The 105,271-nt window shown below is 42.2% G+C and overlaps 2 protein-coding genes across 3 annotated transcripts; one reads left to right on the forward strand and one right to left on the reverse strand.

Moving 5' to 3' along the window:
* Positions 1-840: 840 nt before the first annotated feature.
* GYG2 (glycogenin 2) lies at positions 841-31,966 on the forward strand. 2 transcript variants are annotated; one of them, XM_084613951.1, is made up of 9 exons: positions 847-1,357; positions 13,042-13,180; positions 14,978-15,152; positions 16,630-16,792; positions 19,706-19,832; positions 20,856-21,078; positions 22,552-22,689; positions 24,429-24,539; positions 27,091-31,965. In XM_084613951.1, exons 1-9 carry the CDS (start codon positions 1,351-1,353, stop codon positions 27,250-27,252), a joined length of 1,245 nt encoding a protein of 414 aa, XP_084470077.1. In that variant the 5' UTR covers positions 847-1,350; the 3' UTR covers positions 27,253-31,965. The 2 variants fall into 2 exon arrangements, with proteins under 2 accessions (XP_084470078.1, XP_084470077.1); XM_084613952.1 differs by lacking the exon at positions 24,429-24,539 and having other exon boundaries at positions 841-1,357; positions 27,091-31,966.
* An 8,930-nt stretch (positions 31,967-40,896) lies between these two features.
* On the reverse strand, positions 40,897-83,078 carry LOC311518144 (arylsulfatase H-like; the record flags this gene model as incomplete). The annotated part of the gene is given in 11 exon segments (XM_084623641.1): positions 40,897-41,294; positions 53,286-53,393; positions 53,396-53,406; positions 54,662-54,824; positions 71,178-71,308; positions 75,205-75,345; positions 77,712-78,135; positions 79,842-79,964; positions 80,183-80,304; positions 81,927-82,061; positions 83,056-83,078. Coding segments are annotated over 11 exon segments (1,752 nt in total). The 3' UTR covers positions 40,897-40,923.
* Positions 83,079-105,271: the final 22,193 nt, after the last annotated feature.

Consider the following 105,271-nt stretch of genomic DNA (forward strand, 5'->3'; position numbering starts at 1 on the left):
CATGCATGTGCATGTGTCAACCTATATGTGCGGACTCATGGGCTGATGATATGAAGTACCTCCCCTGAAGAGCAAGCCGAGGAACGTAGTAGCAAAGGTAGCTTTTGTTCAATTTTTGTACCACCTGAATTCTCAGCCAGTGTGGTCCCAAATAAGCAATAGCAGCCTCGGGGATGATGACTATGCTGCCTACAATCCTTCCCAAGTCATCCTACAGTCCAGAATAGCCCCAACAAAGCTCTCTGGCTATACTTGCTCCAGATCACTCACCACCAGTTTTGCCCTGATAAGATGCTGAGCAAGGGCATCACCCATCAAAGAGAGGTTATGTGAGCTTGACAAGTCTGGAAATTATTATTTGTATTGTGGCAGCACCGAGTAGCGTGGACCAAGACCTATTGTGCTAGGTACTGTACCAACACAGAACAGAGAGATGGTCCCTGCCCCAAAGCGCTTTCATTTAAGTCCCTGAACATGGCTTCAGGAACCTAATTTAAGGCACCCGGGCCTGGAAACGTGTGTGTGTCTTCTTTCTTGCCTGCTTTGTCTCCACAAACAATAACACCCCTCTCCTCCTCCACCTCCACCCAACAATGTCGAGATGGGGGAGGGGATTTCATGGCTTTTCCTCCCCAGAACCCTTCTGCCCCAGGCAGTGGGAGACAGAGTGGGGCTGAGACTGTAAAGGTCTCCGGGAAACACACAAGCCAAATGCTTTGGAGCCAGGTTAAATGGCCACAGACTGGGTCCCCCCCCGCACCAGCAGAGTGTGTGTGTGTGTGGAGGGGGGGGTGTCCCTGGAGCACGCCGGAGCAGGAGGCGGGAGCTCCCCTGGAGCGGGCACAGTCCCGCTGGCGCCCCAGAGGTTACCTGAGTGCAGGCGGACGGCGCTGGGGGGCGGAGGCAGCCCCGCTGCCCAGCAAATGGCTGCGCGAGGGCAAAGCGGGAGGACTCGCGCGGGCCCCCGCCCCTCATAAAGGCATCTGGGCCGGGCCGGGCGCGGGCTGCACCCGAGGCTTTGTCCGTGCGCGGGGCTGGGAGGCGGCGGCAGACGCGACCTCCGGCCAATGCAGTCGGTCCGGGCGCGTGTCTCGCAGGCACGCTAGAGCCTCCGGAGGGTCAGGCTCTGTCCCCTGCTAATGACCGCGCTGCTGCGGGGGGCTGAAGGGAGCGTGACTTTGTAATTCCCTTCCTGGGTCTCCAGCCGCGGGGAAGAGGCTAATTACCAGCCGGGGATTTGTCAGCTCAGCCCAGGCCTGCTGGGCGCCCGGGAGACGGGCTGGGGTTGTTGCTGCCACTGCCCTTATCCCACACACCAGCAATAATAGCCCAGCCTTCTGGCTTGAAAGGATGGCTGGTGAGTAGGTTTTCTTTCTCTCTTACTGGAGATCATGTTAATTAAGTAGGCTTTATTTGATTTTTAAGCCCCTTGTCTTGAATAGAGTACACCAGGTGTGGTAGAGCTGTGTAGGAGTACGATAGGGTTCCCCCTCCGCCCCCCTTTGGGTTTAGGGTGCATACGGATTTCCCAGTGTTTTTCTTGATAAAGACAATGTCATTTAGTGTATGTAGTGTTTGTTCACAATAGAATAATACTATGCTGTAATTAGTAGGCCTGGATTAGGATTTGAACCATCTGGCTGGTAGGAGCTAAACTCATTTATCTATTACATATGCAAATATAAAGCCCTTGACCTGGCTTATCATTGGCGATTTCAGATGTTCGCAAGGTTACGTTTGGTTTAAAAGTATACTTATGGACTTTCTTGATGTGGGTGAAGAAAAGCTCTCTGTTTTATGCTGCTAATAGTGACCCAGGTATTGTTTATGAATAACCCTCAGTTTAAGAAAAGCCTAGTGGTAGTTTGTTGTAATACAGGACATTTGGTTGGGTTTGATTTTCCTGCCTGCTTATTGCCCAGGATAATTTCTTAATTTGTACCAGGACTTTGCCAAAGCTGAGCCCTGGCACCTCTAGGCTTGGCAGTTCATCTTCTTCCCTGCCCCTTCCCCCCCCCCCCCCGCCACCTCTGGGCTTGCTGCATCAGTTATGAATGTGAAAAGATTGCTTGAGAGCCATCCCCTTTTTCATTACAAATTTAAGCATTGCCCAGGATTACTGTGGTATAGAAGTTGTGGGGGAAAAGGTTCCTCACATTGCTTAAAACTGACTCCTCTGACCAATTAAGGAGTATCACTGAGGGCTTGAAGAAAATTCCACTTGGTTCTGGACCACAAAGATAGTGGCCGTGGTTTGGAATTTTGAGTGTTGGGAATGATACATGGAAGGAATTGTATGGAAGGAATCCATAAATTAGAAAAGAAACCATTTTAGGCATCCTTATTTGTCAAGATTAAAAGTTATGCAGATGTCTTATTGAGTTGATTTTGGTAGCATGCTGAACTGTGATTTGTGGAAATCTAATGATGCATAGCATGGGCTCTTCTTACCTATCCCTCCAAAGTCAGAATTTCCAGCAGCTCCAGGGCCAAATTTAATAACTGATTTTTTTTAACTGATATGTTAAAATCCTGGGACTAATATGGATTGCAGTGAAATTATGGTTAACAGAGTGTCAAAACCATTTTCTCATGTTATTTATTTGGCTTTCACCATGATTATTGATTATATTAAAAATCATGAATTCTAAGTTGATATGTGATTAGACTATACCTCGCTTCTCAGTTGAAAATAAATACAATTCAATAGAAGTTACATGGTTTGAGATGCAATTACTACTGTTCCCTTGAAGGAACTATGCAAAGCATAACAATGTTGAATAATTTAAAAAAAAACCCAAATAACTATATGGATTTCCCTCATGGTAAAATTTGATCCTTCTCTGATCAGACTGACCAGCGTGTCCAAGTTAGAGTTCAGGAGAGAGTCTGTTCAGTCATTGGACAATGTTAGGTCCTGATCCTGCCAACACTTGCCTAACTGTGTAACATTAAGCAGGTGATTGTTTGCAGTGTTGTAGCTGAAGAAGAGTTCTGTCTAAGCTCAAAAGCTTGTCTGTTTCGCCAATGGAAGTTGGTCCAGTAAAAAGGGATGAATCACCTGCTTAAAGTTAAGCAGTTAAATAAGTGTTTGCAGGTGTCAAACCTTAGTGGTTATTCTTAAGAACATAATCTGAGAATGGCCATACTGAATCAGACCAATTATCTATCTAGCCCAGTATCCTGTCTTCCAACAGTGGCCAATGCCAGGTGCTTTAGAAGGAATGAACAGAACGGGGCAATTATTGAGTGCTCCATCCCCTGTTGTCCAGTCTCAGCTTCTGGGGATGTCCAGAGCATGGGGTTGCACCCCTGACCATCTTGGTTAATAGCCATTGATTGAGCTATCCTCCATGAACTTACCTAATTCTTTTTGAACCCGGTTATGTGTTTGGCCTTCACAACATCCCCTGGCAGCAAGTTCCACAGGTTTCCTGTGTGTTGTGTGAAGAAGTACTTCCTTATGTTTGTTTTAAACCTCCTGCCTATCAATTTCATCAGTAAACCCTAGTTCTTGTGTTGTGTGAAGGGTAAATAACACTTCCCTATTCACTTTCTCCATACTGTTCATGATTTTATAGACCTCTGTAATATCCGTCTTAGCTGTTTCCTTTTCAAAACTGAACAGTTCCTCTTTTTAATCTTGCATTATAGGGGAGCTGTTCCATATCCCTAATAATTGTTGTTTGCCTGTCTCTGCTCCTTTTCCAATTCTAATATATCTTTCCTGAGATGACACATCCAAAATTGCACACAGTATTCAAGGTGTGTGCACACCATGGATTTATATAGTAGAATTATGATGTTTACTGTCTTATTGGTCCCTCTCCTTATGGTTCTTAACATTGTTAGCTTTTTTTGACTGCTGCTGCATGTCGAGTGGATGTTTCCAGAGAACTACCCACAATGACTCTAAGATCTTTCTTGAGTGGTAACAGCTAATTTAGACCCCATCTTTTTGTATGTATGGTTAGGATTATTTTTTCCAGATCACTTTGCACTTATTAATGTGGTGGGCTTCTTTGGTATTTTTCCCCCTATGGGTGTTAAATTTAATTATAGGTTTCAGAGTAACAGCCGTGTTAGTCTGTATTCGCAAAAAAAAAGGAGTACTTGTGGCACCTTAGAGACTAACCAATGCTCAAATAAATTGGTTAGTCTCTAAGGTGCCACAAGTACTCCTTTTTTTTTTTTTGTAAATTTAATTATGGTTGGTATAACTGAGCGTTTCAACTATGTTCATCTCTTTGCCTAGATCCTGTATTCCACTTAGTTAATTCTTGATTTAGTCTTTTCTACTTATGAGTTCCAGGACAAGTTGCTCCCTGAAGCAGTCATTTAATGTGTTCAAAAATGTTATCTCTGCACCCTTCCTGAGGTGACATACCCAGTAAATATTAGGATAGTTGAAATCCCCCATTACTATTGTGTTTTCTGCCTTTGTAGCCCTTCTAATCTCCCTGAGCATTTCACAGTCACCATTGCTATCCTGGTCAGTTGGTTGGTAATATATTCCTACTGCTAGACTCTTACTGTTGAAGCATGGAATTTCTATCCATATAGAGATTCCATAGTACAGTTTGCTTTATTTAAAATGTTTACCTTCTTTGACTCTAGGCTTTCTTTCACATGTAGTGCCATTCCCGCACCAGTGCAACCTATCTATCATTCCTATATATTTTGTACCCTGTTATTACCATGTCCCATTGATTATCCTCATTTCCATGATGCCTATTATAGCAATATCCTCACTTAATGCTAGTTCACCCATGTTAGTATTTAGACTTCTAGCCTGTGTATAATAAGCACTTGTACATTTGTCAATATTTAGTTGCTTGCCTTCATGTGTTCTATTTAAATGTGATTCTTTTATGTTTGACTATTTCTCGCTAGCTCCTACCTGTACTTTATCAACTACGTTCCTATCCCTTTATTAGGATATAGATTTCCTCCTTTAATAAGTTCATCCCTAATGGATGTATCCACCTGAACCATGTGCTCTTCCACACCTGTTCATTTTCCCTCAGCCCTTAGTTTAAAAAGTTCTCTGCAGTGAGATTCCATTTTGGTTTAAGTGGATCCCATCTTTTCTGTATCAGCTCCTCCATTCCAAAAAGGTTCTTCCGTTCCTAATAAACCTAAAACCCTCCTACTTACAGCATTGTTTCAGCCACCCATTGAGACCCTGCAGTTCTGTTTGTCTTCCTGGCCCTGCATGTAGAACTGGAAGCAGTTCAGAGAATGCTATCATGTAGGTCCTGGACTTTAATCTCTTCTGTAGCAGCCTAAATTTGGGCTCCAGGATCTCTCCTACCTTTCTCTGTTACTAGTACCTTCATGTACCACCAGTTCCATCCCAGCACTGCACATAAATCTGTCTTAGATGACTCATGAGATCTGCAAGCTTTGCACCCAGCAGGCAATTTACAAGTTCTCCTGATCATCACAGACCCAGCTATAGGTTTCTAATAACCAAATCCCCCATTACTATTACCTGGCTCTTCCTAGAAACTGGAGTTGCCTCCCCAGGAGGAGTAACCTCAGTGTGAGCGAATATCCGGACATCATCTGGAAGCAGGGTCCCAACTATGGGATTGTGTCTCTACAGTCCAACTTGATGTTCTTTTTCCCTGAGACTTTCATCCATCTTTATTGTATCCCTGAAAGTCTCCACTATGTACATCTGTTTCCCTTAGCTCCTCCAGTTCAAACACTGTGGCCTCAAGAGCCTGTAATATTTTCCTGAAGGCCATGAACTGCTTGCGCCATATGCATACTTATACCACCTGCCCACAAGGAAGGTAACCATACATGCTGCATTCAGTGCAATACATAGGATAGTACCCACTCTGCTACTGGACTTCTGCCTGCATTATTTTTACTCTTGTAGGGATTTTGGTTGGGTGTGTTTTGTTTTTGGTTGTTGTGTTGTGGTGCTGGTGGTTTTTTTGTTTGTTTGTGGTTTTTTTTTTTTTTTGAGGAGGGGGGAGTTTTGTGAGTTTTGGAGTATTGGCCTAGGTTTAGGGAATCATAGAATATCAGAGTTGGAAGGGACTACTACTGAGCCATTCGGTCCCTAGTCTGTAGCGGTGCATGGGATTCTTCTGTCCTAAGTGCAGGACTCTGCACTTGTCCTTGTTGAACCTCATCAGATTTCTTTTGGCCCAATCCTCTAATTTGCCTAGGGCCCTCTGTATCCTATCCCTACCCTCCAGCACATCTACCTCTCCTCCCAGTTTAGTGTCATCTGCAAACTTGCTGAGGGTGCAATCCACACCACCCTCCAGATCATTAATGAAGATATTGAACAAAACCGGCCCCAAGACCGACCCTTGGGGCACTCCACTTGATACCAGCTGCCAACTAGACATGGAGCTATTGATCACTACCCATTGAGCCCGACAATCTAGCTAACTTTCTATCCACCTTTATAGTCCATTCATCCAGCCCATACTTCTTTAACTTGCTGCAAGAATACTGTGGGAGACCGTGTCTAAAGCTTTGCTAAAGTCAAGGAACAACACGTCCACCGCTTTCCCCTCATCCACAGAGCCAGTTATCTCATCATAGAAGGCAATTAGATTAGTGAGGCATGACTTGCCCTTGGTGAATCCATGCTGACTGTTCCTGATCACTTTCCTCTCCTCTGAGTGCTTCAGAATTGATTCCTTGAGGACCTGCTCCATGATTTTCCCAGGGACTGAGGTGAGGCTCACTGGCCTGTAGTAATATGATTACAGCAGGGTTTTGCAAAAATGAAGGTTGCAGCAAGCTTTTACAAAATGAAGTGAGCATTTTAAAATGGACTTTGGGTCAAGTTAAAATGGAGTTTGTTACAATATAGACAAGTATAATGAATGACAAACAGTGAGCAGAAGTTACAATGTTGAAACAGGTTTCAGAGTAGCAGCCGTGCGCAAAAAGAAAAGGAGTACTTGTGGCACCTTAGAGACTAACCAATTTATTTGAGCATAAGCTTTCGTGAGCTACAGCTGTTTTTATTTGAGTATAAGCTCACGAAAGCTTATGCTCAAATAAATTGGTTAGTCTCTAAGGTGCCACAAGTACTCCTTTTCTTTTTGCGAATACAAACAGTGTAAGTTTCCGCGATTTAAGCAGCAATTGGATTGAAAGTGAAACTCAATTAGCCAGTTATTGGGGTAACTGGTTTTATGAATGAATGTTGTTTCATTCATAAAACTTTGCTTATGAAGTTATATTAATAAAGCGAACCATTAAAAACAATTTCATTGATCAGCTCTACATGAGTATCCCAGGATGATATCATTATTATTTGTATTGAAGTAGTGTTTAGGAACCCCAGTCATGACTTCTTGGCCTGACTGTACTAGGCACTGTGCAAGCATAAAGGAAAGAAGTGGTTCCTGCTCTACTGCCTATGTATGAGACAAGAGACAACGGGTAGGTGCAGCAAACCAGTGATGAAGCACAAAGTAACAAGAAGACAATACTGGTCAAAATGAAAAGCAGTAGTACAGTGCACCAAGTGTTTAAATGTGGTCCAGTTTTTGTAAGCATCACAGCAGAGTTTCCCAGGCCTATTAATTATTGCTTCCATTGTGAAGCTCAACATGGTCTACACCTCTGAGGAAACAGTGCCACCTCTTTATGTTGGCTTTATCTGAGAAGGGATGATGTAGGAGGCTGAGTGGTTGCTGATCCTCAGAAGAGGCTGTAGCAGAAGTTACAAGGAAACAAAATATCTCTAGATTGCAGTGAATGGGCAAAATGGATAGAACACAAGTAAGAACATTGATCTAGGGAAATTCAGGATGAGTAGTTTGATATGAGCACCTTCCTTACTTGCTCTCTGGTTATGAGCTGGTGCAAGAGGAGCACCAGCCTAGGAAGACCCATGAGGAGCTGGAGAACTTCTGAATGGGTCAGGACACCTGCAGAGAGATAATAGCAGAGCTTGACCCTGTGATACTGTGGAAGTACGCTTGGATGCGAGCTGTAGTGTACAGGTACAATTTACTAGCACATATTTGGAGTAGGCTAGTTGACAATTTGACCTGTTGTTCTAGAAGTATCTGTACAGCAATAAATGAAGACTGGCAGAGGAGTGTGTTTGCCATTAAAATATCCAAGAAGCAACAGGTGAGTTTGAATGCAACTAGGCCTTCCCCCAACTTTGTGGTGCTGTTGATGGAATGCCCTAGTCCTTTCTCTGCCCACCACAGCCAGCACAGAAATATGTTAGCCAAAAATGCAGCTACTCTAGAAGCCAGCACTTAGACATGTACCTTGGCTGGCTGAACAAAGTGCATGATTCATGAAATTCTAAGCACAATCTGGCAATTCATTCCCACCATGCCACTCTCAAGTTCATGCCTGCTAATTTTTGACCACAGAAAAGAGCACCATCTTGATTGCCCTGTTGCTCCAGATTCTGAACAGGGCCCTGCATGGGCTTACAGGTCTATGAAAGATTTTTTTTTTCTTGAGTTGGTTTTGTGGGAAGCAAAAGCCTTGGGTAAGTAGCACAAGAACTTGGTGATCTTGCAGAACTATATTGTTACCAGGTCCCACACAGTATTACCATGACCTCTCCAATACTTCAGTTCATTTTAACTGTATTTAAAATGATCATCTATCCTGGTACAGAATTTATAAGTCATTCTCTGAAGTTGTCTAAATGGACAGGAAACATTCTTTGGTTTGTTTCAGCATGCTTTTCTTCAGGTAATGTGGTAAATTTTGATTAAAACCAATGAACAAATGTTGGCCATTGTTTGTTTATTTCGTATCCATAGAACACTTTTTTTTGCATCTCCTCACTTTGACCTTGTACATACAGTTAGTTTTCTTTTGCTTTTCCAGATAAAGTTTCTTACAATATGTACATCTGTATATTTATCTGATGACATGGAGTTACATTAAAACTGAAGCTGACTGTAAATCTTGTCTCTATCTCATTTGACCTAACTCCAAGTATATTATCTTTTAGGATTCCACAGCTTGAAAACCATTATTTAGTGTGAACATGCTTTGTTTGTGCTTTACTTTATAGAAAAGCCTATGTTTAGTTGAATGCACAGTTCTTTAAAAGTATTTCATTATCATTACAATGTATAATGGTAGAACACTTCAAAATACCCAATTAAAGTGAATCATACATGCCATCAGCCCTGGATTCCAAAACTGAAGGCCAAACTCTGCTTGCTTTGCTATCCTGACAAGTCCATAGGAGTCAATGAGTGAAACATGGTTCCATTGAATGTAACGGCAAAACTGACTTCATTTGGACCAGGAGGATTTTACTCAATAAGACTACGTGCATGGGTAAATATGCAGAAACTGGCTCTTAATTTTAAAGATAATAATTGAATACAGTTTGAAAGGCCTTATGTTATAAAAAAAGTCATGTTAATTATAAGTGAATACAAATTTCTAAATTAGAAGACTATCAAGCTGTGCTTCCTGTATGAAAAGCATCTTGCTACGTTGAAGAATTTCTTGTTTCTTTTATTTTTAAACCTGTTACCCCATATGGACCATTCATAGATTAGTGATGCTCAAATGTGACTTTTATAGTAGAAACTGTTTCTTGTTTGCATCAACAATATTCTAAAGTGGTACGATTTTAATTGGTAATTTAATTGCTTCTGTAGCTATATACTATATTTAAATAGTCATAACAGATGTGCTCTATAATAAATTATCCAAAAAAAAATAGGCCTCTTATTTGAGAAGTGTCAAAAATGTTAGAGATGTTACCGTTTATAATGTAGTTCGGGGGTTCTCCAACTTCATTGCACCGCGACCCCTTTTTGACAACAAAAATTACTACTTGATCCCAGGAGGGGGAACCGAAGCCTGAGTCCTCCCAAGCCCCACTGCCCCAGGTAGGGGAAGGGGGCAAAGCTGAAGTCCAAGGGCTTCAGCCCCAGGTAGGGGGTCTGCAACCTGAGCCCTGCTGCCCAGGGCTGAAGCCCTCAGGCTTTGACTTCGGCCTTGAGCAGTGGGGCTTGGGCTTTAGCCCTGGGTCCCAGCAAGTCTAAGCCAGCCCTGGTGATCCCATTGAAAGTGGGTCGTGACTTACTTTGGGATCCTGATCCACAGTTTTTGAGAACCGCTGATGTAGCTGATTCCATTGTAGCTCTTATTACAATTCTGGTTTGGAATATACAGAGCATGAAAATGTCTGGAGTATAATAACTTGCCATCCCAACTTGCTGAGTTATTTGATGAGTAACTCATCTGTTTTTAGATGCATTGTGTAAATATTTAGGTCTGGTAACTAGTAGCATTTTAAAAAGCCATAAGAAAATTATATATTTTAGCTTTGTTTCTTATTTTAAATAGTATTTTAATATTTAAACTCCCACTCGTTTCAGGGTTAGTTTCTATGTTAATATAAGTACATTTCAGTTTGGTTTTAGTTCCTCCCAGTATTTGTTTTGATGTATATATTTTTGGTCAACAGTGCTCTTGGCATATATTTACTATAATATAAGAAATGTCTCCATCTTTTTTCCTTTTGAAAGCTTCACTTGTTACTCATTGCTAAAGCAGCCTTCTCAGCCATTACTGCTTTTGTTTTTTTATAAATGCCCGACCTATTTGAGAGTCATCTTTACTTAGTGATTTTTCCAAAAAATCTTTACAAGAGTAAAATCAGAGAAGATTAGGGTTGGAAGAGACCTCAGGAGGTCATGTAGTCCAACTCCCTGCTCAAATCAGGACCAACCCCAACTAAATCATCCCAGCCAGGGCTTTCTCAAGCCGGGCCTTAAAAACCTCTAAGGATGGAGATTCCACCACCTCCTTAGGTAACCCATTCCAGTGCTTCTCCACCCTCCTAGTGAAATAGTTTTTCCTAATATCCAACCTAGACCTCCCCCACTGCAACTTGAGACCATTGTTCCCTGTTCTGTCATCTGCCACCACTGGGAACAGCCTAGCTCCATCCTCTTTGGAATCCCCCTTTAGGTAGTTGAAGGCTGCTATCAAATCCCCCCTCACTCTTCTCTTCTACAGACTAAATAAGCCCAGTTCCTTCAGCTTCTCCTCGTAAGACCTGTTCTCCAGCCCCCTAATCGTTTTTGTTGCCCTCCACTGGACTCTCTCCAATTTGTCCACATCCTTTCTGTAGTGGGGGGACCAAAACTGGACACAATACTCCAGATGTGGCCTCACCAGTGCTGAATAGAGGGAAATAATCTCGTCCCTCAATCTGCTGGCAATGATCCTACTAATACAGCCCAATATGCCGTTGTCCTTCTTGGCAACAAGGACACACTATTGACTCGTATCCAGTTTCTCATCCACTATAATCCACAGGTCCTTTTCGACAGAGCTGCTGCTTAGCCAGTTTAGTTTAGGTTTCGACTAAACTCATGTCTAGTCGGTCCCCAGCCTGTAGCAGGGACTACAAGTGGCGGTAGCTATGTCCGGTGGGAGAGTGTCTCTTGCCAACAGCACTGGCCACACTGGTGCTTCTGTTGGTGTAACTTACATCTCTCCAGAGGGGTGTTTTTTTAATCACACCCCTGAGTGACATAAGTTATACCGACAAATGTGCTAGTGTAGAAATAGCCCTATACGGAGAAAATAGTCCTCTGCCAACTTCTGTTTGTTTAGCAATTTTCAGTACACCTATCAGTTTTAGTTTTAAAGCGTTACATCTTTAGATTATCTTGCTGAAATTGGACAGAAATAATACATTCATTTAATTAAAAAATAAACACACTTTGATATCAAAACCTTTTTTACCATTTAATTAGTATGTATGTACTATGTTCCTCTGGAACAGTTTGCTTCACCCAGTGATGCTGGTTTTGCCCAGAACTGTTGATAATAGTACCATGCTTCAGAGAAATTCCCCTTGAGACAATCTCCTTGATAAAATTTTATGCTATTGCCGGTATAATTTGCTTCTGCATAATTTCCAGCACTTTTAAGTAGTGGGGTTGATTTAATAATGCTTCCAAAACAAATACTGACTGAAGATATCCAACAATTTGGAGGAGTCGGTGGCATCCACCCAACATCATCTCCTGGTCAATTGTGTGGCCTAATGAGCCCAGATGTGGTGGGTGGGCTCACTCTGAGAGATGCTGTTCACCTGTTGGCTGTGCTATTCTAGCTTTTCCCCTGGACAACCCGGTAATGGCATTCCTGTTAGAAAGTAAAAATATATTGTTACGCAACCAAGTTTAGTAATAGGTTTACACCAGCAGGCAGAGACTCTGGAATAATGATGCAGATGTGAGCCCAGTAAATAAAATAACCAGCTGTTCCTGCAAGAATGTGTAGAGACTGCTTGCCGTCGCCTCCTCCTATTGGTGCTGTGACAGTTTCATTTTCCTCAGAGGCAAGAAGCACAGGCATGCCCCTGAACATCTTCTGAGAGTTACTTCGTAATTTGGGGTCCTTGTCATCTGAGAAGAGCTACTCCTGCTAGGGACTATATGCAGGTATGCCAGGGTACACCTACCTACCCAGCCTGCTTAGTAACTCTTACATTATTCTTCTCTGTATCCTTTTTGAATATTGGTTTGATTCAGGGAGGTCACAAAAAGATGGATGGATGGATTTAGCAATTTCTTGTCCTCCTGCCTTAACAATATGCAGCAATGTGTTTTTTCTGTGATAATGACATGTGAGTGAATTTACCTAATCAGTTGGATTATATTGTATACAATATTATTTGAATGAAAAAATCTAAAGTTTATTACAGGTAAGCTGTCATGCATTGGCAGTTGGATTATGCAACACCCTGTGGGAAATGATTTTTTTTATAAATCAATTTAAAGTTAGCCCACAAACTCGTAGCAGATACTCCAAACATAACAGGACACGTTCTGCAAGTGTGTCCCTGGAATTCTGTGTTCAGTTTTCTGTCTTTTGGCAGGGTTTGGGAAGGGAAGGAGCCTGTGCTTATCGTAGAGAGAGCAGGCTCTTATAAGCTATAGCCTGTTTGTTAGCTGGAGGAGAAGATGGATGGTGCGATGCTGCCAAGAACGTTTATTTTACATAAATAAAATAACCATTCTAAATATTTGTTCACGGTAGCGGATCAGGCATTTGTGACCCTTGGAACTGATGATGATTATTGCCGAGGAGCTCTGGTTCTTGGGCAGTCCTTGAGGAATCACATGACCTCTAGAAAGCTGGCTGTACTAATTACACCACAGGTCTCCAGTGCGATGAGGTAAGAATTCACAAATTCTCATTTGTAGTTAATGTGAAAAATAATCAGTTGCAAACAGGACTAAACCCAAGGTTTTCAACAGTGACTAGTGATTTTTGGGTTTCTCAATTTTGTATTTCCACCAAAAAAGGGCAGCATACCCTCCTAAAAATTAGGCTTCTTTAAGATGTCCCAGGTTCGGCACCTAAAATTACTAATCACTTGAAAATATTGCCCTAAGTCTCTGGTGGTGGAACATGTAAATATTTTTTTTTGTTTTGTTTAAAAACAAAAACACATTACCGCTTACAGTCTGATTCCACAGCCATCCCATGTGCAGAACTCTCATTCGATCGCTTCACATCTAATAAATTAGTTGTATCAGGCCTGGACAACAATATGCTGGGAGACTCAGTTACTGCAGGACATGATGCATGTAAATCAGTAGATGGTAATCTTCCCTCTTACCACTGAACCAGTGCTGCAATATACTGCTGAAGGTGCTATCTTTTGAACGGGATGTAAAACAGAACACCACAGACTTCAATTGTTACATCTACTTATACTGGGTCTGAGTTTGGCTTTGTGTGCAGTGTGGGAACTGTGTACGTTGCTGATTCTGGATGCTGTGTGGTGGTGATCATAAAGCCGGGGGCAATTTTTCCTTCCTCCTCCCCCCCTTCCTCCCCCGCCCCCCAGGTTAGATGTACTGGTAAATCCATGCTTCCTGGATTTTAAGCGCAGGTCAAATCTGAATAGTATACTATCCCTGAATAAGGCTCTAAGATCTTGATAGTATGAATTTTAGAGCTGGATGGAATTATTTTATCTAATGAAGGTTTTTTGATGACCGTTTTCAAAAAATGTCCATTTTTTCCCAATTGAGAATAATATTTTCAAAAGCACCTAAAATGACTTGGGAGCCTAAATCTCAGTGAAAGTTATAGGACTTTTTGAAAACTTTACCCCACATAAAAAAACCCCAAGCAAACCAAATCTTAACCCCTTTCCCCTGCCATCATATTTTTGTGACTAATGACTGATTCTGAGAGCCAGTTAGTCCTTATTATATAAGCTTCAGAGTGCAGGGCTTTGGACAAAACCTAGGATATTGTAGGTGATACCATAACACAAATAAATTACCTTAAAAAGATTTTTTTTCCTGTTCTAGGCTTGTAAATGTTGATGATCATCAATTTCAGTATTGTCTAGGAACGTTCTGTGAGTGATTATGAAGACACACCTTACTGAAATTCTTTTGAGAGGGTTTGAAGCAATAGTTATATATCTATATCTCACAAATTTTAAACATGTATAACTGTGAGGATAAATTTACTCTGAGTGGCACAGGGAGGTGCAAATAGCTGTACCAGCAAGGCCTTCTACACCATGGGGAGGGACCATGCACTGCAGAAGTGGCCTGTGGTGGTGGTTCTGCATGGCTACGCAATGAGAGGACAGCTTTACTGTCCACTTGGCAAATGCTATAATAGGGATGCACTGAAAATGTGAGAGTCCTAGTTACACGATCTCCCCAGCTAGAGCCAATCGCTTCTTGAGATGCACTGGCCCTTAGAAGAATGGAGGTTGTAATTTGTCCCTCTATAGTTACCTGTAGGGCAGATTTCTTGTTTACAGAGACCGTGCATCTTGGTTTACACTCTAGTTTGTGTGTGTTCGTGGGTTTTGTTTTTTTTTAAAACTGGACCCAGAATGACAGTCAGTTCTGATATCTGCATGCCAGAATTTTTGCACTATGTTTTAACTGAAGAAATGTTTCTAAATTCTGTTGTTCCTCTATGTTGCTTGCTTTATCAGGACTGCCCTCTGCAGTGTGTTTGATGAAGTGATTGAAGTGGATGCAATTGACAGTGCTGACTCAATGCACTTGGCTCTGCTGGAGAGGCCAGAGCTGGGTGTAACCTTCACCAAACTTCACTGTTGGACTCTCACTCAATATAGCAAATGTGTCTTTATGGATGCAGACACTTTGGTGAGTAGAGTGGTAATCATGTTGCTAGGATTCTGAGAGATGTTAAAGATAGCTGGGTAGGTTCTGCTAGACCAGGCTAGCCGCGTCCACAGGTTTGGCTGATTGCAGCTCCCACTGGCCATGGTTTGCCGCTCTGGGCCAATGGGCGCTGCGGGAAGCGGCGTGGGCCAAGGGATGTGCTGGCTGCCGCTTCCCGGAGTGGCCAGTGGGAGCTGTGATTGGCTGAACCTGCGGATGTGGCAAGTAAACAAACTGGCCCGGCCTGCCGGGGGGCTTACCCTGGCAGGCCGCATGCCAAAGGTTGCCGATCCCTGTGCTAGACAAATCCAGACTGGTACCCATCAGAGTAAGGTGGCCCAAAGATCAAAAGAGTTTGTGCTGAAATAAAGCTGTCCAGTACAAATTATGGCCATGATCCCATGGGCCATCCTCTACACATAAACCGTTCATTTTTCAGGATTAGTTGGGCCATTTTATTGTTTATAATAGAAATAAAGTTAAATAGTTGAACATTTGTCTCTGGGTCTGAAAAACATTTCTATGAGCTGTGATCCTGTACTGTGTGTTGTATTTACCAAAAAAGAGAGAGATTCAGGGGAAATGTTTTTTTATTAAATCTTTCCTTTTTGGGGTAAAGAAATGTATTTATTCACTATTTTATATATCTAATTTATAATTTTATATAAAAGAGCACCTATCCCATGCAATAGGCTTCTCTTAACCATTCAAATTTCAGGCCAGATCCTCAGTTAACGTAATATAGCATCTCTCCATTGAAGGAGCAATACAGAATTTCATCAGCAGAGGCTCTGGTCCTCAATGTTATAGTATAAACTGAGCAATCTTTCCTGCTCCCTTCAAAGCTTAAAAGAAGGAAACCTGCAAACAAACATACCAGGCAAACAATTCCAAAAATAAAGCCAAACAATTTTATAAAAACAAACTAGTGCTCCACTCAGCCGTCTCCAGAGTCGGTGCCAACCCAGTTCTTTCAGACACACAGCTTTCACCAGCCCTTATTACACTTGTTCAAACAGATGGGCTCTGCAGCATGCCCAGAAGGACCCGTTCTGTCTCTGTCTCTAGATATCTATATCTATAAAAATGTACCAGCAAGGCCTGGTTATATGCTGGGGTGTAAAAGTGTTGTTCTCCTTGTTGCACTAGAATATTTTGAGGGACTTGCCGTTTAAACCTGGTGATCGTGTTGTAATGTTATTAGGGTCACTGTTTTACCTTAGAACTTAAGGAAAGCGAGAAATATTATCTTATCAACTAACAAATGAAAGTTCTGATCTCCAGCCTCCTTTGTACTATCCCTGTTTAAAGTGCTCTAAATACTTAGAACTTCCCTGACAAGGATAGTAATTTAATCCATCAGTTTTGATTTAGCTGTCCAGATGTTAAAGGCAACACAATGTTCGTAAACTGTTACTTTAAAATTGTAAATTTGAGTTGTTTTTTTTTTCCCCCCAAGGTGTTATGTAATGTTGATGAACTGTTTGATCGGGAAGAGCTTTCAGCAGCTCCTGATTCTGGATGGCCAGATTGCTTTAATAGTGGTGTATTTGTCTTTCGACCTTCTGTAGAAACTTATAACCATCTGCTGCAATTTGCTACTGAACATGGCAGCTTTGATGGTAAGTCTTTGAGAGAACATAGAGCAAGAAATTACCCTTACCCTCAACAAGACAATTCTTTACAACTGTAAAGGGCCGAGCGTACTACTTAGCAGAGCAGAGGGAGGAAATGACAATTTCCTCAAGGTTTAATCTCTCAAAAAACCTCAGCTGACGTAAATTGTCATAGCTCCAGTTTACACTAGTTGAGGATCTAACCCTAGAACTATTGATCAGATAAGCTGGACAGGGGTTACCTGAATATTTCTGCCTCACTACTCATTATTTCATTTAAAGCTTACATTAAAAAAAAAAAATTCTTTCCTTTGTCTATATCCTATAAATAGAAACAGACAAATTGCTAACAGGGACAAAATCAGAAAGGCTAAGGGACACAATGAGTTGCACCTAGCAAGGGACATCAAAGGCAATAAGAAGAGGGTCTATAAATACATCAGGAGCAAGAGAAAGATGAAGGAAAGTGTAGGCTCTCTGCTTATTGGGGAAGGAGATCTAATAACAGATGACATCAAGATGACTGAGGTGTTTGTCTATTTTACTTCAGTCTTCTCTAAAAAGGTAAGTTGTTACTAGATACTTAACACAGTTAATATGAACAAGAATGGGGAAGGAACACAAGCCAAAATTGGGCTGGGGGGAACAAGCTGAAGAATATTTAGATAGGTTAGATGTATTCAAGTCAGCAGGGCCTGATGAAATTCACCCTAGAGTACGTAAGGATGTGATTGAAGCAATTTTGGAACCATTGATGATTATCTTTGAGAACTCCTAGAGGATGGTTTAAGCACCCGTGGACTGGAGAAGGGCAAATATAGTACCTATCTTTAAAAAGGGGAACAAAGAGAATCCAGGAATTATAGATCAGTCATCCTAACTTGGGTACCTGAAAAGATACTGGAACAGACTATTCCACAACCAATTTGTAAGCACCTAAAGATTCATCGGGCTAATAGGGTTCATAGGAATAGCAGGCATGGATTTGTCAGCATGGATTATGCCAAATCAACGTAATTTCCTTTTCTGACATTGTTACTGGCATCGTGGGTAAGGGGAAAGCTGTAGACATGATATAGCTTGATTTTTTTTGTTAGGCTTTTGAGGCTGTTCCACATGTTGTTCACAAAAGCAAACTAGGAAAATGTAGTCTCTATGATATGGCCTATAAGAAGAGTGGAAAACTGGTTAAAGACTGTACTTGGAGTAATTATCAATGGTTTGCTGTTAAACTGGGAGTAGGTATCTAGTAGGGTCCCACAGGGGTACTAGTCAATATTTTCAGTAATGACTTGGATTATGGAATGGAGAGCATACTTAAAAAATTTGCAGATGACCCCAAACTGGGAAGGATTGCAAACCTGGAGGTCAGGATTAGAATTCAACTTGACCTTGACAAACTGGAGAACAGGTCTGAAGTCAACAAGATGAATTTCAATGAAGACCAGTGCAAAGTGCTATGCTTGGAGAGGCATGATCAAATGCACATTGATTATGAATCAGCAGTGTCATGCAATAGTGAAAAAGACTAATATCTTTATGGGATGTATTAACAGGAGTGTCCTATATAAAACATGGGAGGTAATTGTCCAATTCTGCACTGGTGAGGTCTCAGCTGAAGTACTCTGTCCAGTTTGGGTGGCTACACTTTAAGAAAGATGTGAACAATTTGGAGAGAGTCCAGAGGAGAAGGAAACAAATGATAAAATGTTCAGAAAACCTGGGCAATGAGGAAGAGAGTTTTTTTTAACCAAAAAAAAAAAAAACCTGGACATACTTAGTCTTGAGAGAAAAAGACTGAGGGTGGATCTGATAAGTCTTCAAATATGTGAAGGGTTGTTACAAAGACTATGGTGAGCAAATGCTGAAGGTAGAAGAAGCATCAATTGACTTAATCTGCAGAAGGGGAGATTTATGTTGGATATTAAGGAAAATTTTCAAGGATAGGTAAACTCTGGAATAGACTTCCAGAGGAGGTTGTGGAATCCCCATCACTGGCAGTTTTTAAGAATAGGCTTGACAAACACCTGTCAGGGATGGGCTAGGTTTACTTTGTCTTGCCTGCATGCTCAGGGGTGGACTAGGTAACCTCTCAAGGTCCCTTCCAGTCCAGCATTGCTAGGATTCTGTGATTCTATGAACTTTTAATTTCTGTTTCCTTCCATTCTTTATTATTTGATGATTTAGTAAGTGTATGTATTTCTCATCCTATGAAATTCATGCTGTATAATTATATTTTGTATTTATATTAACTTTCAGTATATTAGCCAGTAGGCTAATTCTGCAAACAGTTACACACTGGCATCAAGCTGTTGCTTTTGTTACCTCATCTTCCCACCCACCATCACCTCGGTTGTCTCTTTTGTCTACTTGCTGCTGCTTACGGGCAATTTTTACCCAATTTGAAGATTTTTTGCAGTTTCTTCTCATACACAAACTGGCTTTTGAAAGCAAGACAGCACTGAATAGTCATATAACTTCCTCTTTGGAGCCTAAAGGATTAAGCTAAAATACAGTGGGGGACACAGATTTACCTCATGACTCTGGGCTAGATTGTGCTTTCGTTGTGCAGCTGCAGGAACAGAACAGGGAAGGAGCATTGGCTCGTGCTCCACTGGCTGGCTTGTGAAGGAGGTGGAGCCCAGGCTCCAACCATGTGTTCGGGGGGAGCAGGAAATGGGTGCACAGCACCCACTTATCCTGCACGCCCAGGCTCAAGGTCCAGGGAGACTGCACAGGATTATAAAGCCGTGTGGGTATGTAGCCCAAATCACTCAAGTTTTAGACCAAAGAGTCTCACTTGCACTCATTTTTTCTTTTTTCAGCACTGAATTTTCTCTTCGCTATTAAATCTTCAAACAAATTGTAGCTTACATGAACATTTTGTTGATGCTGTTTGTAATTTTATTTATTCTCTAGGTGGTGATCAAGGCTTATTAAATAGTTTCTTCAGTAACTGGGCAACAACAGATATTGGCAAACATTTACCGTTTATCTACAATTTAAGCAGTAGTGTTATCTACACATATGTTCCTGCTTTCAAACAGTAAGTAGTATTACTGGTGGATGATTGCAATTCTATACAACCCTTTAATATATTTTGCCCATTTATAAGAGAAAAGGCTAGTGACCCATTCTGAAACTTGTTGAGTAGGAGTTAGTCTAACACAATAGTCCACAATGTGAAGTCGTGTGACAAGAAATTGGAGTACAGTAATGCAGAGCCTTTATCATCTGCTCTGATACAGAATACCAAGATTTCTCAACGCTTAGTATTGTTAAATAGCTCTTACAATAGAGAACAAAAGTAAAAGTTGGAATAGTATTACTTGAATTGATATATCTTGGTTGATATGTCACTTCAGTGACACTTTCCTTATATTCTGCAGACCACAGATTGCCTAATGGCACAGTTCCGATATTCTTACTGCAAAAGTAGCCCCATTGATTTTCATTAGAGTTTCTCACAGTGTAAGGGTATTGAAATCTGTCCATAAGATTCTTCCTTGAAGCAAAATCGGTCTAGCAATTATTATATGATTTCAAATGCTCTTCTTTTTTTCTCTTTTAATAAACTTTTATGGTACACTGTTATAGGTATGGCTATATGAAATTCTTTCAAAAATGAGTCATGAATTCGATGATCCATTAGTGTGAATTACGATGAACTTCTTTTGAAGCTTTCACTGGATAATTTAAATACTGGAACCACAATAATCAATAATTTTTACTGCTTTGATATTCAGTAAAGTGATTTTTATTAGTTTGGAGGGGAACATGCAAGAAGAGATGAACTATTTCCATTGGAATCAGCAGTAGGAAACAAGTGACAATGCAGTCTTTTATTTTCTTTCTTTCAAGCAAAGCAATTCAGATTAATAAAATAATTTAATTCAATAGCTTTCAATTATTCTGCATAACTGAGATCACATCTGGTGATATTTCATTGACCTCTTATTAATGTATTGTCACGAGTAGCTGTTGCAAGATGTCATGCCTGCCACTTATGAAATGCCAGTCAGGATGTATTCATTCCTATCCCGCAACCTTGTATTTCTCTCCTCTACAGTTTTGGCAGAGATGCAAAGGTAGTTCATTTTTTGGGGCCAGCAAAGCCCTGGCACTACAAGTACAACTCTCAAACAAGAACAGTTATGCAGGATGACTCCACCTCAGGATCTCAGCACCAGTTCTCATTTCTTGTACTCTGGTGGAAGATATACTATGCTAACATATTGCCTTTGTTAGAAAAACTTCCAGAGGTGGAAGACACAGAATCCCAGGGACAAAAGGTAAAGTGCTATCTTGGAAAAGAGACTAGCGGGAATATGCCAAAATCAAAACACCAACAAAAATTCCATAAATAAAAATAAATTACTATCTTGACTTCTTTTTTGGCCTGGGGAGTTGAGTGAGATGGGAAGGCATGATGGCTTTTGAACGGCAATAAACCTGCAGTGACTTTTTAGTGCAGATGTTGTCTAGAGATGGATGTGATAACTGAACCTCTGTGTAAAGTATTAGCTGCTTATTATTAGTGCTCCAAAGATTTTTCCTTTGTATCAAAAGTAAACATAATTGATGAATAATGTTTGTAAACTGACACTTAAACCTCCCAAAACCTCTCTCCAAAAGCGTGGCAGCCAGATTTTCGGCTGGTGTAAATCAGCATTGCTACACTGTCTTTGATAGAGCTAAGATGATTACCGTCAGCTGAAGACCTGGTGTGGGAATACAGTCACTTTACCTTTTTTCAGAACTGCATTGTAACTGTTCGTATGAGGGTCATAGCTTCTCAGCTTATTGAATAAAGTTGCCCTGAAAAAGGTCTGAATATTTATGCTGAGGAAATAGTTTGCTATAGCTTTACAGCTGAAAGCATGCTGCTGTAAAGCATGCAGTTTGGCACTTCAATTTTAATTTAAAGGTAAAACTTAAAAATTAGTTCTCTCATTAAGAAATATACTCTTAATTTGCATATTTAAAGTGGCTAGAGTAGACTAGTTGCTGATAAATAGATTAGATTGTGGTTTCAAAAGAGAGAAAGCAGCAACTAGAAGTAGTGGGGACAGAGAATACTTTGATTTTGATTGATACGCATTATAAATTTCATCTCCTTGATACATGCAAATGAATTTTCACAACTGTGTTTAGAATTGGATGATGATAATCATAAAAACTTCAACAGGCCCATAAAATCAGTTGGAGTATTGCCACTGATGTGAAGAGAATCGGTTTGTAAAACCTTTCTTATGCCTAGCAAACTGGGAAGGAGGAGAGAGGAAGGGGAACTGCTGGTTATAGATATTTGCAATTTTTGTTTGCCTAACTTTTGTCCCTCCTATACTTGGTAGAATAAAGAAACAATAGAGGTAAGCTAGCATGGAAATTGAATAATTTCTTCTCAGTGGACGGGGGTGGCTTTAAGGTTTGTATTAAGGGCTTGATCCATCTCCTACTGAAGTCTATGGGAGTCTTTCCATTGACTTTAATGGGTGTTGGATTGGCTACGAAGTTTAGGTAGGAGACTCTCACTGAAACCTGTGCCCCAGTCTGGGGATAAAAGAAACCCCTTCAGATTCTGTAGCTCTTTATTCCTTAACTTCTATAGGGCCTGTGGCAATCAACAAGAAAATACCACAGTAGAACCTTGTGTCATGAAGAAAGTGTAAATATTTTTTATAATTTGTTAAATCACACATATCATAAAACAATTTTTTGCAAAATTCTTCTTTTAGTGATGTGATGTAATTTGTTTTTTCTAGCACATTTTCAGTGGAGATGAAATTAGACCAAAAAATGAGAATCCTCTGATCAATTCTCTGCAAATCCCTGTGTTTCCAGAACAGACATCTGAAATGGACATCACTACTTGTCCACCAGAAGAGTTTGATACTAAAACAGTAAGTACAAACTGTATATTTCTTGTGAATATCTATGTATATTTTTACATATTGGGCACTACCAGTGATGGACATTTTTATGATGACACATGTAAGCCTCTAAACAAAATTTAATTTAAGCATTTGATCTTGATGATAACATCCTCCTCAATTTAGTTCTAGTGTTTTAATTCTCTCACTGGATTCAGAAGTAAATTCAAGTCTCATCATGAAAATTTATGGTCTTTGATCTTCAGTCAAGAATGGCTCTGATGTATCTGGAGGTTAAAAAAATTTGTATTGAACATTGCCAAGAGAATATTTGACAAGTTAGTGGGTGCTAAATAAATCCTAGGGAAATTCTACTGCCAAAGTAACCTCATTGAATTACAGTATTCTGATCATTGTATAAATTTAAAGCTGGAATCTTCTTTTATCCATAATATCTACAGAGATTTCTGTTTAAAACTTAAGTGTATTCCTCAAAGACTGTTTCCTAGTCTGCATTCCTCTGATATAGATGTACCGTTCACTTCTGCAAGGCAGTTTAAGTTCCCCTTTGAGTACTTGTTTTACACTTGTGTATGTCAATTTACTTAATTGGAATAGCTTATATGCTTACTGGAGTGAGGTCACTTGGATGCACATTATTCTGTTCATCCTGGCTCCTTAGAGCCTTGTCCATAATAGCACTTTCATACCATGCAGGGCTACTAACCATAAAAGTTTTTGTTTTGTAATACTTGCTATATTATGGTAGATTGGGAGAAAGTAAATCAAATTGTAGCTTCAGTGTCACCTGCTGTTTGTTTTTACTGATTACACTCCCAATGCATCCGATGAAGTGAGCTGTAGCTCACGAAAGCTTATGCTCAAATAAATTGTTTAGCCTCAAAGGTGCCACAAGTACTCCTTTTCTTTTTACTCCCAATACAGTGGCCAAATGAAATATAATTTTCCTCATTTTTAATGGCAAAATCTGTGTCAAGGCTTCATAACGGTACTGTGTTCGTGTGTTGTAAATATATCACTATTTTAGTGTTTCTTGACCATTATTGTAGAGAAGTGTAGTGGTTTTTGTTAGTTTTTAGAGGGAAACTGCAAATGAACTATTTGCAAGAATCCCTTTTTTAAAAACTGAATTTATTTAAAGGATTTTAATTTTTGTTGAACCTTTCTGATGGTGTTGGAATGTTGTTAGACCCAGACTATTACCATATACCATATACACTACTGCGTGGTAATTCTAAAACACGTTGCTTAACAACGTAGTTCTTTGGGTTTTTAAAAATATCTTTAAATTGCTAGTTTTATACAAGCTACTCATTTAATTTTTCATTAAAATAAAATATGAATGCTTCATCAAGAGATTATGTAAACTAGGATTAAGGGCCTCCCACTTAAAATGGCCTAACTCCATTGACCTCATGGAGTTGTTTCTGTTTTACTTTGGTGTAAGTGAAAAGACACTCACGCTTAAGGGCTCTATGTTCTGATTGCCAGAAGAAGTGAATGTGTATTTCTGTTAACCTATGTAGACCTGAATACAGTTTCTCTACTTCATCTCTATTATGGATCACCTTGATCTGCTCTCATTCTGTAGATAGAAATTGCTTGCCTAGCCATAGAGCAAACTGAACTTCTAGCATCTCTTTTCCATCCTTCATTCCTCCAGCTGAAATTATTTTCTACTGTACAAATTCTGTTGGTGTAAAAACTGTGAGGAAAAAGCAAGAATTAATAAAAACTTTACATTTCAGCCACCTGTACCTCAAGTTGAACAACCCAGTTCTGAAATCAGTCTCCCTGAGCCAGACCAGCCATTAGAACAGCTTGCCTTTCATCCTGCCCCTCAGCAAATCTTGGAACTGGTATATACAACTTTGTGTTCCATCCTTGTTGCAAGTCTTTGTGCATTTACTTCATTCTTTGCCAGCACAATTTTGGGAGAGATCAGCTAATTATGATTTAATTTAACATAAGTATGTCTTAGCTAATCAGGCAGATATAGAAATGATTTCTCTGTATAATTTCTTAGCCATTTCCAGTCCTTTTTTATGAAGCTCTCTTTAATATTTGTGAATTTTCTATCTGAATGTACACCCCCCTCCAAAAAAGAAAAAAGTGGTAAATTTGTGAAATTAGTCTTGGTTATCTTGTAATAAATAGTTGTTTCAATTATAATTGGTGTTCAAAGCTCAAATGTACTATCTGCTGAAATAATTTAAGATAAATATAATAGGTTAAATCTTGGTTCCATGGAAGTCAATGGGAGTTTTGCTACTGACTTGGACAGAGTCAGGATTTCACCCATAATATTTAATCTTCTGTCAATAATAATATCCAAAGGTTAGCTTTAATCCATGTAATAAAGGTAAGTACATGGGTTAGCATGTATTAGTAGGGATTATATATTTACTTAAGAAATCCGTGCCAGATTTTGTCACATGTGCATATCTCCAGGGAGTAAGTATACTCTGTAAAATGTTTTGTTCCTTGGTTGTTGGGCCTCAAGTAAACGTACTGGGAGCTGAGCAGAAAGATCTGCTGAGTTTTATTTTGAAACTGCCTTATTATGAATTTCTTACAAGTGTTCAAAGGATTATGTGGACCCTTCTGAATGAGATAAGTCAGTTCTTCTTTGCTCATAACATCAGAGGAGCTGCTTCTCGGCGTGCCTTTCTGAGCAGAGTATTCGGATGGAGCAAACTTTCAACTACTACTTTATCAGCTGCCATAGTATTTAGATAGTTGGTATTAAATCCACAATATTTTAAATTTGGTAGGTACTATATGAAAAGGCTTGAAATATTAGACAGTTTTAGGAGTGCAAAATTTCTGATGAAACATTATCTGTAATGTACTTTACAAACATGACCAATAGTCTAACAGTCAAACAAGTCAGACAAAATAAATGCCAGATAAGTGTCCTGTGGATTTTTTTTTTTAAATATAAATCTGATTTAGGAACTCATTAACACAAGGATTTCTACTGAAATCTTCCTATGGTTCTTCAGTTTCCATCAGTAGTCACATGTCGGGCATATGCCATTAATACTACAGTAATATTGCTGTCTGCCCCTCATGGTTTGGAGAGGCACTACAGTAAATAGCTTCACGCTTTTTCTTCTAATTATTACTTAAGAGTTTTGTCATGCTATAAGGAAAATTAAGATTGAAGTCATTTAGCAGGCAGCACTCTCAAACTGAACGAACTGTTCCATCCTTTTCTGCTTGTCAGATGGTCTATTCTTTTACTTGAATTCTCACTTTATCCTTTGAATGACTTGATAGATGATATACTGTAAAGTAAAATCTCTCTCTGTTAACCTGCGTGCGCATTGGGCGTCATATCTACGTATAGATTTTATTTAAGCAGATGTTAGGAATTTTTACATTCTGCCCTTCGCTATATATTCATCTGATCCTTGGTTTTTGTTATGGACTACTTTGTCAGGTCAATTAATAATTTTTCTTCCCTACATTATACTTGATTTTACAGAAATGATCCTTAATTGACATGTCCAGAAAGGAAGATCTCTTAGATCTTCATCTGGAGTCAAACAGAACAGTTTGTTACAGATAGCATATATCAAAGATAAAATGTATGAAAATTGGTGGTTGCATTCTGGATCGTCATACTTGCCTGAGTAAGGGCTATTTGTATGAGTAGTGGAATACAGGGTGAGGTCCTAGGTCAGTCTGGAATATTGATTTTGTTTAAGTCATGCATGTGAAACAGGGTGGGTATATCATAGGTATTACAGAAATGAAATTCCTTTCACAGTATATTAATTTCCCTCTAATTGATTAAATTATCAGTACTTGTTCATTATCTTTTATTCACATAATAACCTTTGCTAATAGAGTCTCCAAACCAAAATTAGCAAATTTGAAATATCCCTCAGAGGAGCAAACTATCTGTGCATTGAATGGTCGTTGTTTTAATTAAAATTTACAAGAGCTTCAGGATGGTTAGTGAGACTGGTGTCTGACAAATGCTGTTTCTAGCCTGAGTTCTTACTGCCTTGTCCATTAACTCTTTGGAGACCAGACAAAACTATGATCCCAGCCTGGCACTGGGATCTGCTAGTGTAGATACCTCTGTCCATGTGGAGTCCTGCTAAAGTTATTCAGACTCTGCACAGGTATAGAGCGTTATTCATATGTATCTTCATTAAAAACCTCCTTTTTGTGTTCGCATTTCTGAATTTGCCAGATTGTGAGTTAAGACGAGGAAATCTGTTTGACTCTTTCAAAGATACTTTGCCAAGTGATACAGCTGCAAAAATGTGACCACATCATGGAAATCATAATGAACAATGTCTTCAAGATAACTTTGGTTTGGATAATTACAATTTAGAAACTGATTTTTAAGGCTAATGAAGTGACTGCTTTGCTCTGTCCTGTCTCCTTTCCTAGGATGAGCCTACCCATCATATTTATGAGCTATCCACTCCGCTCAAACCAGGAGAGCCAAATGCAGAAGATGAACGGAAGAAGTGGGAGGAAGGCCGCATGGACTACATGGGGAAGGATGCTTTTGAACATATTAAAAAGAAATTGGATACATTTTTAAAGTAGACTTAATTGTAATGCAATATATTGACCAGCCACTGTTTGCGTTTATGGTGTACATGCAACCCCGGGATGTTTTGTTATCTTCCTTTGATACTGAAGTTAAAATGGACCTCCTCTATTTTAAGAAAAAAATTGCAAACATAGCACCACTAACTTTTTAACTCTGGTGTGTGCCTCATATTGATTGTTGACCAATAGTGCCTCATGAAGTAGTAGTGCAGAAATTGTGACATCTCCACTTGACATCCCTGCATTAAGGAAAAAGTCCTATAGTATTCTGCAGTAATATCCAAAATATTAGAACTGGTAACATTAAACTTCCAGAGGAGATTAGATTAATCTAGAGGATTTCCACCTTTAGAAAATGCTGCAAATCCTTTTTTATGAAAGCTTTTCCACCGGAACCAAAGTGACTTTCACACCATCAACGATTATACATAAGCTGACAAAGAGAAAATCCAAAGGAGAAAACTGTGGCTCCACTGAAATCAATGCCAAAACTCCCGTTGACTTCAGTGGTGCTAGGCTTTCACCTGGATACTCCAAGAAGTCCACTGGGGGCTCTGTTCTTGCTATTCTACTTTAGGTGGAAGGTGCCCAGGTTCAAAGCTAATGGGCAACAGTACAACTCTAAAATAGATGGTAATGGTGTTACTAGTTTCTTTTGGATCATTGCGATAAACTGCTACAGGATTTTTATATGTTACCTTAATCTGTATATTCAGGGTTTCTCATGTTTTATTATGTATTTTATTAGCTAAATGGTTGAGAGAGAAAAAAAAAACACTATATAGGCCTATAGGCCTTCATAACGAACAGCTGTTCTGCCTCATTCTGGTGCTTTAAATGAATTTGTTTACCAGTGCTCCAAACTGCATTCCACAAAGGCACTAAATCCATTAGATGGTACTTTTCTATATTGAAGGCAGTTTGTGTGCATCTGAGACAGATAACTGACACCTATTTAATAAAACAGCTATTTATTAGCTACAAACTAAGGACCTATTTCCAGAAACCGATACAACTGTGTGTATAGTTATTGTCAGTGGGACTCTGCTGTATTAACTATACTTGTGAGGGTACTGCTTTGCAGATTTGGGCCTTCAGATTTAACTTTAATCACGTTGTTGAATAAAAATAAATACATTTCAGAAGACCGAGAAACTTGACAGATTTTTCTAATTTGGTAACTCTTGCATTGCATCTTGAAACTTCAGCTCTGGTATTACCAGAGCTGGAAATTAGAGTTATACAACACTTGATGCAGGACTTCTTTAAACATTTTGGGTCATATTGTCACTAGTTTTTAAGTTGCAGAACTACCTAATAAAATCATTTGGGAACTCTGCTTAAAAAAAAATCAATGGCATAATTTATCGCTTCTTGGTAAGAGGAATGTACACAGAATTCTACTGAGGAAAAGAAAAGAGAGCTTCTTTCCCCCCCAGAATCCTGCACAAATTAATCCACTAGGAAAGCAGCAAGAGAATCCAAAGGAGTGGAAGAAAGAAAACATTTGAAACCTTTTTTTTTTTTGAATGTGTCTGTAAGGAATTATTGTCACTTTCATGAGTCTAACTACCTCCACTTTTACCCATCTTGTCTCTTATTTACTTTTAGGGAAGTGATTTGGGTGTTTAAGAGAATTCTCAGTTTTATGAGGAATATTGCCAATGCGACCTAAACAGTTTGAAGATTGTTTAAATGGAAAGACTTCTTTTTTTTTAAAAAAAAAAAGTGAACTCATGTTTTGTGCAGCTACATTTTGTGCAGTTACTACTGCATCTTACTGGGCATGTTAATTAGATTATGGGGGAAATTACTGACTTAAAGGGAAAATCAGTAATTCTAAAAGATTTTCAGAGTAGGTTTATTACCGTAAAGTATTAAAGTGAAAGGAGAGATCAGGGAGCATATCTGAAGGGAGCTAGGATGTGAATTTGCACCCTGTGGTGGTTATACAGTATTTTTCCAAGAAAACTAGATTTAAGGAATGTCTGATGTACCACAATAACATGTACTTAATGAGAAATTCATCTTTAATATTTAGAAAGAAATCTTTGACATCTTTTTCGGCTGGTGTTTAGAAAGGATTTGGTCCAGTTGTTGATGCTTTTCCCCCCCAAAGTATTGGAATACTGAGGAGGATGAGCTCAGGAAGAATAGTGCACAGGGAAGAAATTTGAGTCACTTGTGCTTGGCCTCCTTAGACTAGTTGTGTTCTTTTGAAACATGTACAATATGATTTTCAAAAGTGCTCCTACATCCTTATATAGGACAGGAATAGCTTAATAGTTGCTTTTGAAAATCACACCCATATTGTACTAATGCACCTGGCAGTGGCAAATTCTGCTCATGTTAGCTTAATGGTTCAAGGTAATTTCTGTGGTTACATACCAACTACAGAGGAAGAATGAAGTGATGTTGATCTGGGAACCAAATATTCAATGGCAGACTGCAACTATTGTGAATTTGAAAGATGCTGGACGCACATCATGGGGCAAGAGTTGAACAATACCTTTTTAGAGCAAGTTTGACTGTAGGAATGTAGTGTGAATTTGTTTTGTAGCTGTGGTCTGAATCTCCACCAAGTCTTGTGAATTTGAACTGATCTATGGAAGTGACGTTTGTTAGGCTCTGCTTATTATATTAACAACTTCATGATATTTTGTATGGTCACTTGTTACCAATGTTGCTGAAGTTCTACACTGCCATCTAAATAAGGATCAGGACTCCTACCCGTAAGTACAGAATAAAACAGTGAAACTTCCCGCAGAGCAGAAGGCTCAGCCAAGTCTGTAAACACCACTTAAGTTCCTAATGTGTTTAAGTGATGAATAGTCTTTGTACTAAAGTGAATGTCGCACAGAGAAATCAGAAAGGGAAAAGGCTTGAAGTAATCATGTCCATTATAGGGCTGGTGCAGGATTACAGTTCAAATTTCCATTGTGGCTGGGGAGTATCCTTCTTGAGTGATTGGTTACTTTTAAATATGTTTGTTATTAAATTGGTATTCTGGTGTCAGTAGTATGGTGAACAGTATTTGCAAACATAAGCTATGCTTGTCTGCTTAGTGATAGCTAGTAGGCGTAAAGTTTTTCAATCACTGTTCGTGGACTGATTGAGTTTCCACTCATTGTTTTGACTTCATTTTTTTCTATAAAATGAAATTGCGACTTGTTTCCCTTTTTGTTTGTATTTTTTTCCCCACGGTGACTGAATATATTCTTTTCACATGAGAATGTTGTTTAGTTGCAAGTTTTCATCTCATTTTGTTTCAAGAAAAACTCAAGAGAGTGGTTATTTGTTAGAGAGCTGAGTACATATTTACTAAATGTGTAGACAATGAATTTTCAAAAAGTGTGTTGAAATATAGTTGCCAGTGTCCAGTGGGAATCTACTGAGGTGAATCAATAAAGTGGTAGAGTGTGCACTTTGATGTGGGAAATTCAAGTAGGGTTTTTCTGTAAGAAGCATTGGTGTAGTCACAGAGTAAGCTTTGGGGGTGGATTTTCCCCTGAACAACACATCTTTTCTCAGTGTCAATTAGGAAGGGCTGGTAGGTAGAGACCTACCTCTTGTCTCTACTGGACACACTGTAATAATGATAAGGATATAGAGGTAAATGACTGGCATAAAGAGCTCCTGCTGTCCAATCTGTGTCAAGAATGGATGAGCAATTAATGGGGTTTTGAAAGGCTATATTAAAATAAAGCTCTCAAGGAGCTATTGATGTGAGAGAGTCCCTCTTTCGCTTAAAGGGGACATCTTTATTTAATTAAAACCTGCTCATCGGTCTCTCCCCTCACATGTTTATGATCAAAAAGAATTAATCCCAGCTAGAATCAGAGTAATTCTCACTTGCAGTGTAACCATCAATTGTGTGGCTTAATAATTTGGATCTGGTGTGGGTGGGCCGCAAGCGGAGAACACTTCAGGTCATTTCCCCAGTACCATAGTAATAGGAGTGTGTAGATCTATCCCTGAAATATCTCTTGCATCCATTTCCTAACATCATGCTTGAGGCCTTTCAATTTGGATATTCTTGGAAAGTAGCAAGACTGTTTAACTTCATGCCAGGGCAGTCCGTCCTGTATTTTGCTGTGAATTTTACATCTATTTTTGTTTTGCAAAGCTGGAACATAAAAATACCTAATTCTTATTTCCACTGGTATTCTGTTAAGTAATAGGAACTTGTATTGTTAACAGTGGTTGGTATTATTTGCAAGCCTCAGGCAGGGCTGCTGTTAGGGTGTAGCAAGCAAGGCAATTGCTCTGGGGCCCCACTCCACCGGGGACCCTGTGTGGCAGGGCTTGGGCTTCAACCCTCTGGGGCTTGGGCTTCAGCTTCAGCCCTGTGCGGCAGGGCTCAGGCTTTGGCTTCAGAAATGTTGCAGAAATCCAATGTGTGAGCAGATAAGGGAGGTGGGGTAGGGGCCCACTCCTTAGTTTCTCCCAGGGCCCCAGTGAGTCTAACATCTTTCCTGAGGCCAGGGATGGTATTGGTTCAGTAGAAAAATGTCTGCAATGTGCCTGTGTTTTTTTTAACAGATCTGATTATCTGGTCAATTCCTCTACTGGGGATAAATTATAACTTCAGCTATCTCGAATTCTTGTGATATTTTTTTTTGGCCAATAACATCAATGAGAAGATGGTCAGCAAATAGAAAAATCTTCTCATTGATTTTTAACTTTTTTGTTTTGCATTTGTGTGAAAGTATTTTACCTCAGTTTTATCAAATAAATACATAAAACATTTTGCTTGGGTCTGTTTTTTTTTTCTTCTGTGGTGTATCTGGGGTATTATAAATGGCAGTCATTTTTAAAATATCCCTCCAAAACTAGTCATTTTCTTATGTCTTCTGAATTTTCAGTGCATTAGAAATTCAGACTGCTTCATGTGAACTTTTTTTCCCCACCTGTCTTTGCTGACCAATAAATGGGTAACTTTCTTAAAGGTTTTAATTGAAAATGGTGACACAAGCATTTCATCACATCATCTCTGATCCACTCCAACATCAACTTTTAATTGGGTTGTATAACATGGCCATAAATTTAGCCACTTTGTGCCAAGGTCATTAATAAAAATGTTGAATAAGACCGGTCCCAAGACTGATCCCTGAGGAACTCCACTAGTCACTTCCCTCTAGCTTTACAGTTCACCTTTCAGTATGACCTGTTGTAATGCCCCTTTAACCAGTTCCTTATCCACCTTTCAATTCTCATATTAATTCCCATCTTCTCCAGTTTAATAATTTCCCATGTGGAAGTGTATCAAATGTCTTAGTGAAATCCAGGTAGATTAGATCCTTTGTCTAAAAAAATCAGTTAAAATTAGACTAAAATTTCCATGCTTTGTCTCTTCCTGAAAGTGACTCTTTTTTTGGGTGAGCAAAATCCTTTCAGTTGTTACGAAGTTCAATAAATGTTAAAGGTATACTTGCTTCGCTAACAAAAATTCTAATAATCCTTTGGGGGGGGGGAAGCAGTTTTTTGCACATTTTGAAATTGGGCATAAATGCAAGCCTCAATGAGGGTAAATGCTCTTGGTTGGTTTGGAAAAAAGAAATCATATTGTATACAGAGAAACAGTACTAACTTTCCTTAAGACTACAGCTAACCTAGATCCACTGTGCCACCTAGTCAGTTGTTTCAAGGAAGTTATGTGTTCATCAGTTCCAAGCCTTTGCTGCTTTTCCTTTTAAAATGTTTTTTCTTAAAATCTAAGACATATGCAGTTTGGTCTTTGCAATTTGGCAAAGACTTTGCAATTTGGTCTTTTTTAAAAATAAAGGAAAAAACCCTCCCATAAACCAACCACATACTCCATTGTTAGGAAATTCCCAAAATTAAAATGCTCTGGCAGTTTACCAACATTGCAACTGTGTAGCGCTTTCTAATCCACTTGCCTTATTAAATGTAAATATTAACTGGGTACTCATTACTAATGTGCCCTAGAAAATCATAGAATATTAGGGCTGGATGGGACCTCAGGAGATCATCTAGTCCAACCTCCAAGCAGGACCAATCCAATTTTTGGCCCAGATCCCTAAATGGCCCCCTCAAGGATTGAACTCAAAACGCTGGGTTTAGCAGGCCAATGCTCAAACCACTGAGCTATCCCTCCTCCACCCCCAAATACATACATAGAATGATTGTTACCCAGGAGCAACTTTGATGTTAGCATTCTTGCAAACTTAACGCTGCATTAGAAGAGAGGTTTTGGGGTTTTTTTGTATTTTGTTTATAGTTGACTGATATTTTTCATAGATATTAAGGTCAGAAGGGACCATTATGATCATCTAATCTGACCTGCACAATGCAGGCCACAGTATCTCACCCACCCACTCCTGCAATAAACCTCTCACTTATGTCTGAGCTACTGAAGTCCTCAAATCATGGTTTAAAGACTTCAAGGTGCAGAGAATCCTCCAGCAAGTATCCATGCCACAGAAGAAAATGAAAAACCCCCAGGCCTCTTCCAATCTGCCTTGGGGGGAAATTCCTTCCCAACCCCAAATATGGCAATCAGCTGAACCCTGAGCCTGTGGGTAAGATTCACCAGCCAGATACCCAGGAAAGAATTCTCTGTAGTAACTCAGATCCCACCCCATCTAACATCCCATCACAGGCCATTGGGCCTATTTACCATGAATATTTAAAGATCAATTAATTGCCAAAATCATGTTATCCCATCATACCGTCTCCTCCATAAACTTATCGAGTTTAATCTTGAAGCCAGATAGGTCTTTTGCCCCCACTGCTTCCCTTGGAAGGCTATTCCAGAACTTCGCTCCTTTGATGGTTAGAAACCTTCAAGTCTAAACTTCCCGATGGCCAGTTTATATCCATTTATTCTTGTGTCCACATTGGTACTGAGCTTAAATAATTCCTCTCCCTCTCCGGTATTTATCCCTCTGATATATTTATAGAGAGCAATCATATCTCCCCTCAACCTTTTTTTTGGTTAGGCTAAAGGAGCCAAGCTCCTTGAGTCTCTCTTCATAAGACAGGTTTTCCATTCCTCGGATCATCCTAGTAGCCCTTCTCTGTACCTGTTCCAGTTTGAATTCATCCTTCTTAAACATGGGAGACCAGAACTGCACACAGTATTCCAAGTGAGGTCTTACCAGTGCCTTGTATAACGGAACTAACACCTCCTGATCTCTACTGGAAATACCTTGCCTGATGCATCCCAAGACCGCATTAGCTTTTTTCAAGGCCATATCACATTGGTGGCTCATAGTCATCCTGTGGTCAACCAATACTCCAAGGTCCTTCTCCTCCTCCGTTACTTCTAATTGATATGTCCCCAGCTTATAACTAAAATTCTTATTATTAATTCCTAAATGCATGACCTTGCACTTTTCACTATTAAATTTCATCCTACTACTATTACTCCAGTTTACAAGGTCATCCAGATCCTCATGTATGATATCCTGGTCCTTCTCTAAATTGGCAATACATCCCAGCTTTGTGTCATCCGCAAACTTTATTAGCACACACCCACTTTTTGTGCCGAGGTCAGTAATAAAAAGATTGGTCCCAAAACCGATCCCTGAGGAACTCCACTGGTAACCTCCCTCCAGCCTGACAGTTCACCTTTCAGTGTAACCCACTGTAGTCTCCCTGTTAACCAATTCCTTATCCACCTTTCAATTTTCATATTGATCCCCATCTTTTCCAATTTAACTAATAATTCCCCATGGGGCACCGTATCAAACGCCTTACTGAAATCGAGGTAAATTGGATCCACTGTGTTTCCTTGGTCTAAAAAATGTTACTTTCTCAAAGAAGGCGATCAGGTTGGTTTGGCATGATTTACCTTTTGTAAAACCATGTTGTATTTTGTCCCATTTACCATTGACCTCAATGTCCTTAACTACTTTCTCCTTCAAAAATTTTTCCAAGACCTTGCATACTACAGATGTCAAACTAACAGGCCTGTATTTACCCGGATCAATTTTTTCCTTTCTAACATAGTTCCTATTTTTAAGAAATTCTCCAGTCATATAGTACAACCCCTGAGTTTACAGATTCATTAAAAATTCTTGCCAATAGGCTGGCAATTTCATGTGCCAACCTTCCTTTTGTTTCAGTCTTACACTTCCCATTTTTATACACAAGGTAATATTTAAGCCTCAGCAATGCAGAAACTTCAGTACCCACAGATCAGAAATGTAAAAACACAGCTTTCCCCCCCCATACTGCTGAGCGACAGGGTTACGTTTTCTGTGCTGGAACCTAGTTTTCTATGGTACTTGGCTTCTACAAAATTGTTTAGATGTAAAATTACTATCCATGGCTGCAGCACAGACATTTTCTTCAGTTCTTTAACACATTAGACAAATGTTAATTTTAAGAATGGACATTAAAAAGAAGTCTTTAAAATGTGGCTTTCAGCAAATGGTTTCATTCTTAATCCCTTAGAACACACACTGGCAGAAAAGCGCCTTGTTTTGGTAACCTAGGTGAATGGTTCTCAAATGTGAGCGGAATTCAAGGGAAATGCAGGCTGGATAACTCTAAAATGGCTCAAACTATATCTCTCACTTTGTCCATTATATATGTATTGCTTTACTGATTAGATGTGGCCTTGTGTTCAGCGCCCCAACTTTCCATTGGATCTAAAAGGAGCAAACAACATTTCAATAATATTTGAACATGTTGAAATATTGTGGTAGAAGCTTATTGTCTCACCATAGATGGGAACTTTGAGTCAGTCCAAATGCAGCGATTCTAAATGTCATGGAATAATGATTCAAGCATTCAGCTGGAAACCCGCGTCAAAAAACCTGAATGTCAAATATTTCCACAATTCACCCACCGCTTTATCCAATAAAAACAAACTCTAGTTGTTACAATGCATCCATTCCATCTGTAAGGTATCTATTTTTAACCATACATAGGCACGTTCTCCTGTGGTCAGAAAGTTGGCTAATTCCAACACCCATGTTGGACTTTTGTCATCATTTGTCATTCTATATGGGGTATGCCCCCATCACACCCCTTTCAGAGAGAGAGAATGCATAAAAAAGACCAATGGATGGAGCTGGTAAAAAGTTTGAAATAGTGAATACTTTTTTGGAAAAAATATTCAGCTTTTTCAAACAACTCTACCAGTGAATAACTGCCCTGGGAGTTCTCCTGTGGTATACAATACTTAAAATCAAACACACACCGAAGGCTTTTGCAATAGCCTTTTAATTGCTGTAGTGCAAAGGTACGCAGTGTAACCATTTTATTTGTGAAGCAAAGAGCATGCCCACTCTTCATAATAACTGTAAGTGCAACCCAGGGTAAGATGGGGATTGAGATCTTACTGGAACCAGTTTATGTAGCGCTATGTAGTATATAATCCCCGGAAAACCATGTAAACTGGCTGTGCAATGAGCCAACTATCTTGGCTTGAATGCATAAATAAGGGGGATGAGACCTGCAGGGAACTCCATGTAAACAAGCTAGCCTACCTCAAGTTGGCCCTACATACTACCTTTGACCCTTACTCTCCTCCAACCCCTGTCATCTTACCACTGGAGTAGAGTAGGGTTTATGAGCTCCAGGGAGGGAGGGAGAATTGACTGAAAATAGGTTGCTTGTTTTTTGTTTCCCCTCTTTGAAATTTAAATTGTGGGTCTGTCTTTGGTCACCAGGTTAAATTCTACTTTGCACTCACAGGAATCAGTGGGTGGAATTTGCTCTCTCTGTATGTGGGCAGACCCTGTTTTCTCTGCCTGGCTGAGCAGTTTCAGAGTTGTCAGCCATGGAGCAATCACTGTAGCCTCTCTGGCCTGTTCGTGTGCGCGCACTCTTTCTTTCTCGATACAGATGTCAGCCCTGGAGAAATCATCCTTCCTAGGATGTCATCAGGAAGATTCTGTATATGCTCAGCGCCTCCCTAAGGTAAGTCCTTAGCACTTGACTGTGTCCTGCTGTTAGCCAACATATGTAACATGTAGTGCACACCATATTTGTAAGTATTACACATTAACATATTCTTTGCACTGCTTATGGGAGTTATGTGCTAACCAGCTCATTAGGGGATATTGAAAAATTGCCTGACCTTATCAGTGATGAGCAATTAGCTAAATACTATTAAACCTCAGTATACAACGAAGGTTGTTATAAATTAGCAATGTATTAAATCCATGTAAACAAATTTCATTTAGCCCAATTCATAATTTGGGGTCTGTGATTGTAATCGCGGTACTTGCTCTTCAGAACACTTATGCTCCGTGTTAGGTTCCACGTGTATTTCAGTTACAGTATCTATCTCTACTGATTTTGGCTCCTGACACTGCAATATTTGATACGTTGGCTACTGCCTGCTCAGAAGGTTACCTGGAAGACAGCATCCACAAGGAATGCATGGATCTACCTCAGCTACTGGTACATTCAGCAACGCAAACCTGGAGAGCACCTCAAATGGCTTGTTCTGTTAAAGGAGATCAATGTGTGTGTAAATAGGATGTTTTTTGACATTGTGACTCCAGTTTGTGGCCAAAACAGCCAGGATCAGTACAATGAGAAAGTGGCAAGGATAACCTGATAATATGGATGGGCAATACGGTATAGTAAATAATTATGTATGGAGGCCTTGTTTGTACTGCCACTACTCCAAATTTCAGTTTTGCGCCTTGTGTATGCACTATAGTAATGTCTATTCCAGTTTTTCAAAAGCTGCAGTACCAAGATAAGTTTAAAAAAAAAAAAAAAAACCTCCTAGTTTTGAACGTACATATCGATCCACTAATCTTAAACGTATAAACATTACAAACTAGAAAAGACGTGTCAGTCAGATATGCACAAAACAGAACAAGCCCTGAATGACCTTTATCCATAATGGTGACCTTGAACTAATGGTTTTCCACATTTGGATAGAAGTTGCTTTTAAAGCTTTGCTTGCATTACAAGGAGTGTTCGTTTTAATTGTATCAATCACGTACTGCTGCTTAGACAGTTTGCTAAAATAGTATAGATTTCACATTAAATGCTCTCACTTCTGCTTCATATATCAACTTAGCAAAGGTGTCATCCTGATCTATTTATCAAAGCAACAAGTGGGGGAACTGTTAACGCATATTGCACACCATATTAATATGCATGACCCATCGCATTAACATTATATACATATGAATATTGCGTTCAATTATGCTAATTTGTATGTTTCACTCTTACTTATGTCAAGAAATATATATCCCCCACTACCCTGCAGGCTCAACAGAACAGCTGGCATTCGCAAATATAAACCCTGTCAAAATCAAGACACAGAAATGTTTTACCCTGGTACAAGCCCAACTAATTTGTAATGCGGTGTTCAAAAACAAGAGAAGTTGGGGGGGGTGGGGGTGGGAGGCAGAGAAAAACAAGCTAAAAAGCAAATTGGTGAATTTCAGTCTTTGGTGATGTATAAAGTGCTTTTTAACTTGTAAACAAGTATGCTATAAATATAGTATCTATAAAGCTAGTTTTGGGGGCATATTGCCTTGACCTGTCAGCTGCCTTTAACACAGTGGCTGGCTTTTCTTGTAATGCTGTCCTTTCTTGGTTTCTGTGACTTTGTCCTCTCCTGATTCTCTGATCGCTCTTTCAGCCTGGCCTTTTGGAGGATCCTCCTAACCTACCCTCCAACTTTGTCATTCCCACCCCCCCAAACCTGTGCTAGGAGCTCTGGGCAGGAACGGGGCGAACAGAAAACTCTTTCAGCTACTCTTCTCCATCATGGCTGCAAGTATACCATCTCCTACAGCCTCTCCTACACTGGGGCATGAGCACCCTGCTCTGTACCCTTAGTCCAGCAGTAGCTTGGGCAGCCCATGCATTCAGGACTCATGAGCAGTTGGGCAGGGCAAATAAACCCCAGGATGCCTTCCTTCTTCAACCTCTCTTGGGTGGAAACTTCTTCTCCCATTCCCCACCACCAAGTGAGAGGAAAACATGGAAAGGAGTATTATGTTGGGTATTGAACATTTTTGTGTGTGTGGTTTTGTAATTTGAGTGTTGCACTATTTTAAGACATGTTTACAAATAAAGCATGTTCAGTTTTCAAGAATGTTTGTTATTGCATCATATCAAACAATTATGATTTGAGACAATAAAGCTTAAAAACCTGTTCAGGAGCAACTAAGTGTTCGTAAGCAAACAGTACTCCTGGATTTGGTGAGGTACAGAAATTCACATCAATAAATTCCATCTGTAAAACCCCTCACCCCACCCTACATTTATTATTCATCATGTCATTCAGACTTACACACTGCATGGCAATCAAGCCCATGCCCCTCTCAAGCACTGTTCCTGAGCCTAACATGAGCCAATTTCCGGCTCCCCAAGGCCATTAATAGCAGTACTATTCCCCCTCATCCATTGGGCTGTGTGAGACCACAAAACATCTCTGACTTCTGCTGCCCGGGCACAACCAGCTCTCTCAGTGGTAGCTGTACTTTCTGGCTGAGGGTACCAATCCAGTCAGGGGGAAATGGCTCATCTCTGGCTTCACAAAGGTTGTGAAGGGCACAGCAAGCCAAGCAAGGTGGACAACATTGATGACAATGGCATCCAAACAATTTCTAATGGGCCTTCAATCTGCCTAAAGCACACTCAACAACCATTCTACACCTGCGCAGGGTGTGATTAAACCATCTGTTGTCAAGGCCTCTGAAATCAGGATACAGTTTTATAAGCCAAAGCAAAAGGGGTATGCAGGCTTCCCCAGGATGACAGTGCAGACAGTAATACCATTTATGTCAATGTCATTTGGTGGGACTAGTGTCCCACCTTGTCCATGAATGTAGAGTCCTGATTGGCAAAAAACTAGCTTGTGAATTTTTCCTGTGCAGCCCACACTGACATTTCTAAATCTGGCTCTGTGGTCCACTGGCACCTGCAGAGCAATGGAGTAGTACCCTTTGCAGTGTATGTACTCAGGTGCTCCTCCAGGAGGGCAAATGAGGCCCAATAATGGCCCCGGCACATTTAGGCAACCCCACTCTCTTAAAGCCAGCAGTTACTGCTAGAATATCTTTAATGCCCACTACTTTGAGGTTGGAAAGTTGACTGAAGTGACGGCAGAGGTATCTAAGGCAATCAGGCATGTAGTTTACCCCAAACTGGTTGGCAACGGACCTGTATTTAAAAACAAATGTGCATTCAGTTTGGTAACATGTTCACCTCAGTGATTATACCCCTCCATTAAGACTTTTCTAACCTCCGCTTGAACCTGGGGCTCTGGCAGCCCTACGGCAGCGCACAGAGCCGAGTCAAACTAACCAGATCCCAGAGGCACTAGTGCCCCCCTGGACGCGGGTCTGCGAGAGACCATATAGATGCTCAAGCCCAAGGATACTGAACACAGGTAGAAAAAGAAATCCCAGCTCATTTATCTAGGACAAAAGCCTGAGCTCACTGTTTAGGGCCAAATTGCAACTGAGACAGAATTTGGTCCAGAGATTATGTTCAGGACTTAATCAGGCAGACTCCAGGTCTACTGAACAGAGCTCAGTGATAGGGGTGGGTGAGTGTAGGTGGGTCAGAAGTGAAAGGAATGTCTGATTCAAATAGTCCAGTGTAATTTTGCCCTGCCTATGGATGTCAGTATTTAGCTCAAAGTCATTTAAGTTCTATTCTCTTTTTTTTCAGGTTACTAGCTGTTTGACTGCCTCCCTGTTCTTTCTTTGGTTAAAGAATTTCCTGCTCACTGTCACCTTCTTTGTCACACCAGCAAAATGGGAATGTCCCACAGCACAGCTGCAGCCAAGGCTTCCATATGTTGTTGTACCCAGAGAGCTGCTGAGGGACCAGAGTCAGTGTCTGGCGATGCTCCTGAACAGCTCTTTCTAGTCTGCTTATTACTGTGTCAAACAGGAGCTCAGTGGCAGGAGACAGAGGTTTGGTCTCAGCTGGGTCACTGGAGAGATCAAAGAGCAAAGGAGGGTCATGATGGGTTACGTCTTCCCCAAAGCAATGGCACATTCCACATCTATAACAGGCTCCAGCACCGTCTGGATGGAATATTGGAGTCACATAATGAGCCGTCCACAGTGCCCCACCTGCCAGGAGAGAAACCACTTTAAGTAACAAAGATGGACATGAACTAGACCGAGCTCTCCTAAGTGCAGTATTTTCCCTGCAAAGGCTTTTATTCCGTCCCTGTCATAGGAAATAAGCGGCAAGCCAAGATGACCATGCAACTATTTATCTACTGGGAACTAACTGAATTCCAAAATAGTCCTTTCCAAAAGCTGCTGAACCGGTTCTTTTTGTTCTTCTAAGGTGGTGATCTATAGAACCATTCTTAAAAGCATTTCTTTTTACAGCAACTGGTGCCCTCATTTATCCCTGCTAGAGATGACTAACTTAGTTCTACAAGACAAGGGCCAGATCTTCCTATGTGTGTGGACTGTACCTAGTGCATTGTAAGTGCCAACTACTGCTCTATAAATTGCTGTGCAAGACCAATGGTCCTCTACAAGCTGGACTGCATTTCCTCTCTCTGCTTTGCAGAAGTCTATCAGCTCAAAAGACTGTCCCTAAGAATTGTCCAGTGGGCCTCAGATAGCTAGGGGGCAAGTCTTATTCCCAATATAGTCACAAGGGTGTTGGGAGTCAGTGAGAGAGTCGTGTGTGGATGGACCACCTATTTAAAATGACTACTTGGGTATAGCTTTCAAAGAACATTCTCATCAGCATGGGGGCTCCCAGCTCACGGTAAGGAGGGAGATGAAGCTGCTCCAGGACAAGACTGTGATGTGTTCCCTCAGGGACTCAAATGCTTCCAGAGTTTGCAGGCCCACATGTACTGCACACTTTCTGCTATTCCCCTTTGTAGGGTGTAGCAAGGGATGCTGGAACAATTTTCATAGTGGGAGAGCTGAGAGCCATTGAACCAAACTGTAACCCTGTAGATAATGGAAACCACTTGAAGCCAGTAGGTGCTGGAACTGCAGCACCTATGGGTGTACATAATAATGTAGTGATAGCTAGCTCTGGTGGTTGGTGCCTTATGTGGGGGGAGGTCCCCATCTCTTCCCCCTGCCCCGGTGGAGCTGTGTGTGCCCTCAAGGGTGCAGTCCTTGCAGTCTTAGTGCAGGGACTGGAATTGTACCTGGCCCTTACGTGGTCTGCCTAAGGGAAAATTCTTCATGGTCTCTCTCTGCACTTTGCACTCATGGAAGGACTAGACAGAATCTGGCCCCAGCTTATTTCCAGTCTCAGAATGTAGCTTAGTCGTGAAAGCAGGGCAGCTTACTGGATATCAACTGTAAGCAAATAATACAATAGAAACAGAAACTCGTTTTCAGCACAGTGTGAGGAACACTAGATCGCAGCGCCACAGCAGCCCGTGGCATCGGGCAGTTGCGCAGACCCGTGGCTCCCCAGCCTCTGAGCGACAGTCGGAACAGAACTATATAAACAAAAGTAGCAGCATCACGGTAGGAGGTTGGCTAATCATGAAAAATGACAAGGCACTAAGAGTGCAACTGAATGCAGTTTGATGGGAGATTTGCCTCCCCCCTGTATCCCATAGTCTGATAGGAGATGATACCATTGATGTGAGCAAAGCTTTGTGAGTGACATTATTAACTGAGACAAGGTGGGTGGGGTAATATCATTTATTAGACCAACTTCTGTTGGAGAGACAGACAAGCTTTCAAACTACACAGAGCTCTTCCATAGGTCTGGGAAACGTACTCCAAGATTACCTCACCCACCTTGTCTTTCTCTTATATCCTGGCAACGACGTGGCTACAGCTACACTGCACACATTATTATCTTATCATTAGTATTATTTTAATTTTCTATAAACAATCAGGGCCATGGAAGCCCAAGGTCCACATAAAAAATGTTCATGCTCCCAGTTGTTAGCAGCCATCTGATGGTGACACATTTAGGCCCTGATCCCCTGTAACTGAAATCCCATTCCAGGAGGAGGAGGTGGTCGTGTTCAGCACAAGAGAGAGATTAGACATGATGCCTAACTGACGGAAGGGTAGGTTCAACACTCTGAGCCATTTCTGTAATGCATGCAGCACAAAAGCCAACATTTGCATTTTGTATATATGACGTTTTCTTTTTGGTTCAGTGGAATCTGCTGAACTCTCCCGCCTTCTGTTTTGCCCTGAGCTGTTCTCCATGACTGGGAGGCTGCAGCTTTACCCCGCGGTCTGAGTGTTGCTGCAGCCAGGATGTCTTTTGCTAATCAAAAACTATTATGAGAAAGGTGGTGGAAACAATAATGCATCTCAAACTCTAGCAAATACTCCAGTTTGAACACCTTCCATGGGTATATTTCTTAATTTAGTTGTAAATTACAACTATACTTTTCAGGCTGAATCTCAGAACTTCTTTGGTGTGATCACTTCTGGCTGAATTCCTCGGTTGTTTTGGATTAAAATAATGTATTTGGAAATATGGTAGACACAGATGTTTCCCCCCTCAGACATTAGCAGAAATTATTAAAAAAAAAATGATGGATTGATAAATAAAGGTCACAGCCATTAATTGTAGCTGAAGTTTAAGATTAACAATTTCTCAGTATGTGTTTTTTCTTGGCTGTATGTAAGTATGTGAACTCATACTGTGGTATATCTAGATACATTTTCAATATATAGATATGTATCTCATAATCTATTTTATATATAATCTATATACCGATTATGTCATTGATATGTGTTCAGAAAAATTAATTTGTCTATGCATTTCATTAAATATTTTAGGCCATATTAGCCCAGTTACCTGGCTGTCTATTTAGCTCACTTATACTGGCTAGTTATGACTGATTCTCCACTACCCTGCACCTTGTGTAGTTATTTAATATTTTATACCCATTTTGCACAGATGTAAATAACTACACAAGGTGCAGGGCAATGAAGAATCTGTCTCCCTGTTAGTTAGTGTTGAAGGGTGCACTGAGAATGTGGCCACAACAACAACTGGAGTGTCCAGAAAAGAAAAAAAAAACCCAGAAAACAATGGAGAAAAACAACATTGAAAGCTGAGTAGAACTCGGCATTGGAGAAGCCAGCAGGGGTTCCAGCCAGCACAGACAGACAAAGAGGAACACATAATCGGAGTTAAAGCAACCCTGACTGAACTTGAGGGAAGTGTGTTAATTTTGGGGTACCATGTTAATGTAATATGTGCAAGGAAAAACTGTTTCTTGAATCTAAATAACTCTCAATTCCATCTGGTAATAATCAATTTAACAAGCAGAAAGTGTCACTAATAAGCCCTATTGTGTCAGGATAGATGAAAGGACTCTTTAACATATAGACAAAAGACTCTCCCAGCCTAGATGAAGGGCCTAATTGATGAGTCCTCACTAGAAGACAGAAAGATACAATGGCTTCACATCCAGACAGCCCAATATACATACATGAAAGGACAATAAGTAGAACAGGAACGTGATGTATTTTAAAATGAGCAGAACAATAAGGAGAAATCAATTGGACTCCAAAGATTTCTCCTGCCTTGTAAGAAAGGAATGGATCTGAGCAAGGAACAGACTTTTGTTTCAGATTAAATTACATGGAATATTACAATTTTTGGTTTAACTATGGTTCATTTAACCAAGTTTCACCTGCCTGAATTTCAGACCTACCCACATTTTGAATATATCTGATCTGCATGTCTGTAATGGACATACACGTATAAGTTATGCAGCCAGATGAGCAAATTATTTTTGCTCTCTAAATTTGTGGGGGAAAAGATTGCTTGAGTAGCTATGAGATTCCTCCCAAAAATGATATCTTGCATTCTCTCTTATGTGACTAAAGTGGGAGCGGATATACATGTGCAGAATGGTTCATTTTTTATAGAACCATCTCCTTGTGTTTCAATGGGATAACTAGGAAGGTACACAACTCTATGCAGTTAAGTAAATCAAATATACATAAGGTTAGACAGGTAAAAGATAAGAGCAAGAGAGAGAGAGATATTAACAATCCATTGTTACATTATTGGTAGTGGGGAGCAAAGATATGTGGTGCATTAGATCAATTTGAAACCAAGTAGCAGACAACAACACACATAAACCAGTCTAAACACAAAGCTTAGTAGGGCATCAATATACACGACCATCATTATTTTTATATTACTATAGCAGCTAGAGGCCCAAGTCAAGCTCAGAGATCCATCGTAAAAAAACATAGTAACAGACAACTCCTATCCTGGAGAGCTTTTAGTCTAGAGATAGACAATACACAGGTTTCAGAGCAACAGCCGTGTTAGTCTGTATTCTCAAAAAGAAAAGGAGTACTTGTGGCACCTTAGAGACTAACCAATTTATTTGAGCATAAGCTTTCGTGAGCTACAGCTCACTTCATCGGATGGAAACTGCAGAAGACATTATATACACAGAGACCATGAAACAATACCTCCTCCCACCCCACTCTCCTGCTGGTAATAGCTTATCTAAAGTGATCATTCTCCTTACAATGTGTATGATAATCAAGTTGGGCCATTTCCAGCACAAATCCAGGTTTTCTCACCCTCCAGGCCCCCCCCCCCCACATAAACTCACTCTCCTGCTGTTGCTCCTCCAATACACTGGATGAGAGGGGGAAACTGAGGTAAGTGAACTAAGGGAAGTGACTTGCTCAGGGTCACAGAAGTTTAGTGGCAGAGCTGGGAATAAAAACACAGGTCTCCTGACTTCCAGTTTAGTGCCCTATCCATTGCTAGACCACTCTGCCTCTCAATAGGGTTAGATGATTAAAAGCTTGGTGTGTTCACATATTTTCCTACACAGGCAGATTAATTTTATGATCTCACGTCCACATTTTGGTTTGGGCCAAAGGCCCCATTGGTTTCTATACTAAGTTCTCCCCTAAGGCCCATCCTTTCTTGAACCTGGCCCAGAATGGTCAGATTTGGGCTGTGATTTCTCCTATTTCTTATACTTTGTATTGCCCCATCTTAAATGTAGGATTCTCTTTTGTGAGCCACACTACACTGACCCATTTCCTAAACACTACTCTCAAACTTGTGGCTAAGTGACATTTTGTATTGTTTCACAGGTGCTGCATGGGGATATTAGCCAGAATATAGTTAGTTGCATTTTTATCTGTCTGGGTCTTGGAAACAGTTTCAGGCCATTGTGTGTGCAAGATCAGAAATTTCTAATCTGTGGGGAGTCCCAGAAAATGTGTGTGCAGGGACCTATTTGACTACAACATCTCTCTGAGAGATTGAGGGGTTGGGAAGAGTGTTGGATTCATGTTGTTAGAAAAACTGGTGTGTAGAAGAAATGTCCGTTGCTTTTATTCCATTGAATTTCTCTCCCAGAAGATGAAGAGGTGGGGCCCCCAGTTGTCAGGATATCTGCCCAAGTGTCCTCATCTAAGGGACATACCTATTTTCTTTTTATATGTAGTCACTTGTAGTCTGTTTCTGTATCTCGTGCAGGGCTGTGGTGGGTTGGCTCACTAGTCCTTTAGTACTTATTGTTAAAAGCTCCATTAGTTAAATTTCAAATTTGGAAGACAGTTAAAGCATGGCCAGTCAGAACTTGTCTGAAAAGGAAACAGGGATTTAAATGGCGTACAAGTTGGAGATTGATGAAACACTCATTGGGAGGGGGTCCGAGGGAGGGGGAAATCTCTTTGTTTGAAGCACTTTGAGGCTAGGCACATCTCTATGGATTCAAATTCAAAGCAAAGCAATATTGATGGACCCCCGGCCTCCTTGGGTGCATTAGAATTTATCAGGTTTCAGAGTAGCAGCCGTGTCAGTCTGTATTCGCAAAAAGAACAGGAGGACTTGTGGCACCTTAGAGACTAACCAATTTATTTGAGCATGAGCTTTCGTGAGCTACAGCTCACTTCATCGGATGCGTGCAGAATTGAGCTGTAGCTCACAAAAGCTTATGCTCAAATAAATTTAAAGGAGTACTTGTGGCACCTTAGAGACTAACAAGTCCTCCTTTTCTTTTTACGGATACAGACTAACACGGCTGCTACGCTGAAACCTGTCAAATAAATTTGTCAGTCTCTAAGGTGCCACAAGCACGCCTTTTCTTTTTGTAGAATTTATCAGTGTACCACTGCCCTCTAATGGAATGTTTCATAATATACCTGCTTGATTATCAGTTTTCTTGGAAGTTGCTCATTTAAGTCACCAGGCAGATAAGATACAGAGCCAGACTTTAACTCCAGCTGATGGTGTATGTTTGGAGAATGATTCATTCTGAAATCTAAACCAATCCAGCCTCCCTCTCTTGAAAACACACTTTCATATTCAGAGAAACTTTCAAACTTAAGCCAATAAGCTTCCTTGCCACATTTGCTAATAATAGAAGATATCTGATTCTTTAAACTTGGGGCTACTACATTCCAGACCATCTTTCTCTTCCCTCAACCCCATTTAATCCTACAATGATTCATTAATCGGTCATTTTCTTTAGCAATGTGCGTTCATCTGAGAGATGGGAGACCTGGGTTCAAGGCCCTGTTCTAAATCAGGCAGAGTGCGGATTTGAACCTGGTTCTCCTATAGTTTGAGGGAGTGCTCTTACTGCCAGGCAGAGATAAGAGCCTCCCTTCCGCCCACCAATTAGGCACCTAGAGGCCCAGATTAATGAGAGATTTGTGCCTAAGTCCCTTTGTTAACCTAGGCCTTAAATTCTGCCCAATTTCATTCCTGGATAGCTTAGGTGGCTCCCCTCTCAATTGATGGTTCTACGAATCTTTTTTAAGCACCTAACTCTCCCCCATGCATTGTACAGGAAGCCTGTGAACATAACTCCGGGTTTAGGGCCTAGATTCACAAAGGTCCTTAGGCGCCGAACTCTGTTGATCTGAGCCTATAGGCACCTGACTGATGGGCTGGAGGGAGACACCCATCTCTGCTTGAGACTCTCAGCTGTGACTCCTCTCCTGCAGTTCTGTGTCTAGGCCAGGTCAGCCCTTTCTCATGAGAAAAGAGAGACAGAGAAGTGAACCTATCTGATCATAGCCAATAGCCCAGTGGTTAGGGCACTCACCTGCGATGTGGGACACCTACATTCAAATCCCTTCTCTGTCTGGTTCAGAGCAGGGACTTAAAGCCAGGTCTCCCACCTCTCAAATGAATATTCTAGCCTCTGGGCTGTGGAGTATTTGAGGGGATCAAAATCTCACGTAAGGTCCTATTTGAGCCTTTAGGTGCCTAATTTTATCTTTAAAAATCCAACCCTTAGTAATAGCTATGCACACCCACCCGAGCACCAAAAATTGCTGACCTGTTCGTCCACGACTGTCATTTGTGTGAAACCCACTCTGGTAAGTGTGCTCTGAGAAAGCCTCCCACATCCAGCCTCACTGCAGAGAGAGGCAGGAAAACTCCTAGTCTGAGAATCCCTTTGGGCTACGGAGTGAGCAAGGGTTCAGAACAGCTTGTTATCTGTGGGGTAACATCAGGATTTAGGCAGCTTTGCTCACAACAACTGGTGGAAACAGAGGCACCTAGGGGGACTTCAAGTGCCTACACAATTAGGCGGCTGCTGAGCAGTGGTTTTGAGAACATCAGCGATACCTTAATGTGGGATTTAGGTGCCTAAGAACCTTTGTGGATCTGGCCCTAAATTCTTATGAAAAGGAGCCTCAGAAGCTGGCAAGCTCAGCAGGGAGCTTGTCTAAGCTAGACAGGATCAAAATGCAGAGGAGAAGGGCATAGACGCCTAAGCAGCTGACCTAGTGCACCAGGCTGACAGGCGCCTCCCTACACTCAGGATGTGTTGGCATGAACCCTCTCATGCAGTTAGGTACCAAAGCCAGGATAGCCCCTGTAGCGAGCCCACACCCTAGCAACCAAACTGTCGCTCTTTCTTGCACACTCAATACCTCTCTCATGCTTTGTCCTATTTTCTCTTTGTCCCTGGCTGTCTGCTGTGTGGGTGCTGCGCTGCCCCACTCCATCAGTGACCTGCATCTCGCCCTCCTGCAGCAGGACCTGACAGGTATCAAGATTTCAGTGTGCTCAGAGCACAACTACAAGGATTGGACCTCACTGACGATATAGACAATTCTCCCTACCTTCGTGACCTTCAGGGCTTTGGCTTGAGTGAGGGATCTGAGCAGCTTACTAGCTGTAACATGGTGTCAGGCCTTAGGCGGCTTTTGCAAATGCTGACTGGTGGAAATTTTAGGTGCTTGGGGGATTTAGACACCTCTGGGGGTAGGTAGCAGCTAAGGAGCAGCTTTGAAAATGTCAGTGGCATCCAAGTCGTGGGCTTGGGCACCTAAAGAGGCAGATAGGCACCTAAATACCTTTCAGGATCTGGCCCATAGGCTTCGCAACAATGAACAAACAACATCTTAATATCTTTAAAAAAATTTGTCCCTAGTCACCCTCTGTGACTCAGTTTTCCATCTGTGCAATGGGAATAATAGCACTTCCCTACCTCACAAAGGTGTAGTGAGGATAAATACCTTAAAGACCGTAAGGTGCTCAGATACTACAGTGATGTGGCTATACATGTACAGAATATGATAGATACAATAGCTGATATATTCCACTCAAAATGTATTAAGGATTTATGAGAAATGTTTAGAGGCATAGATCAACTTTTTGGCTTTACCAGCAGTAACTAATTAAGCCTCACAACACAACACAACGAGATGCAGTGAAGAACTTAAAAATTATTACCGCCATTTCAGAGACAGGGAAACCAAGGCAGAAATGTTAAGTGACTTGCTCAAGGTCTTAGAGACAGTGCTTAAATGAGGAGAAAGGGATAGTCTCCTCCATCACCTTCCGCCTTACCTCAGCCTTCAGGAGTGAGAAACATGGATTTCTTATAACCACGCATTCATGGTTCCTGACACTACACCGTATGCAGGTAGGGGAATCTGTGTCAGCACAGGACTTAGAACTCTGGAATTCCTAGCTCCCAGCTCTCCTTTTCTTAGGGGAACTTGACATCTTTAAGAATATATCAGCAAGGAAGTTTGTTTGTTTGTTTGAAGGTTTTGGAGTTAAGTCATAATTAAGAAATGCATTACAGCTGCTGTCAATTAGCCTAATTGAAGAAAGATGTTTCACAGCTGAGCTTTATAAAGGGAAAACCCAGTTTAACAGAGAAAATGGAACTCTTGAAAATAAGCAAACAAATTCTTAAGCTTAAAAAAATAGGCTGTATCCATGATCACTCTGTTGGTAGCTCTCCTGATGCTTTTGCAGCTGGAGCAATGAAAGCACTGGCTATCATGAGGCAGCAGCACCTTCTATTATTGTAGGCTGAGCGCCAGATTTTTAAAGGTATTTAGGCATCTAAAGATGCAGATAGATACCTAGTGGGATTTTCAAAATCTCACGTAAGGTCCTAGTTGAGCCTTTAGGTGCCTAAATTTACCTTTAAAAATCCAACCCTTAGTAATCATAGAATATCAGGGTTGGAAGGGACCTCAGGAGGTCATCTCGTCCAACCCCCTGCTCAAAGCAGGACCAACCCCCAACTAAATCATCCAGGCCAGGGCTTTGTCAAGCCTGACCTTAAAAATATCTAAGGAAGGAGATTCCACCACCTCCCTAGGTAACGCATTCCAGTGTTTCACCATCCTCCTAGTGAAAAAGATTTTCCTAATATCCAACCTAAACCTCCTCCACTGCAACTTGAGACCACTGCTTCTTGTTCTGACATCTGCTACCACTGAGAACAGTCTACATCCATCCTCTTTGGAACCCCCTTTCAGGTAGTTGAAAGCAGCTATCAAATCCCCCCTCAGTCTTCTCTTTCGCAGACTAAACAATCCCAGTTCCCTCAGCCTCTCCTCATAACTCATGTGTTCCAGTCCCCTAATCATTTTTGTTGCCCTCTGCTGGACCCTTTCCAATTTTTCCACATCCTTCTTGTAGTGTGGGGCCCAAAACTGGACACAGTACTCCAGATGAGGCCTCACCAATGTCGAATAGAGGGGAACAAACACGTCCCTTGATCTGCTGGCAATGCCCCTACTTCTGAAGCCCAAAATGTCATTGGCCTTCTTGGCAACAAGGGCACACTGTTGACTCATATCCAGCTTCTCGTCCACTGTAACCCCTAGGTCCTTTTCTGCAGAACTGCTGCTGAGCCATTCGGTCCCTAGTCTGTAGCGGTGCATGGGATTCTTCCGTCCTAAGTGCAGGACTCTGCACTTGTCCTTGTTGAACCTCATCAGATTTCTTTTGGCCCAATCCTCCAATTTGTCTAGGGCCCCCTGTATCCTATCCCTACTCTCCAGCATATCTACCTCTCCTCCCAGTTTAGCATCATCTGCAATCTTGCTGAGGGTGCAATCCACACCATCCTCCAGATCATTAATGAAGATATTGAACAAAACCGGCCCCAGGACCAACCCTTGGGGCACTCCACTTGATACCGGCTGCCAACTAGACATGGAGCCATTGATCACTACCCGTTGAGCCCAAAAATCTAGCCAGCTTTCTATCCACCTTATAGTCCATTCATCCAGCCCATACTTCTTTAATTTACTGGCAAGAATACTGTGGGAGACAGTGTCAAAAGCTTTGCTAAAGTCAAGGAACAACACATTCATTGCTTTCCCCTCATCCACAGAGCCAGTTATCTCGTCATAGAAGGCAATTAGATTAATCAGGCATGACTTGCCCTTGGTGAATCCATGCTGACTGTTCCTGATCACTTTCCTCTCCTCTAAGTGCTTCAGAATTGATTTCTTGAGGACCTGCTCCATGGTTTTTCCAGGGACTGAGATGAGGCTCACTGGCCTGTAGTTTCCAGGACTCTCCTTCTTCCCTTTTTTAAAGATGGGCACTACATCAGCCTTTTTCCAGTCATCCGATCGCCATGAGTTTTCAAAGATAATGGCCAATGGCTCTGCAATCACATCCGCCAACTCCTTTAGCACTCTCAGATGCAGCGCATCCAGCTCCCTGGGCTTGTGCTCATCCAGATTTTTTAAATAGTCTCGAACCACTTTTTTCTTCACAGAGGGCCGGTCACCTCCTCCCCATGCTGTGCTGCCCAGTGCAGCAGTCTGGGAGCTGACCTTGTTTGTGAAGACAGAAGCAAAAAAAGCATTGAGTACATTAGCTTTTTCCACATCCTGTCACTAGGTTGCTTCCCTCATTCACTTTCCTTGACTTTCTTCTTGTTGCTAACATACCTGAAGAAACCCTTCTTGTTACTCTTAACATCTCTTGCTTGCTGCACCTGCAGGTGTGATTTGGACTTCCTGATTTCACTCCTGCATGCCCGAGCAATATATTTATACTCTTCCCTGGTCATTTATCCAATCTTCCACTTCTTGTAAGCTTCTTTTTTGAGTTTAAGATCAGCAAGGATTTCACTGTTAAGTCAAGCTGGTCGCCTGCCATATTGACTATTCTTTCTACACATAGGGATAGTTTGTCCCTGTAACTTCAATAAGGATTCTTTAAAATACAGCCAGCTCTCCTGGACTCCTTTCCTCCTCATGTTATTCTCCCAGGGGATCCTGCCGATCAGTTCCCTGAGGGAGTCAAAGTCTGCTTTTCTGAAGTCCAGGGTCCATATTCTGCTGCTCTCCTTTCTTCCCTGTGTCAGGATCCTGAACTCGACCATCTCATGGTCACTGCCTCCCAGGTTCCCATCCAGTTTTGCTTCCCCTACTAATTCTTCCCGGTTTGCGAGGAGCAGGTCAAGAAGAGCTCTGCCCCTAGTTGGTTCCAGGAGGGCGAGTGGCGCAATCCCAGCCCAAACCAGGGCCACCACACAGGGGGCTGGAGGAGCCTCACTGCTGCATGCCAAGCGGGCGGGAAGCAGGAAGGGTGCCTGGGGACAGAGTGTGGGTGGGGCCACGGCTGGTTTTTTGGGGAGGCACAGCTTCCCCCAGCCTATGGTACCTGCTGCCAATATCTGTCATGTGTTTGTCCTCTTGTCCTCTCCCCAGGGACTCAAGCATGTGCAGTAGGGCATATTGTTTTGGATATTTTTTTTTTATAATGTATACACACACTGCTATATGTTTACTTACCCGTTGTTTCATAGTTTCATAGATCTGAAGGCCAAGAAGAACAATTAATCATCTAATCTGACCTGTTGTGGGGAAAATATTTATACTCACTGTCCTTTTGGTGCCACCGTACTGCATGTAAATATAGCCCACAGTAGTGAAACAGGAACTCGTGCTCCGAAAGCTGAACTTTTCCCTGCAGTAAAGGCATCAGGTTTCGCCGTCGATCACCCTAATGTGAGGGAGAGAATGGAAGTCACCAAACTAGGGTGAGTACATTCTGTAGTCAGCACTCTCATTGCAAATGGCAATTCTTAAACAAGCTACCATTTGAATCAGGAAATACGAACATTTAAAATTACATATTATTCCACAGCTATAGAGACTTGAGCAACTGATTTTTCAGTTCAGTGGTAGTTCTGAAAAAAAATATTGGACTTTTCAGGGAATTGAAAAATGCTATTTTTGGTCTGTTCCAGACCAAGGATTTGAACCTGGGTCTCCCACCTTTTGGGTGAATACCCAACCACTGGGGCTAAAAGTGACAAGATGGTGACCAAAGGGCAGCATCACCTCCTCCAGCTATTTTATTAATGGCTGAAACTATTCATGTCAGGTTAACAAATCATTTCAAGTCACTCAAAAGTGCATTTTCCGTCAAATACACTATTTGTCTGAAAAATGTCAGCCAGCTCTAATTGGGTCAGTGGAACACTTAATATCTCACACCTCCTTAGCGCCTTTGCTCCAAGGGTCTCAAAACACAAGTACATTACAAAAACATCACCATGGTGATGTATGTTAGCACGATCATTTTACAGAAGCGTAAACTGTAGCCACAGGGAAATCCATTCTTTCTAACTTTGGTGACTAAGGCTGAAGTCGATGGGAGCTGCCGGCGCTCAGAACTCCTGAAACATCAGGTCACATGTTGATGATTAAATATGGATTTAGGAGCCTAACTTTAAGTACCAAAGCTTTATAATTTTGGTCTAAGTGGTGAGCCGTTTGGTTACACACTGAATTAGTGACAAAGCCAGAAATAGGACCCAGGTGTCCAGTCTCCCAGTCCTTTGGTTTATGCTCTAACAAAACATTTCTGCCTCCCAAATTCCTATGCACCCTTCTAATACAAGAGGGCTTTTTTCTTTAAAGAAAACCAGAATCATCCCAGGGAATCACACATATACATTTGTTTCCATCGTTTGTTTATGAAAGAAAATGGAATTTAACTATAATTAATCCTATTTTTATATTAAGAAGTAAACTTATAATAGATAAAAAATATTTGTATTTTCCTTAAAATCATACAGAATGGGTAGAACTAAGCAGGAGGAAAGACAAAGACATTTGTTTTTAAAAACTGTATGACTTCTAACCTGACAATGTCCCTTTAAAACAAGCAACTGTATATTAGGTTGCGCAATATCAATCTTTTCATTACAACTGAAATACAGCAAATATGGTTTATGAAACAGTCTCAATACCTGTCCTGAGGCATTATCCCTGCAGCCAGGTGAGCCACTGTGGGGTAAATGTCCATATGACTTGTAGGTTCATCAATAACTGTATCCGCAGGCAATACTCCTGGCCATCTAAATATCCCTGGCACACGGATCCCTCCTTCCCAGCCTCCCATGCCTTTTCTACCTGTTGTAAGAGAAATGGCACCAGAAGTGATGAGTCATTAGGACAGGGACTCAAGTTATTGTGAATTTACAGATTAGAATACAATATTCAAATACTCTTTAAATGAAAATAAATCTCACTAAATCTAGGAGAGCAAGGAAAGCCAGGGTTAAAGGCAGTGCTGACTTTGCTCTTCCCAGCTGCTTATTACTACCATCTTTAAATTAGGCCATTTTCTCCTATGGCATCTAAGGCAATTCATGATTGTGAGGTACTTTGGACAGAGGGGAGCAGTTCTATTCTTAAAACCTCCAAAATAAACAAAATTCAGATCTGTAACATTAATGTGGAATTTTGTGATTTAAATATAAATTAATTAGGGGGCTCCTTGATTGTCAAGATCTGACAGAACAAACACAAAGTCAATGGAAGAGAGATTGAAATCCTGTATGACTCTCAGGAAAGCAACCTTGGGATACAAAGGGCTCATCAGGCAGTTCCAACCAGAAGTAGACGGAGCATAGCAAAGTAGTTCATAGACGCAGAAGAAGACTCTGGGAGATGGCTGACAGTCTTCAAGGACTCCACGAAATAATCTACAACTGCAGGGATGCTCTGAGACAATTCTAGAAGGAAGTATGCTATGTAGGAATATGAAGTATTGCAGAGCTCCAAAGAGGACCCTATAAATACTCTACAACAAAGGAGACTCTGAGGCTATCTATAGCCCTTGAATATAGTCTGTACGGCATCTCTTTGAGCTCTCTCTCTATTCTTCTAATTATCTCTCAATTCCATCCCAATCCCTAGGCATCATAATGAACTGGCTCTCTTTTAACCCAAAATATTCACTACTTTGAATGGCATTTCAAAGTGAAAACCAAAGAGAATGCTAAATAATTCCCAGAGAGGAAAAAAACATTGTTGAGCTACACATAAGATTATAAATATGTATTAAATAACTGCAGCGGAGGACCTTAATAAACAATGTAATTTAATACCAAAACCCTGGTACTCAGGAAATTCTAAGTTAAGTTAAAAAACAAACATTATAAAGTATGAAAATATGGAGTTCAGGTACCCAAATAACCTTAGTTCTGCTCTTTTATGTTTGCCACCCTGTGGCGAGTCAGACAGGCACTTATGAAAAGTATCACAGGAAACTGACATGTGGAACCAAAGTTAACATGCTAGTTTGGCCAGTAAACCAGTGGGCTGAGGATAGTGGCCAGAATTTTATGCTTGGCAAATTGACAGGAAGGTAGAAGAACCTTTTAGTGGACAATGATAGAATAACCGGTCCATAGCAGAAGTATCTTTGACTGTGCTTTGAAGCATTAAGGTTCATATCTGTTCTAATTTTTAAAAATCTCATCTAATTGTGACGGGGCAAGGCCAGATGGCTATAGAAAAGTAGTGGGAGATAGATATATTAGCTCCAGGCTAAACAAATCCCTGGTACCAGGATAAGTGAAATGGCAGCTGCTCCAGGTCAATTAAGAACTTTCCGGAAGACAGGGAGAACGCTAGGTTGATTGGGACACCTGAAGCCAGCTGAAACTAGTTAAAAGCCTCCCAGTTAGTCAGGTCAGGATGGATGTCAGGAGCTGTGGGAGGAAGCTGTGCCGTTGGAGAGACTGAGCAGTACACACCATATCAGGCACAAGGAAGGAGGCCCTGAGGTAAGGATGAAGTGGAGCCTGAGGAAGTGGGAGCTGCATTGGGGAAGTAGCCCAGGGAATTGTACATGTCATGTTTCTAAAAGGTCAGCTACCATAGCTGATACTATTAGGGTCCCTGGGCTGGAGCCTGGAGGAGAGGGTGGGCCTTGGCTTCCCCCGATTAATCACTGAGACTGGGAGACAACAAAGACTGTGCAAGGGAGGATAGCTTCTCCTCACCTCCCTTGCTGGTTTATGATGAAAATGGCTCAGTAGACTGTGACCCTTGTCTCCAGAGAGAGAAGGGTTATGTGGAGGGTCACAGTGAGCCTTTGAGGCTAGCAAAATCCGCCAGGAAACGTGGAACCCACAGAGACAAGAACAGAGCTTTGTCACATAATGTAATAGTAGATGTTTTCCTTGTCCATAAAAGTGTTTTATACTTTTTTTTTTAAAACTATACAAAGCTCTTAGCCATAATGATGACTTGTAATGATGACAATGAGTTCCACAGCTTGTTTATGCATTGGGCTAAAAACTTTGTCTTTGAATCTGCTGTCAATTTGTTGTCTTTCAGTTTCATTGGAAGTTCCATTGTTGTTCTGTTATGAGAGAGGATAAATAGGAACACCCAATGTATATTCTCCCAACCATTTATTATTTTTATATCTATATCATGGTCCCCCTGACTCATTATTTTTTAAACTTAATGGCCCTAATTTTTTCTTTTTCTTTTCTTATACAAAAATCTCTTCATTCTTCTAGTCATTGTCATTGCCTCTCTCTGAACCCCTTCTGTTTCTGCTGTATCTTTCTTGTAATAAATTGGTACAAAAACAACACTATGGACCAGATGTTAGTTGTGAAAGCTCGCCAAATGGTATCTCTATGTACACAGAATCATAGAAATGTAGGGCTAGAAAGGTCCTTGAGCGGTCATCAAGTCCAGCCTCCTGCACTGAGGCAGGACCAAGTATACTTAGACCATTCTGATGGCAGAGAACTAGAGTTACTCCATTTTGAAAACTTGCTGCCATTTTGTGATAGGCAAGCACATCACTAAGGTATCATCCCACCATTAGCTGAAGGTAGAGAAACAAGAACTGGCAGGAAAAATAACAAACACTGGTGAGACAGTTGGTCAGAAGGTTGGGTGCATTAGATCCTATGTTGCAATGCTGGCATATGCACCAAGAGTTCTGACAGAAAAAACATAAGCAAAAGTGAGAAAAACAAGCATGATATAAAAATCTGAGAAAGTCAGTCAGGCAGTCAGTGTTGAAGAGTAAGAGGAGAGTGTGTGTGGGTGAGCGAGCAGTCAGTGAGTGTCAGAGAGAAAGTAAGTGTCAGACAGTGTATGTGAGGAGAAGGTGCAGGAAAGAAGCAGAATGGAGCAGTGTAAATGTATGTGTGGCAGATCGAGAAGAAAGAGAACAGAGAGCGGATGAGAGCAGAAAGCAGAGGGAGAGAGAGAGACAGAGACCAGAGAGAAGGACCTGAGAGGGAGATGAAACTTTATTCAAGAGATCCGTAAAGACTGTTAGAAAGTCTGCTGTTGACGACCCAGTGAAGACAGTCCATCAGAAGCGGGGCGATGCCACTTCAGCATCACTTCTAACTGTATGTTATTGCAGTTTGGGATGCTCTTAGCCCAGGAGTAGTCAATTATTTTTTGTCAAGATCCACATTTCTTGATCAAGGTATAGTCAAGGTCGGACTCCAGAGAAACATTTTTCACACCACAAGTGCCCCTGTTCAACAAACACATACAATGCTGTGTAATGTATCCAGGGCCTATTGCTTATATTTGTAGTGCATTAAATGAAAAATAAAGTCAAACCACTGTATAACCTAAAAATAACCTCCAAGAAAGATGCAATACATTACACCTGAGACTTTGAGAAAGTACATTGATAAAATATCAAATAGATGCAAATATTAGCATTAAAACACTTTTAGACAACTGCTTAAGTTTTGAATGTGTTTTGTCAATCAAATTATTGTAGGTATATATGTTTATAGATAGATAAACATATTTGAAACTTTCAAGCCTTTCGTGGTTCATTTATTCTAAGTATCAAAGTTTGAAAGAAAATAACTTAGTACATATGAATTCTTTATCTTTTATGATTCGAGTCTTTCCAGTAAGAAATACACACCCACCTATACCAGTATTAAGAAAAAGAATCATGAATAATTACTGTGAAGTACCTGTTAAAACTGTAGAATCACTACTGAAAATGTAATTTTCTACAGCACTACAAATTTAAATTAAACTATGCGTGAATAATGTATAGTTAGTTTTACTACTCACCACCAGTGGGAAAAGTGACAGGTCCTCTGATGGACAAGGGCCTTGAAGTTTGGAGTGAGTTCAGTCAAGGCCAGATGGAAGCAATTGCACAGATGATTATTAGTCAGAAAGGAGCGATGACAAGTTTTAAAGTTGTTCACTGTTGAGAATGCTGACTCACACATGTATGTTGAGCCAAATATAGTCAATGTTAAATGCCACCTTCCTCAAGTGTGGATACATAGAGTGCAGCACAAGGATCTTTCAGAAAGTTTCAGATATAGGGTGTGCTGCACCTTAAGCACTCCCATGTGCTTGTAAATCAGCAAGCTCCAGTTGTAATTCTGCTTTTTCCACATCTGGAAAGGATGTTTTTGCTTGATCAAACCAAGTGCCATTTCCTTGTACCACAAATGGGTTCCTTACAAACAGGAAGATACCTTTAACATTTTCATAATTCTTGGAACCTCTTCTGGGTGGTTTGAAGAAGCCTGTCTAGAGATCATGCCGTCTGATTCACATCTGCAGTGTTCCGGCAGTTTAGCAGCATCAGGAAATGCCGCAATTCCCCAGTTTCCAAATCTCTTTTGAAGAGACTCAGTTTGTTTTGAAATGAAGTGACACAGCTGTGGAGATCCATTACATTGAAATTTTGCCCCTGTAGCTTTAAGTTGAACTCATCTAAGTGTCCTGTCAAATCAACAAGGAAGGACAGGATGCTCATGCTTGTGCCATCCCTCAAAAATGCATGTCGCTCTTCTGCCTCTTTCCCTGGAATGTTATGTAGACATTCTTCCATATGAACTCAAATTTCCCACAGCCTTCTGTTCAGCCAGAGGATGCCATTATGAACTAACAGGTCATTGGCAGATACTTCTGAAAGAAAGCTTTTGAACAGTATGTGTGCCAGTGATGACTTGGACCAAAGGAAGTTGAAAAGTTTAATCACCATTGACACTAGCATACTTATTGCTAAGCTTTGCACAAAGTGTGGTTAGGTGAATACACAGTGATAGGAAATCAAATTGGGGTTCAGATCTTGCAGATGTTTCACAAGCATTCAGTGAGTACGGATCACGGCAGGAGAGCCATCTGTTGTAATTGACAATCCAAGTCATGTGAAAACCTTCATTAGACAAAATAATCTGAACAGAATTAAACAAATCCTCACCACTTGTGCGATTGTTATGTGGTATATAAAGGACAGCAAATCCTCCATAAATTTCTCTCCATCAAAAAATCAGACATACAGTGCTACCTGTGCTGTGTACCTGATATCACAGGATTCGTCCACTGCCATGGAAAATTTTCCAATTTTCAGTTTCTCACACAACTGCTTGAAAATGTCTTGTGCCATCATCTCATTGTGTCTAAGAGCTGTTCTGTCTGACAATGGCAGTTGTCTGAAGGTGCCAGTGTGATTCTCCTCCACAAAAAGGGTTTCAGCTGTAGTAACCATACATTGCTTAATAATGTCCTCATTTGTAAAAGCTTTCCTGAGTCTTCCTATTACCCATCTGCACCTCAGTGAAGCTTCAGCTGCCTTTTCCTGAGCACAAGTAGCCTTTGATATAATATTGGTGCTCTGAAAATTTGCATCCTTTAACGAAGTGATCTTGCCTGATCTTAAATGGGAGCCTAGTGGATATTTGTGGTCAAAATCCACATGCTTCCTTTGGTAGTGCCATTTGATGTTCCCACTTTTAACAATAGCCACAATCCCTGTAAAAATTAAACATACTGAGCCATCCTTTGGATGTTGTGGCAAAATAAATCAGTAAGCGTCAGTCCACTCTTCTTTAAATTAATGGTTTTCGGTGTCAACTTTCCTTTTTTTTGCTGCCATGTTTAAACACGGTGCCATTAAACGTCAAAAATGCCATAGGTAGGACTACCTTTGCTAAACCTTCAGTTCCTGTGACTCTTCACGCCCCCATACAGAGGCAAGGGAGAGGAGAGGGAGCGGCACAAGAGCCCTCCCCTTGTCACAGGAGTAGAGTGAAGGAAGGGAAGAGCAGAGCTGCTACCAGCCACTGAACTCTTCTCCTTCCTGTCTCCTATAAGAATGGCGCCTGCTGAGGGGCAGGGGCAGAGAGCATCACCTGCTTCCTGCAGCAACCCTGATTAGCTACTTTTTCCCTTGCTGCCAATCAGAGGAGGTTTCTCCACGATAAGAAAAGAAATGTGCACCCCTCATCAGCTTAGGTGGAATTGTGAACATTTTAATTGCAAGGTCTGTGACTCAGGGGCACAATTTCAGATTTTGATTGGGGTGAGGGGTGGCGACTTTAATTGTGGTTCCAGGGGCTACTTGGCTGTCAGGCCAAGGCAGCAGGGCTCCTGCTGACAGTCCCACACAGGGCTTAAACTCAATCAGAGCGCACTGGAGAAGAGCTCTGGTAAATATTTTTAAACCTACAGGAATCGCAGGGCCTCCAACTCCAACTTGCAGAAGCCACGAGTGCCTCGCAGGGGAGAAGCCCTGAGCCCCGACACCTCTCACAGGGGCTGAAGCCCCGAATCCCAGTGTGCCCCCCAGACCGGTCAAAACATAGGCGCTGACTTCCCCTTTGCCTGGTGGGTGCTCGACCTCCCCGCCTCCTGTCTCTGTCCCCGCCTCTTCCCACCCCTGCACCGCCCTCGTCTCGCCCCCATTCCACCCCCTTCCCACACGTCCCCGCCCCTGCCCCACCTCTTCCCCTGAGTGTGTCATGTCCCTGCTCCTCCCCTTCCCTCGCAGAAAGTCCTAAGTGCTGCCAAACAGCTGTTAGATGGCGGTGGGGGTACGGGGGTGGAAAGTGCTGGGAGAGAGTGGAGACGCAGCATGCTCGATGGGGTGAGGAGGAGGGGGGAGCTTGGCTGTCAGTGGCTGTGGAGCACCTGCTAATTTTTCCCTGTGGGTGCTCCAGCCCCGGAGCACTCACGGAGTCAGCGCCTATGGGTCAAAAGCCTCTGGCAGTCCGGATTTGGACTGTGTTTTGCCTATTGACTACCCCGTCCTAGCCTATTGATAGGGATTGTTGTGTTAATGAAGGGTTACTTGTTTTAGAGATATACTGCTTGTGTCAGTCATTTATCAGACAGATGTGCTGTTTCCTCTAGGTATTCCTGAGACCACCCTAGCAGATAGAAAACCCTTGGGGTAATAAATCCATGAGCTAGCCAGAAGTGGTTGAGAGAAAGAGGACAATTGACACAAGCAAGAGTAGTCGAGTGGTATGATTGACACAACCAGGAATACAGTAGTAGACAGGAGGGTAGGAACTAGGGTAGCAGCAGTCTGTGAATTACTTAAGGGAATTTAGGACTCAGGCATATTACCTGGCTGAGTGTGCAATATAAGCATAACATCAGAAATGATAGCAAAGAAGGAAGAGTCAAGTGATAATTGGGAGAGATAATCAGCCCTTTAATTCAATTTTGGGTGGGAGTGAAACAGGGAATGGGGCAATTTGGTTTAATAAATTTAGATGGTAATGGTATTGTAGGAATGGATATATTGAAAGATTTCCAATTAGTAGTTGATCTAGTAAATAAAGCATTGTGGCAAATTCCCCCGGACCAACCAAATACCTTATATGGCAACCAGTTATTATTTAAGGGCAGCTAGCCAGTATCCTGCTTCAAGTTGCTGAAAGGATAAAATGGACCAAATGGCCTTCAGAGATATGAGAAACAGCCCAGGAACATAAGGAAGTTTGGGCTACTAGCAAAATTGAGTGTGGAAAAATTGGAGAGGAGATCCTTATTACCAGACCTGATATCCCCACCTCAAAAAGAGTACAAATACCCTAGAGAAGCAAAAAGTAGTCTACTTGTAACAATACAGAGACTCTTAGACCAGTGAGTCATAGTAGAACAGCAAAGTACGAACAATTGGGCTATTTGGCCTGTTTTAAAAGCAAATGGGGAACTTGGAGATTGACAATTGATTTTCAGCCACTCAATAAAGTGACACCCATGACTGCCCCAGTAGAGGCAATGTAACCAGAGGTAATGGCATCCCTAGCAGGAAGAGCTCAATGGTTTACAGTCCTGGACTTGTCAAACGCTTTCTTTGTCATTCACTTACATAGTGATTACTGGTATAAATTAGCATGTATGTTCTAGGGACAACAATTTGGGTTTACCGGAGTCCTGCAAGATTTTCATAGCACCCTAACTATTTGCCATACACATATGGTGAAGATGTGGCATGGAATGTCCAATAAGGATAGCATTATCTCCTATATGGCTGATATCCTTATCAGTATTAAAACTAAGGAGAAAAACATGGAAATATTAAATCAGGTTCTGCAAAATATAAGAGACTGGGTTTAAGGTTAGCCCCTGGAAGGCTCAAATGTGTCAGCAACAGGTAAATTACCTGGGAGTTACATTAGGGCAGGAAGGGAGGTCACCAGATAAACAAAGGGTAGAATTATCACAAGTATTACCAGTTCCCACAGATATATCTACCCTAGGGTCCTTTTTGGGTATGGCTAACTTCTCTCAGGACTTTATTGAGAGAATGAAGAAAAGGCTGCTCTGTTGTATAAGTTGCTTAAGGATAGTGAATGGGAATGGGGATTAGAGCAGTGGGAAGCATTTACATAATTAGAACAAGCCCTAGCACAGGTCCCAGCATTAGCCTATCCAAAAGTGGGACAGCCCTTTGTTCTCCAGTTGGCTACTACTGATACATGTATATGTGTGGGGCTCAGTCAGGATCAGGGAACAGGGCTCCAACCAGTGGCATATGCCTCTAAGATTCTGAATAGGGGAGAACAGGGATATATTTTTTTGCCTCTGTCTTCACGAACAAGGTCAGCTCCCAGACTGCTGTGCTGGGCATCACAACATGGGGAAGAGATGGCCAGCCCTCTGTGGAGAAAGAGGTGGTTAGGGACTATTTAGAAAAGCTGGACGTGCACAAGTCCATGGGGCCGGACGAGTTGCATCCGAGAGTGCTAAAGGAATTGGCGGCTGTGATTGCAGAGCCATTGGCCATTATCTTTGAAAACTCGTGGCGAAAGGGGGAAGTCCCGGATGACTGGAAAAAGGCTAATGTAGTGCCAATCTTTAAAAAAGGGAAGAAGAAGGATCCTGGAAACTACAGGCCAGTCAGCCTCACCTCAGTCCCTGGAAAAATCATGGAGCAGGTCCTCAAAGAATCAATCCTGAAGCACTTACATGAGAGGAAAGTGATCAGGAACAGTCAGCATGGATTCCCCAAGGGAAGGTCATGCCTGACTAATCTAATCGCCTTCTATGATGAGATTACTGGTTCTGTGGATGAAGGGAAAGCAGTGGATGTATTGTTTCTTGACTTTAGCAAAGCTTTTGACACGGTCTCCCACAGTATTCTTGTCAGCAAGTTAAAGAAGTATGGGCTGGATGAATGCACTATAAGGTGGGTAGAAAGTTGGCTAGATTGTCAGGCTCAACGGGTAGTGATCAATGGCTCCATGTCTAGTTGGCAGCCGGTGTCAAGTGGAGTGCCCCAGGGGTCGGTCCTGGGGCCGGTTTTGTTCAATATCTTCATAAATGATCTGGAGGATGGTGTGGATTGCACTCTCAGCAAATTTGCGGATGATACTAAACTGGGAGGAGTGGTAGATATGCTGGAGGGCAGGGATAGGATACAGAGGGACCTAGACAAATTGGAGGATTGGGCCAAAAGAAATCTGATGAGGTTCAATAAGGATAAGTGCAGAGTCCTGCACTTAGGACGGAAGAACCCAATGCACAGCTACAGACTAGGGACTGAATGGCTTGGCAGCAGTTCTGTGGAAAAGGACCTAGGGGTGACAGTGGATGAGAAGCTGCATATGAGTCAGCAGTGTGCCCTTGTTGCCAAGAAGGCCAATGGCATTTTGGGATGTATAAGTAGGGCCATAGTGAGGGATGTGATTGTCCCCCTCTATTCGACATTGGTGAGGCCTCATCTGGAGTACTGTGTCCAGTTTTGGGCCCCACACTACAAGAAGGATGTGGAGAAATTGGAGAGAGTCCAGGGAAGGGCAACAAAAATGATTAGGGGTCTGGAACACATGACTTATGAGGAGAGGCTGAGGGAACTGGGCTTGTTTAGTCTGCAGAAGAGAAGAATGGGGGGGGGGGGGGATTTGATAGCTGCTTTCAACTACCTGAGAGGTGGTTCCAGAGAGGATGGTTCTAGACTATTCTCAGTGGTAGAAGAGGACAGGACAAGGAGTAATGGTCTCAAGTTGCAGTGGGGGAGGTTTAGGTTGGATATTAGGAAAAACTTTTTCACTAGGAGGGTGGTGAAACACTGGAATGCGTTACCTAGGGAGGTGGTAGAATCTCCTTCCTTAGAAGTTTTTAAGGTCAGGCTTGACAAAGCCCTGGCTGGGATGATTTAATTGGGGATTGGTCCTGCTTTGAGCAGGGGGTTGGACTAGATGACCTCCTGAGGTCCCTTCCAACCCTGATATTCTATGATTCTATGATTCTATATCCCATTTGAAAAAGAAGTGTTAGCACTGATCTGGGCTCTACAACATTGGGACTATCTGGTAAGACTGTCCCCGATGCTCCTTAACACATTTCACTCCCTGGTAAAATATGCGCTGATAGGAAAAATTAATGATGGTCATGTATCTAGTCCCCGGTTAGCCAAATTAACACTGACATTATTGAATAAAAATGTAAATATGGAAAAATTACAACTCTTGTCCCCAGTCCCATATTGACTTTATAATTTAAGTGGAACAGCATGAGTACCTCCTGCCTGAAGTCCCTCCAGAAGGAGCCTTATTGGAGCAATGTTAGGGGACATAGTAGAAAAAGTAGATATAATCCGGTGTGTGGATGGTCCAGTTATTATGAAGAAGGTAAACCAAACACTGGAGCTGCTACGGTAAGGGTATCTGATGGAATTGTTTTTAGGGGACAGCGTGTGCCCCACTGAGTGCAAGCAGATGAAATTGTGGCAATAGCAGTAGCTATTTGCACAGACTCTGAGCGGGTAATGAGAGCTGTGGTGGACCCAATGGAAGAAAAGGGGAATGAGGTCCGCATATTATAAGCCTATTGCACACGCTAAAAAGGATGCTTCCGATGAAGTGAGCTGAGCTCACAAAAGCTTATGCTCAAATAAATTTATTAGTCTCTAAGGTGCCACAAGTCCTCCTTTTCTTTTCATGTATATAATTGTTGATCTAGCGTTTACACTCCCGCTATTAAGGGAGAAAAGGTTTTTCTGTCATTTTTTTAAAGATAATAAGGAAGACGTGACTTAGATGATACGAGATGAAGCTCCGTTTGTTCTGGCTCTTTTGGGGATTGGTGCTTGCTGGATGCTGTGTGGTGGTGTGAGTTTGGAAGCTGTGGTACCAGCGAGGAATGCTCAAGCAGCAGAAGGAAAGAACAACATCACAATGTCGTGCTAATGGTCTGTGGGGTTAGACAGGAAAGGGTGGGAAATAACCAAACAGTCTGAAGTATTAAATGTAATGGGAAATCAAACACTAAATATCCAATGGATAATGCCAACCAATCCTTGGGATGAAGAAGAGAGTGTTAATGTGTCTGTGATTTTAAGTGGGCATCTATGTGAGTGGGTTTGGATAAAAGAAGGACAAATGTGGGCATACATAGCTAATATAATGTCAATGGGGCAGAAGATTATAAATAGAGACCCAGGAAAAAATAAATCTATATTATGGTTTCAAGGGAGAGAAACTTGTGCCTGGAGGTATAGAGCAATAAGTAATTGCATACAGGTTCTGAGGAAGAATCCTTCATGTGTATTTGTAGCATGGCATGCTTCTAAGTGGGTAAAAGAAGAAAATGAAATGATATTATTGGAATGGGCCCACAATGTTAATCAGAGTTCTGTTATGCTAAACATTACTGACTCACTGGGTGGAATAAATAGTGTAGTGATTTATTGTGCTGCCCAGCAAAAATCTATAGCTAAGGACTAATCAAGACTGCAAGTGCCTTGGTATAGTCAGTTGTTGGAACAAGATGGGGGAATCCGGGAAAAATAACAAAAATTGGACCACATTCCAGCACTGCTGTAAATGTACCCTAATAATAAGATGAAACAAAGGGGGACATGGATTATGGAAAATTGTTGGTTCTAATAGCATGCATGGAACCTTTACTGTATTGTGGGTGTCCAAAGCTGATCAAATTAAGGTCGGCCCTTACGTAATAAAAGCAGACATTAAAAGACATTTAGTGCTGGACCTCAGTTATTCTCTGAAGAAGATAATACTTGAGACTTAACCCTCATGAACATGTCAAACATACAGCCACAATGTATTAAGTATGTGGAGCCTTTGCTTAAAGAATGGCAAAGGTATGTGGCAATACAGCTGCTGTCAAAACCTCTCACTAAAAAGGAAAAATGAGATCTGCTAGGTAAAGATCTAGGAGCAGGGACAAGTCTTCGCATAGGCACTGACTTTTATTTTTTTCCAGTGGGTGCTCTAGCCCAACTCCACCCCAAGGCTGCGCCCCACCCCACCCCCTCCCTTGAGGCCCCGCCCTTGCTCCACCTCTTCCTGTTCATGCTCTGCCCTCTCCCCCGAGGCCCCATGCCAGCTGCCAAACAGCTGAATGGTGGCCCAGCTGAACAGCTGTGGCTAGTGGGTGATGACCACCCCCACTATATTTTTCCATGGGTGCTTGAGCCCTGGAGCAACCGATGAAGTGAGCTGTAGCTCACGAAAGCTCATGCTCAAATAAATTGGTTAGTCTCTAAGGTGCCACAAGTCCTCCTTTTCTTTTTGCGAATACAGACTAACACGGCTGTTACTCTGAAACCTATATATGTGTGTGTGTTTTTAATTTATTGGGGGGGGGTCACACTCAGAGGCTTGCTCTGTGAAAGGGGTCACCAATACAAAAGTTTGAGAACCGCTGCACTAGCTCCCTGAAGTATATACAAAGGAAGGGGCTCTGCACAGCCCTCTGCAGTACAAAGGAGTGGCCCATTCACCTCAGTAGGGTATGATGAGATGAATTAGGATGCTCTAAAGAGATGAATAATCTAACACAATAGCTCTGGGTGGTGTGAAATGATCCATTCATCTCAATGGGAGTTCCCTTCCACCTCAGTTTCAGTTGTGGAATACCATTGTTCAAGGTAATCTCACAAGGCATGTCAGTTTTAGAGCAACTACAATATTAAAATATTCTTTTGGGGAGGGGGGGCAGTATCTGAGGAATGCCTGAACCAAATTATTCCAAACGTGCGCTATTGCCCCTGTTGTGGCATACCAATATCACAGACAATCTCATTATGCATGTGGATTTTACAGTACTTTGAAAATTAAAAAAAGAAAAGGAGTACTAGTGGCACCTTAGAGACTAACCAATTTATTTGAACATAAGCTTTCGTGAGCTACAGCTCACTTCATCACTTCACTGTAGCTCACGAAAGCTTATGCTCAAATAAATTGGTTAGTCTCTAAGGTGCCACTAGTACTCCTTTTCTTTTTGCGAATATAGACTAACATGGCTGCTACTCTGAAACCTGAAAATTAAAAAAAGCTCATAATGCAGGGGGAGAACATATATTGGGAACCTCTTGATCAAATGACCTAAATTTGCATCATAAATTCGACCCCAGCCCCTGAATAGCTTTTTAATTATTGCTTCCCCAAAAGGGAAGTGGGTGATGGAAATTATCCATGATTGATCCCGAGAGAGCAATATCAGGATCAGAGCCATAGTTTGAGCCCCAAGTATGTGTAAAAAAAAAGTTATAAGAAGTGTAAAATTTGGATGTTACATGATTATTTTAGTGGGACTGTATCTCACTTAAACAACCTCAAAAATCTTGACTACTAACCTAACCCTGTAGCTATTTTCAAGGCAAGATTTTTTTGAGGGTCTCTTTCCCCTATCAGTTTTCTCTTACCCTAACCTATTCTGTTGTGCTCCCAGCATTCTGTTCTATATGTACTTGCAATGGTGGAAAGGAACAAAATTTTTACATCCAGATCCAATCTTTCAGCCCCAGAGTCAGCAGTTACATTCCTAATTCCCTAAAATCAGGGTAACAGATAATTTCATTTTTTAAAGGGGCAATAACTGAGACCGTGCCTTTGTTTGATTTTCTTCTGATGTGTAAAGGTGGCATGAAGGTTTGGGGGCCTATGCATTTTTTTATTTGTATGTTTGTTTTTGGGAGGGAAGACATATTTATGTTTCCTCTTTTTATATTAAAAATCCAGGTCCTGTCTAGCCTGGGGGACTCATGCTTTGTCTTTGTCTAGACTAGAGTTGGTGGTCCTGTTATAATTTGAGCTAATTGATCGTAAATGCTAATTGTGTTGATAAGGCTCTCCACAGATGTTTGTTCTCAGGCACAAAGTTTTGTGGTTTGCCTGAGGCTGAGCCACCATGTCCTGATACTTTGCAAATGTTTGCGTCTAGATTAGCATTTAGTCACTTAACAAGCAATTGGCAATCAATTACAACAGCAGGACAAATGCTAGTACAGACAAAGCCTAGGATATCAGGAGAACTAGTGAAATGATAACATCACAAGACAAGAGTCAAGAGACAGAAAATTGAGAACGGAACACCACTGGCCATCAGGTTCAGCCCCCAGCTAAAACCTCTCCAGCACATCATCAATAATCTACAACCTATCCTGGAAAACAATCCCTCAGTCTCACAGACCTTGGGAGACAGGCCAGTTCTCACTTACAGACAGCCCCCCCAACCTGAAGCAAATACTCACCAGCAACTACACACCACACCACAGAAACACTAACCCAGGAACCAACTCCTGTAACAAACCCTGTTGCCTACTCTGTCCCCATATCTACTCTAGCGACACCAGCAGAGGACCTGACCGCAAGAGCCACACCATCAGGGGCTCATTCACCTGCACATCTACTAATGTGATATATGCCATCATGTGCCAGCAATGCCCCTCTGCCATGTACATTGGCCAAACTGGACAGTCTCTATGTAAAAGAATAAATGGACACAAATTAGACATCAGGAATGGTAACATACAAAAGCCAGTAGGAGAACACTTCAGTCTCCCTGGACATTCTATAACAGATTTAAAAGTAGCCATCCTTCAACAAAAAACTTCAAAAACAGACTTCAAAGAGAAACTGCAGAGCTACAATTCATTTGCAAATTTAACACCATTAATTTGGCCTTGAATAGGGACTGGGAGTGGCTGGCTCACTACAAAAGCAATTTTCCCTCTCTTGGGATTGACATCTCCTCATCAATCATTGGGAGTGGGCCACATCCACCCTGATTGAATTGGCCTTGTCAACACTGGTTCTCCACTTGTGAGGTAACTCCCTTCTCTTCATGTGTCAGTATATTTATGCCTGCATCTGTATTTTTCACTCCATGTGTCTGAAGAAGTGGGTTTTTTACCCAAGAAAGCTTATGCCCAAATAAATTTGTTAGTCTTTAAGGTGCTACCGGACTCCTCGTTAAAACTGAGCAATGGAGAGAGAAAGGGATTTTAAATCACACTTTGAAAAACACTGTTTTTTTCTGATTTTGTTAACACCTATTTAACTTCAGTGCCAAATGAGTATTTTGGATAAAGGATGCATGGGTGCAAGGGTGGGATGAAAGAGACAAATTTGCCCCCAGATTTTTACTATCCTGGGGGGGCCATCCCATGACCCCTCCCTGGTGGCTGCAACCCCCAGGTTGAGAAACACTGATCTAGATAAGTTGATCCCCCCCGGAAGACCTCTGAGTACCCCCAGGGGTATACATACCCCTGCTTGAGAAGCACTGCTCTTTAACCCCCAGATCCTCCTCAGTAGTACTAACCAATTACTGCCCATTTTGTATTTGTGAATTTAATTTTTCCTTCCTAAGTGAAGTACTTTTCACATCTCTTTATTGAATTTCATCTTGTTGATTTCAGACCAATTCTCTAATTTGTCAAGATTACCGTGAATTCTAATTCTGTCCTCCAAAGCACTTGCAACCCCTCCCAGCTTGATGTCATCTGCAAATTTTATAAACATACGCTCCATACCATTATCCAGCTGCATTTATTGGTATAGAATCATTGGTATGGAAGAGAGGCAGGATTGTCTAGTAGTTAGGGCACTGCCCCAGGGCCTTGGAGATCGGGGTTCAAGTCCCTACTCTGCCAAGACTTCCTATGTCAGTAGGCACACCAGCCTCTCTGTGCCTTAGTTCCCCATCCATATGTGGGGATGATAGTACTTCCTTAACTCATAGGGGTATTGCAGATAAATACATTAAAGACTGGTGCTCAGATACCACAGTATTGTTATATAAGTATAGATGCTGGTAAATCTGGAGATTGGGTTTTAGTTGCCTTTCTGAGCTCCAAGAGAAAGCAGAATATAACTTTTTATAAATATATTCAACCTGGACCTATTTATAGCATCTTCTTTCTTAAATAAGGTCCCACAGACAGATAGTCTACAGAGTTCTCACCTTTGTATATTCCATTCCAACCACCCAACTGGGCATTTTGTCTTTGAGCCTCCAAGGATCCTCCATGGTCAGATGTGAAATAAGTGAATGTGTTATTCTTCAAGCCTTCTTTGTCAATAGCATCCAGAATTCTGCCTGTAAATGAAGAAAAATAGTGCTATTCAGTATTGAGAAACGGGGTTACAAATATGTCATTAAGGACCTGATCCAAAGACCAGTGAAGTCAGTGGGGGTTAGATCCACAAAGGAACTTAGGTGTGGTGATGCTGAGGGTCCCCACACCTTTTAGGCATGTAGAAAATCACTGGGATTCATCATGTCTGAGTTGGGCACTGAGGCTCCATATACAATGAACAGGGAGAGAGAGCACCTCAGAATGGGAACTACAAAAGCCAATATGCTAGTGGTTCTCCGCCTAAACTAGTCAATGGGAGATACTAAGGTGAGAGGGGTGTTCTAAACCCTGCCCCTCTCAGCGAGTGGGGCACCTAAGTCTGGGCTGCAGGGGGGCTTCTCCCTCTGCTTGGAAGCTGCAAACCCTCTCATGCGATTAGGCACTGTGATGATTTGGGAATATGTCTGTACAATTTATGAATTCTGTGTGAGATTATGAACCCTAGTATCTGTGTCAGGCTGCAAACTCCACTTTCAGTGTTCAAATGTTTGCCTTTTCTATGGTCTGTTTGTCTCCATGTTGGGTTGAAAATTCCAAAAACTGGTGGCATAAGACTAACAGTAGAGGGCAATTGACTCATAAGTATCCAATTGCTGGAAATGTATTCCCTTTGGACAAAAGACTGGTTTTTAAAAAGGGCTGAAGTTGGTCTGCTCAGGGCAGCAGTCCATTTTCTCCTGGCCAGGAAAGCGAGGTCACATAGCAAGTAGCAGCCCCATGGGGAGGGCAAGCACTGCCCACTTTCCTGAACCCAGGTAGCCCCAAGAGCTCTGGACCATTGCAGAGACTCAGATACCAGCTCAAAGCACGCCCTGGCTTGGTAAGGGAATTAAATATGGGTTTAGTGTTTATTGTTTTAAATGCTCTGTGCTCTCCTGTGCTTTGCACAATTAAGTATAGAAGAACATAAAGGTTTTAGACTGTACATAGCATGTGTGTGTATGTTGAATGCTTCACCACAACTGCCTGCCCCTGAGAGAGTTTCAGAAGCTTCACACCTTTCGGGTGGAGTTTTAGGAGAGGTGTGTTTAAGTAAGGGGGTATCTTGGGGGGAAGTGCTGGTTCTGAGGGAGCTCTTCAGCCCACCTGTCCTAGGGCCCATTTCTAAGAAGGGGTAGCAGACTGGGAGTCAGTACCCTGACCAAGGGAGGAACAGTGCAGCAGCTTGCTGAGGCTCCAGAAGCTTAACACCCTGTGGATCCAGAGCACAGAGGCTTGGACTCTCCTCACAGCAGTCCTAGTGGATGCCCAGCGGGGACCACTTGCTAGGATCTGAGACAGAAACCTATGCTGTTTTTGCAAAAAGCTGGGGAGCAGGTCTGACCTCATAACTTTTAGCCTAGTATTTAAGAAACTCATCAAGTTCCCCCTCAACCTGAGAGGGAGAAGGGATTTGAACAGGACTCTGCCATTTATTACCTGTCAGGTGAGGTGCTCGAACCACCAGACATTCTCAGGCTGGCGTGCTGTCTTTCTCTCTCACCCAGTGATTCTTTCATTATTTATTAAGAGTGGAACAGCTTCAACAGCAAAGATGGAGGGAGCCTCACAGCACAGTCTCCTCTAGTCCAGCAGTTAGAGCACTCACCTGAGAGATGGTAGATCCCTGTTCAGAGCTCTTCTCCCCACTCATGCAGAGCAGGGACGTGAACATGGGTGTGTGTGTGTCTCCTACATCTCAGGTGAGTATCATAACCACTAAGCTAAAAGTTATGAGGATGGTCCTCCTCCCTCCACCCCATGTTTTGTGTAGGTTCACCTGTAGGAGCCCGATCCAGTAAGTGAGCTCTAAGCCATCTTATCTGATCAGGCCCCACAGGCAAATTGGGCAGAGAGAAGCCTGCTTATCTTTCCCCAGTTTGTACATCGCACTTGGGCTGAGTCATATCTGGATGTCTGGCATGGGGCTGCAGTGTTCATGTGCACAGGCAGAAATTTTGGCTCCTAGGGAACTTTAACTGCAAACATTTAGGCATCAAGTGACTTTAGACACCTACAGGGTTAGGGGGCAGCTGAGTGGGGGTTTTGTGAATCCCTCTGGGGCCTGATTCTGGGATTTAGGTGGCAGTTAGGTGCCTACATCCTTTCATGATTCCAGCCCTGGAATCTTTCAATTCCTTCAATGGACACTGACATTTTTTGCCCCCCTCCTTGTAACAACCTTTTATGTACAATAAAGTGTTATCATGTCCCCCTCCCCTTAGTCTTCTTTTTTCCAGACTAAACAAGCCTAATTATTTCAATCTTTCAATCAGGCACTATATGAAGAATTCTGGGCCAAATTCTTGCCAAGAATCAGCTTTCTACTATCATCACATCTTTGTTATTGCCCCTCTATCATAAAAGGAAAGTTCACACATTTTAGGGAAAACAAGGATCCAAAGGAAAGTTATTATAGAGTTTTCAATGCTCTGCAATGATGCCAACAAAATATTATAATTACAAATAAAAATCAGCCACTGAATAATTCAATGTGTAATCCTTCATCCAGGCCTCTCAGTGTACTTTGTCACTGTCATTTGTTCTTTTAAACTGTGAACTCTGGGGCCAGGATTGTCTTCATTCTCTAGCTTGTGCAACCTGCTGGTGCTTAAATAATAATAATAATAATTAATAATAATGCTGCAGACTTTCTCATCCATATTAAAGTGCTCTGCCTCTTCATGAGCAAAGACAAATTGAGATCCAGCTGTGCACTAGTGGTCAGAACCTGTTCACAATGCTGAAGTTAATGATAAAAATCCCATTACCTTCAATGGTGCAGATTCAAATCCTATTTCCTAATGAACTTTTTTGATACTACTGACAGCAGTAGGCTATGCAGATCAAGATTTATCTGTGATTTTCCTGACCTCAGCATATACTGCGTCAAAATAGCTTCATCACTGGCAGTAGGTGCCTCCTGTGGCTACAGACGAAGGAGCAACAGCTGAAGGGTATCAAAAGGAAGGATGGTCTAGTGGTTAGGCTACTAACCTAGTCTATGCTCCTCCACAAACTTCCAGTGTGACCTTGATTATTTAGCCTTTCGGCATCTTAGTTCCCCAGCTGTAAAATTGTGATAATAATTATAATAATGATTATTATTAATATGTAGGTCGAATATAGCACTTTTCATCTGTAGATATCAAGGCTTCTTGCAGTAAGTGTAATTAATTTTACAGATGGGTAAACTGAGGCACAGGGAGGGGAAGTGATTTGCTGAAGGGTACCCAGTCGGCTAGTGGCAGAGACGGGAACTGTACCCAAGTCACTGAGTCCCAATCCAGTGCCTTAGCCACTAGATCAAAATTCCCTACCTCACAGGGGTATTGTGGGGATAAATACATTAAAGACTAAGAGAGGTGCTCAAATACTTAGTGACGACAGCCATATAGGTACCTAAGACAGATAGGCACAACAAGAAATAAACTACAGGAAAGTGAGTACACTGTGCAAGTTCAACTTTACACTGACAACTGTCATGTTTGAACCATGCTGAATTAAATGTATGTTAAAGGCATTCTTTGAGGCCAGATGTAGTAAAGTGTATTTTACAATTTGATTACATTATACTTCTCTGTAACTATCACAGCACTGCACAGTTTTAATTAAAAGACGTTTTAATTAAAAGAAAGAGATACTCCAAAACAACTGCTTGTATTTGCATCCTAAGAATGACATGTACATATTTAAAGCAAGGGGCAGTGTAACAGAGTGCTGGTCCTTGGGCACGTATGTATATTGTAGAGACCTGTTTCAGGCAGTTTAAATCTATTTGTTATTATCAATTATAATGGGGATCTACCATGCCTTTTAAATTTTTTTAGACAAATTTAAATAAATAAAGCCAATCTCATTCAAAAAGACCACTTACCCACCATCCGGTCCAGCTCCTCTACGTTATCTCCATATAAACCATGTCTACTCTTCCCACGAAACTTCTCTGTGGTGACGAGGGGTGCGTGGACATGTAAAAAGGAAACAAAGAGGAGGAATGGACCGTGCTTGTTTCTAAAAACAAAACAAAAAATAAATTGTCACCTTCTCAGAAAAAGAGAGTTTTAGTTGAAAAACAACTCCCCCACCCCAAAAAAAAAACAACAAAAAAAAAAAACCCAAATGGCCTTGAAATATATTGCTCGGTGTTTATTCAATGTCACATTTTAGGCTACATCTGCACTATGAGCTGGGGTGTGATTTCCCTGGTTTTGTACACGTACTAACTCTCATCAAGCTAGTGTGAGTATAAATAGAAGTGTAGACACGGTTGCACAAGCAGCAGCAGTAGAAGCACAGCTGAGCCGTGCCAAGTACAAATCCACTTGAAACTGCCTCTGTTGCCGCTCCCCATGCTACCGGGGCTACACTGTATTGATATGTGCGCTCGCTCTATGAGAACTCGTGTGACTATGTGCATATGAGCAGAAGAATCATGCCTCTAGCTCGGAGTGTAGACATAGTCTTTGTGGTCAGCTCCAGTTAACCGGTCTTGTTAGGGAGGGGCTACAATAAGAATTTTAGATTCAATCTTCTTTGAGGTTTGGGCTTCTTGTGGGGAAAGATCTACTTTAATGGCTCAGATCCTGAGTTGGATTCGAAGCAGGAATGGAGCTTTTTTTCTGGCTCTAGGTTAGATGCAGGTGGAATCTTACACAACTTTGCTTGTGAGGTGTCAGCCAAGCAAAGTTGAAGAAAAACAAATTCCAGGTGCATGGAAGAATGGAACATTTTTCATACGAAATAGTTAATTTATAAACAAATATTTGTGTTAGCAGGAATGTGTAAACACAGCCAAAAGGCTGATGTTTTCTCTGCCAAAGAGAAAGGGATTTCTGTTTGGGGGGTTGAGCACAGTCAAGATGTTGCACACAGGGGAGAATTTTGCCATTTTTACTGCAAAAGCCCAGTGCACTAGTGGAAGGGATACTCATTCATTGTGGATACTCATTCATTAGCTCAGATTTCATACATGAATACTTGTAAGGTGAAAATTAAGGCTCTCTCTATTACAAAGAACTAATACAGTTGGAAAATCCAGTTATTGCTTTTGATAAACTGTTCAGCCTATGGACTATTTTCTTGAGAGATGTTAATCTACAGGCATCAAGCTAAAATTGTTGTTATTATTTGTAATGTGGTACTGTCTGTGTAAGAGCCCCAGTCATGGACCAAGACCCTATTGTGCAGGTGTTGGATCATATTAAAGAAATTCTGTATTAAAAATCACAAATGAGTTTGATTCCCCAGAGTTTCAATTCCAGGGTATTACTAATTAAGAGGTCTCTTGGTTTTTGGGACTGTTTCTCTTCCTCTCTGTGTGAAACTTGCAAGCTGCTAATTGTGTTAGTACGTTCTAATACAGAGTCTGTTCTCAAAGCAATTCACAAGAGAGAGACTCAAAGCAATACTCTAACAACAGAAACAGCACCCAGAGACTCCCCGCCCTTTTGTTGTATTAACCATTGTGATTAAAATAGAGATAGAGGATGTATGTGAATGGATGCTTGGTGTGGATAATAACTGAATGATCAGGGAGGTGCCAGCCTAAGAATCCAGTGTCCATCGGCTGAAGAAGGCGTCAAGTGGAAATAACCAGAGGACCCCCCTTCCCCCCCCCCCCCGGAGGGCAGACTGGAATCCACCCAACAGCCTCAAGAATGGGAGAACCAAAGAACAAGATAACATCTTGGAGCCGTCAGGAATGTGCTATCTGCTGATTGATTCAGCAACAGCATGATGAAGCAATTCCCATAGACTGGCATAGGAAGAAATTCCTATAAAAATAGACTCTAAAAAGTGAGAACTTTGGGGTCTGATTCTGCAAACCAACTTCCAGGAGCATCAGATGAGCATCTGACAAGGCCCTGCTCCCTCCTCATGTCCAGGCCACCTGGCCAGTGGCTTGGCATGAGCAACTCTAAGGCTGGTAACTATGATAACAACCTTGCAGAACCTGTGTGTGTGTTTGTATGAATGAATGTGAGAATAAATTTGAGATTGAATGGAATGTTATAACTATAACTAACTGCTTACTATGATTCTTTCTGTATTCACAGTAAATGTGGTATTTTGCCTTTTTCCCTTTAATAAGATCCTGCTGGTTTTTATTTTATTGGTACAACACAGGGTGGTGTAAAAACAGAACAAAGAGTTGGTCCCTGCCCCAAGGAGTTCACAGTCTAAGTATTAGAGGCAAGAAGTGGAGCCAGTCAGCCAGGGGAACACAAGGAAACAATGAAACAATACTGGTCAGCATGATAGGCAGTTGTCTTAGCACATTAGCTGCCTAACCCAATGGTGACCTGTATTATTAGAGACATTTACAGTAACAATTTAGTTAAGAAACTTTAAAGGATAATATGATATTTATTGGTTACCGTTCAATAAATGAAACAGCCTCCTTAAGTACGTTGGAAGTGGCTTTCTCTAGCTTCACTGGTATTTCAGTAATGTCATGGTTTCTCATGAGGATACAGTTCCAATACTTTACAAATCCATAACTGAAGAACCAGGAGATGAAAAACAGGAAACCACACAGGGCAAAGCAGATGATTGCTTTCCATTTTACCAAGAATAAGCTGGTCAGTTTTCCAATCAATAGTGTGAGCACTGTAAGGGCAATTATCTGACTGTAAAGCCAATATTTAGCTTGCACCAATGTATTAAGGCAACGATTTTCTGTACCTTGACACTCATTCACAAGGGTAAAAGGCATCCCATAAAAATAGTCAAAACCGTGGTTTAAAGGGTGGTGGCAGTGATCACTGTGGGATTCACAGTTCATACCCTGATGCCACTTTCCTGAAAATATAAATGAAAGATTTAAAATCATATACCATTGACACCGGGTGCCCCTGCCTACATTCCCAAAAGTTTGGCTCTCCTCCTAAATGAAAATATAAAACAGACCAGCCAAGTCTAGGTCAGGGATGGAAGAGGTTAAATTTATATGTGGAAGCATAAGAACATAAGAATGGTCCTATTGGGTCAGACCAAAGGTCCATCTAGCCCAGTATCCTGTCTTCCGACAGTGGCCAGTGCCAGGTGCCCCAGAGGGAATGAATAGAACAGGTAATCATCAAGTGATCCATCCCTTGTTGCTCATTCCCAGCTTTGGCAAACAGAGGCTAGGGTCACCATCCCTGCCCATCCTGGCTAATAGCCATTGATGGACCTACCCTCCATGAATTTATCTAGTTCTGTTTTGAACCCTGTTATGATCTATAATAAATAGAAAACCCAATTTACCCTCATCTAACTCATTTAACAGAATTCCAGTTAGGATGAAAGCCCCGATGAGGGGAGAGACATACTGAATGAGATCAAGAATGGGATTTTTTTTTTATGATGGCTATCTTAAATTATAAGATAGCCCTTTACTCTAAAGGAGGATCCTTTGGGATCCAAGTACATCAGATAGCCCATAAGTTTAGTGTGACATCCACTCCTGGGAGGGAATTCCTCTGTAACAGGATCTACACGCGCTCAGCCCCCGCACTTCAATTTTATTTGGCTAAATTTATTTTAAAATTATCCCCAATAAATGGTGTTCTAATTCTACAGAACGTAGAGCACACTAATAATTGTTATTTACGTAGACCATAATTAGGTTGTATTATAGCACAATAGGAATATATTGTAACACAGAAAAGTGCATGGTTACAGAAGCGCCTACGACTAGGGTCTCAGGGGCTACAAGAATGGCAAAGGACCCTCTGAGGACTACTAGCTGTTGGCCGTGTTTTACAGCATAACATGAGAACCAGTCTGCACTGTCCCAAGTCAAGTCCATCCCTTTGCAGAGGGCTAGCACAAGAGTTATATATTACTAAGTCCCTCTTAAACCACAAACTAAGAGCTAAGCAAAACGGAAATGGTTTTGCTGGTCATCCAACAAAAGATTAATTTTCACCCTCGGTATACTTAACCACAATAAGTACGCAACAAGTGTCTTTCACTTTTTAGAACAATATTTTTCTGAAAAAAAAAAGTGTGGTTTAAAGGACAAATCCTGCTATCCTTACTCAGGCACAATTCCTAGCGACTTCAGTGGGATTTTTTCCCACTGTGTGGGGCCTGATCCATCACTAAAGTCAATGAGTGTCTTTCCACTTTGTGCCTCAACTAATATAGGTACAGCTCATGAAGGTAAGTGGCTTGGCTCTGGTAATATACAGGATGCACAAACATAGCAAGTTCACCCAGCAGGTGAGTAACTGAGCTGTAATTGTTTAAGACCACTGTAGTGTCTGGCAAGCATCTGCTCTCATAAGTCAATGCATATTTCTGTGGGTGTTTCCTAAAACATTATGTACTGAATTCACCAGATCCTTTTTTCTGAACTGCTTTCAGTTTACTGTGTACATCCATATTTACTCATTTTGGGCTGATCAGATATGTAAATTATGTTTTTTTGTAACCAAATGGACTATAGTTCAAAATGTTACAATGCTTAAGAAGTTATGCAGACTGGAAACTGCAGTCTAGCTAATTTCTACATACTGTACCTATAAGTGCTGTGGTATGACCTTGCTGCTGCAGTATTCTGGAAAAAGTTGTTTCATTTGGAGGGAGCCCTCCTGAGCCACCAATCCAATAAAGAATACACTGTTTAGTGCTGGATGCCATTCCTAAAGCATAGTACAAAATAATAAATTACTTATTTCTTTTCCTATTGTTCTCTCCAATGAATGGAAGGTCATGTTTTATTTAAAACCAAAATGCAATGATACACTGTCAAAAACTATAGAACTCGATACAAGGTCTATTAATCAAGATCTATTTAAAGGAATTGCAATAGAAAATTGTACTGTTTAGGCAGCAGTAAACCATTAAAGAGAGGTCCAACCTGATCTGATGGGGTACCTGCCAGTCAGGAAAGCTGCTCTGCTTGGCGTGCAAAGTGGAGCCGCAGCGATGTGCTGAGTAAGTTTCACTCCTTCCTTTGCCAGACGGTCAATATTAGGGGTCCTAAAAAGAAAAACAAACCTTGATCAAATTTGACACACGCACAAAATAAAGCAGCATGTTCAAGATCATCATGGATGAATCTACAATTGTCTGCCTTATATACAACTAAATAATGAGAAAATGTTTATATTAGTCCTATTACTATTACCTATAACCACTGTCTATTTGGGAGAGGTATTGATTCAAATAAGAAATCAGTTACACTGGATAAATAATGTGTAATAAAGAAAAACAAGAACCAAAGAGTACATCCCAGATGAAGAAAGCATATACTGTATTGGCATATGGAACCAGATATGGATATATGACAATACAGGGATTTATTTTCCCTGCCCCCAGAAAGGGACCAACTATGTTCACTGCAGAAATAAAAGTGAAGATAAGAGAATGGCCCTTTTCTGTTTTATCACTTTTTAGTATGTGACTTGAGTAACATTTTGTTGATTTAAAGCTGTTTTTATATATTGTATATGACTGAGGTTGCAAACACATAGTACAGTTAAATCTTTTTTAAAAAAACAAACCAATCCAATTGTCTCTTGTGCCTGCCACTCAGTTCTTCAGAAACAATTCTTACACTTTTAAATTATATTTTCCTTTTAACAGACATCTCAATTTTGCAATTAAAATGATTACCATCTATTGGAAAACTCCTCAAAGGGAAGGAGAACAATAGCTGCATGGACTGTGCCTGGTCGAAAGCTAGCCTGTCTTATTAAAGTGAACACACGTTGTTACCAGCCGTGAGACCCCATTCAAGAAAGAGAAACATAAGATTTGACATACTGAAACAGACAAATGCCACATCAGGTCCAGCATCAATTCTTTGGCAGCTGCTAAAGCTGGACAGAGGAAGATATGAAATACCCAGAATACACATAATAGTGACTATAATAACAAGAAATTTCTCGCTCATCCAAGAACTTTCTTTATGCTTTCTCTCTCTCACACACACACACGCAGTATTAATATGTCTAAATAAAGATGGATAAGTCCATCTTGGGATAACTATATCATGAACATGGAAACATCATTCAATGCACATATTACATTTAAACCTGTGCTGGTTGGAGCTGGCATATGGTGTCAAACCCCAATTTCAAATGTAACCTTGGAGTACATGCATGAGTCTGTGTGTAAGCACCCACACACGCGCATGCGTGTCTGTCTGGGCAAATGAATCGACAACTATCCCAAGAAAGTCCCTCGCAATGTACACTTACTGTTGCCCATTTATTTTATATATACTGCACACTGAAAAGAACATATTTAAACTGATCATCTAAGATGACAGGCAGCTACCGAAATAAGTAAGCCCAGGATTACTTTAATTAATATGTTGTTTTTCTAATGTTAAGTAGTTTTGAACCTGATCTCATATCTATTGTAAGCCACAGACTACTGTGCTATCATTAGGACACTCCAAAGGAAAATGAAGAGCACTTTTCATATACAGTGAGCTGGTGGGATACTGGTTGACTCAAGTATGCCTATCCTTTTTCTTGACTCTGTATTTCCACCAGGCCAGAGGACAACACTACACAGCAAGATGAAAATTCTGGGGCCATTTTGATGGATTTCTGCTCCTCGATCCATGCCACTGTGACCATGTAGTCTATGACCTTACCTTATCATTGCCATAGCAGCCTACATCCCCCAAACCAAGATCATCAGCCATCATCAGTAAAATATTGGGTTTAGAGGCCCTTGATGCATATGTCCTTAAGCATGAAACTAGCAAAATGACTAGCCAGCTCCTGAAATTCAAGAATTAAAAGAAAAGATTTATTGAATGGAGACATTTGTAACTTTCCGACTCATTTTAAAGTAAGTGCAGACTGAGGTGGTTCTTCAACGGTTCCAATTAATTGTAAACGCTTCCCACACCTCGTAAGCGCAACGTTATGCGATATCTGTGTGTGTATATATGTAAATAGTTATCTAAGGTGCCAGAAGGTGATGCTCATGAATATATAGACTATTCTGTGGGTTTTGTAGGATTAATACAACTTCTTGTTGCGCGTTGCTAATAGCTTCTTGTGTGCAGTTCTTCACACAGAGATCTTCACACAGTAGAACCACTGCAGTTTCATTCACTATATTAGGGTGGGAAAATACAAAGAATGCTGTCAGGGGTGTGGACCCCAGCATGTCCTGAACATGTTTCTGGTAGGGTTCCCTTGAGCCACAACACTAGGATTTGGAGGTGGTATGGAGGCAAGTTGGGCCTGGGGTGGGAGAGAAGGACTTTTCTGCTGGATCCATTACTACACAAATCCACTGGCCCCTCCTTCTGCAAAGAAACAGTACACCAGCTCCAGGGGCAACTGTAAAATTAAGCAAAAAGAAAAGGAGTACTTGTGGCACCTTAGAGACTAACCAATTTATTTGAGCATAAGCTTTTGTGAGCTACAGCTCACTTTATTGGATAAATTGGTTAGTCTCTAAGGTGCCACAAGTACTCCTTTTCTTTTTGTGAATACGACTAACACGGCTGCTACTCTGAAATCTGTAAAATTAAGGTTGCAGTTACTGTTCAGTGGCTCCACTTTTGTTCCTTGACCTGAGGGAGGATGGTTCTTCCCCTCCAGGTCTTACCAGGCCAAGACAGTAGTTTTAAATGGGCATCAATTTTGAGCCCACGTTAAATATTTTTAAAACTTCAAAAGATTAAAAAAAGATGATGTTATATTTTCTTATAGACAAAATTTCAAAAGCCAAAAAGGGCCATTAATTAATTTCCTCTCTTACCATTGCAGTTGCAGGTGTCTCATGGCTTCTTTTGATACACACCAGCTGACTACATCAAAATTCTGTAAAAATAAATTTAAAAAATATTATATATATAATGCTTTTATGCCTGCTTATTAACCATGATACATCACAGCAGTCACACAACCACTGTTCTCAGCTAAAATGTAGATGTGCTGAACAGTTAGGGCCAGGCTTTGCAACCCCTAAATTCATGAGCACTTATAGACATAGTCCCATTAAACTAAGACACTACTTGTGTGAAGGAACGCTCATAATTACAATTAAAGATTATGCAGTACAGGGCTCAATCCTGCAAGCTGTTGACTGTTCGCAACTCTTACTGACTTCCATGGGAGTTGTAGGTGCTCATGACTTTGCAACAATGAGCCCACAAGCACCCTAATGAACAACAACAACAAAAAGAATAAAAAATGTCGAATGCAGAATTTATACAAGGAAATGTTACTTGTTGGATTTCACTGAATGGGTTTTTTGAGTTAAATGATAAACAATACATCACTATAAGTAACGCTAAATTTTATTTTGTTTGGGAGGGAGCGAATAACATTCATCTTTCAGGTGCAGAATTTGAGCCTTACTGTTTGATTACAAACTGCTAAGCATGGTATGCACATCTTCAAATAAAGCCTAAGGCAGGGGTTCTCAAACTGGGGGTCGGGACCCTTCAGGGGATCACGAGATTAGTACATGGAGGGTCGCAAGCTGTCAGCCTCCACCCCAAACCCCGCCTTGCCTCCAGCATTTATAATGGTGTTAAATATACTAAAAAGTGTTCTTAATTTATAAGGGGGGGGGTGGCACTCAGAGGCTTGCTATGTGAAAGGGGTCACCAGTACAAAAGTTTGGGAGCCACTGGCCTAAGAGCTACATCCACAAAAGGGACTTAGACTCAGTGTTCCAGTGCTTAACTTGGAGCCCGCCCCCTAGTAGAGTCCACAGCCCTGAGTTAGGATCCCAAGCTCTCTGTACAACGCATATAGAGGTAAGTGCCTAAGAATAGGATCCACAAAAGCCCGCACACTAGGTAGGGAATCACCTAAGCTAGCCAATAGGAAATGTTGAGGACGAGGTGGGGAGTCAATGCCCTTCCCCTCAAAAATAGCTAAGCACCAAAGTCTGAGTCAGAGGAAGGAGTCTCCATTTACCTCAGCTTCTCAGCTGTGAGTCCTCTCCTGGAGTTAAGCACCTATCCCATGTTGGGAAAGAGAGAGAGCCCGATGCCAGAGAACCAAAGTTACTCCATTTTGTTACTTTGCTGCCATTTTGTGTTAGGCAAGCACTGAGGTACCAGTCCATCTTTAGCATGTAGCACCAAGAATTGGTGGGGAAAATAACAAGCAATGGTAAGGCAGTTAATGAGAAGGTTGGGTGCATTTAGATACTATGTTGCAATATTGGCACATGCACCAAGGGCTCTGAGATGATACTAAGCAAAAGTGAGATAAAAAAGGTGTGGTATAAGAGTCAGAGTGTTTTAGTGAGAGAGTCGGAGAGGAGCCAGAGCTGTCAATCTGTCAAGGAGTTTGTGAGTAAGCCAGTGAGAGAGTGTCAGAGAGTGAGGGTCAGTGTATGTGAGGAGAGCAGAGAGCAGTGTAAGACATGAGAGGGGAGCTGTGTGAGCAAAAGGGAAAAGAGCCTGTGTGTGTAGGAAGGAGAGAGGGATAGAGAAGGTGAGGGAAGGCAAGAAAAAGAGATAAAAGTGACAATAAGAAACTTGAAGGAGACCTGAGAGGAACCTGAGAAAAGAAGAATGAAGAGAAACCTGAGGAACTTGAACTGAGAGGTGCTTAAGTACTGCAAGAAGGCTGCTGTCAATGACCTGTGGAAGACCTGCCATGAGAAGCAGGGTGCCTCCACTTCAACATCACTTCCACCTGTATGTTGTTGTGGTTTGGGACGCTATTAGCCTACTGACAGGGATTGGTGTATTAGAGGGATTGTTGTGTTACTAAAGCGTTGTTTTAGAAATACTACTTGTGTCAATAACATATTGGACAGATGTGCTGTGTCCTCTAGGTATTCCTGAGACAACTCTAGCACAGAGAAAATGCTTGGGGTAACAAGCTCACCCTGTTATAGCCAATAGCCTAGAGGTTAGGGCACTTACCTGGGATGGAGAAGACCTGCTTTCAATCCCCTGCGCTGCCTGATTCAGAGCAGGGACTTGAACCCGAGGCTCCTACATCCTGGGCGAGTGCCCTAACCACTGACTTAAAGGATATCAACAGCACTGGCATCTCCACCGTTTTTTTTTTTTTTTTTTTGTCAGAAAGGGACTAGACAGCTAACTTCAACAGAGGGTTTATACCGTGAATCCCAACTGAAGAGGCACCTCCCTCCTGCCTAGATTTAGGGCCCTAACTGTATCTGTGGGACAGGGCTTAGACTCCATCCTTCTCCTCAGCATTTGCTATTGAATACCTTAAGCAGCTCCCTACTCATGTTGCTGGCTTCTGAGAATCCAATTCTTAGGTGTCTAATTCTCCCCATACACTGTAGAGGGAGCCTGGGCACCTAACTTGTGGTTGTGAATTCCACTGGGCAGCAAGGCACCTAATAGTTAGGCACTGCAATGCCCAAACCCTTTGAGGAGCTAGGCTTAAGTTACCAAATGCAGAATTTGCACGCCAACTGCTTATACAAACACAATACTTTTTTCTTTTACACGCTGAATCCCCAGCTCCTTCTGAAGGCTGGACTCTCACTGAAATCAATGGGAACTTTTCCTGTGCATGAAGAATATAGAATTGGGCCCTAAGGCTTGTTTAATGTCTTCAGGCATCATCAGGAAAAACTAATTCCATTCAATAAAATCACCACGTTTACTTACATAAATTTAACACAAACCAGAGGCTCATTCCCCCACCAGCCAATAAGACACAGAAAACAATCAGCAAGACTCAGCATCAAATTAAAAAATCCCAATCCCTTTTTAATAATATGAAAATTATTATTATTTTATATTATTATATTATATAATATTATATTATATTATTATTAATATATAAATTATTATTCCCCTGAGATTCTTCTCACTCCTTGATTTGTTAAGTAGCCTTGATCCATTAGGATGTGTCTATCAGAAAGTTGCACAGCTAGACCAGTCTTGCTGCTTTTCCCCAGGCCATCTCTCCTCCCCCTTACCTAGGTCTTTGCACAGTGGGTCAAGGGTAACATTGCCAGGATTAGCAAACATAACTGCTGTTAAAGTTTTACACAAATTCCTGGTTAGCTGAGTATTATGACTATTTTCTTAAAATGCTGGAGAGATATTTTACTGGACATCCTATCTAGGCTATTCTGATGAAATTCATTTAACACCACTCATCACTGTTTGTCTGAGTAACTAAAAACAGCCTTTGTAAAAATACAGATCACAACAGGACAGTCATGGTCTCAATCTTCCTTCTACTTCTCTTGAATCAGAGCTCTGGAGTGAGAGGAAGGGCTTTCAGGAGGTGAAGGGCCTGGTGTCTGCTTTTATTTCTTTTTTCTCTCTTTTCTCCTCTCCATCTCTCTTTTTCCTCCTCCCTTTCTTAGCCTTTCCAGAGCTGCAACTAACTAAACCTCACAATGTTGAAGAAATGATTCTTACCCTTCATTCTGAAGATAGTGAGCGTTGCAGTCATTCCCCCTTCTTACTTCCTGTAATGGAGTTCCAAAGTCTTGGACCTATTTCAGAAACAATGCCCCATCTCCTGCTCTCACATGCTTCATCCTTACAACGCACATAGCTCATAGCTCCAGAGGAATTTGGCTGACAAGGGAGGTTGTTGTCCTGAAGAAACAAGCATTGTCCAAATTTTCTTCCATGGAAAACCTTGAATATTATCATCGAGACCTTGACTTTAACCCTATATTCTAATGGAAGCCAATGTAGTGAACAGGACACCAAGGCTATGTCTGAAGTGCATAGCCTATTCTGACTTAGCCTCCAGTGTAGATGCAGGATACACCCACAGAAGGAATTTTCTGCTGACATAGGAACCCCACCTCCCCAAATGGCATTAAATATGCAATCGCCATAACTGCATCTAGAATGGGGGCTTTGCTGGCATAAGTATGTCGCTAGGGTGTGTGCTGTTTTCACATCACTCACCAAGCTAGCTGTGCTCATATAAATTTTAAGTGTACTCCAGACATGACCCTAGGCACTCTTATATTCACAGCCTTCACGCTACTGCAATAATATCTGTATAAAATATGCCTTGTGAGGGATCATATCAAAGCTAATAACATGCTGATTATTAATATATAATACATAATTTTACAATGATGGGAAGTTATGAATTCCCTCTGTATGATGCATCTAGAACACGTTTTAGACCAGACGGCCTGGCTTAGGTAAAGGAGATAAACAGTCTGTTGTAGACAAAGTAGTTGTGGGTTTAACCACAATTTACATATTAGCAGTAAATAAAGCCACTGAGTTAAACCAGCAGGGGTAATTCTGGTCTTGCACTCAGAGAATTAACATGCCTTCTGCATCCCAGAAAGACACAGGAGACTGAATGCCCAGGAGGCCTTCCTGATTTGTAAGACAAAGACATCCCTTTGGGGATATAAGGAACAGAGAGGGGCTCCATCTTTATGCTTCATCTTAGGAGAAAAAGGAACCAAGCAATTTGATCTCTGTGATGGGTCCTGGCCAGGCTGACCAGTAAAAAGCAGGAAAGGAGACTGTGCATAAAAAAGAAGAAATTACTCAACCTGTGCAGTAACGATAGTTCTTTGAGATTGTGTGTTCCTGGGTCCTCCACTGTAGGTGTGTCTGCGTCCCTGCGCTGCTGATTGCAGAACTTCAGTAGCAGTGTCCACTGAGCCCGCACATGCGCCGTCTCTCGTTGTGCTGCACCATGAAGCTAGCCAGTGCATGCAGTCTAACCGTCCTCTGTTCCTTCTCTACTGCAGAGTCATAGTGGGAACTCCGAAGTAGAGGGGAGGAGGGCAGGTTGTGGAGCACCCATCGGGACACACATCTCAAAGAACCATCGTCACAAGGTGAGCAACTTCTTTTTTGAGTAGGGTCCCTGTGGGTACTCCACTGAGGCCGACTCCCGGGCAGTACCCTCCTTGGAGGGCTGGGACTTTGGAGTGGGGTTAGTCATATATGACAGTACGGTGGAGCCAAAGATGGCATCAGAGGCAGCATTCCCAGATCGCATAATGTTCTGTGAAGGTGTAGACTGATGCCCACATCACTACTCTGCAGATCTCTAAGATGGGGACATTCTTAAAGAAGGCGACAGATGAGATCAATCTCAAGGAAAGTGTACAGATCAAGTCCAGAGGGGTCATGTTATGAATTTGGGAGCACTGTCTGATGCAATTTGAGACTCACTTGGAGAATCTTTGGGCTGATATCGCTGAGCCCTTAGACCTTTCCGCCATAGAGAGGAATAGTCATGGGGACTTCCTGAGGCCTTTGTCCTAGCGAGGTGGAATGCAAGGACTCTCCTGATGTCTAGGGTGTGCAGTATGGCCGCCCTATTGTCTCGGTGAGGCTTAGGGTATAAGGCAGGAAGGTAAATAGATGGATTCATGTGAAATGAGGAGGTCACTTTAGAGATGAACCTTGGATGTGGCCTGAGTGTAACCTTATCTGGGAAGAACACTGTGTATGGGGGATGCACCATCAGAGCTGCTATTTCCCCTATTCTTCTAGTTGAGGTAACTGCAATAAAAAACCCCTGTTTTAATCAATATGTATGCTAGCAAACAGGTAGCCATAGGTTCGAAGGGGGGCCTGGTCAGCCCTTTCATCACTAGATTTTAGGTTCCACAAGGGGGTAGGAAGTCAAGGTTGAGGAAAGAGGTTTGTTATTCCCTTAAGGAACCATTGAGTGGCTGGGTGCGATTGTACGGAGTATCCCTCTATGGGTTAGTGAAATGTGTAATAGCTGCTAGGTGGATCCCAAGAGAGCTCAGAGGTAACCCCAATTTTTTAAGTGTCAGGGCATATTCCAGAATATGTGGAAGAGTTGCTGACACTGGAGAGATTTGTTGGGATGTGCACCAAATCTGGAACCTGGACAATTCCTGCAGGTAAGTGTGTTGTGTGGAGGATTTTCTACTGTATGGTAGAACCTCTTGCACTTCCTTTGAGCATAAGCTTTCTATGTGCTGGAACCACACAGGAGCCATGCTTTGAGGCAGAAGATCCCCAAGTTGGGACATATGATACACCTTTGCCGTGATCTCAGTATCAATGGGCAGAGAGTCAGGTGTGTGAAAGTAGAATGAATTATATTGAAATTATAATTCATTAAAGAAATGCGACTTGAAGGGTTTGTTGAAATATAGTTGTCAGGAAGAGAAACGTTAAGGAGTGTGAGACAATGGGTCCTCAAACTAATTAACTTAGAGCTCCTATTGAGCTAGGAGATTGGTAAACGTTAGTATGCAAATAAGATATATATGTTTATTTGTCAGTTTCTGCTTTCTTTTGTCTCTTATGTTAAATTGGCTTTGGCTTAGCTGTATAAATAGGTTATCTTGGGCCTCAGAGAGAGGCTCACATCTGGGTGCATTAGCAAGGCACTTTGCTAATAAACAGAGTGGTCTGACAAATTATGTGAGTCCTGAATCTGACTTTGACAATTTGGAGGGTCCACCGAGATGGCAACCATCTCTTCTGGGGCTGTGTGACTCCTGACTGTTCTTAGGACGGCCGTGGCAAGCCAGCACCTGGGCATTTGGCTCGAGTGGTCCTCCACCAGAATGGAAGGGTGCATGACCACAGTGAAGTCTACGCCATCAAACCTGTTGGTTCCCACTCTGTTCTGGTAGGGATCCCGGGATCTGACATCAGGAATCTGATCAGGTAATTATTTCTGTGTTTTGTCCGGACTGAGGACTATCTTGTCTCTGTGTCTATCCGTCCTCCCTGTGGTGTGTTTGAGTCTGGCGCCGTCTCCGTCCGGGGATCAGCTGACCACTGACCACTGATCACTCTCCCCACAGTCTGAGTGAGTGAAAGCTGCACAATTGCAGCCGCACTGCGCCTTGGGTAAAACCCTTAGTGTGAAAGCAAGGGCAATTGACGCAGTAGCCTGTGGGCTCCTTTTGTGTGTTGCACCGGGCATCGCTCTGATGAACCTGACTTTCCTTCTTGTGTGATTGGTGTTTAAAGTCCTCCTGTATGGGTAACCAGACGTCTAAGTCGGGACAGTTCCCTAAAGGAATGCCGGCTCAGTTTATGTATTTTAGGAAGAGTCCGGACTCCTGTAAATTTCTGGAAAAATGGTCTAGGCTAAGGGGATCAGGTAGAGTGACTACTACCAGCACTACGCTTCTGTCCCCAGAAGCCTTTACAGCTATTCTGAGGGAAAATGGGCCCTTTTCCCACAGAAATTGTCTATAAGGGACTGCTGCAGGCAGCTGGCAGAGAGAGAATCTGATCAAAATTGTTTGACTATTGGGTAATGTAATCAAAATCACTAAAGGATGTAAGGGTGTTCTATTGGAACTTAACTGCCTCAAATATATAAAGGGAATGTAAGATGTAAAAAAAAACAACAAAAAAAAAACAGAGCAGTGTGGAAGGGATGTTAAGGGAAAGAAAATGTGTATGTATCTGTCTGTGTGTGTGTGAATATGTAAAGTTCTAAGGACCAGTTGGTTTTGTTTTTGTTTTAAATAATGCCACTAAAAATCCATTTGACTCTTTAATTCAAAGTTGCAAAACTGACAGACCTTTTTGCTAGACACAGGTAATTAGTGTTGTTTGGCTTTGGAATTTGGCATTTAACCATTAAAAGGTAACTCAATGCTTTACAAAATTTAAAATGTTTTTAAGTTGTGGCTGCAGCAGGGCAGTCAAAATCAGGAGAATAGAAAAAAAATTGTGGATTCTTTTTGTTTGTTTGTTTTTTGTTTATTTGTTTTTGTAACAAAATAGCAGATGAGAGTTGTAGTAAAAAAAAATAATTAAAAAAAGACAGTGCCCTTCTGAAGCAACAGCAGGGGTGAAGTGCACAAAACAAAAAGAAGCAATGTTAGGGTATGTCTACACTACGAAATTAGGTCGAATTTATAGAAGTCGGTTTTTTAGAAATCGGTTTTATATATTCGAGTGTGTGTGTCCCCACAGAAAATGCTCTAAGTGCATTAAGTGCATTAACTCGGCGGAGCGCTTCCACAGTACCGAGGCAAGCATCGACTTCCGGAGCGTTGCACTGTGGGTAGCTATCCCACAGTTCCCGCAGTCTCCGCTGCCCATTGGAATTCTGGGTTGAGATCCCAATGCCTGATGGGGCTAAAACATTGTCGCGGGTGGTTCTGGGTACGTGTCGTCAGGCCCCCGTTCCCTCCCTCCCTCCGTGAAAGCAAGGGCAGACAATCATTTCGCGCCTTTTTTCATGAGTTACTTGTGCAGACGCCATACCACGGCAAGCATGGAGCCAGCTCAGGTAACCGTCACCCTATGTCTCCTGGGTGCTGGCAGACGCGGTACGGCTTTGCTGCACAGTAGCAGCAACCCATTGCCTTCTGGCAGCAGACGGTGCAATACGATTGGTAGTCGTCCTCGTCGTGTCCGAGGTGCTCCTGGCCACGTCGGCTGGGAGGGCCTGGGCAGACATGGGCGCAGGGACTAAATTTGGAGTGACTTGACCAGGTCATTCTCTTTAGTCCTGCAGTCCTATTGAACCGTCTTATGGTGAGCGGGCAGGCGATACGGACTGCTAGCAGTCGTACTGTACCATCTTCTGCCAGGCAGGCAAGAGATGAGGATTGCTAGCAGTCGTATTGTACCATCTTATGCCAGGCAGGCAAGAGATGAAGATGGCTAGCAGTCGTACTGTACCATCTTCTGCCGAGCAGCCATGAGATGTGGATGGCATGCAGTCCTTCTGCACCGTCTGCTGCCAGCCAAAGATGTAAAAGATAGATGGAGTGGGTCAGAACAAGAAATAGACCAGATTTGTTTTGTACTCATTTGCCTCCTCCCCTGTCTAGATCACACTGCAGTCACTCACAGAGAAGGTGCAGAGAGGTAAATCTAGCCATGTATCAATCAGAGGCCAGGCTAACCTCCTTGTTCCAATAACAACGATAACTTAGGTGCACCATTTCTTATTGGAACCCTCCGTGCAGTCCTGCCTGAAATACTCCTTGATGTACAGGCACACCCTTTGTTGATTTTAGCTCCCTGAAGCCAACCCTGTAAGCCGTGTCATCAGTCGCCCCTCCCTCTGTCAGAGCAACGGCAGACAATCGTTCCGCACCTTTTTTCTGTGCAGACGCCATACCAAGGCAAGCATGGAGGCCGCTCAGCTCACTTTGGCAATTAGGAGCACATTAACCGCCACACGCATTATCCAGCAGTATATGCAGCACCAGAACATGGCAACGCGATACCGGGCGAGGAGGCGACGTCAGCGCGGTCCCGTGAGTGATCAGGACATGGACACAGATTTCTCTGAAAGCATGGGCCCTGACAATGCATGCATCATGGTGCTAATGGGGCAGGTTCATGCTGTGGAACGCCGATTCTGGGCTCGGGAAACAAGCACAGACTGGTGGGACCGCATAGTGTTGCAGGTCTGGGACGATTCCCAGTGGCTGCGAAACTTTCACATGCATAGGGGCACTTTCATGGAACTTTGTGACTTGCTTTCCCCTGCCCTGAAGCGCATGAATACCAAGATGAGAGCAGCCCTCACAGTTGAGAAGCGAGTGGCGATAGCTCTGTGGAAGCTTGCAATGCCAGACAGCTACCGGTCAGTTGGGAATCAATTTGGAGTGGGCAAATCTACTGTGGGGGCTGCTGTGATGCAAGTAGCTCACGCAATCAAAGATCTGCTGATATCAAGGGTAGTGACCCTGGGAAATGTGCAGGTCATAGTGGATGGCTTTGCTGCAATGGGATTCCCTAACTGTGGTGGGGCTATAGACGGAACCCATATCCCTATCTTGGCACCGGAGCACCAAGCCGCCGAGTACATAAACCGCAAGGGGTACTTTTCGATAGTGCTGCAAGCTCTGGTGGATCACAAGGGACGTTTCACCAACATCAACGTGGGATGGCCGGGAAAGGTGCATGATGCTCGCATCTTCAGGAACTCTGGTCTGTTTCAAAAGCTGCAGGAAGGGACTTTATTCCCAGACCAGAAAATAACTGTTGGGGATGTTGAAATGCCTATATGTATCCTTGGGGACCCAGCCTACCCCTTAATGCCATGGCTCATGAAGCCGTACACAGGCAGCCTGGACAGTAGTCAGGAGCTGTTCAACTACAGGCTGAGCAAGTGCAGAATGGTGGTAGAATGTGCATTTGGACGTTTAAAGGCGCGCTGGCGCAGTTTACTGACTCGCTTAGACCTCAGCGAAACCAATATTCCCACTGTTATTACTGCTTGCTGTGTGCTCCACAATATCTGTGAGAGTAAGGGGGAGACGTTTATGGCAGGGTGGGAGGTTGAGGCAAATCGCCTAGCTGCTGGTTACGCGCAGCCAGACACCAGGGCGGTCAGAAGAGCACAGGAGGGCGCGGTACGCATCAGAGAAGCTTTGAAAACCAGTTTCATGACTGGCCAGGCTACGGTGTGAAAGTTCTGTTTGTTTCTCCTTCATGAAACCCCCCGCCCCTTGGTTCACTCTACTTCCCTGTAAGCTAACCACCCTCCCCTCCTCCCTTTAATCATTGCTTGCAGAGGCAATAAAGTCATTGCTGCTTCACAGTCATGCATTCGTTATTCATTCATCACACAAATAGAGAGATGACTACCAAGGTATCCCAGGAGGAGTGGTGGAGGAGGGAAGGAAAATGCCACACAGCACTTTAAGCACAGCACTTTAAAAGTTTACAACTTTAAAATTTATTGAATGACAGCCTTCTTTTTTTTGGGCAATCCTCTGTGGTGGAGTGGCTGGTTGGCCGGAGGCCCCCCCACCGCATTCTTGGGCGTCTGGGTGTGGAGGCTATGGAACTTGGGGAGGAGGGCGGTTGGTTACAGAGGGGCAGCAGTGGCAGTCTGTGCTCCAGCTGCCTTTGCTGCAGCTCAACCATACACTGGAGCATACTGGTTTGGTCCTGCAGCAGCCTCAGCATTGAATCCTGCCTCCTCTCATCACGCTGCCGCCACATTTGAGCTTCAGCCCTGTCTTCAGCCCGCCACTTACTCTCTTCAGCCCGCCACTTACTCTCTTCAGCCCTCCACCTCTCCTCCCGGTCATTTTGTGCTTTCCTGCACTTTGACATTATTTGCCTCCATGCATTCGTCTGTGCTCTGTCAGTGTGGGAGGACAGCATGAGCTCGGAGAACATTTCATCGCGAGTGCGTTTTTTTTTCTTTCTAAGCTTCACTAGCCTCTGGGAAGGAGAAGATCCTGTGATCATTGAAACACATGCAGCTGGTGGAGAAAAAAAAAGGGACAGCGGTATTTAAAAAGACACATTTTATAAAACAGTCGCTACACTCTTTCAGGGTAAACCTTGCTGTTAACATTACATACATAGCACATGTGCTTTCGTTACAAGGTCGCATTTTGCCTCCTCCCACCGCGTGACTACCCCCTCAACCTTCCCCCCTCCCTGTGGCTAACAGCGGGGAACATTTCTGTTTAGCCACAGGCAAACAGCCCAGCAGGAATGGGCTCCTCTGAGTGTCCCCTGAAGAAAAGCACTCTATTTCAACCAGGTGACCATGAATTATATCTCACTCTCCTGAGGATAACACAGAGAGATAAAGAACGGATTTTGGTTGAATGCCAGCAAAACATACACTGCAATGCTTTGTTTTACAGTGATTCCTGAGTACGTGTTACTGGCCTGGAGTGGTAAAGTGTCCTACCATGAAGGACGCAATAAGGCTGCCCTCCCCAGAAACCTTTTGCAAAGGCTTTAGGACTACATCTAGGAGAACCGCAAATGCCAGGGCAAAGTAATCCTTTCACATGCTTGCTTTTAAACCATGTATAGCATTTTAAAAGGTACACTCACCAGAGGTCCCTTCTCCGCCTGCTGGGTCCAGGAGGCAGCCTTGGGTGGGTTCGGGGGGTACTGGCTCCAGGTCTAGGGTGAGAAACAGTTCCTGGCTGTCGGGAAAACCGGTTTCTCCGCTTGCTTGCTGTGAGCTATCTACAACCTCCTCCTCATCATCATCTTCTTCGTCCCCAAAACCTACTTCCGTATTGCCTCCATCTCCATTGAAGGAGTCAAACAACACGGCTGGGGTAGTGGTGGCTGAACCCCCTAAAATGGCATGCAGCTCATCATAGAAGCGGCATGTTTGGGGCTCTGACCCAGAGCGGCTGTTCGCCTCTCTGGTTTTCTGGTAGGCTTGCCTCAGCTCCTTCAGTTTCATGCGGCACTGCTTCGGGTCCCTGTTGTGGCCTCTGTCCTTCATGCCCTGGGAGATTTTGACAAAGGTTTTGGCATTTCGAAAACTGGAACGGAGTTCTGATAGCACGGATTCCTCTCCCCAAACAGCGATCAGATCCCGTACCTCACGTTCGGTCCATGCTGGAGCTCTTTTGCGATTCTGGGACTCCATCATGGTCACCTGTGCTGATGAGCTCTGCATGGTCACCTGCAGCTTGCCATGCTGGCCAAACAGGAAATGAGATTCAAAAGTTCGTGATCTTTTCCTGTCTACCTGGCCAGTGCATCTGAGTTGAGAGTGCTGTCCAGAGCGGTCACAATGGAGCACTCTGGGATAGCTCCCGGAGGCCAATACCATCGAATTGTGTCCACAGTACCCCAAATTCGAGCCGGCAACGTTGATTTAAGCGCTAATCCACTTGTCAGGGGTGGAGTAAGGAAATCGATTTTAAGAGCCCTTTAAGTCGAAATAAAGGGCTTCATTGTGTGGACGGGTGCAGGTTTAAATCGATTTAACGCTGCTAAATTTGACCTAAAGTCCTAGTGTAGACCAGGGCTTAGAAACACTGAGTCTTAAAATGGCTCTGAGTAATCAGACTGTCACTTTGAGAAAGGTACATGAAAACTCTGTAAGCAAAAAAAAAAAAAAAAAGAAATTGTTACACCTTATGTAAAAATGGATATGGATAATGTTGTAGAAGTTAAACTATGGAAGGAATGGTTTCAGAGTAACAGCCGTGTTAGTCTGTATTCACAAAAAGAAAAGGAGTACTTGTGGCACCTTAGAGACTAACCAATTTATTTGTAGCTCACGAAAGCTCATGCTCAAATAAATTGGTTAGTCTCTAAGGTGCCACAAGTCCTCCTTTTCTTTTTATGGAAGGAATGTGCATTTGCCCCAGAACATGTGCAGGGTATATTGTAGAAGGGGCAAAAGAAATGCAAACATACCATGCTACTTAATTAAAATGCTATTAGGGCTCCAAAGGGAGCCACAATAGGTTGGGATTTCTTTTTCAGATTGCTGTGTGTTTTGGAAGCAGAAGTTAAAAGTAATCAAAACTCTGGTGAAAGTTGATTGTGTCCCTTTTAAGATAGAGTCTCTGAGCTGCTGATGGCTTTAAATCCAAAAGCAGGAAGCGTCTGTGAAAATGCAAATGACGTAAATGATAAAGGAAGGAAAGAACTAGCAGCACAAAGGAGCTGCAGATAAAGGACACACCTGGTCAGCAAACAAATTGTCTAAATAAAAGGCATGGGATAACAAGATAATTTTAATAAATTTAATGATAATAAGTATCCCTGTAACAACGTATAGTGTGTATGATTTTTGGAAAAACCCTTTAAGGTCGTATGGTAATGATGCTTCTCAGCTATTACCTGTAAATAAAACTTAAAGCTTAACACAGCAGGAAAAACATTATAAACTTGGTCTGCTGTATAAGAAGGAAAACTCAGGGATTTAATGACTAAACAGTGGGATAATTTCCCCATAACCCTTAAAAGATAAAAGCCATTGAAACCTGGCCTGCCTATAGAACAAAAACAGGAAAATGTGGGGGCAATTCCTCTGTTTTTCCTGCAATTAGCAAGGAAATTTGTAAAAGAAAGTGGTATTATTATTAAGCAATAATCTGTCCCCACCGGGGGGTGGGGGGGTGGAAATTGTTTCTTTTGTTTTTAGACTCTACAAGCAAGCTGGCGCCAGAGGAAGAAAAACTCAGAATACCATGGATCTATGTTTTGTGTTGTTTGTCTATGGTGTTTGTCTTGTTGCTAGCATTGTTGTGTTTTAATGAACAGAAAACCTCATGACATGGGTGTGGGATGGCTTCAAAAGGCTGACCTTGGGGGGAGAGGGGGAAGATGTGTATGGGAATGCAAAAGGCTAACTCAGGAGAATCCCAAAATTCAGTGGCCACTGTTAGGATCTTGGGACAAAGACCGAGTAGACGTCTTAAAAGACAAACTCAGCCAACTTAAAACTAAATTGGCAAAAGGAGAGGTTGATTGTTTCATGCAGTGGTGGGAAGAGGCAAATCATAGGTGGACAGAATCAAAACTTGCCTCTCTCAAAGATTCTGGCTTCTATCTCACCAGATGCAACTCATTTTACTGTTGTTGATTTGTGCTTTGCTTTCTTTTCTGTCCCGGTTCACCCTGACTCCTAGTTCCTGTTTGCCTTTTCTTACAAGGGTCAACAGTACACATGGACCACACTGCCCCAGGGGTATACTGAAAGCCCGTCATATTTTCCCCAGGCATTAGCCTGAGACCTTGCTGACCTTGTTTTCCTGTCCAGGTCCACACTAGTCCAATATGTAGATGATCTACTCCTCTATTCCCCTTCATGGTCTGCCTCTGAAACTGACTCTTTCGTGCTCCTTACTGCCCTAGCAAATAAGGGTCACAAAGCTTCTCACTCTAAACTACAACTCTGTCAAGCTTCTGTCACATACCTTGGCTTTCTCCTCTCTCAGGGTTCCCATGCACTTTCTCTCACCCGCGTCCAAGCTATCCTTGGCTTTCCCCGACCCCGCGCCCCACGCCAGGTCCGGAAGTTTTTAGGCATGGCTGGATTTTGCAGACAATGGATTTCCTAATATGCCTCCCTTGCGAAACCTCTCCAGGAACTCACTCGATTCTCTGTGCCTGACCGCATGCCGTGAGCCCCTGAGGCCAATTCTGCCTTTGTTTCCCTCAAACAGGGTTTGGCTTCTGCCCCTGCCTTAGGGCTGCCTGACTATTCTAAGCCTTTTACCCTTTTCTGCCACGAACAATCTGGATGTGCACTTGGAGTTCTCACTCAGATGCACGGAGAAAAGAACCGCCCAGTGGCTTATTTCTCTGCCACTTTAGACCCTGTTGCCCAAGGCTTACCCCCCTGCCTACATGCTGTGGCTGCTGCAGCACGCCTAGTCAAAATGTCTGATTCCCTTGTTCTCTGCTCTCCTCTTACCCTCCTGGTCCCTCACTGACCTCGCCCTGCTCCAAGACTCTGCCCCAGAAACTGAGAAAGAATCCTGGGTTGCCCAAGGTTGCTCTCTACATCCTGATTCTCTTTGGCGCTCGCCTACTGGCGCCTTTGTAGCCCCCTTTTCACTCTACCCGTCTCTGGCTACCCTGCTACACGGTGTTTCGCATGTCGGAAAGGAGGGGATGGTCTCTGCTGTAACTAAGATAGGATGGTGGGCCCCCCATTTTAGCTCTTTTGCAGCCCGCCACTGTGCAGCCTGTACCATTTGCCAAAGCCATAATATTAGTAAACCTGTAAAAGTGGCCCAGGGGTTCCGGGGCCTGCCTCAAGCACCATTCTTGCACAAATGCCTAAGTGTCAACAATATGAATTTATATTGGTTATGGTATGTTTATTCTCCGGTTGGATTGAAGCCTTTCCTTGTCGCAAAGCTGACTCACTGTCTGTTGTCAAATGTTTGTTAAATCATATTATGCCTGCCAAGGGAATTCCTGCTACTCTGTCCAGTGATCGGGGTACACATTTTACTGGACAACTTGTTCAACATCTGGACCGTATATTGCATATCAAACACCTGTTGCACTGTCCCTACCACCCACAGAGTGCAGGTGCAGTTGAAAGACGAAATGGTGTACTTAAGAATAAGCTTGCTAAAATTTGTGACTCTACAGGATTAAGCTGGCCAGTAGCCTTACCATTAGCCCTTATGGACATGAGATCCACTCCATCCCAAAGGCATAAATTAAGTCCCTTTGAAATTGTTATGGGACGCCCTATGCGAGCTCTGACTGCCATTACTCCCGTTCCAGATTTGAACTTGACTCACAGTGCGCTCCTTCAGTATTGCAAGGGACTAATGCAAGCTGTAAGTCACTTCAATTCACAGGTTCGAGTCGCCTGGCCCACAGGACCCACCTCCGACGCTTGCCACAACCTCGAGCCAGGTGATAGGGTCTACGTACGGCGCCATCATCGAAAGCACACCTTGGAGCCCCGGTGGAAAGGTCCTCATCACGTACTGCTTACTACACAGACGGCTGTTAAACTATCTGGCATCGCAGCGTGGATACATGCTTCACAGTGTAAGAAGGCACCATCCCCAGAGAACCAATCGTCACGTCAGGACAACACAGAGTCAATTTTGACTTCAGAAGAAGACGTAGAGGAACAGTCTGCAATACCTTACAATCTACGCTCTCGTAAGGGTTGCCAGAAGCAGATGACGAACAAAAAAAAAAAAAAAAAAAGCAGTAGCAAGCCTAGCGCCTACTGCCTGGTGGACGTAAAACTGTGACTGCGGTTTCCTCAGTTGAGGTTGTCAGAACCAGAAGAGCCTTGCCTCCAACATGCGCCTCTGCCTGTTCCTCGGCTGCTGGTATCTTACGGTCTGGGGAGACCATGATGACAATTCTTTTATCCAGCAGCAGGTGTGGATAGCTCAGACCCTTAATATTTCTAATTGCTGGGTCTGCAGCCACATCCCAGCCCACTCTCAAACTGGTGTTCCTGTCCTGGCTATCCCACTCAAGTCCCCAGACCTCACTGGAGGGCCTTGTCCGTTTAACAAAATATGGAACAGCAATGACACTTGGGAAGCGGTGGGAATAAATGCAACTAAATGGATAAGTGTGGTGGAGGGAAAAGGTCATTGGTGTTGGGTGTGTAATGGGACAGGGCTGGATCTGGGGAAAAGCCGTTGTCTTCAGGATATTGTGGCCAATGGTGTATGGGATTATTCAAACAAAACTAAAAAGTGGCGCGCTGGGTATGGAGATATGGATTTTTTTCTCAACCTGGGATCAAACAGAGAAATCAATCTCAGGTTCCCCCTACAGTAACCTTAGTGAAAACAATACAATCTTTCAATGTCATGCAAATAACACCACTCCTCATAAGGAGAATTACCCTGTACCCTTTGGGGGATACTCCTCCTCCTTTGCAAACACCTATACGACAAATGGGTGCAACCGATCCTTCCTGGCCTTAATAGGCCATCACTGGGTGTGTGGGACCAGAGCTTATACCGAACTAACAGCTAATTGGTCAGGAACCCGTTATCCTGCCCGACTCTTCCCACAATTCCGAGTGCTAGGAACCTTCCCTCGAGAACGCCTCCGCAATTTCAGGCGAAAAAGAAGGGACTTAACAGATGTCCAATGGCACGTAAATAACATAAGCCCCTTAACCTGGGAAGAGGCCATTGGCAGTTCCTTAATACCATTAGGGGGAGTAATACACCATACAAAAAAGGCTCTTAAGGTTACAAGCAGTGGTTGAAATAATGGCAAATGAAACCGGAGAAAGTTTAAGAGCCCTGTCCAAAGAAACGGGCAATCCGACAGATGGCCCTCCAAAACCGTCAGGCATTGGACATAGTGCTGATGGCAAAAAGAGGGACTTGTGCTCTCATTGGAAAAGACTGCTGTGTGTATATACCAGACAACACCAATGAGGTAATAGATCGTGCTAGCCACTTAGAACAAATTGCATATCTTCCCCACAAAGAGCCAAGTTCTTTATGGAAGTGGCTAAGTAACCTTTTCAATTTCTCTGGCATAGGAAACTGGTTGTTTCAGGGAGCCCTAACTCTCCTGTTTGGAATCCTAATAATTTTTGTATGTTTTCAGTTACTTTCCTGTTGTATCCAAAATTGTGTCAGGCATGCTACACAGATAGCTGCCCCAAACCAGAGTGCTAATTTGATGATTTTAAATATCACTGATGAACAAAGAGATAAAGAACGCTTGATATGTGGAACCCAGTAATTGTTGGTCATTGCATAGCTTGACCAAAAGGAGGGATTGTGAAAGTAGAATGAATTATATTGAAATTATAATTCATTAAAGAAATGCTACTTGAAGGGTTTGCTGAAATATAGTTGTCAGGAAGAGAAACATTAAGGAGTGTGAGACAATGGGTCCTCAAACTAATTAACTTAGAGCGCCTACTGAGCTAGGAGATTGGTAAACGTTAGTATGCAAATAAGATATGTATGTTTATTTGTCAGTTTCTGCTTTCTTTTGTCTCTTATGTTAAATTGGCTTTGGCTTAGCTGTATAAATAGGTTATCTTGGGCCTCAGAGAGGGGCTTACATCTGGGTGCATTAGCAAGGCGCTTTGCTAATAAACAGAGTTGTCTGACAAATTATGTGAGTCCTGAATCTGACTTTGACAGGTGCTTCCAACACAGCCACGTCACCGGCCTGATGGAATTCTGCCAGTATCAAGCATCCCAGTGTCGGTGAGGATGGGGACCTTGCCCATATTGATCTCTCCAGTGATGGATGGGCCAATGCTGCTGGAGGTACTGGTGTCAGCTTGCATACCAGAAGCATCTTAGGCCATTTGCCTTTATCTCCCTGCACTGAAGATTCGGTGCCTGTGCCCAAAGTGTCCATGGGCCTATCAATGGTACAGGACACCGATGGTTGCCATGAGACGTAGGTGCCAGATGATCTTGGTGCCGAGGATACCGAGCGAAATGGTGATTGCTTTCAGCTATCCTTAGGCTCACTGAGGAGACTTCCCGCTCTCTTTTTCGACTTATGAAAGGAGTCCCAGGACCATTTCTTCTACTCACTGTCCTTCAAAGTCAAGGTTAAGGGGAAGACTCATGCCTGCTGGAGGGTTGCGTTCAGAGAGCTGCCTACATAAAGATTATTTTCTGGCGGAGCTCTCTGTCCTTGCGGGATCTTGGTCAGAGCTGCTGGCAAAGGGAACTCTTTTGTTGGATATGGCCCTCACCTAGGCAGCGAATGCATTGGGAGTGCTTGTCTGTGACTGGGATCACCTTGCTGCAAGTGCAAGACACTTCTTGAAGCCCATAAAGCCGGGTATACCCTTGTCCAGGGGAGACTCCCCTCCTCCCCCCACACTGGAGGTCGACACAGGAATAAAGTCTTTTCTTTCTTCTCCTTCTTCTTCTTCTTTTTTTATGGCATGGCCAAATAAAGACTCAAAAGAAAGCTAAAAGGTTCCTAAAAGCTAAAGATTAACAAATGAAAAGGAGAGTTAACAATCTGCTAATGGACAGTTAATGGCTCCATCTGTACCCAGGGGTGGCTGAGAAGGAACAAAGGAGCATGAGGAGAGACAGCGCATGTGCTGGCTTAATGGAAACTGTTAGGATATAGATATTCAGGCCTGTCTGCAAAGGCCTGTACTTTAAGAATTTAGGGGTATTCTTATCACTTGGCTAGTTCTAGAGGTATAAAAGAAGAATCAAAATCACTGTCTGCTGGTGTAAGGGCCTTCTCTTACTGTGACAGTCTGAGGCCCTGTTCTTAGGCTAAGGCCTTTGGCTAAGCAGCAGAGGCAGCCATAAGCTAGGAAGCGACCGGTCACATCCTCACATTCCAAACTAGTCACATTGAAATAAGGTGCTATTGGGCTGTCAGGCACTATCAGGACAGGATTGTATTCCTATAACTTCCAGAGAAAGGGAAGTGCCTAGAAAATGTAAAAGAAAACTTAGTTTGATAGCATCCTGTCTGGCAAGAACTCACTTATCAATAGCTGGGATGTGAAATCCTCACTTCTGTATTGTTTTGTCATTATAGTTCCCACTTTGCTATTGTTTGTCTGTATAATATCTGTCTGGTTCTGTGATTGTTCCTGTCTGCTGTATAATTAATTTTGCTGGATGTAAACTAATTAAGGTGGTGGGATATAATTGGTTACATAATCATGTTACAATATGTTAGGATTGGTTAGTTAAATTTCAGGAAAATGATTGGTTAAGGTATAGCTAAGCAGAACTTAAGTTTTACTATATAATCTGTAGTCAATGAGGAAGTGAGTGGGTGTGGGGGGGAGTGGGGGTTGGTATGGGAGATGGGAATAGGGAATGGGGGTAAGGAAATTGCAATCATATTTTGCTAAAGGGGGAAATGGGAACAGGGAATGGGGGTAAGGAAATTGGAATAATGTTTTGCTAAGGGCAGGAATGGGAACAGGGACACAGGTGTAAGGCTCTGTGGTGTCAGAGCTGGGAAGGAGGACACTAAGGAAGGAAACTGGAATCATGCTTGCTGGAAGTTCACCCCAATAAACATCGAATTGTTTGCACCTTTGGACTTCGGGTATTGTTGCTCTCTGTTCATGCGAGAAGGACCAGGGAAGTAAGTGGGTGAAGGAATAAGCCCCCTAACAGAAACTGCTACTGAAGTACAGAGACAGCTACAGGGTACTGCTCGAAGAAGAAATCATCTTGAACAAAGTCTGTATGTTGCTAGATTTTAGACTTTTAGATGCATTTTCACTTATTTGCTTTTAACCATCTCTACCTTTATCCCTTTTAGTTGATATTACTTAATCCATATTCTGTTGTTAATAAATTTGTTTTCCTTTTATTGTAAACCAATTCAGAGCTGTGTTTGAAGAGAAGGGTGTATTTATCCAGTTAAATTCATAAGCTATGATGTACTGACTCTTTAACAGAGCAGCAAATTTAAACACACAAACTTGAACACACAATGGTAGAGGCTGTGCATTGCAGAGAAACATCTATGAGGAGCTTGATGGCTGGAGTTCATTGACCGTTACCTGCAAGGTGAGGTTTGGGTCAGGAGAGCCTTGAGGAGTTTGCTGGTGAAGAAGACAGACTGGTGTGACAGAGAACTGACGCACAATCTAATCACCAGCAAAACTCATTCTTGCTGAGGCAGAGATGTAACACAGTGGCTTACAGCTCTTGGTATCCTCAGTAGGTTTAAAGATGAAGCAGCTTGAGCCCAAAGCACAAGATACAGAATATTGGCAGGGATAAGTATATTTTGTAGCAGTTCTTTGCCTGTAGATTATCTTGCTAAAAAATGGAACATTAGGGATCGTGTAATAGGTCTCTGGGTCCAGAGAATGGTTTCTGGATAATTATTTCTTGTTTGTGGGAGGATGGTATGTTCTCTGCTTCAAAGGAAATGTTACACTGCTTCAAAGATGATGTTGATGCAGTCTCCGGCAGCATGGGTCCTAGGTGCTACTGTGCATCTTTCAATAATCACAGTGGCCATGAGTCCCCATCACATGTGGTGGCTCAGATTTCTCTCCACATTTCTAGTATGAGTCCCTCAATCCTGGCATAAAAATCACTGATTAAGATAAGGAACCTTACAACAACACTGAATATTTAATTTGTAGGAGAGGGTGCATTTTTCTAAAATATACAACTTGCATCAGACTGTCTCTTATTACTCACCAATTAGTTACTGAACGTATGCTAAGACAAAGATTCTGAATTGGCATTGACTTCAGAGGAGCCAGGATTTCACCCAAGATATTTTATCAGCAAGTGCAATATTGTAATGGTATACTGGCTGTTGTCAGTTGTTGGCTGTGCGTGTCTGTTCTCTCTGTGTGCTGTGCCGGCTCTGCACAGATAGCTGGCCCAGCAGACCTTGTTTGAATGCCCCAAAGAGACCACACACTTGATTCAGTGGCGGAGGTATTCGATCAGGTTTATTGTCAATAAATCAATGTCTACTGTTACACTAGCACATGGCAAGACTTTCTGTTCCCCCCTCAGCTGGACAAAGACATACCCCCTGTAATCCCTCTTTTACACACTGACACAAACAAATGATGTGGTTTGTTACCACCCTTTACCTTGTACCTGTTGGTTTGATCAAAACATCTCTATCCATCACCCAGTCATCTTGGCCTATTCTTTAAAAGGGGTCAGTGTGTCCTTGTGTCATCTTCAGGGAGTGTGTTTATACCATAACCTTATATTGGGGTGTTCTGGTATTACCTTTCTGGAATGTGTTTACGTGAGTGTCCTGTGCCTAGCACTTCTAAGGAAGGTTTGTATTTTTGCAAGTAGGCATGTTTTGTAACAGGGCAGGGCCTGACTTGGCCTGACTCTTGCTAATTCTGCTTTATATGAGCAGGGC

Source organism: Lepidochelys olivacea, assembly GCF_965140295.1.
Source record: "Lepidochelys olivacea isolate rLepOli2 genome assembly, chromosome: 1".
In the NCBI taxonomy this organism is placed as follows: Eukaryota; Metazoa; Chordata; order Testudines; family Cheloniidae; genus Lepidochelys; species Lepidochelys olivacea.

What these genes read in the sequence shown, in the direction of transcription:
- GYG2 (XM_084613951.1), top strand. An exon ending in CAGAATCCCAGGGACAAAAG is followed by an intron (nt 21,079 to 22,551) that starts GTAAAGTGCTAT and finishes TGTTTTTTCTAG; the next exon opens with CACATTTTCAGTGGAGATGA. An exon ending in CTCAGCAAATCTTGGAACTG is followed by an intron (nt 24,540 to 27,090) that starts GTATATACAACT and finishes CTCCTTTCCTAG; the next exon opens with GATGAGCCTACCCATCATAT.